Source organism: Diospyros lotus, chromosome 1, assembly GCF_014633365.1.
Source record: "Diospyros lotus cultivar Yz01 chromosome 1, ASM1463336v1, whole genome shotgun sequence".
Classification (NCBI taxonomy): Eukaryota; Viridiplantae; Streptophyta; class Magnoliopsida; order Ericales; family Ebenaceae; genus Diospyros; species Diospyros lotus.
In genome coordinates, this window is record NC_068338.1 from 47,895,960 (window position 1) to 48,037,920 (window position 141,961).

The following is a 141,961-nucleotide window of genomic DNA, read 5'->3' on the forward strand; positions in this document are numbered from 1 at the left end:
CAAATTACAACAAATAAAATTAATTTTATCGCTGCACCCAACAGCGAGAGAGGCAGGAATTTGGGCAAGCCTCATTTTAAAATAACTACTAAACAAAATAAAGTAATAACTTATTTAAAGAAATAAAGCAATAATAAAAAAAAATTATGCTGCCCTGAATGTGCTTAATTAGTTAGAACCATCTTCAAGTAAAAGCTATTTGTTAAAAAATTAAAAATTAAATTGCAATATCTTTTTAAAAATAAATTTTCATTTAAAATTATGTACATTTTTTTTTGCGCATAATTGTATAACACTGGCACACGACCATCCCTCTAATATATAGATGCACGCACACTTGAAATATAATAATAATAAGAAGAAGAAGAAGAAGAAAATGACTCACAAATCAAAGTGTTAGACTAATTAAGCCAAGGTGTGGAAAAAAAATTAGAACAAGTAAAGATTGTGACGATGTTGAATTCCTGCCATATTAGACGATTTCGGTGGGAAGAGTCAAGAATGTGTAATTATCAAAGATAAAAGGGTCATTTTGCAATTGAGAACTCCCGAAGGGGAAGGCCCCGAAAACACAAATTAGATGATCTTCCTCGCTTATTTCACAATTGTTATCACGACAGTTTCGATTGCCAGATTTAGTAGCAACAAAAATAAATGACCTGGAAGGAATGGATCAATTTGATCAAAGTGACACGTATGACTCAGCCCTCGCAGGAAACTTCTCGAAAAGATGTAACGTAGTTTCTCGTTCTTTCCTTCCTTTCCGTTCTGCTTTCCTTTCTTTCTTTGAAATTCCCCCATCCGTCCCTCCCTCCCCTACATGTCTACCACCCAACAGGAACCTTCTAGAATTGCCTGAAAACGCACGCACTCTTCTTCGTACGACGCTTCTCTCTCTCTCTCCTCTCCTCTCTCTCTCTCTCTCTCTCTCTCCCCCCCCCCCCCCCCCCCTTCCTTTTCCTACCAGATCTGCTCTCCTGCGATCTCCTTTCAGCTACAAATTGGTGGATTAGGTTTGACTTTGTTTCGATTCGTGCTCTTTTGGTTTTGGTGATGTCAATTAATTTTTGTTTAAAGGTTAGATATTTTTCTTGTTTTTGGATTGATTTGATGGAATTTTGGTGCCGGTTAGGTGACGGAGATGGCTCCACCTCCGGGGGAGCAGAACGCCGGAGAATCAACGGCGTTGGGCGATGCGCCGAGGTCTCTTCCGACGCCGTTTCTTACCAAAACCTACCAGCTTGTCGATGACCGCAACATCGACGACGTGATCTCGTGGAACGAAGACGGATCTACCTTCATCGTCTGGAATCCCGCCGAGTTCGCCAGGGATCTGCTTCCCAAGTATTTCAAACACAACAATTTCTCCAGTTTTGTCCGTCAACTCAACACCTATGTGAGCCTCATTCTGATTATCATGATCTGATTGAAATCTTCTTGCTCTGAAATTTCATGTCATTTCTGAAATTTTGCTCGTCTTGTTCTGGATTCCTAGGGGTTTCGGAAAATTGTACCTGATCGCTGGGAATTTTCGAACGAATGCTTCCGCAGAGGTGAAAAGAGACTTCTCTGCGACATACAGCGACGAAAAGTTACACCGCCTGCTGCAGCGGCGCCAATCGCCTTGATGGCGGCGGCGGCTGCGGCTGCACCGCTGCAAGGGACGGGGTCGCCATCAAATTCTGGCGAGGAACAAGTCATTTCGCCGAACTCATCGCCGCCGATGCTGTGCCAACAGACTTCTGGTAGTACCGTCGAGCTTATGGACGAGAACGAGAGGCTAAGGAAAGAGAACATCCAACTCAACCAAGAGTTGAGTCAGATGAAGAGTTTGTGCAACAGCATCTATACTCTGATGTCAAACTACGCCAATCACCGGCCGCAGATCGCTCTTCCATCGTTGAGGCCGCTCGATTTGTTACCGTCGATTCAATCCAGTGAAAGAACCGGCGTTAAAGATCAGGCGAAACTGGAGGACGACACGAGTGCAAGACTTTTCGGTATTCCGATAGGCGCGAAACGGTGTAGGGTAGGCGACGGTGAGGCGGTGGAGCAGGAAGAAGAGCTGCAGCTGCAACTGGGTGGGGCGGAGGTAAAATCGGAACCGTTGGATCATAGGGACGGCGGTGCTGATCAAGCGACGTCATGGCTAAGACAGTGCCACCGGACGAATCAGAGAGTATGTAATTGAGTGGCTGCGATGGGGGGGAGATCTAGAGTAGATTCTTCGTTGATCAGGCAGGCAGGTGTAGGATGCGGCCGCAAGAGGAGCGGCACGTGCCGAATCTGTCACGTGTCTCGGGAACCTTTTCGTGGTTGGAACCAGTTTCAGGAAGTTTCTTGCACTTTTTATCCTTTTCCTTTTAGTCACAGGAAAAAATATATTTAAAAAAAAAAAAAAAGCATTATTATTGTCGTTGGTCCGGTCATAAGAAGTTGCTAGTCCTTTGAATTATCTCCATGGTGTGTATGATAATGATGAGACGCCACCATAAATGATGCGTTCTATCTTAATATGTTCTAATACTTTTGTTTTTGTCAAATTACGGGCACATTTTCTTTCTAGAATTTGTTCTGTTTTCTCTAGGCTTTTGTTTTTCTTCGACTCTCAGCCCCTGGCAGCCCAATAAGCCAACAATTGTGCTACCGGGCCGACATGACGAGGGAATGAATTGATGTCTCTACTCATGTAATTTAGACTACCCTCAAGAAGAGCAATATTTTGTTTTAGTAGAATGGATTGGAGAGGACAATGATATATCATTTATGAGAACCATACCTTTTTTCTTTATTTTTCTTCCACAAATTATAGTTCCAAGCGTAGTATTAGTATATATATATATATATTTTGGATGACAGCCTAATTATAATGGTATCTGAGAAAAGAATTCTATTATCAATAATTAAAAATATTCATGTTTTGCAGGTACAGTTATTTACTTATTTTATCATATATTTAGATTTATTATTCTATGTAACGTTACTTACCAAAAATTAAAGAAAATCTAAAAGTTATGACAAAAGATTTGTATCTAATATATACTATGGTAATGGCGAAACCCGCCACAACTCGGTGGAGCCAAGTGCAAAGCAAGTTCTCTTTCCATTATATTATTATTATTCTCGTTAGCAAGCCATCCGAAGAACACTACTCACTCTTGTATACTAGCCTACACACAAATTAATGCTATTTATACACAGTATTTTGACACAAAATTATAAATAATTTTTTAAAGAACTAACAATATTTCTTCTTCTTGTGTTATAAATAAAAATTCATTAAAAGATAAAAAAAATTAAAATTCAAAGTAACTTTTTGAGTTAAAAAAGTGTAAATTTTTTTGTAGACAGGGTCCTATGCAACATGCAAAGTTGATAATTCCCTCGTCCATAAATCCCTCCTACGGTCGAGCAAAAAAGATGAAAATTATTCTTAAAGAATTTTAATTTTAATGAGATCTTGGAATATCAGAATAAATATTATTAATACGAATTCTAATCCTAACGAATTTCATAATGTTAAGATAAATATTATCCGTAAAGTATTTTGATTCTGATAAGATATCAGAATCTTAGATAAATATCAATTAAGAAAATCTCAATCACAGGGGATTTAGAATTACTTTATGCCCCGTTATAAATCGAGTCGGCCCAACAAAATTGGGGTTTTAAGCCAAAGAATTTGTTAAGGCCTTCGAGTATTAATTTTTTTATAAAAAAATAAATAATACACTTTTTTATATAAATATTTTATTATTTTATTAAATAAATAAAAAATTAAAATTCAATCAACTATAAAATATAATAATCTCTTAATAATAATAAATTTTTAACTAAAATATAATATCTCAGAGATAAGAAAAAAAAGCCAAACAACTTATAATAATAAACAAAGAAAAACAAAACTAATTTTTCTTGAAATTCTAAGAAGTTTAGTGCGAGTAAAAAATTATATATTTATAATTATTTTATAGAAAAAAATAAAACAAAACATTAAACAGATAGCATTAAAAAAATAAAATTCACCAATAATGAGCAACTTTTCATTCTATAAATATGTGAGTTTTATGAAATATTGAGATTTGAGAACACCACAGCAACAGTTAAGAATTGAAAAATGGTGAAGGGAAATTAAAAAAAATTAAAATGTTTTGTATTTAATTTTTTAATAAAATATTAATTACTAAAATATATATATACATAAATATTACAAATTTTTAAAATTTGAGGCCTTGTAATTTTGGAGGCCTAAGGCCATGACATATATGGTTTAAGGGTTGGGTTGGCCCTGTCTATAAATAAATATGTGAGAATCTGTTCACGTTCTCTGACTATTTTCTTTATTGTAGACTCAGGCGACAAATTTATTGTTAAATCTTGACAACCTGTAAAGCACAAAAACAGCTTGGAGACTTTATTTCTATTTCAGTGTTTTCGAACTATTTTCCATTTTGAAAATGGAAAAAATGGTATGAAATGTTTTTCGAGGTATTTCTGTAATAAGCAAAAAGTTTCAGGTTGTTTCACAAATTGTATAAATTTGCCGAAACACATTTCCAACCATTACCGCCTAGCTTGGGCATAAGTCTCGACGACCAATCTTATTCTACCCTCTTTTTTAGTCTACTTTCTTCTTCAACTTCTAGCCCTCTAAATCGTGAAGTCCCCTCTTACTACTTCGGTGCTCCCTTGCTGTAGTTCCCTTATTTCCGATTCTCGTCGACGTTCCCTCGCTTTCAGTTCTATTTCGTTGGCCAAAGATTACCCCTCTATCAATTGTGAATCCCAAAGATTGAACCGCCACTGGTCTTTCCTTTGCCTTCACCACCAATTGTTCTTTCTCTAAGTAACCCTTCATCTCCATTTCTCTTTCTCTTCATTTAACATTTGCTGGTTGTTAGAGTTTCTTTCTCTTGGGTGCAAAAGGTGAAATCCCTCACCTTAAGGGACACACTGTCCACGCACGTGAGAGGAATTAATCACGATACACGGCAACGTACTAGGTAGGAGGCACAGTACATGGTGCCCACAAGGAGCCACCCCTATAGGAGAGTGAAACTCTCACACTGCGGCTGCCATGATTCGAACTTGCATTCTTTAGTGCAATCTGTTACCTGAGAACCAATCGTGCTACGCCCATGAGGATATTAGTGTCTCTTTCTCTCTAAGCTCTGTGTTTGAGTTAGTGTGTTTCTAGATATGGATTGCTTTGCTATTCATGATTTTATTGACAATGTACTGCTACAATTTGGAAGTGTCTATGAATACATCACACACACACACACACACACATATATATATATATATATCAAAATTTAGTTATCATCTAACACTATAAAAAAAATCAAATTTTAGTAGTAGCTAGAATAATATTTAGCGACGGTTTCAGAATCGTTGCTAAAAAAATTGTTTTCGATCATGCGTGCTGGCCTGGCTGCCCTGCGCAGCACGTGGCAATACTGGAATATTATTCCAACTGCCTTCCCCTTCCCAATTTTGATCCCAAGACCTTTTGTATGCGCGCGCAAAGCTAGCAAATATGAGAAGCCTCCTTGTTATATACTCGCGCATATTAATTATATATTAATCTAACTATTATTTTTTATAATTATATTTTATATTTTTTAATATAAATTAAAAATAAATTAATTGATTAAATTAAATATATATTTTTAAAAGAATAATAGAATAAATTAAAAATAAATTAATTGAAAAAAATAAAATTAATTAATTAATTAAAAAATAAAAGGAAAAGTTTAACATATTTTTTTAAAATTTCTTTTTATAAATTATCAAAATTTTATATATTTTTAATATAAATATTAGTTTATTTTTTAAAATTTTACGATGGTTCTTTAAAATTATCACAAATATTAATTTTATTTTATTTTTTAATTATTAAATTAATAAAATTTATTTTTTAATAAATTTAACGATGGTTATACAAAATTAATTTAATTTAATTTTTTAATTATTAAATTATTTTTTTAAATTTTGCAATAATTTTTCAAAAATCCTAGCAAAATTTAATTTTTTAATAAATTTTACAGCAGTTCTTCAAAATCATAACAAATGTTAATTTTATTTTATTTTTTAATTATTAAATTATTTTCTAAATTTAGATAATTTTTTAAAAATTGTTGCAAAATGTAATTTTAAAATTTAAAATTTTTAAATTTTACGATGGTTTATAAAGTGTCGCAAAATACCATATTTTGCAACAATTTTAAAAATGGTCACAAAATATCAATTTTTTTTGTAATGTTAAGATCTAAAGTTTGAATATTTGGTGGTGATTGAGAGGATAATAATTTTTCCTGCAGAATATTGTTCCTGCTTCTTAATTTTTTTTACTTTTTCTTGTGGAAATTGCTACAAATGGTGTTTTTATGTTTGTTTAAATGCATTATGAAACTTATGTTTATTATTTATGTTTAAAGTATTTTTTATAATTTTATATATTAAAAATTATATTTATAAAAAAATTATATTTTTTAATTTTACAGTTTACCTCACTTTTTTGTTTCTTACTTTTTAAAAAAAATATAATTTTTTCCTTTTCTTTTCTGTGCAATCTAGTTGACAACAACACTTCAAAAATTATCAACTATTTTTCAAAAATTATAAACATTATTGCTAAGTGTAAAAAGTGTTTATAGTTTTTAAAAAATAAATACTTTTTACTATTTAAAACATTTATAATTTTCAAAAACCAGAAACACTTTTAATTTTTAGTATTTATAATTTTAAAAAAGTAGCTGGTAATTTCATAAAAAATATTGTTAAATATTCAAAAAATACTTGTAATTTTATGAGTATTACTGATGCATAGACAGTGGCGGGAGCCACGTTCTGGCCAGCTGGCTTTTTATTTTTTTTATTTTTTATATATATTAGTATAAATAATTATAATTTTTATAATTTAGTTAGGATTAAAATTATACTTTGATCCGGACTAAAACTAAAATTTGTTCTTGGCTCTGCCACTGTGTATAGACACACGAAAAGAGCAGCCAAAAGTCCCTTTTGTCTTACAAGGTTAGAATCAGTAAAGTCAATAACCTTTCTGCTGTTGCATTGATATGTCATTAGAGAGATTAAGAATACTCTTATTACATTTTAACAGTAAGATAACTCAAAAATAATCTTTGAGTGAATAACCAATCAAGCCTAGGGGCAGTGACAGAAACTCAAATTCAAAGATATTTATTCATGCCTAACTGTAATGCCACAATTAGGTTATGGCCCTAATGATATATAATTAGTTATATACACATCCCATACAAATTGCAGTTGCCTCAATTCCGATGTTAAAATAAACAATCACCCTATAGTGTGAAACTACAGCCTCAAAAACAAATCTTAGGCCACAACATCAGCAAGAAGGATTGAAGAGAAATGACTTTGCAGAGACTAGTAAAAGTATATGACTCTAGAACTGAAACGCTACAAACCCAAACACTGGTGGCTTAATGTACTTTATACACCCAGGAGGAAGACACATGGCTAAGTTGACTGAAAAGATGCCGACTTCCGAATCTCTGTGTCGTCTAAAGGCAAAAGCAGGCCTCCCCCTTAAATTATGCCGATGATCGATCATTGATCACCACGTATTGGAGCATCCACAATCTTAATCCCCGAATATTGAAAAAGCCTTCCAGTCATATATATGTGCGTGTGTGTATGTACCTGTTACTTTTTCAAACTCAAGGACGTGTCTTCTGAGGAGAGGTTGGCTTTGCGTATCATTCGTTCTGACCATCGAACGAATGGCTGCGTCCACTCATGTTGTTTGGGTTATTGTCTCTCTCTCAAAAGTTGTGCTTTTATGTGTATAATTTGGAGATATATATAGAAGAAAGAGGACCCCCACCTAATATAAGAACATATATATATATATATATATAATTATAGAGGCTACTTGACATTAATTGTTGGCCACTACAGATTGTCTCGGAAGATGGATGTAACTTGTAAGCTTACTTAATTTTGTGAGCTTTCATTTTTCTCTTTTATGCTCACTATCTCTCCTAACCTATCTAAGCTTTAATTGGCTCTCAACGGAGGTGATACTACTGATACATAATTAACTTGGTTAACTTTAGTTGTTCTTATAGGATGATGATGTTTTACGTACGTCAAATTACTGCTAAACACAATTAAGATTTTTGAAAAGATAAAAATATCCAAATCTAAAAGACTCTTATCTTCAATCACTGTACCCTCACTGGTCTTGAATTTGAGTCCTTTTGCCATTTCAAACACTTTGCTGTGTTAATATCACCACTCATGACTAATAGCCTTAATAAACACTAAAGCATATATATATAAATATATACTTAAGCAGAAGCAAGCTTAAGTATTAATTATTTTTCATTAATTCAAGAGCGACACAACATTACTTATATATATATATATATATTCATGTCACACTCTCCACCTATAATTACTATACCACATTTAAACTAATTATGTAGTGGATAGAAACTAAGGGAATACCAAAGTGTGGCATGAATGGCATGGCTAGTGGTGATGAAATGACGTGAGTTGCAGCACAGTAGTCAAGGGCAAAGAAATGACAAAGGCCATTTGATAAGAAGGCAGATAGATTTACATGGCCAGCAAAACAGGAGAAGTCTAATATATATCAAGATATGATATTTACTTATATAATAATATATCTAAATAAAAAAAAGCCAAATTTATTGAACGAAACGTGAATCATTTTAATCACAGAAAATGTTGTTGAATCACTTTGAAAGGGAAATCATTTGACGGGCGGTTATTTTGATAGAATAAGTGGATTTTGTGTAATGATTTGGTTAATTTACAATTCGAAGCATATATATTAATTCATTAAATACATACAATTATTTAAGTTGGGGTTCGTCTGGATAAGATATTTTTTTCATTTCAAAGTCGAAAAGCAGCTGTATTTATTAGAGTGCTGCATGCAAGAAAAGAGCACCTTAAAAGCTGAATTAATTCCCATTTCCACACACAAAGATATTATATTAAATTAAACTGTAGAAAGTTGGATTCTTCATTCTCATGCATGCAGCCAATAGGCGAAAGACATATATATTGGCATTGGCATAATAATAATGAATTAATTAGTATATACAAATTAAAACAGTAGTAATAGTTTCCCTTTTGAATCTGAAGAAAACGGCATATGCTTGAATGCTTTTCAAACATGTTTCCATATATGTTTGGAAAATCATTTGCCATTTCATGCCATGACCAAGCCCCTGCCCAATCTCCTCCTCCTCCTTTTATGCTTCTAATTATTTAAGCCAAGCCCTTAACGCCCGCCCCTTCCTAATTTCTTCTCTATAAAACCCCGCCTTAGCATTCTGCAACACCTCATTGCATTCATTTCCAAACCCTCTCTCTCTCTCTCTCTCTCTCTCTCTCTCTCTCTCTCTCTGTTGATGGCAAGGCTCAGCATTGAGCCCCTGGCTGTGGGGAGAGTCGTAGGAGAAGTAATTGATAGTTTCACTCCAAGTGTGAGAATGAAGGTCAGTTACAGTTCCAACAAGCAGCAGGTCTCCAATGGTCATGAGCTCATGCCTTCTCTCATCACGGCTAGGCCTCGAGTAGACGTTGGGGGTGAAGACTTGAGGACTGCTTATACACTGGTACTCATAATTTAACTCAACATTCTCTCCCTCTCAACTGCCTATATATCTGTGTGTGTGTAATTAACATTGGTGTGTTTTTGGTTTAAAGATCATGACGGACCCAGATGCTCCAAGCCCTAGTGATCCCTACCTCAGGGAGCATCTCCACTGGTTTGTTTCGTCAACCAACTTAACTATGTCGTACCCACAGAAACATTTTTACATAGTTTCTGCAAGTTAATTTGGTACAAATTAAATTTTTGCTATTTTTATGTATAGCATTATCCAAATTTTTATGTACATGGAAAACCGATATTATTTATACACTTCTATTTTCCGTTAATGTTGTATAGGATATGGGAAAATAGAAAAACCCGTTGAAAGCACAATTGCAAAATTTTAGTGCCATTATGTAACACTTTTTAAACGAAAAATGCATATATACAAAGACTGCATATATACATATATATATACACATTGTAATATCTTTGGAACCCTAAATTAATGTACCCAAAAAGACTCTTTGTATGTTTCAGGATGGTCACAGACATTCCTGGTACCACTGATGCTTCCTTCGGTGAGTTTGTTTGTTAATTCATAGTAATTCTGAGCTTCAAACAATAACTACATACATACATGCATGTATACGTATTCAAATGGGTAATTAATTACAGGAAGAGAGATAGTGAGCTACGAGACGCCAAAGCCGTTGATCGGAATCCACCGATACGTGTTCATCCTGTTCAAGCAGAGAGCGAGACAAACGGTGAAGGAACCGCCGGCTTCCAGAGACCATTTCAACACCAGGAAATTCTCTGAAGACAATGGCCTCGGCCTGCCTGTTGCTGCTGTTTATTTCAATGCGCAGAGAGAAACCGCTGCGAGAAGACGATGAGAAAAGAAAGAAAGTTCAGACGAAGCAAGCAGCTGGGATCGATCGATTTCGTTTTCATGCAGATGCATGCATCTCCCATGCATGGAGAGTAGAAGTCTTCATCTGAAAGGGAGCATATATAAAATATCTGATTGTTCAAAGATTGTGGCAGTCTCTATGGTGTGATACTACGTACCGTATTACTAGCTATGATGTGATTGGATTTGGCGTCCTTTCACTTCTTTAAGGATATTTTCTTTCACAGTACTTGTGATAAATAGTGAACTATAAATTTTATATCGAAGAGAAAAGTACACAAGATTAGAGTAATTCGTAGTTATGAAAAGTACACAAGATTAGAGTAATTCATATATAACTACGAGAAGTAACGATTGCTGTATTACTTTAATTAAGTGCCATCCTTATATGAATTTTGCACGAGATTAGACTTATTAATTTTACCCTCTGGAAGGGGTCACTATAATTTTTTTGGGTTTGGTTGACTCTAATTTTTTAACCAAAAAGTATATACAAATGAGTGCGATTTTGTTCACCCTTTAACGGGTAACCATTACCCTTAGTATTTTGAAGGTGAAAAATAACAAAACGACAATCAAATAACAGACCAACCGTTTCATTATTTTTTACCCTCAAAAGCGTGATGATCACCCAGTTAAGGGGTGAACAAAATCACACTCTATACGAAGTGCATAATAGTCTTTTACCCGTATGTTATGTACTATTTACTGAGGAGTGAATTCCAGGATTTGCAGGTGGCGTACCACACTTTTCATAGGGTCAATTTTAAGGATCTTTATTGGTAGGGATGCACCTCATTTAGGTATCACGGCCTACAGCAATCTACTACACACACACACACACATATATATATATATAACTCATTTCCTAATTCATCCTGGCTTGCTTAATCAACAAAATTTCAAATTAGTCACTAAATTGAACATATACTTGGATATTCCACGACTTTAATTTAAAAAAAAAAGGCTCAAAACAATTGTGAGTTAGTGTCTTCATTTAATGTTTATAAAGATTTAAATTGATTTGTTAACTAGTGATGGAATTTAATTTTAATTATCTTGTTTTAAGTATTTATTTTATTATTAATTTTATTGTACACCATTTATTTTTATTTCTTAATATTTTTTTCATCAATCTACTTTTAATTATTCTGTTTACCGATTTGTTTTCGTTGGTAATTCCTTCCTCCATGAAACATAAATTGTACCTGCCTACTACCATTTCAATGTCTTTTTAGAAGTTTTAGGATAAAACTGTTCTTAGAAGATCTCTATTGGAAGTTTCCCATATGAAAATCGACTAATATAAACATCTATTTACAAGAAAATAAACATCAATGAAAGATGCACAAACACACCATACTCCAAGCATGAGAAACCAGCTAGATGGAGTTTTAGACTCATATCATGTCATGGCCTCATGGGGAGGGGAGGGAGAGGGGAGTTTTGAAGTGCATAGCAACAGAGTATCAAATTAGTCCCAGATTTAACAATTAAAGGAAATGCATAATCGACTACAACAGATGCTGCAACTGAAACAAAAGCAATATGCATCAACAAAACTAAGGTAAGAATTAATCTCCCTAACAACAAAATGAAGGAAACTTGCGAACATGATATTTTATGCTCTAGATCCTAATGTCTAACCATCTTTCCTTTGCACTAACAAATTTAAATTCAAGAAAGTGGTACTGTATGGAGCAAAATATTAAAGTATAAGCACGGGAGAACTAGAAGACACCCGATCCGGATGCCAAATCCTTTGCAGCATTGAGGAGAAAACAAGTTAGGGGCCTTGGAAAGAAGACAAGGGTAACATGAAGACAAAAGGGGCAAAAGCAACTAAAATCGGCAGTAGACACCTGACAGAGGAAGAGTTTTGAAGTTTGATGCTTCAATTTATTGAGCCTGCTCTGTTATTTGCAGTAACAGCCATCGCTGGAGATGCTGGGCCTGGCAATGGATGATGATCATTGATCAACAGATCATAATACCGGACAAGTCTTGTGGTTGAAGAAGGAATGGGGTATAAACAGCTTTAAAGCAAATGTAAATTACAATAAAAATAAAATGGAGGAGAATCAAAAGAGACCGAAAGTGAAGTCAAAAGTTAAGTATCTGGGAAAGAGGAGACCATTTTATATTATTTCACGTCTATCAACCATCAGGGGGATATTGAAAAAGACGTCCAACGAAATATTTGAAATAAAGTATTAAATGAAAAAGCAGAAGAAGAAGAAGAAGAAAAGGTGAAGTTCCCAAGACATGCGGATAGAAAATAATAGTGTAATGAAGCGAAAATATAGCATACCAGTTGGTGATTATGTTAGTTATGGTGATCAAGTCTTGGCCCATTGCTTGGGTCGGTTAAATAATTCTTGTTTGTCAGTCATTTTTATTTATAATCTTATATTTTATAAGATCCTTATTATTCATATTATATCTAAGTGATACAGGAGTAGATTCTTTGTTTATTGGTGTTTTGATTTTTTTTATTTATTTAGTTATGGTTAGCATTTAAGTTCTTAGGTTTTGGAAAAAAATTTAGTATGTTAGTTTTAATTAGTCATGTGACTAGTATTGTCACTTTTAAAATAGATGGATTCCTTTGTGATCGATCATGGACTAGGATTTAATTATCACTATAACTCTAATATGAATAACCTTCTAAGACATGTTTTGTAGGCAATTATTTTACTCTAACCCAACTGTTGACGTTTTCTTAAACCCTGATTTTGAGATTTTCATTCCAGATTTGATCTTGTGCTACTTTGCTCAATTTTTGCATTTGTTTTTCCTGATTCTTCCTCTCACCGCACAGTAAGAGTCTCCACCAAGTTTTTGTTAATTTTCCTCCATCTTGCATTCCTCATAGAACTCTCATTGCTCCTCTTCTAACATGATGATATGCGGACAATCTCTCTCTCTCTCTCTCTCTCTCTCGTTGCATTTTGTCCACATATCATCATGTTAGAAGAGGAGCAATGAGAGTTCTATGAGGAGAGTGAATGGAATGCAAGATGGAGGAAAATTAACAAAAATTTGGTGGAGACTCTTCTAACATGATGATATGTGGACAAAAATGCAACGAGAGAGAGAGAGAGAGAGAGACATATGGCAGAACAAGAAATCACTTGCAAGTGGATGCTCCATGATATGTTCAAGGTACTCAAAAATAAATGATGATAGTAGTACATGACAAGAGCAATAATCATTAGCAAGGCGTGGCTTGGTTTAGAATAGATGTACGAAGAACAAGAGGAAAAGATACACAACGATGGAAATACTTTGACAAGGAAAAAAAAATAAAATAGAAGAAGAAACTGGGTATGGCAATCGTCTAAGAAATTGTGTGTCCAAGTGAGGAGAACAAAATGACTGATAATAATTCAAGGAGATTATAACGAGAGAAGCTTTTTTAAGTTGATTGATAGCCTAAATACAGTGTGTGTTAGATCTTCTATCTAATTATGACATCAGACATCATTTTAGGAGAGAAAGCACCCTCTAGACTTGTAGCATGTCCCCAGAATATTGATAGCATGTCCCATTTTGTAAGGGTTGGAGGAAGTTCGTATTTGTATGCAGCATTTCCCTCACTTTTTTGTAAAGAGAATGTTTTCACAACTCAACCCCATAATCTTCTACTCACAAAGAAGCTAACATTTTAGAATCAGATATATGAGAAATCTAGAAACAAACATAAACATCTCCAACTAGCTACAAAACAACAGAAATGTGTTTCTACATCAGCGTGCCAAAGCCAACCCTTCCATCCACCCTGTGACCAAAACAAGGCCCTGTTCTCATGGACAACCCTACTCATCAGGCTGTGTGATTGCTTGCCCATCCTAAAATTTCCTAATTCTAAATGACAAAAGATATAAAGAAAAAAACAACCAATACAGTTTCCATTAAATATCTGCTGCTGAAAGGCACAAGAATAGTGAGCAAATGACATACAAAACATGTTATTAGAAATATAATGCATCAATTATCTGTAAGTTTGAGTTACATTACAGAAAAAGTTGATGTGCACAAATTACATCATGCAGCCAGATATTAGTTCCCTTGACACAGCTTAAAAACAATAGGAAGTTCACATGCAGGGGGGAAAAAAAAAAAAAAACTGACCTTCAGCAGCTATTGTACATGCACTCTCCAAGTATATGGCACAGATCTCACCATCATCTGAGCAGGTTGATGAAGGTTCTAATCCACATTCCCCAAAAAGGATTCATGTTTACACAACATATTGTGTCCCTCAATTATTCTCCGACTGGCCTTTTTGCAACCGAGCATTAATTCGTGTTGCGAGCAGTTCAATGTCAACTACTGCCTGCCCTCAATAGGAAATCAGTACTAAAGAGTTAATTGCCGAAGAGGAGCTTCACCATGACCCTGAACAACCTGATATGTTAATACAATATAACCTGTCCCATATGCATGTGACCCTTAATGTAAATACAAGAAGTCTTGGTTTCAATGTCCAAATTCAAAACCCTGAAAGTGATAACCATGAAAATGTAGATATGAGTCAACAACTTTTGTGTACATAATTGGTTCAAGTTTAAAACCCTTTGAGTAGACAGTCACATACTTGTCATAGAACACCTGTGAATCAAATCTCAACAGATTAGTGAAGTTACTTCAGTTGTAATTTAGATAATTTACACGAAACATCATCTTACCAAAAAGGAAAAAAAAAAAAAAAAAGAAGTTTAAAATCCTAAGTTTTGTTTTTTAAAACTAATAAGTTCCTCAAGTGGGATGAAATCATTTACAAGTTCTCCAAGATTAAAATGTGAAGGGTAGTTGAAGTAAACAAAAACTTCTAAAATGAACTATAATAGGGGATTACCATTCAGAAGCACAGCAATTTCCCCAACCTAGCTGTTACTTAACCTAGTAGTCACTTACATATAGACAAATCAGCTCATTACTTACCTTTTTGAAATGGACTATGACCGAGGAGAGAGAATGGCCAATATCACCCTGTCTTTTGTTTGGGAGGGAGGGATACAGGAGGGTAGACATCCTAACCTAAAGAAGCCCAATTTATGCAGGGTTTCACAATCAAAGATGTTACGACCCTAGGATTTGCCTAGGGTCTAGGAAGGAATTTGGTAAGAACTAAAGGAAGATAGGGCAGATGGGAAGGAAAGAACAGAACGGACAGAATTGAGGAAGAAGAGAGAAAGACGGAATAGAGAACTAGGAGAATTGGGAGAGGGAAAATGAGAGAATTCAAATCATTCATTAAGCTAGCTTCCTCTAACTACTCAAGCCTATTTATAGGCTTACAATTGAAGATGCTAACAATAACAGAAAATGCAACTAATAAGGAAAACACATGACATATATTGCTAATATATTCTTGGGGTCGTGACAAGGGGTATTATAGGGACAAAGTTGTAATTAGTTACATTGTTGGTTAGGAAATGCTGTTAGTTCTGTTGTAGTGCACATGGGTGCTGTTCCTAGACTCTACTTCCAGTTGAACGGCCTATAAATAGGCCTTAGTATGTAGAGAAATGTATGATGAAGAATATAGTAAATTCATATTTTCCCTCCTTACTTTCTCATTCTTCCTTGTTCTCCCTCATTTCTCTTGATTTATGCTCTATATCTCCCTCCAATTCTTCTCCGTTTCTCTCTCAAATTCTTCCCAATTCCTTCCTAGACCCTAGCTAAACCCTAGGGTCATGACATTGGGTATCAAAGATAACAACATAAAGCAGTAATACTTTTTTGACTAGTGTAATTCAGTGTATCTGGCCAGACACCTGAAAATCTACTACTAAAATAATTAGTACCTAAATCAGTTTGTTCCAAGATTTCATATAGCCAGCCACTGACATAAACAAGATATTTAAGATTGATAAAATGGCTCAGCTGGTCTAAAATCAAACCAACTTATTTGAATTAACTCTGGTAAAAAAAATACCTCTATATTAGTTTTTCATTAACCACTCTTGATTAATTGCATGCAAAATGAAAAACTGAAGGCAGAATATACTGCTTCATTTTATTGATTATATGCTGAACTAAATGGCATGAGTTAACTTACATAAATATACAGGAAGCATCCTGAAGCAAAGAATTCTTCACGTTTCAGCAATTCATGCAAAAACTCCAACTTTCTTGTATCAGCAGAAGTTACTGTCATTCTTGCTCCGGAATGATGGATGGAAGAAATTTTTGCTACTCCACTGGATGCAACTTCAGGTCATCAATAACGAAACTAGATCAACTTGAGGTATCAAAGCTTCTCCTTTAATAATATCTCATAAGTATCCAAACACGACACCAGATTGCTTCTCCACTTATGATAGACTACTAATAAATTCTTTACAGAGATGACACTCATATGTACATGCCAGCCTTAAATCATCAACCAGTCAGAATCCACTAATAAACCTCAATATTTAGATGCTGAAGTGAGCAACATTCACCCAGCCAATGTATTTTCCATGTTTGCTAGGAATTGAAAGACATTTACACTTTGAAGCAAAAGGATAAAAAAAATAACTAGAACTAAAAAAATCTCATAATGACCCGAGGAGAAATCTCTCCTCAGTCACTCAATAAGTGAGTAGCACCTACCTCCAAATCTCCCCCATTATCATTGTCCTCATCCGTATAATCAGAGTCAGCTTCACAATCTAAATCTGACTGCACGTCATCTTCCTCCTCCCTACAATGTCTAGCATTATCTCTTTTTATGCTCCTCATTTCATCATCTTCTCCACCCCTTCTATAACTAACCAGTTCCCTATCCAAACGAACCTTTCTAGGACTCAACAAAATTAACTCAGCTAGCTTTCTCCTTGCCAAATACAAATCATTTGGTTCTATCAACTCCCCCTTTTTATAAGCCTCTCTAAGGAAAACTGTGTGAAGCTTCCCCTGATTACCCCTGGTTGATATATAAAATATCCCCTGATGTTGAAGAAGGAAATCCTTAAGCTTCTTTGGCAAATGCATTGCGCACCGGAAATGTGCAATCCTCTCCAAAGTAATCTTCTTTTCCACAGTCAATGACAACAATTCATGAATCGTCGCAACTGCCCTTTTCTCCAAACGCTTCTGCGCCTCAAACGATCTCATATCATAACCCGAAATATCATCATAAGGCGACCAGTATGGCAGCCGCTGCCATTTCCACACAGCAATCTTATAATACTTCCCAATCTTAAACCCGGGTGGGAAATTCACAATAAATGAAAACCTAATATCTTCATCATTAATTCCCTTCTCTCTATACTCTTTCTCCCTAAGTCTCTCTATAGCACAAGCAGACAGTTTTGGGTCTCTCTCCACAACCTCGATGTACTTATTCCCAGTTTCCTTACCATCAAACAATCGGAAATATTGCGGGTATTTAGGAATTACCGAGAACTCAAAATCATCCGGAAGCCCAAAATCCTTTCTGGCAATCCGAACGTGTTCGAGTCGAAGACTGCCGGTATTCGACAACATTAGCAGTTTCCGAAGCCGGGTCACGGCGTCAGGGACTTGCGCGAGAAGGGATTCCTTCTCCTGCTCAATCTGGCGCTGGGCTTTCCGGGTGAGCCTGCAATAAAGAATTCTCTGAACCGGGTGCTCGAAAATCTCGAAAACGTGAGGGAATTTGAGGATGAAATGGCCGGCTTCGAATTGCTTGAAGCCTAGACGGCGAGAAAGGGGGTCGAGTCGAGAGATGGAGATGATGGAACTGGGTTGGGCGAGAATTAGGTCTTGAAATTTGAGAACCTTTCGCATTTTCTTCTCGACTTCCATGTAGTTGTCGTAGCCGTGATCTCGGACTCTCTGCTGCTTCTTGGGGATGGAGGTTGATTGGGACATGGATCTGGTTGGGGAGAACGGATTGGTGGGTTTGGTTTGAAGCGTTTCCTGAATCAGTGAGCCGATTTTGAAGATTATGCCCTTCATTTTAGACGGCTTTGAGGAGTGTACAACGGACATGGGCATGTATCCCTGAAGGGTTTAGGGTTTTGGAGAGAATAGATGATTTGGTAAAGAAAGGAAAGGGAAGATGGAATTGGCGTAAATTCGTGAAATGTTGTGGAGGGTATCGAAATTTTATTTAGTTGTGGGTGGATAGTGCGATTTAATAAAGCTTGTGATTAGGCCGGCCCGGGTTCCGTCCGTCCAGGCGCTTCCTAGTTCGTTCCCGCCCGCATTCCTAATATAAAATCATAATTTTAGATTCTAACCAGTGGTTAACTCGTGTGATACGTGGCAGAATTTAATTTAAAAATAAAAAAATAAATTTATTAGTTTAAATAATTTTAACAGAATTAATAATTATATTTTTTTAATATTTAATTAATATTAAATATTAATTATTTAATATTCACATAATAATATATTAAAAATTTCATAATTAATATTGAAAACTCGTGTATTTAAAATTTATTATTATTTTTTCAATAATTAGTACATATTATTTCAAAATAATTGAAAGATTTAAATTATTAATGCAATATATAAGCACTCCCGCCCGGATATCCCCAACCACTAGGACTACCCGAACGGGAGTGCCTACGGAAGGAAAAAGAATGAGACAAAACCAAAAACCACCCTAGTATGCATACACAAAAATAAGAACAGCGGAAACGAAACTAAACACATGTATACACTACGAGTACCCCGTTATCATAGCAGTCACATGATAAATAAATAAATACAGACTCCTGTGTCGACATACACCAGACTTGAGGAAAGACCTGGCACAATACAAAATAATGGAGTAACTCATACTCAAACATCAGAGTTGACAGGGAATGACGGGACTGTCTGTACACCATACCGACTTTACCGCTAAACACTGACTCCCTTGCCATGGTCCACACTACCACTACGTGGAATGATAGAAAAATAAGGTGAGTTCAGAGACTCAGCAAGTATAAGAAACGAAAGGCTGAAGGCTGCACAAAGCCAATAAACTTCTCCCAGAATACCACAATAGTATAGCATAATAAAAGCACATACCGGTCCTTGGGGCCCACATAAAACACTTAGCACCCAAGTCTCATACCAACCTGTCGCTGCCTTAGACAGTAACAAATACCTCCAGCATCCTATGCGCGTCATCCCGGGTCGGTACTCCCGCCACCCGTCCATGTCGGTACTCCCAACACCCGAGCCAGAGGCTCCCTCGGAACGGTACTCCCGTCCGAGAACTAAATACTACCAGTAACCATGCAATGCACATAACAATGCAATGGCGTAGTGAGCATCAACGTGATACACTGGCGCCCCATACATCCAGGCATCAGACTATGCTTCGCCCACATAGTAAACCACACACGATGCATATGCCGGTGCCGGATGCAACCTGACCAAACTAGAATGTCCGTGTCCAAGCATACTCAATAAATGAATATCTCAACATGTAACTCGTACCCATGTACATATCAAATCATGAACAGTAATATAATAAATCTAAACGTGCAGTGGATCACATACTGGTAGAGTTAGTCAGTAGTGTCCGACACCGATCAACGGCCAGAGAGTAGGAGTGTTCACCCAACGGTCCACTTCAGGGCCGTACAATAGTCTACCCCAACGTCACTAACAACCGACCCCTGCCCTACTGCTCTATAGCTCTAACCGAACCATAAATAAATCCGATAAAATCATAAATAACCCGTACGTCTAGAAACCTAGTCCCCAAGCTGGGTCAGCATCATTCCCAAAAGGAGTGGAGGTGGTACAAACCCCCATAGGCTCACAACGAATAAAATTATAGAAGTCTTGGATTTAATTTAAATTAAATTAAATTAATAATAATTTAATAATTAATGCTAGGTGCCGAATTAGAGTAAGGGAGAGAATAAAATATAGGAAATCACGGGGTCTTTCACGGGAACTAAAAATCATGAGGAGAGGGCTAGGGGCTTGCCTTTACACAGCTGTTTCTTGCATTTCTTACAGTCCCGCTGCGAAGTAAAACGTTTAATAGCGATTAATAAAACCCTGTCTCGCATTAATTAAACCTAACTGTGTAATATAAATAATTTAACCGTCTAAAATTTCACGTAGGCACACTGTAAATAAAATCCCAATAAGTCTCATATTTATTTTAAATTAAATAACGCCAATAACATCCTCAATTTATATATATAATTAATACGCGATACCGAAACGAGTTAAAGGAAGATAAGGGGTTCATAAAATGAAAGGAGGTCGCAAAGGTAAAGGAAGCTTGTCTCGTTTAAGCTAATTACAGCGTTCTCACGCTTGAACACCACCAAATTAATACACGCTGTAAATTAATATACACTCTCAAAATTAATAAAATTAGACCCAAAATAAAATTTCAACTATATAGAATGTTTAATATAAAATTATTTACTTACCTGGTTAATTAAATCACGATTAAACATAATTTAATCTTCACCCTTGCGCGCTGCTTCTTCTTCATTTTCTTTCCTCAATTTCCTTTCTGTTTCTTTCCCAATTTCTCCCGATTTCTGTTGCAATTTGAGGCTTTAAAAGCAAGGGAAATGGGACCACCAGCGACTACCGCGTGGCAGCCTCAATGCACCCACCGCCTTGCCCAAGTTTTAGCTGAAAAATCAGCCAAAATCCTACAACATGCGCGCACACCAGCAGGGGCTCGAACCCGCGACGTCACCCAGCACACGTGCACTTGCAACCGCCCGCGCTAGCCAACTGCTTTAACCATATGGTGCTTTCAATTAAATTTAAAGTGACTTTCAGTTACTTTCGCAAATCACACTTCAGCACCCACTATTTCCATTAATTGCACATACACCCGATCTTCTATTTCCTTTTTATTTCACTTACACCCTGACATTTCTGGAAATTCCACTCAGTTAATTTATTTTCCTATTTCATAAATACCCCAAATTAAATTAATTAAACCTAAATTTCATATTTCCTCAAAATTACATGATTAAATATTTTTCTTAATTCTCTAAATACCCAAATAATTTAATATTTCCTTTTTAACCCACAAATATTCAATAATCACCACAAATACAATAATTAATAATTATCAATCATTTTCAAATAATTTAATTTCTTATTTTCCTCAAAACCACATAAATAAATACTTCCTCTTAAATTACCAAATATTCAATAATGTTCTCAAACACCAATTGGACTAATTATTATTTATTTTCAAATTTTGGGATATTATACAATAAGTACTAAATGCAAATAATTAATGCAAGTTTTGGGGGAGATTTTATTACTATTTATTATTTCAAAGTAATTAAAAGATTTAAATTATTAATGCAAATTACAAATTATAAATTATTAATGCAATAAGTATTAATTATAAATCATTAATGTAAGTTTTGGGGGGAAATTTCTTTTTTCAACACTATCTTACTTTTATATATATAAAGATAAAGATTATTTGGTTGGAACAAAATATTAAAAATTAAAAAATTGAGTTTTAAATGAATATTTTAATCATATTAGTTTCTTTAATTCTGTCAAACTAAAAGACTATAAACAAAATTAATAAATTAATTTAACTGTTAGGTATTATTCTACAAAATATAAAGATTTCAATTCCCCAGCCCAGCCCCAGAAAAAGAAAAAAAAAAAAAGATTTCAATCAAGAAACCATTTTTCATATACTTCTGGGTGCTTGCTTTTTAATTTAAAATTTTCACTAAAAGAATAAAAATAAAAATCTACACTCAAGTGCATGAAAAATTTATTTCGTATTTTATATGTAAAATATTTTTATAAATGTAAAAATAATTGTGTAAAAAAATTATTAAAGTATATTTTTATCTTATTTTTATAAAATATATTCTATATAAAAAATTAAATATTATAAAATTTAGAAACTTTATGTGTTATTTATTATATTATTTAAATACATACCTATTTTTTATGCATTCAAATATTTGAACTTCCACGGTGCCTAAGAATGTTAGAAAAAATCACCAAGTACGTTTTAAGTTAAATTTTCTTATAAAGACATGTTTTATCTACCAATATGATATCTAATTATCAAGTTAGTACTCAAAAAAAATAAAATAAATAATATTAAATCTCTGCAAGTCAAATATATTTATCTAAAAGATCTTAGATAAAATTATTGATTGAGATTTTTAGAATTCAATGGAAATCTTTTAGCCATGGATTTTTTAACTGTTAATTGAGGATCTAACAAGACATGTGACACACTATAATAAAGTCTTCTTAAAAGAAGTTTTAGGAGTATATTTATATTTATATCCCTAACAATTATTTATTGGATATTAGAATAGATTTAATTTTTTTTTTAAAATAACATTTATATTTTAGAATATAAATAACAATTCACCTGCACAATCATCAATTAAAATTTATTTAAAAAACAAAAACTAAATTACAATCACTAAACAATATACAACTTTGAATTTTTTAATTTCTTTTTTCTTACACGTAATATGCACGTGTATTGCACACATATTGCACCCTTTGAAATTGATTTTTCATTTAAAATTTTTTATTTATTATTTGCACAAATATCGCACATACACTGCCCCTCTTGAAATTGATTTTTCCATTTATTTTTTTTTTACTTTTTTATTTACACAAACATGTATGTATTGCACGTAAACTGCCCGTGTATAGCACGGTCAGCTGTCTAGCATATATAATTCATTATTAAAAAGCTAAAGTTATGGACAATATCATACAGATCAAATATAATTCTGCGACTTTTGGATTTCTGTTATATCTTATAGCCGTTGTGCAAGTTTATGTTGTCTTGGCATTTCAAACATAACAACAGTTTTGAGCACAATGAAGCAAACATGGCATATTGACATATATCTCACTTAAAACCAAGCAAAACTATGCATCTTCAAATTAAGCCAGAATGACCAAACCTATAGTTTTTGCCTGTAAGCTGTAAGCGAGTCAAGAAAGAAGACAGACCTACGCATATATCATTCAACATCAAGCAAGCAGAAACCACCCGCAAACCAAAAAAGAAACAAAATTGCTCTCTTGAGAGTTTTATTCTCTTCTCAATTCTCATGGGTCGACTGAGTCAAAACTAAGCCATGACCCTTTGCCGGTTCGAGCCCAAAAAACACTAGCCAAACTGAACTTTCTAGCTCCCGGCAAGGGCTCACCAGTCACCAGGTTCCTTCTTGACTCAACCCCCACAATTCATCTCATCTATATTAAGTTTGATGTCAAGCTCTATGCCCCATTGTCCAGTCTTCTCCTATACATGTATACCGTCCAATATGCTTTTCAAAAAAACAAAAAATTAGTATCATTACCATTCGCCACTGCAATGCTAATAGCAGTGAAGAGCGGCTTTGATCCTCTGTACTGTGCGCAAGAGAAGGCCCTTCACGCTGTCAACAGACTCCATTGAGATCTTGGCTGTAGGAGGGTGTCTATCAACCAGTATCTGGAACCCTACAGTCAGCAGTGACCCACCCTCAACTGGGACTAAATTGTCCGTGCTGTTCCCGTGCTTGTAGTAGGGGACTACTGCAAATCCCGATGGAAGGAGAGCTACAGAAGAAGAATCCCCTCTGCTCATAACCAGCTGCATTGCAGCTATATCAACTGCTGCATACACCACAATGGAGCCCGATGCATCTGTTTGTGTCTCTTGCAACATCAGCGTGGCGTTCTCGTGCTGGTTCATATTAGCAGTCAGCAAAGGCACGCAAAAGAAAGAATTCACAAGAAGAAGGGAAAAGTAAATAAGAAATTGGTAGGTTCAGAGTAAATGACGATTACTCACAGTAGCACGAAGAAGAGAGACACAGTTGCCATGATCCTGGCCCTCAGCAATGAAGACCGTCTGTTGTGCCAGCCTGCCATTAGACAACTCATCCCAGTTGCCCCTCATTTGTTCATCTCTCAAGTAATTAAAGACATGTTGGTGGGGTAATGGCATCCAAACAGAGGTCGTGGCGCTCAACACAAGCCCAGATGGCTTGCCAGGGTTATCCGTGCTAGTCCTTATCAGGATCCTCGTGTCTTCGCCAACATTTCCACCTTCGACCAGCTGCCACAAGTGCACAGTCGCACAAACCCCAGAACAGAAACTGCGGGTCATTCGTTGGGCCAACTTAACCACGCTTCTCCTACCAGCTGGAGTAACTCCTGCTTGACATGGAACTGTATTAGAACTCAACTAGATTTATCATCTCAGAAAATAATACAAAATCTAAAGAGAGAAGACTTAAGGTTAACCTTGGTGGCCCTCAGTAGAGATGGTAGGGGACACGAGGTTTGCCAACCGCTGGGATTGCCTCTGCAGCATGGCAAGCCATCTTTGTGCACCAAAGCCCTGCCCGGAGCTTAGCAATGGACGGTAGAGTTGATGAACAACGTTCTCATCATATTCTGTGTGTTCAACCCACGTAACCTGCAATGCACTTGAGAATTACTCTATGTTTGTATGCCACTTCTATTAATTGCAATCTATAATGCAACAACAATCCTTTATCAATTACTTGCAAGAAAAGAAAACACGAGACACATAGAGTTTGTGTCCAGGTGGAAAAAAAATCAATTAGACGGGTCTTAGATTAAGCTAAAGGGAGCTTTTTCACTACTGGTTTATAGGCAAAATCCACTTCCAGGAATTTTCAAACAGCTCATTTGCACAATTTCTGTTTAATGCAAACTGCAAGCATATTTTATTGAGAGAGAGACCTAAGAACGTAAATGAAAACAAGATACTGGAAAACAAAGGAATCCACAAAATCAGGGCTGCTCGAAAATATTGCACAATAGAAGCACATGGAAATACAAACTGTGAAGTCAACCATTAAAAAAGGTGATGGTACCTAGAAGAAAATAGGAACCATACACGCTTCCCATTCAACAAGAAACTAGATGCATTGAGGAAACTGAAGAATGGCAATTCTCATGGCCGCCTTTTATTGAAAAAATGAGCACAGAGGTTAAAAGAATACAATGTATTAGAAAAATATGACTACATCAAGGTAACAGCTGGGCAAAGTAGAACAGCAGCATTAGAAACTTTTTCTTTACAACAATCGATGAAAAACCTAGAACTTTCACCTTTGAAAAAAATTAACCCAAAAAGAAAAATGCAATTAAAGAGTTGAATATCATTATGATGTGCAATATTCAGAAAAACGGAAAGGATTATCAACATGTAAAGGGGAGAGGTTCATGGTTCATTGGTTGGATTATTGAACTGGGATGTATTTTTATAAAATAAAATAAATATATTGATTAAAATTAAGATATAAAAATTTTAAAAAAATAAATTTTGTCACATAAGGCTTAATAGATTTAAAAGTGTAATAAGTAACATTAATTATCCCACTATTAAAAAAATTATACAATAATACCAACACAAATTTATGATGAAAGTAAAATATAAGTCATGATCAAATATGTAGATTACAAATAAAAAATTATAACCAAAAATTATTTATATATTAACAAAATGATAGATGGAATTCAAAAAGTAGGTACATCAATTCCTTTCAGATATCTCAAATTCCTATTATATTTTCTAATATTTAAACATAAAATAAAAATAAAAGGAAAAAGTAAAAATTAAAAAAAAAAATCTTGACCGGTTCAGGCGGTTCACCGGTCTAACCACAATTCTTGTAAAAAAAAACAGGCCGATTTTTTGACAAGCAGTTTTTTGGCATGAACCGGACCAGTTTTCTTGCCTGTTCCCAGTTCAACCAGTCTGACTAGCCAATCTGGTCCAATTCTCAAAACATTGATGACATGAATATCCTCAGTTTGCTCATCCAAGAATCAGTAATTACCTTAACAAACCCTAGCTTTGAAATTAGCATGCTATAATAAATCAATTCTACATGCACATCCCCATCAATAATATCCACACAAGGTTCAAACTTCAAACTTCAGATACTTGCTTTTGAAAAGTTGTGTCGAGAGAAACCCTCTCCAATATATATATTGCAATTTGACATCATAAACAAATTCAAGTCTAGAAAGCATAAGTCAAGGAGGTTGCAAAGTCCAATAATCCATGACTTCACCTTGGTGCATTGAATAAGCAACATCAAAATTGAGTCACAAGAACCACTTTATTGTAGACTCAAATGGGAAATATCCAAAACAGATAACTTCACCAAAATTAAGGAAAGTAGTAAAAGATTGCATGTAAAGGTTAGAAACCGGACAACATATTGTGTTAGTGTTACCTTGGAAAAGCCATTTGACATATCCTGCACAAAGCAACCAGAAGGAAGCCTCCTGCAAGGCATAAACGGGTTCCCATCTCGAACTTCTTGGATACTGTCAACAGATACATCGACCACAGCCCACACCCCCTCCGCATGCTTCTTGCAGAACCGAAGAAACCTCATATGGCGAACAGGGACCAAGGGTGAAAGAGCTTGAAACTCTGCTTCCATCTGCAGTGTGCATATTTTAAGATTTGTATCAAGGAAAAGAAGACAGAAAAAGAAAGTTGAGAAAATAAAAATACCAATTGGATATCACAATTTCTTGATGCAGCTGCGCCACTGAAAATCATGTCAAGAGTAGATGCCCTTCCAATCATGCATGGGAACATATCGACCCATTGGTTCTACAAAAATCATGGCATTTTAGATAGTAAAAATCAGTTTTTTCCACCTCACTAGCAGTACAGTAAAACAAGAATTAACTTCCAAAGATAAATTAGTAAATAAAAAATGTTTCTTAAAATAGAGGAAGATAGAAAGGAAAAGGAGGATAAGATATGGAAGGATTAAGTTGCTTACCACATCCATCAATATATTGACAAGAGCTGAGCTATTAATGATCACAGTACCAGTCGCCCTCGTAGCCTCAGTTACAAACCCACTGAGTTTCGTTCCGAAACAAGGAGGACAGATCCTCCTGTACTCCTGTTGGTTCAACACTTCCTTCTGTCCATCTGCGCTGACCCAGAGAGGATCATCAATCTGAACCAATTTGTCTAGTTCATCCATTGCATTCAATGCAAGCTCGGCGAGGATCGATTTTTCGTCAGGTATATCAGTGCCTGCCATACCTACCATTCGTGTTGTTGACACAACCGGCATTGCAGGAAAAGCATTCAAGTTTCCACTTCCAGAATCAAGTCCCAAAGAAAATGTGGTGTCCGGTGAACTTAAAACATCAAATCCAGTTCTTCCTACAGCAAGTTCCAAGCTAGAGTTTGGCAATGGAAGAGGGAAAGGGCCCACTGATGACGATGTTGGGTTCCCCAAGAATTTGTTTGCTTGGAGATGTAACTGAGTCAGTTCATCCCTTAATCTAGCATTCTCAGACCTGAGATGGAGTTCCTCAATAGGCACGTCGTCTGGAGGTGTTGGGCAACCACAATTGACGCAGATTGAGTTCCTCAGGGCATTATTGAGTCTAAGATTCTCCATCTGGAGTGCCTCATTTTGTCGTTTAAGATAATTGTTCTCCTGACGTCCTGCTTGCGTCTGATTGATTAAATTGGATAACTTCAGTTCCAAAACCAGAAAGAATATTTAACATTCAAAATAACGGGAAACAAGTATGCCAAAACAAAAATACCTTCACTTGGGATCGTCGATTCTGGAACCAAAATTTAACCTTATTGCTCTCCAACCCCAGCCTACTACCAAGTTCCAATCTTTGTTTTTCGTCCGGATGATGATCATCCTTGAAGTAACTATCGAAACGAAGAGGAAATAACTGCCTTAGAAAATCTTTCAACATAATTCACCAATGAAGATAAAAGTAATAACAGTATGCAAACTTCTCGAAAATTTACGCTTCAAGTTCCTGAATTTGATATGGAGTGTGCCGCTGGTATTTCTTTATCCTCCTTCGCTGATTTGTGCCGGTTGCATCCTGATTGTCACCTGATGCTCCTTCCCCGTTCTCACTGCCAGGCCTAATCTCCTGCCCGTCTTCTCTGATCACTAATGCCATCATACTAGGGTCAATTCCCCCCGGTTGAACCATCTCATTACGCCCTTCTATCATGGGTTTCTGCTCAAAACAATGCCAACCACAAACAACAAATTAAGACAAGAGAACACAAACAAAATTATTCATTTGTATTAATGCGTGTTTGTAATTAGAGGGATGAGGCCTACAAGAGCAACAGGGAAAGGTGGGAATTGAAAACAGGCTGGCCGGCAACCGGTTGAGTGAGCAGTGGTGCCCGAGCCATTGCGGCAGTTGACAAGGCGGCGTAAGCACCATCAACCACCAGTCTTGCCTTCCCACAACCAGCAGCGCCGCCGCCAATGAAAACCCCAACCCCAAGATTCATTTATCAACAAGGAGCAAAAACACCTCTTCTTGACTTTTTCCCCTCTCCTTAGGAATTTCTAAAGGCTTTCAAAATTGGCGATTAGGGTTTTTCTCTCCCATTCATCTCCCCTACTTGACATCCCCAGAGCTTTACAGATTAATATACCAAAGCAGCGAACAATTCAAGCCCTTACAGCATTGCCCCAACTGGTAAAAAGGTGTAAAATAGGCTGATCTCCCTACTTACCAACCAGAAGCCACAAAATTTAAGAACGACCAGAGGATGGTACAAGACGACCAAAACCCTTATTGCTGCTTGATAATTCTCCCTCCGCCTCCAGTTTCCCTCATTTCTCCTCCGAAAGTAATAATTATTATAATAATAATAATAATAATAAGATATAATTGTCTACTATTTTATTATTATTATTATTATTATTATTATTATTAAAATATTAGAAAATCATATTTTTGTATTTTTTAATCACCGTTAGTGGGTATCAGTAACTATCGCACATATAAATATATATATAGAAAACAAACCATGGTAGCTTTTCAAGATATCTAACGAAGTACAATAACTACGTACACTCCCAAATCAGAGAAAAAGATCCAGTTGACTCTATCTCTCCCTCTCTCTGACAAAATCGACCCTATCCCAGAACAAAGTTAACCTTTTTAATTTTGACAGCAAAAGTGAGAAAGATTTGTGGACCTTTCTTTACCTCCGCTCTCTATCTCTTGTCTCGTTTCCAGTAGTGTTGGGATCTGCAGATAAATAAAAACAGGACCTGTGATATCCGGTTTTATGAATAAAAAAATGGTGCTTTGCAAATTTAAAGCCGACTCACAGCAGACTCCGATATCGCGCGCTGGGTTTTGATTTGATTGTTATTCGAACCCTTTCAAATCACCCAGAAAAATGAGCCGTGCGCTTCTTGAGAATCACTGAACGGCCTCAATGGCTGCCGTGCATCTTATTCCTGAAATCTCAAGACTGTAAAATGGATTTCGAAAATGAGAAGAGGAAAGAGAGGGAGAGAGAGTGAGCGATTCTGCGAAATGGAGAGAGAGCGAGAGGCGAGAGCAAGAGCGAGAGAGAGAAACACATGGAGTGTTAATATATATAGGAGGGAGAGAGAGAGAGAGAGAGAGAGAGGAGAGAGCCCTAAAATACGGTGTTCGAAAAGTCCGCCCACGTTTTTTCCCCTGACTCGTGCGCTCTCGCACGTGTGAGACACTCTACTGACCTCGTGCTGAGTGTTCTCTTGACACGTCATCATTAATATACATTAATCCAAATGAAATTCATCATTTTTTTTTAATTTATCTATACATAGATTTTAAAAGCAAAAAAACTAAAACTTTGGATGCACTGCAAAACAAATGATAGCTTCATTCATTCACTTTAGTTTTATTTATTTGGTTAACTTGGAGAAAAATTATTAACATTAAAATAAATTAACGTACCATCTTTATTATACAAACGATATTAAACAAGACGATAGTACATAATTAATGTATATTTAAAATGTCTGCATTTCTCTTATGACTATTACAATTTAATTTATATGAAATTCAACAAATAAAGTTATGATGCACTACATAACAAATCATAGCTTCATTTATTCGATGAACTTTAAGAAAAATCATTGACATTAAAGTACATCATCACACCATATTTATTATACAAACAACATTAAACGACACGAGTGCATGGTCAATATATACTTAAAAGTGTTTACATTTTGCTTGCAACAACTACAATTTAATTTATATAAAATTCAACAATCAAAGTTTGGATGCATTATGCAACAAATCATAGCTTCATTCATTCATTCATCGTAGTTTCATTTATTTGATGAACTTCGAGAAAAATTATTAGCATTAAAGTAAATATCATACCATATCTATTATACATACGACAATAGACAACGCACAAGAGTGCATGGTCAACATATATTTAAAATGTCTATGTTTCGCTTGCGACAAACTATAATTTAATTTATAAGACATTCAACTATCAAAGTTATTGATAGTTAGAAAGCAACGACATCTTGCTATAACAGTTAGTAATATTGAATAAATGAATCATCAGTTTAGAGAAAGAATAGGAAAGTTGATTTTATTATAGTTTTGATTAGAAATAAGATCTATCACAATAATTTTTATTGCGACAATAAGTTTGTAAAGACAATTTTTTTATTTTCTCTTTCATTTTAAGAGAATTATGATAAAATAAAACTAATTCAAAACCCTTAGTTAAAATAAGAAAACTCAACGTCACTACATTCAAAGCCCCCTCTTGCTATTAGTAAGAACCTAGCATTATTGCCCCAATGGCATAATTCAAATGGTTAGATGACTAATATGATAGTATCATTTTGGTAGATTGTGAGTTCGATTTTTTATCTATAGAAAGATCAAAAGCTCAACTTGTGATTTATCTCTTCTAATATAATCGAGAACACGAGTACTGAAAGTTGGGCAAGGACACTCATCCCAATAACCTAGCATTATTGCTATTACACGTGAAATCATTGAAGAAACTTTACAATTTATACATTAAAACTCAAAACTAAGTTAATACATAAAATGGTTGTCGCATTTGTGTTTTAATTATCACTGGCCATTTGGCTTTGAACAGTAAATCGTTTTAGTGATTTTTAAACTATAATAACAGTTATCTTTTGTATATCATTAAAAAAAATAGTTATTTTTTTACATAAATTACATGATATATATATATAGATATATTATTTTCAAGATAATGCTACACGGACGAATGCAACGACAAACGCATTGACAAGCCCAAGTTATCGCGAGATTTTGACACTAAAATCTCATGATAACTGTGGGTTTTAATTTTGAGTTAATTTTCATCTTCTATCCTCGCCCAATTTGAAAATTAAGGTTTAGGTCGCTTTCTCTCTCTTTCTCTCTCTCTTTTACTCTCTCCATCCTCACCCCCCATTGCCAACGACTCTCTCTCTCTCTCGCTCGCTCGTTCTCCATCCCCACCATCATGGGTTGTTTCCCATTGTCGATGGCTCTCTCTTTCTCTCTGATTTAGAGTTTAGGTCGCTCTCTCTTACTCATCCAAAATACTATCTAATAATATAGATCGGACGCCCCACTCCACTAGCTTCATCTCTCCCTGCTGCTGACAACAAGCTTTGAAATTTCTGGTGGAAGCAAGAACCCGAGTAGGAAGTCAATTGGACGCCTCTCGACGAGCTTTGAAAACAACACTGGCATGTTTTTATATATTTTTGTATGTTTAAAGGAGCAATTTTATGCAGAAGTTGTTTTCCTACATAGGATTTTGACTACTTATCCAGCTATCCCTAAATGTAGTTCAACGGTAAAGAACTTTCTTAATGGAATGACCTAACTTTGGCTCTTCCTCTTTCTCTGCTTCGGTTTGTCGAGGGTGAGGTCGACCTTCTTTCTATGGTACCTTTTATGTCTAGCTCGTTCTCTTGGTCAAAAGCCAAAATGACTCCTTAGTGGCCAAGCCAAGAAGAATCGCCCGGGATGAGTGAGAGCTAAAAGCCTTGTAGAAATTCCAAGTGCTCCTGTGCGCAGCGAAATCAAGCCTTTTAGTCAGGCCGATTTTTTCTTCTTTTTTCTAGGTCTTTTTTGACTTCTATTATTCTTAGTTTTAGGTGGGTATTGATACAGAGTAGGTGTAGGTTGGGGCAACCCTAATAGAGTCCCTAATAGAGTTTGTGGATTAGTAAGAGTTTTCATAACTGGTGCATTATCTAGGTAAATATAGCACTTAAAACAACTAATGTGGCCTCACACAAGATAACTGTCATGTTATATTCATTAATTGAATAGATCATGAGCATGGTGGAGAAAAGCCAAGTGAAAATAAAGCCAACAACACGTAGGAGAAAGGTTCACTATTTATATGCTAAGCTTATCTTAATTGAACTAGGATTGATAATCTAAGGCAAATCACAAATGATAATTAATAGTAGAGTTTCACTCATAATATGTGCCACTCACAATGCAGCTCAACAGCAACAAGCCTTAACCCTCACAAGGTGGACTGATGTAGTTCACCCCTGGAAAATACAAAGGAATTACAAAAGCCTAATTGCATGAGGAGCCAAGCAATGAAGCAAAACTTCATATTTGTTCCCTATTGAAGTGTTTTCTTCCATGCATGTTCTACCCCACTGTTTTCTGCAACAACAGTATAGTAATTTTTTGATATCCTTAATAGTGTAACAATTTGTACTGTTTAATCATGTTTTTTACATACTTTTTAGCGTATAAATGGGAGAATATTAACTAACAGTGATTGAGTTATTTTTTGTGGATTGTATGGCTGACGAAAAATAATGGTAATAAATTTAGGTATTTGGCTTTAGTGTAAAAGATTATATATGTTAGTAAAACTTTGTTTGTTATGTGCAAATTGATTGTTTAGCTTCTGATATTGGGGTTGTATTATTGAAATCTTTTGTTCTTCTCTTATTTTTTTCTCCCCATAATGAAGTTGGTTTTGGATTCTTTAGTGTTTGCTTTGTGGTTCACTTATGGCTTTAATTGTGAAATGGCATAATGAAGTTGGTTTTACAGCTCCCCATAATGAAGTTGGTTTTACATGTTGGATGGTCATAACAGCAGCCCAAGTCTGGATGAGCGGTGCTTCGAGCTTTGCAGTTGACGTGCACGTTGATGCGCAGGAGATGGCCGAAGTCGAAGATATATAGTTTTTGAGCCTTCATTCTAAACAATCAAGAGTGCATCTGCTTTACTTTTTACATCTCCATCCATGTCCTATAATTTTGTACAAGTATCCTTGTTTCCGGTGTTACATAATATCATCATCTTCCTACTTGAATTGGACCATTGTCATTGAGATTGTTTGTTTATTAGTACTGTCGGTGTTAGAATGGAAGGAATGATGAGAAAATTTTGCTCGGCTTTCTGGTTGATAGTTTCTTATATGTTACTTCATTCATGTCGCCAACCGCCTTATTCTGGTTGACACAATAATGCACTTTGCAGCCCACTCACGTTGATAATTCCCTTGGTAATAGCTTTGAGTTTACCAAAAAAAAAAAAACATCTTGCAAAAATGATATAGAGCTGCGAGTAGCATGGTATTTAACACGGCGGCAAAAATGATATACAAAATTATATAATGATGATACTTAATGGTGCATGGTACCCAAAGAACACACATTCTGCGTTGGTGACTATGGCTAGATTAAGATAACTGTGCAAGCAAAGCATTGGTGATATACTTCAACTATCAAAAACTCAGCAACTCCAAATGCAAAATTTACCTATTATCATAAAAAATGATTCACAAACTTCAAATGCATGCTGCAATACTAAATTCATTACCTAGCCATGAATGTAACAATATTAAATTCATTACACAGCCACAAATTCAAAAGCAAGATATTAAATTCACTTAAAATAGTTTCCACGAGGAGTTCAACAATTCATTTCCTCAATATAGGATTGTTGCAAAATTCAGAACTCTTGAAGATGACAGTGCTCTTGAATCATACAGAGTCTCCTGCTTCAACAAAAACACAAAAAAATGTGTCAGAAGAATTATAATGAATTATGCAAAACAGAAATCATAAATAAAGGCCAAAACGTATGTATAATGAGCAAATAGAGGTTAAAAACAAAATATTAGCGTATGTATACATAAAGATGATATGTAGAAGAGAGACCAGTTTTAGGGACATACAATGATCTTCAATATCTGGTGGGTTGTCATCGGGCTGTTGGTGGGGCAAATACATTGGCATACATGGATGAGTCGTGCGAGAGGCAGGCATCATAGTCACTCCGTAAGTAGCATTCCAAGATATTAGCTGTAAAAAGATGCATGCATATCAACCTAAAGGACATTACAAAAAATTCAAATTCGGCCAAACCCAAAAACCATATTCAAATCCACTATTTCAAGCCACCACACCCTGAATTAGGCTAAACCCACTTCAAATTACAAACAAATCCCAAAATCGGCCGTAATTGCTACTGCAAAATAAAAACAAATAGGATTTCCAAGAACAAATCCGATAGGCACCTACTTCCTAAAACGCATTATCACTAAATCATTGCACAAAATAATATTCCCCGTCCCCAACAACAAAACGCATGATGGGAAAAAACACCCAGAAACTAAATGAACAAAGAAATGCATGCACTGAAGGGAGATAAAAATAATTAACAAAGAAATGAAACACATCTCTAAGACAAACCACATACCATTCCCTTCAAGATTATTGCAAATTCCTTTGCGCTATACTTCTTGTTTTACAATTTAGAAAGCGGATGCGTTCAAAAATACAAAGAGAGAGAGAGAAAGATAGAGAGAGTCTCTGACAATGGGGGAAACAATCGGTGATGGTGAGGACAGAGAGATAGAGCGAGACATGCAAAGAGCGACCTAAACCCTAAACCAAATTAAGCAAGCACAGGAGGCTGAAAATCTCTCGAGGGTATCCTTGTAATTTAACCTAAGTTTGTCAATGCGTTTATCCTGCATTCGTCCGTGTAGTATTATCCTTATTTCCAATCAACAATTAAAACAAGTAATTAATGGGCATGACTAATAGTTTTCGTTTAAGACTAACTTTTATGAATTTTATCCTGTAAAAAGAAAATTGTAGATGGTTTTAATTTAAACAATAAAAACTCGATTAATCAGTCTCATTATATATCCAGCTTACAAAACCAAACTAAACTAGCTATGAACTCATGAATATTATTTTTGATATTTGATTTAATCTAAATACCATTTTTTAATATTGTATTGTTTTCAAGAGAGAGATGATTATTGATTGGGCATGACATGATGATGAAGCTATTACCTCTGCTGTAGTGTAGTCCCTAGTCATAGAATTGTAGTAGTCCCTCCCTAGCTAGAATATTATTTTATGCTTAATTGACCATTTTAAAATATGGAATGCCTTGGGCAAAATATTCTCATTAAATTAAATGCAATATATTGTGTTTTAAACTAAATGGATATTTTCCAATTGTGGGCATTATTATTGTAACATGCACCGTGCACTAACTAATATTCATTATGTATGCGTTAATATGACACAAGATATCATTATTTTAAATACATATTAGATATACTCATAAAATATCCACATGATGAGTCAATAACCTGCAGATATATGCCATGGAATATGTTTATATATCATAAAAGGCAAGGAGTAAATGATGATGGCGTAGTTAAAAATGTGGTGGGAAATTATATTTCTTAATAAGGTAGCAAATTTAATTTTGTATAAATATTACGTTACAGAGAAGTTATTAGAATTAAGATAATGAAGGATTATTCTATTAAATTAAGATTTGTTGAATGTTAGATTAATAATAATTGAGAACAATGACTCATGCTAATTAAAATCCTATATTTAAGAATATTAACTTGTCAAGTACGTACATGACATCTGTATCACTTGTTGAATGTATTTCACATTTACTTACTGAACAAAGCGAACTTGTGCTTGTAGTATTGCAATTATTACCACGTACGTGCATGTAATGTATATAACCAACCAATCATATTTTACTGTTTTTGGCGAGCCATTCAATCTATTATCATCATCCTTGCAAGCTTTGGCTGATATCTAATTTTTCTTAATTGCTTAGGCTATGTTCTCTTTATTATTTTTAATTTTTTTAAATAATAAAAATATAAAAAAATTTAAAATAATAAAAAATTATTTTTAATGTTTCATTCAAAACAAACTTTAAATTCAAAATATATTTATTTATTTATATTTTATTATTATAATGAGAAAAAATATTACAAAATTTATTAACTTTAAAATGTATATTTTTTTTAATAATATATTAACATTAAATATTTCTAATTTACTGAATAATCAAATTTATTGAATAAAATATCATTAAAATTTTATTTTTAAAATTTCAAAGAAAATGTGTTTTTTAATTTTTTATTTTAAGAAATAATTTTTCAAAATAACAAAGAGATCGAGTTTTTAATTTTCTAAAAATAGACTATTAAAATAGAAAACTAAAAATGAATTCAAAACTCAAAATTGAAAATTAAAAAACAAAGAGAATATAGCTTTAGTTTTTATAATTTTATTTTAAGAAATAAAAAAACCAAAAAAAAAAAAAAAAGGGCCAACAGACCATGATTTTAAACAATTTTTGGAGACAAGTATTATTAGTTGAGGAGTGCTTTTGTTCGTTTTATATATATATATATTTTGAAAACGACAACAAAGGCTTGAAAGTGCAATAATTGTCAAAGGTTAAAATTTGAAATTCGGGCTAAAGTTGAAACTCAAGTTTAGTTTTATCTTTTTTTTTTATTTAATATTTTTAAAAGTAATATCTTGACATATTATTTAGTAATTTACAAAAAAAAACATGTTATTTAGTAAGATAATGATAATTTTACTTAGGCCATCTCCAACACAGGGGCTAAATCTTCGCTAAACCAAAATTTGAGAAGGAAATTGTTGAAAATCATCTCCAACTGATCTTCTTATTTAGTGATTTCCTCCTCAAATTTGTATAGAGCTTCAAATGGCTTCCTACAGTTGAGGAGTGAAAAGTTGCTCCTCAACTTCTCCAATGACTCTCTGTTGCTAAAATTTGAAGAAGACATTGGCGACGAGCAGCGATAGCTGCTACCGACGAGACGCAGTAGCAATTTTCGAGGCGGTGAAGAACAGTAACAGCAGCGGCAACGACGACAATGACCAAATCTGGTGTCAACGATGAGGAACATGTAGTATTCTCTGAGTTGAACGAGAATCAGATTGATCTGTATATGTGTGTGTAAATTTGAATGAGTAGCAGAAATTGTTTGGGGAATTTTTTGTGTGTATATTATTTATTTATTTATTTATGTATTTAATTATTGATTTTATGTATGTGTATATTTGATTATTTTGTGTATTTAATTAATTATTAATTTTGTTTATGTATGTATATGATTATTTTGTATATTTAATTATTAATTTTATGTATGTGTTAAAATTATAAAAAAAGTAAAATAAATAAAATTAAAGTTTATAAAAATAAATAAGTGGGATAGGGAGTGAAATAGAGAATAGAATAGAAAGTGTGGTTGGAGTACATATAATTTTCTAAGCAAAATTAGAATAAAGAGTGAATTATTTATAATATAATAGGAAGTGAGAAAGAATGTGCGGTTGGAAATGGCCTTAGGGGGTGCATTGATAATAAAAGACTAAATTTACTCTTATTGAGTCAATTTATTTAAAAGATGGGCTAATAGCAGCAAAAATTTAATTTTTTTTCCCTTTTTTCAATTTAATTCAAACGTTTTAATTTTGACAATTATATCCCAATTTAATTGATTGGGTATAATTTTATTCAAAATTCGAATTTGATTGGAGAGACATGTGCCTTTGCTGACGTGGCACGTTACCTAATATTTTAAAATATTTTAAGTAGACCTCACATGTACATGTGTAAGAAAAAAAAAATAAAATGATATGCTAAATATATATATATAAACACACACAAAATGAGAGACAAGGGATAGGGGCTGGATGGCAACGAAGGAGGATGACAACGATGACAACATGGCAATAGAGGCCGATCTAAAATCTAGAAACTTAATGGCTGATCGTTGACGTCGATGGAGCTGGCTTAAGCGACTAACGGCTAAGGCGAGGCGACGGGCAATAACAAGAGGCTTTCGGTTGCTTTTTGTGAGGTGGCTATGAGCAAAAACAAAAAAAATTGATTGTCACGCAATAAGGCAAAGACGATTATTGTTGGGCTTCATTTTCCTCCTTCCAAATCGGCCTCCATTGTCACCTCTAGTCTAATGCTCTCGTTGTTGTCGTCCATCTCTTGCTCTTATTCTCTTTCTATATATATTTAATATATTATTTTATTTTTATTTTTTTACGTGTGTATATGTGAGACTCATTTAAATGTTTTAAAATCATTTCAACAAAAGCACATGCCTCTTCAATTGAATCTAAGTCTCAAATAAAATTGCATCTAATCGATTTAATTGGAATATAATTGATAAAATTAAAATGTTTAAATTAGATTAAAAAACATAAAAATATTTAAATTTTTGCTGTTATTAACCCTTAAAAAATAAGAAAGAAAGGCCTTGCAACGGAGGCCTATTTGGCCCAATCAAGACGCTTTCGGGCCGTCCTAACACGACCCTCCTGGACCGGGCCAACAGGTCGTGCTGAGTCACATGGGGATGGTTGGGGGCGGGGGGGGACTTTGTGCCAAACATGTAACATGTACTCGACGTTGTTACTTGTAAAATTCCGACGGCTTCCAGATTAGGGTTTTGGCTGCGGGGGAGTAGAAGATTGCCGAGCCATGGTTCTCAAGTAGGTTCATCTTTCCTTTTTGTACCTTCCATTCACTCCTTTCTTAAATTTTCTGGTTTGATTATGATTGTTTTGTTGTTTCTGAGAATTGTTATATGAATCCTCTGATTTGGGGGGATCAATTTTTTCATGAGGTGGCTATGGTGTCTAGCTTTGTAGGAACCAACGATATGAATGAACAAGAATCTGTCGGATTCGTAGATTGATTACGGATGACACATTCCAGTTGGATTTTACTTGGTTTTGGCCATATCTCTGTTTGTTCCCTTCCGTATTCATCTGAATGTTTTTCCCTAGAGTAGAAAAGGTTACGCATGTCAGAAAAATGACGACCAAATTTTTCTTCTTGGCCCCAAAAGGAGCTGGTTAACATTAGAAATGTAAATTATACCAACGAAAAAAAATAACTTTTGAAATGTGATACGAGAAGTATGATGGTTATAAAATGCTGGAAGAAATTCTAAGAATTGATGAGAATAATGTTATCTTTCTGAGGAATTTTTAATTCCCACCAACTATGGTGGTTACTGTGCCCATTTCCGTACTTTGTGGGTTATGGATAAGCTTTCAATCCAATCATATTCCATCCTGCTTTTAAGCATTCATGGTAGTTTATATAATAAGACGGATTGAATTAGTTTTTAAGCATTTAAATGCTCGTGCTTACCAGTTTGGAAGTGTTGCCATAGGCTCTGTAGTAGGATGCATCTCATAATTGTTCCCATATTTGGTCTTCGGTAATCTTTTATTGTGTTGTGTGGTGGCATACTAGAAAATCTCTTCATTCTATTGAAACTTACAAAGCATGTTTAGTTGAAGTTGTGTACATGGATTATCACTGGCAATTCAATAATGAAAGTCAGTAGTCACCATGGTACATCTCTTCAGATGCATAATCTTGATGGTCAGTAAATAGTTTGTTAATTATGATGGAAATGATTTAAATTAAGATTAATTGAACCTGATTAAAACATTAAAGCAACATTCATAAATTAGCATTCATTGATGAATTATGAACTTGATTAATTAAAGCAAATTATTTTACTAACTTGTCAGTTCAGTTTTTTTAAGTATGCAAGTATTGTAAATGTGACTAGCTAACTAGTATAACATTACCGTTGGATAGTTATATTCTGTCTCAGTCACTTCAACAATAAATTTCTGATATTCTCTTATGCTTTGCTAGATATTATTGCTTTATGTATGAATTCAGGAAGTCATGTCATGTTTCTGCTAGTAGCTAATTAACATATTTTGTGCCCTGATACACTTAAAAGGCTATAATTTTCTTAAAGTCTTGTATTTGGTACTCAAAATATGGTAATTTCAGGACTGAACTTTGCCGCTTCAGTGGGGCCAAGATATACCCTGGAAAGGGAATCAGATTTGTTCGGTCCGACTCTCAGGTAAGACTAATTATGCCAAGCTATTTCCATCTGAATTCTGAAGAGGCCATGCCATTTCTTTAGTCTTTAGGGACCATGTAATGTACTCCTGTGCTGTTATCTGACCAGTTAGGAAATGTTTGGACCTTTTGTTTATTTGATTGATTATTCCTCATTCATCAATGAAGGTCTTCCTCTTTGCTAATTCCAAATGCAAGAGGTACTTCCACAACCGGCTCAAGCCCTCAAAACTCACCTGGACAGCAATGTACAGGAAGCAGCATAAAAAGGTAGGTAAATTATAAAAAGAGAAGAAAGATTGCCATCCTCCTTTAATATTTGTATTGGAACTTAACTCTTCTATTTGACTTCTGCGATATCATCTTATGTTTTTTGTACTGACTATTTTGGTCCATGTTTTTGTCCCCGTCTCATCCAAACACCTGCAGGACATTGCTCAAGAAGCTGTTAAGAAAAGGCGTCGTACTGCTAAGAAACCTTATTCGAGGTCTATTGTCGGGGCAACTTTGGAGGTTATTCAAAAGAGAAGAACTGAGAAACCTGAAGTTCGTGATGCTGCTAGGGAGGCAGCTCTACGGTATAACTTTCTCCATCTTGGAGATCTTCCATTTTGTTCATGCAACTACTATCGGTGGCTAATTACTTTATTCTGTGGATTTCAGCGAAATTAAGGAAAGGATTAAGAAAACCAAGGATGAAAGGAAGGCGAAGAAAACAGAGGTGTTGGGCAAGACGCAGAAGGCACAAGGCAGAGGTAACATTCCAAAGGGTTCTGCGCCAAAGGGCCCCAAACTGGGAGGTGGGGGCGGAAAGCGGTGAAATTCAATTCTCTCCGCGGGTGTTGTAAGCTAGAAAAGTTATTGGCAATTTTGTAAGCATTGATATTAGTGTTTGGTTTTAGTAACACTTGGTGCGGTTTTGCTTGTTTTAGATTTTATTGTATGCATGAAGCTATTTCTGAATACGTTTTCCTCCACTGATATTTGACTTACAGTTCGTTTTTGACAGATAAATGGCCGATAAAAGTAGCATTGATCTTGAGCTTTAGCGTTGGTGATTTGCTTTTATGTTTCACACTCTTGTTACTGCAAATGCACCTTTTAGACTTAGAAAGAGATTTGTTTTGTGCAAAATGGCAATTCATTAGTTCCTTGGTTATGTTGTTGTGTGTCGATTTAGAATGATTGATATTCGGCCGGCCTTCATGGATCAAAATGGTGGGTCTAGTGGGTGAAGTATCTATCTTGCGTTAGTAATGGTTTGGTTTGGTTTTAATTTTTGTCAAAATTATAAGTAAATCAAATTTAAACTACTAAAATTAAAATCAAATTATTATTTATTAATTTTAAAAATTAAAAATTATAACTAAATCATTTGATTTTAATTTTAACTATGATTTTTTTAATTTGATCCATAATCTCTCGTTAGGTTTATTTATTTTTTAAATATTTAATTAGTTATTTTTATTAATAATTATTTGATTAATAAAATAAAATAATTTAAGATTAAATTTTATTTTTATTTATTAATTACTTTATAAATATTAAATATTTTATATATTTGTAATGCATTAATTAAAATACTTGTAAAAAAATATATTAGTTAATATATATATTATGTGTATATATAATATATTAAATAAATAAATATATTATATATATATATTCGATTTGATTTGGATCGATTCAATTACTCACGTATTCGGTTTAGTTTCGATTCAGATTTTGATTTGGATATAGTGAAAATTATAACAAAATCATACTTATTGAAATAATGTTCGATTTTTTTCAAATTAAATCAGTACCCAGTCAAACAATTTTTAACCGTATTGACCGGTTCAATTTCGATTCGATTCTCCATAATTTCGATTGCAATTGTCATCCTTAATTTTGCCCTCGGTTTATTTATTCAAATTTTTGCTAATACTTTTTCTTGCTCTTTAAAACAGAATGTTTTGTGATGGAACTTCTGAAAAACAAGAATGTTTGGGAATCAAAGATGGAAAAAAAATTGGATATCACTTAAATCATTAATTGCGCTTTTCATCCAACCCAAAAATTTTAATTATAAGGTACCATCAATAATCCATCTCGTTTACATTACTCAAAATTTCTCACTTCTGTTCAATTGAAAATTCATAAAACCAAGCAATGGATAACTAGATTCTGTTAGCGTAATTAGTATTTTGTAATAAGGGTAGTTTAGTCTTTTGTTTATTATTATATATATATATATATATATTCTCTCTTTGTGTTCTATTTTTTCAACCCTAATTTTGTGGTTCAATAATAGTTTTGTTCTTCCTCTTATTCTTCTTCTTCTCTTTGTTTAATTTACACGTTGGAATTACTTTGGTTTAAATTCTTTACAAATTTCACGGAAACAAAAATAGAAAGTTGATATGAATTGAAAGTAAAAAAATGATATTTTTTCAAAAGTTAAAGAAATGTAAATGCATAAATAAAAAAATAGAGATCTCTATGTAAATATAATATTTAATCAAATATAAATATAAATTTCATTATATATTTAAGTAAATATAAACACAAATTTTATAAAATAAAACAAACAAACAAACAATAACTAAAATAAATAATAAATCCAAAGAAAAAAAAATTAAATATAATATAATTTATAAAAATTCTTTTATTTTATCATGGTTCTATTTCTCTATGTATATATTACATAATCACAACTATATATACATACATTCATATATAATATATATACATACATAATATATTTATAATTTACTTGAAAAAAAGTTAAGAACAATTATATATATATATATACATGTACATACAGATAAGAGATGGACACTCATAAGTCAAAAAAAAATAAGAGTTGCAATTGGCAAATCGAATATGGATAAAATAACAAAATCATAACAAAATTGAGAAAATAAAAAGATAATGACAACCAGAGTCGATTAAGGCCTATGCCTAGAGCCCCCAATTTTTTGGAACTCCAAAAAGATATAGTAATTGTTGGTTGGAACCCCAAAAAATACAGATCAGTAGCCACCCTCATTAAGACGTGCAAGTAGCGTGCCGCTATAGTCTCGCGCAATAAATGTGGAAGGCCACAAAATTTATTATGGCTTAGGACCCATTAAGCCTTGGGTCGGTCTTGAAGACAACAGATAAAATAGCAGATCCTGACAAGAGTGTTTAAGGAGATAAAAAGACAACGATAAAAAACGAAATGATAGAACTATGATAAAATCGAGAAAATATAAAGACGATGGCAGTGGCGGGAGTAACTTAAGAACAAGTTATGACTAAAAGTTTCAATTAAAGATGAAATAATAGAACTTAAGAAAATGCATTTCAAAATTGTGAAACAGCTCTAAAATATTTTTAAAATTACAAAAATGACTTAAATATTTTTTTTCATATTTCTTCGAGTTTTCAAGTACCCAAAATGATATCATTTTCGTACATTAAAAATAGATATTATCTTTTGCTGTATTTTTTTTGTCATTTGAATTTTTTATTCTCCCAATGTCTGGTCGTCCCAACAGACAATTTTTTTTTAATTATATTATTTTTAGCTAACACATAAAACTTGTAGTTTTGCGAGGAAGCTTATGGGCGTGTTTTATTATAATTTTTTTTTTTTTATCAAATATCCAATTTAGTTTTTATTTTCAAATTGTTAGAAAACGACAATACTATGAATTATGAATTATTAATGCCGGGCCGGTTATGATGGAACCGTCGTTTCGCATTTACATATATAAAATAAAATCAAGGGATGTGTTGTCGGTTCTCAGGACTGTATCCGCGTCCTGGGACGAACGATACGCGGATAAGCTCAGATCCGCTACCGAAGGTCCCACCACATCATCCAACATCTTCTAATAAACCATTGCCACATCAGCAAACAAACCCACATCCATTGACCTGGCGATCAGACACTAGACTACCTGAGCGTAAGTCCTGCTTGTTTCCCCACTTGATCATGGCGCCCTTCCATTCCACTGCACCAACTCCACTCGCTCGCTCTCTCTCTCTCTCTCGATACGTTCGGTTTCTCCCTCTAATCCACCCCTCCTAACCCCAATTTCACGCGTTTGTTTAGCGAGAAAGCATGGCCCGGGAAGATTTGGAGAGCAGGGCAGCGAAGAACAGAGGCGAAACTAGCTACTCCTCTGCGTATGTAATTGAGGAAACCGACGCCTACTGGACGTCGTGGTTGATTCCTGTGTTTGTTGTGGCCAACGTTGCTGTGTTTCTAGTCTCTATGTACATCAACAATTGCCCCAAGCACAACTATCGCTTCCACGACAAGTGCGTCGCAAGGTTTCTTGGCCGCTTCTCGTTCCAGCCTCTCGGCGAAAATCCTCTCCTCGGTCCTTCTTCTTCCACGTAATCAACTTTCTCTCTCATTGTTTTTTTTTTTTTTTCTTTTTTGGTTTTTGTTATGCTTCTGTTGTGTGTTAGGAGTATCGAACTGGAAATTTTGGGTGAAGCAAAAACTGGATCTTGGTGTGTTTGTTTGTGCGTTTTCAATTCGATGTTTCCCAGTGAGAATTTACTTCTTTTGCTTTCTTGGTAGTTCAGTATCTACGATTTTTTCTTACTTATTCTTAGCGGCGGAGCTAAAAATTTTAGATAGGGCGGGCAAAAATTAAACTCAAAATTCTGTTTAAAATCAAATAATATAAAAAAATTAAAATAATGTAATATTAAAATGTATATCAATAAATTATACAATTGACGTATTTTAATAACGTTACATAATAATATCATTATTAATTTTATTAAATATCTATTTTTTAATATACACAACTAAATTATCGTTCAATCATTAATTTCTAATTTGATTATGTAACCAAGTCTTGATCAGCTTCATGATTATCGTTCAATTATTGATCTCCAATTCAATTACGGAACCGAGTTTTTACAAATTTTATGACAAAAAATATATTTTTTGTCATAGTTACAAATATGTAATTGACAAATTTATAACAAAAAATGAAAAAAAAAAAAAAATCCCTCTAATTAAAATAGAGTTAAAAAAACGGTCAAGAAAGGTTAACATATACAAAAGAAAAGTGAGTCAGATTTTTATATATCTTATTTTTAATTTTCAATCAATACTGAAAGAAATATTGGTAGTCGCCACCATGGCCGGTGGTTTTCAGTGATCAAAGATAACCACCCGACACCCTTATTCCCATCAACCAACATACTCAAAAATTATTAAAATCTAACAGCCAAATTTCGTAGATCTAAACTTAAACTTTGGGCCAAATCCAATGCATGTAAATGCACTGATAGTTGTCACGGGCCACCGTGCCCGGTGATTTTCGACAATTAGAGGCAATCACCTGATACCCTTATCCTCATCGACAAATATACCCAAAATCTAGAATTTTTTAAAAATTTAGGGTGGGTATTTAGAAAAAAAATTAAAAAAATATATTATATATAATATATTTTTAAAAAAATTCAGGGTAGGCAGTTGCCCACCCTTGGCTCTACGTGGCTTTGCCATTGCTTATTCGGTAATTCCTATAATGTTTGAGTTGGGATTGTCGTGGTTTCAAAATTAGGTATGTGGTTGTCCAGGTGTTTGATCAGTTGATTATTTGGATTAAATTTAGTCGAAAATTCAATAATTCTGTGATGTTAATCTCCCTATTATTTTAGTTTCTCCTTATTTGATTCTGAAAATTTCTGAGTTACAATCTGGAATGAGTATGTGATATGAACTTGTGACTTCTCTGGCTGTCACTTCTTTCTGGAACAAGAAAAGCTTAATAGGAGATTAGGTATGATGCAAGTTATAAAGGCCCACATAGTGGGATTACGATTTGATATATTGTTTAGATGTACTAGGTTGGAAGTTGATACTGGAGAAGTTACTTTCTTCACTTTTGGGTTAATTCTTCAAAGAAAGTATTGATTGTTAGTTCATCTGGTTTCATCTTGCGGTTGTTGGGGTATGTGTGTGGAGTGTGATGCTAATTGCCTTTGTGTAGTTGGAGTAGACGTTGCTTGGTGGGAGGTGTGCTGGGATGTTGTCCCATTTTTTGGCTGTTATTTTCTTATGATTCCAAACAAATTCATTATTTGGTTGTGCCCTTTTCTCACTTGGGTTTGTGGTTCTTAAGCCGCTAGCACATTGTCTATGACCAGCTTCGTCTGTTTGTCTTGTGGTTGGGAACCTGTATATTATGAATTCTTGCATGTTGCAGAAAGTTGGTTAATCCTTCTGGCTCTTTAAGTTATTGCTAATTTTCTTGACTACTTAATTATGACCTCAAACAAGAACTGACGGCTGTACCCAAAGAATTTGCACAAAAAATATCTGAAAAAGAGAGAAAAAACCATTTGGTGTTTGATGTCTACAATGGGAAACTAAAGCCATTTGGGATCAGGTTCAGTGCTCGAGGAAAGAAGAAATATGAAACAGTGTTTTTGTAATTTTTAGCTCCTTGTATCTATCATTACTGCTTGGCCTTGATACTTCATGCTACAAGAAAGGTGGGCAAGTTTGATGCAACATAAATTGTGTATAGTACAATCAAATTATGTGCTGGTTTTTAAGCTTAAGATAAGCTATCTTTTCATGGCTATAATTGATTTTGCTTGTGTCACAGTTATTTAATAGATATATTGGACTCCAGGCTTTGCCTTCATTTCCTGCATTTGCTTTTATATGTAAATTTAGTCCTAAGGAAGATGATTCTATGCAATGGTTTAAAAGACGGAATTTTGGTAACCTTGATTTCTGATATAGTAAGTTATATTTTTGGGTGAAAAATGGAAAATGGTTTTCAATGTTTATAATATTGTTGTTTGTAATAATAATAATCAAGAGATTAAAAATGCATGTACTGAAGTTCAGCTTTTCTTTTTTTGAAGGTTGGAGAAGTTAGGAGCTCTTGAGTGGAACAGAGTAGTGCACGAGCACCAACAATGGAGGCTTATTACTTGTATGTGGTTACATGCTGGTATTATTCATCTGCTTTCAAACATGTTGAGCCTGGTCTTTATTGGCATTCGCCTCGAACAACAATTTGGGTTTGGTATGTTTGCTGTTATTGAAGTTACTTTTGAACCATATCTTGTGACAAGTCGAGTGAAATATTATTGCTGAATCTATGAGCACGAAAATGTTATTGTTATGGGCTTTGTTATTGAGAAAGCATAAAACAAGTGTTTGTGTTTTAATTTAATGTCTCTACCATTGTTTCCTTTAGATGAATATTTGTGTTCTCATCTTTCTTTTTTACTATGCATACTGGGTATCTTGTATGTGTTGGCAATCCATGTCTCACTCTGTAGTCTGTTCTAGACACAATTAGGTGTAGCTTTGTTGTAACAGGGCCCATTTGATCTCTTTTATTTGCTTCATATACCCTTTTATCCGCACGTAATGTTTGATTGTGGAAAAGTAGCATTTAGTTTGTCAGCTGACTTTTTATTCTTTGGCTTAAAATTTGCAGTTCGTGTTGGAATCATCTATCTGTTATCAGGTTTTGGTGGCAGTGTACTTTCTTCTCTATTCATTAGAAACAGCATTTCTGTTGGTGCTTCTGGTGCTCTTTTTGGGCTTCTTGGAGCAATGTTCTCAGAGCTCATTACCAACTGGACTATCTATACCAACAAGGTATATGGTGCTAAACCATGGTGCAGAATTTGGGTGTTTCTTGCTTTAAATTTTAGTCGTGGTCTATTATTCCTTTACGGTTTCTACACGTATTCTGCCTACACAATTCATAAACTGACTGCCAAGCATTGTTATTATGAGATAACACGTAGCTTAATCATTGCACTTAAGTAGGACAGTTTCTCACAACATGGTAACTTCTTCCCATGCTCCTTCCAGGCTGCAGCGCTCTTAACGCTCCTGGTCATTGTGATTATTAATCTAGCTATTGGAATTCTGCCACATGTTGATAATTTTGCCCATATTGGTGGATTTTTGACGGGGTGCCTGGCCGGCTTTATTTTGTTGCCCCGCCCTCAATTTGGATGGATAGAGCGTCGGAATCTCCCCGCTGATGTTCGCCTCAAATCCAAATACAAGGCGTACCAGTACGTGCTGTGGCTGATTTCTCTGATTCTTCTCATTGCTGGGTAAGAAACAATAAAATGCACAACCTTGTCGAATTAATGTGAGATTACATCAAGTTTGTACAGCAGCAGCAGCAACAACCACAACATATCTTTTATCCCGTTGTGTGGGGAAAAGGCAACATTTAATTCTACCTCTTCAGTCATTTTTATCTATATGTGGCTTTATTTTCTGTAATAACTAATATCGTACCTAATTAATGCTTTGCCGCATTATGAATAGCTACCCAGATGATTAATGCCATCACTTTCTGCGATGTGGGTTTTTGTTATTTTCTCTATTCGGGGCAAAGATCAGTTTGTGGGTTTTATCGTAAGACTGGAGAAAAAATCTGACCTGCATTGCCTTAGATGAATCTGTATAGTTCAGAGCTGATAGGACAGGAAAACGGCTTCTTACCTTTTCTTTTCCCTGCAAAAATGCAGATTCACAGTAGGACTGGTGATGCTGTTGAGAGGAGTTAACGCGAATGAACATTGCCACTGGTGTCACTACCTGAGCTGCGTCCCAACCGACAGATGGAGGTGCGATTGAAGTTAAGAAGAGCTTCAGGCTTCAGCTTCTCCCCCGCTTGTTCATATTCAACCACAAGTTTTTCTTCCCAATTGGCTTTTGAGGTTATTTTCGACACACGACGATTATAGTTTTGAATTTTTATTCAAAGATAGAGTTTGCACTTGTATGGAACGGGGATGATCTTGTTCATGCAAACAGAAAATGTAATGAGCCTACGCTTATTCCATATTCAGGAATCAGGAGTATGTGATGGTTTGTGTTTTCCATGGATAAAGCTGTGAATAGAAATTGAGGAATCATGCAGAGTTATGCAATGGAAAATTTTGGAGTCAATTTGATTAAAACAATTCCAGAAAATCTGGTGTATTAGGTTAATCATGAATTGACAGAGAGGGAAGGAGAAGAAGAAACAGAACCTTGCAGGGTAGGTCAGTGAGAGACGCAAGGAAATTATGTCTAAACCATCAAAGATGCAGCCATGCAGGAAAACTGAAGTGACCTATTAAGTGTCTCGTCTGTCAGTCGGCCATTTCCAGTTAATTTGTCACCTTTTTGGTTAATTCTTTAAGCTGTGAATATAATGGTTAAATCTAAGATGGGAACAAATGCAAGCCTGAATGTGACAAATTGGGCATTAAAAAGGTTGCTGAGCAGACGATGAATCATCAAGGCTTAATGCATTATTTTGTTCTTGGATTAATCGAAAAAATGACTTTAAAGACCTTTAAGTATTTTGTATTAATTGTTCATACTTAGATCAAATATTTTTGTGCATTTTTCATTCCTGACTTAACTATTAACTACTCTTAAAAAAACGTTAACTTTGTTTCATCAGCATTGTCACTTCATCAAATATATAAAATAATAATTAAATACATAAAATAATTAGATACATATAAATAAAATTAATAATTAAATATAAAAAATTTAACAAATATACACATACACAAAATTAATAATTAAATACACAAATTAATAATTAACTATACAAATTAATAACTAAACACACAATATCAATCGTCTAATACAAATAATCAGATATATAATTTTACATAATTAATAATCAAATACATAAAATAATTAAATAAACATATATACAAAATTAATAATTAAATATACAAATCAATCACACAGAACATCACATAGTAGCAACAGCTCGCTTAAGAAGAAGAAGACGACGACGACGACGACAACGCTGGAGGTCTTCGTCGCTGTCGCGCACTAGATCTGATTTTGGGGGATAGAGCAATCTAATGGATTGGGTGGGGGGAGAGAGCAAGTTTATCAAAGATCGAGGGATGAGCAAAACTACTCCTATAGCTATCCAGAAGCAAGATAGACATGGTCCAAAGGGAAATCGAAAGGAGGGTAGGACGGGTTAGGATGATTCTAGTGCATCTGAAACAAAGGAAAGAAAAACAAGGGTCTAGAGATCGAGTGAGGAAATGGCCATCCTATTACCTAATGCTTATGTTTCTTCGACTTCTTAGGCTGGAAATGAGTTGTTTTCTGGTCCTTAATATTTGGAAACTCCATCTCACATAAGGAAATTAGCGCTCACGAGGGAGCTAGCGATGGACAAGGCTCTAGTTTTTGAACAAGGCCATTCAAGGCGTTCTTCAGTGATGACGAGGCTACCTCTATTGCCGTTAGCCTATTCGAACATAACCCCTCTTTCGGGAGAGTCAGAGGGTGACTGGTTCCAAGGAGAAGCTAGCCAGATCTAATGCTAAGGATCGGTTGCTTGATTTGATGAGAAGAACGATTGGGAGTGGCCGATAGGTATTTAACGAAGCCCACAAGATTGGTAGAAGAGAGAGAAAGAAGAGAAGTTGCGTAGACATCGACTACACTGGTTGTTTCAATAGTAGTCGATGGGTGGGGTATATGGGTGGGTCATGAATATGGGGGATGGTTGAATAAATGGTCTTCTTTTTTTGTTTTGTTTTTTTTTAAATTAGGGAAAGAAGTGGGGATAATTTTGATGAGGTGACCTGATAAGGTAAAGTTAATATCTTTTTAACGATAATTAAGTTAAGAATGAAAAATACATAAAAATATATAAAATGCTTGAGGTCTTTAAAGCTATTTTTTTTATCATGAATCAGGGAATAGAGGTCTGATGTAACAACATCACGCTGAAAATAGACAAACAAAATGCCAAAGTGGCGTCGCCCGGACTCGAACCGGAGACCTTCAGTGTGTTAGACTGACGTGATAACCAACTACACCACGACACCTCGACATTGATGCCTCTCTTTTAGAGATATTTTTACCTAACCACAGCTGCATGGATGGAAACATGCAACGTTCGTGAATAGCACACGTTCCTCATTCCACACCAACTCACCTCCACTTCAACTCTCTCTCTCTCTCTCTCTCTCTATATATATATAATAGCTAATCCACACCGGGAAATCTTGATCGCAATGGAGAGTAGACGAGTGGTGTTGTTGGCAGCGGTACTGTTAGCGTTGATGTGGATGCCGGCGTCGGTAACGGCGGTGGTGGAATGCACCACCGTGACGGCACTTATATCGGCGTGCTCCAACTTCGTCACCTATGGCTCGCCGGACCCAATGCCCGGCTCGCCGTGCTGCGACGCAATGGTGACCCTCAATAGCCTGGCTCACTCAGTCGAGGACCGCCGTTCGCTGTGCCGGTGCGTGATGGGCCTCATCACTATATACAACCCCAATGCCACTTCCATTGCCACCTTGCCCGGCTTCTGCGGTGTCTCTCTAGGCTTCACCATTGAGCCCAACACTGACTGCAACTAGTAACTTAATGTCTCTACTAGTATTATTGTGTGTGTTCTTGCAAATACTGAGTCTGGTAATAGTAGTTTATGTATTACTGGGCCGATTTGGGCCTGATCCCTTTGGCCCAACATGGTTTTCACAGATCTTCGTCCCCCTCAAACTTGGGATCTCTTTTTACAAATTTTGAAGATATTGCCCTGTATGATCTACCGCAGAGTTTCTCATACGAGCTTTGCCTTATGGTGTGCAGTATCGCATGATGATGGAACTTTAAGAGATCATGAAGGACCTTTACATGCAAGAGATCTATTAAGGAGCGTTAATAAGAGGTTTGTCTCTACTTAACTAGGATCTCGTCTAAAAGTTTACGTTTGTGTATAAATGAGTAATATTATTTTTATATAATTATTTAAATCTGAAGTAATATTTATTAATGGGCTTGTGATGAGATTTTGGATGTTACAGTATCATGTTAAATTATCGACGACATCTAAAGCTCAAGGTTGTGGAGACTGGAGAGAGGGGTGACTTTTATATTTTATATTATTATTTTAAATCTCAACAAAGACACATTCACCCACAAGAATCATAATAACAGTTGCAGGCTTAAATTACCAAGCTTCTTCTGTTGTTCCGGAAACAAATGCTCTGCTCTCTGCTTCTCTTCTCTGCATTTGTTTTGTTTGTTTTTCCTTTCTAGAATTACCTATCAACTCATTATAGTCTTCCAGTGCTCAATATCATGATCCTAATTCTGATAAAAGTTTGAACACAAAAGACTTACAAATAATAATAACGATCATGTATAAACATGACCCTTTCCAATTCCCACAAAACTGCAAGACATTCTTTTATTGTTACTTGGTGGCTACCACCACCAAGTAACAACAAATAATGGCGATGCTTTGGTCCTGAAGTTAGTTATGCGAAGCTGATACGAATGAAATCACTGAGAGCAAGTGATCGGCTCCGAATTGATTAGAACAAGAGAGTAAAACAGACGTGAGTAGAAGAATAGAATTGAGCAATTGAGAGAGGAGATCACTTTGGCAACTTTCTTATTCGCCAGATATAATGCTTGCTTGCTTGCTCCCTCTGCTTACTCATACAATTCAGATGTACCAACCAGCCGGCCGTTAGTTAGTCGTTTAATCTGGTTATTGATTTTATGTTTATTTATTTCAATAGAGAATAGAAAGATAAGTAGGAGATAAAATTGTTGAAAATGATAATGAATTAAGTCATGTATTCTATTTTATTGAAATATGAAGACATCTTCTGTTTCTTACTGCGGCCGATATCACATGAGTAAGATCGTTTAGGTTCATGGTTATACATTTAGTACCACATTTTACAGTTAATAATTTCTTTTTCTTTTTTGGTCAATATATGTTGGTAATGTAATGTAAGTTTCTACACTCATTTTGCTTGTCTTAGAACTTCTTTATCCCTTTTTTTGTTTTTTTACCGAGTTCCTTGATTTTAATAATAACTTTTAAAATTATTACCAAATTTTAATAATAATAATAATAATAATAATAATAATAATAATAATAATAATAATACTGACGTGTTGGTCAAGCCCACTAGGCCTATTTGGGCCTATCCTTTGGCCCATCTTGGTTCTCCCTTGATGAACTTATTTTACAAATTTTCAAGATGTTGCTCTCTATGATCTACGGCAGAGTTTTTCATATGGCTTTACCTTGCGGTGCAGGATCACATGATACACACACGTACATTCGCTCACAAAAGCTCTCTGCTTCTTTGCATTAGTTTTGTTTGCTTTTCTCTTTCAGAAATTATCTGACCAACCCATTATATTTTTCCAACGCTCAATATATAACATGATGTTTAGACAAATTTTTACTATAAGAAAATAAAAATCAAATGGAATACTGTACCGGCAATATTTTCTTATTAAATTTAATAAATAAATATAACCTTGTTCTAACTTTCACATATTAACAATCTAGAATATTAGGGATACTGTTTTTGTTGCAACTATGTGCATAATTTTTATATAAAATTTATGTTTTTGCTCGTCTTTTCAGGCAATTCAACTTGCAAAGTGCAAGGTTCACGGTTCGCACTAAGAGTGGGTAAGAGTGAAATTTTGAGCAAAAGAGAGAAAAAGGGGAAGTGGGTTCGCAGTGATTTTACTGTAATTCAATGGTCTTGTCACCATAATACCCATTACAGACAAAGCATTGAGATTTGAGAGGACATAAAGGCCAACAAATTAAAGTGAAGCTAATGAAAAAGTGCCTCCCCGTGAAGGCGGTCTGGTTGGATTGAATTTTCCCAGTTGAAACAAACAGTTTATTGTTTTTTTCCATTCTGATACTGATCATGAATCCAATGGCACATCCACACATAAGGCTAATGTTTCTTATCTTTCTTTATTAGACAAAAAAGAAAAATAGATCAGCTGATCATGGTAATCGATAGAACTGTTTTGTGTTTCAACAAGCAAAAAATACATTGAAAGTTAGAAGAAGCTTTAACCTTCGTCTCTGTCAAAAGAGATCATACAGGCACAGTTAAATGGCTATAATCAAAGCAACTGCTGGACAACACACAGTTCTTGTCCTCTCTGTTATCTTAACACAATCGTCGACATTTCTACAAGCAAACAATTACAGGCAAATGGTTGTTCCAATCGCAATGTTTTGACAAGCTAGAGGATCGACCAACAACAATTCATGGAAGAGCATGACTCAGAACCTACCACCATAACCAGGATTGTAGCTGGCTATGCCGTTCCCTTTCCCTTTAAACGGCGTCCCAGGTCTATCCATGCGACCAGAGCCCGGGTAAGCTTTGGTCCTGTAGTTGGCGTGCGAAGCAGACCCCATTTCAGAAACAGTGTCTGCGTCCCAGTACCCGCGAACAAAGCTCTTGGTTGGACCAAGTTTTTCAACTTGCATTCTCTGTCGGGGTGCGCTCTGGGACCTGACCTTCGCCTGAAATGATTCCGTGTTAGACATGTAGTTCGGGTGCCCTAGGTAGTCACTAAAGAAGCTTCTTGAAAACTCGCTCCTTGCGGGTGAGAAGGGTCCTCTTCTGCCACTACTTCCAGGTCTAGATGATGCAGAATACATTTGTGGGCTGTTCTCCCTAGTCCATACAGCCGCCTGATCTACTTGCACAGGGAATTTTAGGGATCTTAACGACAGAGCTTCAGCAGAAGGTATACTTGGATTTTGCTTTTGAGAATTGGTCGACTGTCTTGACAGAGAGTCAAATATTGTAACGCCCTGATTGCAATCGCATGTTGTAACATGCTTCGACGTCCTAAAGATTTCTTCACGTCCTTTAGAGGTCAGGTGAGGCTTCCAAGTGTCCACTTCAAGGATCTTGTCACTCCTCTCTTCATCGGCACGTCCAGTTGATGGCGAGGCTCCAGCCTGGCTGTTCCACGAACATTCTTCCATCCAGCGGTCTAACCAATTTGATCCCAAATGAGACCTTTGTAGATCAATATTGCCATTGATCTTCATCTTTGATTGAGGCCTCTGCATTTATGGAGAGAGAAAAAGAAAAAGAATGAATTAGATATTAACTAATTTGTTACATCATCAAGATATGTTCCTGAAAGCAAATTTAATGATTTCCAATTCGTCAATGCCATGTTCTAAAGTTTGTACGTATTTAGCTTAACCTTAAAATTAACTGCTGATTTTATCTCCTGGTACAGCATGCCATAAAAAAAAAAAAATGCCTGTCTCCTGTGGTTTTGAGAGATTTATTTGTTTACTTTATCTTCTAGTCCTTAAAACAAGTTCGATGTAAAGAACCAACCAAATAGGCATATTTGCCAAATCCCACCTGACAACCAAATTGTTCAAAAAGTTGCATTTGGATTTAGAATTTCAGAAGTTTGGATTTACTTTATCTTTTAGTCCTTAAAAGAAGTTCGATGTAAAGAACCATTAATGATCATAAAATCTAACTGTGAAAATCAAGTCTATACCATTGGCGCCAAGGGCCGATCAGATTTGGTACTGTACGCAGGAAATTGACTGTCACAATTTTTGAGAGTCCCTTGGCCCTGCCATTATAAAGAATAGGAGAAAGTGAAAAACTATCTCTACATATAAAAGATATTTAATTTATATTTTTCCCTCAGAGATCCCAGTCTGAAGTTGGAAACTGTACTTAAGTTGTTCATACACTGGTATTTATTGGATCCTGTATAATAATGTACAGTTCAAAGAATATTGTGTATTTCTCCTAATACAGTTCAAAGAATATAATATATTTACTATTTCCCTTAATCTTTGTCCATTTTTTAAACTTTGCATGTAGCAGACTGCAGTTGCGTATCATGGTGGAACTATGCAGGCCAGTAGTGCCATCATGTTTGTAACATGAAACTCGCAAATTACTGAAATTTATTAGGAAAATGGCATTGACATCCTCACACTCATTCAGGAAACACCGGACATCCTCACACTCATAGTTCAAATTAAAAACACACACACATATCTCCGTGAAAACAAAAATGATAATAACCAGAACTAAAAAAGAATACTTACTGAATTATATGACTGGGAGGACTTGGTGGTAGAATATGAGGATTCTGGAGCATGAGCTCGATTTGCACATGCTCGGGCCTGTATTCGTGCCAGTGCCTGCATGCGTCGAAGCATATCTGCACTTTGTTTTCTTACGATGTGTCCTCTGACCAATGCCTGAAGCCTCACCAACCCCTTTAGCGCCCTCAATGCTCTCCTCGCCTTGAAAACATACCCAATGTATTACATAACCAGAAAACCTTTCACTCCATATTGTCATAAATAAGGAACAAGTTTGCAGGAAGTTAAATATAAAGCGTGCTATTGGTCCACCGGTAATATTTTGTCTGTGTTGTACAGTAATACAACCATTTACATCTCAATTAAAAAAGGTCTCCATTTCCTTTCTCATATCTCTTTATCTTTCTTTCTTCCCCCTTAACTCCATATGCTAGACTCACTTTATTCTGATGTTCCCTTCACAGTAATTAAAATTGAGACTGCATTTGATTGAAAGAAAAATGGGGTTATTCCATGTTTAACCAATTTCTCTTTTCAAGGACTCAACAATATGAGACCTCAAAGACACTTGCCAGAGAAATTTTTATCAGTTTACAGACCATATAATCACTTCAACAATGATTAATATAACTTCTTCGATCAATGCGCCATAATTTTTTTATATTTACTGTAAGTCTATGTCAAAGTGTGAATGTTAGATAGCTGACAACCAGGTAAAAATCATTAATTCTTTGATCATGAATTCTAGATGAGTCCTCTTCTTTTCTTCAGTTTCTGCCTTTTCTCTAGTTTCGTACATTCCTTTTGCATATTTAAATTCCTCTTGGAAAACATAATTGAGAAAGAATTAGCTACTAGGGGGCTTCATTGTCATTGGACAAGTGGGCCATCCGGCTTGTTTACTTTACAAACAACTGCACCATTGCACGTATCTTAAAGATGCATCAGGCCCGCGTGAGCAGCTCAGTTGGTCAAGAAAGGGGGCACAAAGTGCCTTTCGTGGTAAATCTTAGACCAAGGTCAAGGATAGAGTTTCGCAAGCGGCAGTGTGGGGTATCTCTTTCCAAAGTGAGGGGGATTCCTTGTGCGCGGTAAGTCCGGGTCTAGTCACTGCATCCGACTGGGTCACCATAATTAATCTCCTCCCACGTTCTATCGAACCGAGTATGGGGGGCATTCGTGATGAGCGATTTCACCCTTTAGACCTTTGGACCAAGATGCATCGCAGTCAAAACTACGGACCCCTCTAATACACTGATTCAGAGACTTTATAATCTGATCTCGGGGGAGCAGAAGTCAAAAGAATACACAGGTTGGTACGGGATTTTGAAAAGGTAATGGCGGGTAGAAAACATCATTACTTGAACTTAAAAAATTTATAAAATAAGGAATGCTTACCTCTTGTACATCTAAATCCTACCATTAATTTTTATTTGCTTTTTACTTATCACTTCACATAGAACCAACACAATTCAAATGTGACCTGAAAATTTATAAGAAATCTCCTGCAATAAAGTAGACACACAAGCAATCATGATTGATTTGGGCGTATATTAACACCCCAACATACCATGATTATTAGTCAATAAATTACCGTTCCTCTCTCCCTCTCTCTAGTGTAGTTTTGATTTTTAAAGTTGGTATAGTTTTCAATCAGAAACCCCAAACTTGAACGGCAAAAAAGTCAATGTTGCCAAGATGACCATAGTTGACTACATTACCGCTAGTAGCTAACCAGCTGAACCACAGAAAGTGACTGGCACGAGGCTGATTGAAAGTGCCTGGAACCAAGTCCCTTTCCCAAAGACGGGCATGAACATCAACTGGACCCGATTCAAAATTTTCCTAAATGACAAAATTGGCCTTCCATTGACACAGTTGAAGTTGAGTTGAATAAAAACAAAGAGGGTCCTCCTTTTACCTAACAGAAAAAAAAAAAAAAACACACACACAAAGAGGGTCCATATCTTTGCTGTTCCTGGCTTATTTAGACAGTCTGTACAACACACGGGAAGAAGATAAGGCTTTGTTTGGTCAAATAAAGCTTGTAGCTCCCATATGACCATGTTATGCGTGCGTATAGGAAGAATAGTCAGTCATTTTGAAACCCCAAAAAAAAGACATTTTTCCAAATTAATTTCAATTTTATTTGCTTACTGTTCTGAATCATTTCTCATAATTCATGGAAGAACAATTAGAAGCGCATTTTGCAAACAGAAGCGTGTAATTTAATTCCCAAGAAACAAAGGGGTTAAAATTTAGGGAATAAAGAAATGGGCTAAAATTTACTAACCAGATAAGCTCGGAAAGCCGATTGGATCTTGACAGCCGCCAATTCCCGCCGCCGGAAACTCATTCCGGCGTGTCCGGAGGGGGGCCTGCTCCCGCCAGCACTCGTCAGCCTTACAACCTCGGCGGCAGCCTGCGCGGCGGCTAGAGCCGCCTCGGCCACGGCCGCCGTCGCCGCAGCCACCGCAATCGCGTGTTTGTTGGCGTCGATCACTTCCTCATAGGCGCCGGACGAGGACGCTTCGGCAGTGAAGGAGCCTTTGCTGCCACCACCACTCAGCTGGTCGTCGCCACTGAAGGATCTGGTATAAGCCTCCTTCTTCTTCTCCGACGAATCCGACGACTTTCTGGGGCTGAAAAGCCCCCGCAGCCATCTCGACGCCTTACCCATGTCTCATCGCCTGTGAATCGCCGGAAGATTTGGGGAGCAGTGTCGACTCTGTTCCAGCATTAGCACGAGAGAGAGAGAGAGAGAGAGAGATTGAAATCAAATGGGGATGGGGGAGAGTATAAAGAAAATGGGGCTGGGGAGGGGGACTGAAGAGGAGAATGGCGGTGGTTGGAGGTGGGGCTCGAGACCTGGCCGTAGGCCATAGCCGTAATAAAGGCAAGTTCACAGGCCGTCATACTGTTCAGATTGCTTTTGCTTCTTTCTTAGCTTAATTACAAACAAATTCAACTCAAAAACAAATTTAACTTTTCATATTTCGTATTCAATTAAACGAAATATATAAAACTAAATTTATTATAAGAAATTTGGACTACAATTTTCAAAAAGGCCCTGCCAAGCCGAGTTTTGAGCCTATTTTGTAATTTTATTATGATCATTATTATTATTTTTTAAATATGTTAGTAGCTAATCGTGGGGGTCTCATTTTCTCTTTCATCCTTTGAGGGAGTCGAGTGAAGTAAAATTGAGAACTGAGTAGACAACTAAATGAGCTTTGACAAACGAAACAGAAGGTGGCAATTCATTTGTTGACACTCGACCATAGTGGCAGTGGCTGGCTTTGCGTTCTTTCTCTTCCCTTTGATCTGGGCTTTGCCCGTCTCCATTCTATAAATTTATATTCTAAAATCGTGTTAATTCTTGTACAGAGGGTATTGCAAAATGTGTTGGGCATTCCTCGATCCTATTATTACTATTTGTTGTCTTTCCTATGCAAGCATAATCAAGCAATCCTAATTAGACAGTTATCCAGTAGTAATAGGGGTAACTTCACTCATTATCCATCATTTACTTGTCCCCCTAATCTTGAGAATTGCAGAACAACTTAGCTTAAAATCTACTTATCTATAGCAATCAATATACATGATTGCAGTATGTCTTGTGAACAAAAGAAATTGAATACATCGATCTCAAATTAGTTAATATACTTACAATTACAAATAACTGATCGGATGCCATTAAATCGCATTAGCAGTACTAGAATAAATAATGCCATTAAAACATCAAGGAAAGTTTAAACCTGCACATGATATGATGCCACCAAACAATTTTCTTCATCCAATTTTATTATTGGAAACAAAAAAAAAATATGAGAACAAGCCTGAGATATATAACAAGAATATAGTAGGATATCCTCTATGAAAGTCTGGTCCATAGCTGATTATAAGCAGAACATTTATATTCTAAAAGTAACCTTCCAGTATATTTACCAACTCACAGGAAGTCAATTCCATGAGATCCAATGCCTGGGATGAACACAACTACCATCAACGAGGACATACAGAACTGCCGCGGGGGGGAGATTGAGAGACAGTCACAGTTGCTGGAAGTATACTTCGACATGCTTGACACAAAATTTTGTACGGAATCTTCGGAATGTATTCTTGCAGAAAATCTCAAACCTATATTGCCTGCCTGCGGCGATAGCTTGGAAGGAGAACTATCATACCAGGTGGATGTGGATTTCAAATCAATATTTGGGTCACACACATTCAATGAAAATAGTTGCCTTTGGTGTTGATGGTTGTCTGCTGAAAAATAGCATGGAAGCTGCCTGCATACCAACCTTAAAAGTGACTAGAAAACAAAATGGCTGAGACCATAATCAGAAGAAATAATAGTAAGTGATCCCAACCAGTTTGGACATTGATCCATACCTGAAAATGTTTATATGCACTCCCTCCTGTGAACTTCAGAGAAGGAAGATTTGGGAACAAAATTCAGGAGTCCTCTTGAAGCCAATAGATGTAGTAAATTTAAGTCAAATAATTTAGATAGCTAATAGCACCATGCAACAAGTGTATGAGCATGCATCGAAACCAGTTTAGTTTTGAGTCTTCAGATAACAATTTCTGCAGACATCATTTTCCTCACAAACTTTTGGAAGAAGGGTCATGGTGAATTTTATATGGCAAGAGTACCAAGTATTAGATTAAATTATTTTGTGCCTAATTCTACAGAGTTTCTGCCTACTCTAATCAGAATATCAAACAAGACCTCCTTCATTTTGCTTACTCTAAAGAGAACATAATTTATGTTCTCTCTAGAAGGTAATACTTTTTATATATTCCAAATTTGATTACAATTTCTTGAGTATTTCCCTATTATTACCTAAAGTCAATAGAAAACATAAGAGGAGGACAAGGTGCGGAAAAATTGAAGTGCGCTAGTTACCTTTTACTTTTATTCAACATTGCTTCATGTGACACACACCCACACAAAGGCACAGTAAACTGATGGTTTTTGTTACCCACTATGATTGAAATAAACATGCATCAGGAGATATATACTGTACAAAATCTACATTGTTAAATGAGGAAAGATGAGTCATTGTTTCCATCTCTATTTGGTGCTGAGTTATTGGGCATTCGATGATCTGTATCTGTGATCATAATGGAATGATGTTGAATGTGGATGTTGCACATCAAGATCCATTGCCTACAAGTCCAAAATCAAAAGGCAACTTTATCGTTATGCAAGGCATTGTTTTTGTCCTGAAGCAATTGTAGTGGCAAAATTTATTGGAAGTATTTTAAGTAATAAATTATTACCTGCCTCAATTGATTTCTGTGCGATAAGGCTTCCTGGAATGGACTATGAATTAAAGATTCCTACACAAAAGAACTGCTTAAATCATTATGCACGACGGCTTCTGAATATCAATCATGAGATGTCAATATATTCACCTGATGCAACTGAGTTTGGTTAGGAGAATCATGTCGGTTAGAGAAGATGCTTTGAGGTTGATATATCTCAGGATTTGGTTGTTGGTCCACGGCCATATTAAATGGCTGGTGGAGGCATTGTACTACCTGATTTGCTTCAAAATTGTAGAAACCCTGTTTTTAAACAAGTGAAAATTATGCTTTAATATGTGACAAGCTAGCACAGAACATAAATTATGCATGTGACAACTCCATTAGATGTTTACCTGTTTCACAGGATTCAGGGATGAGGATGCAGATGAAACATATTCTGGTGGGGGTGAAGTGGAAGTGACAGCATCCGAATAGAGTAGATGTAAAATCTGAGATTTTTTGGTCTTGGAGATCTTTTCCATGGGATTATCAATTTTCCCATTGTTGGTGGCGGCAATCTCCAATTCATTTATTCCCCCAAATGTGCCGTTGTTACTCTGCCCCTCAATTTCATTTCTATCCAGAAAAATCTCTGGCTCTTCACTTTCAGAAGCACACGCCCCTGTGCTACTTGAGGTGATAGCCTGAGTTTCCTCCAAAGGTTTCAATGTCAAGATCTTTTCCACCCCTTGCATCACTTCATCAAGTTGTCTTGCAGCATAGTCAAATGCTTGACCAGATTCAGCAGCCCTGGCAGATATTTTAAGTATGCTTTGGCATAATTGTCTGTAACGGCTAGCTGTAACTAACTTGGGGTTTTCTTCAGTGGAGATTCCATGACTCCCTCTCAAACTTTCAAACCTTGCTTCTTTTGTCCATCTCTTCAAAATATAACGAGCAGGGACCACCTTTATGTTCTCACGATCAAGAACTTTTAGGGCATGAAAACAGAGAATTCCAAGAACCTTGAACTGCATGCAGCTGCAAGTGACCGTGACACTAGAAGAGTTAAATCTTACTAAGAACTCTCTTGGCTGCCCAAATGTTTGAGTTCTGTACTCGAGCACTGAACCATTCTCACTGCACAGGTTAGCAACAACATTTAAACACCTTTCATATTCTCGTTGGAATATTTCAAATGCATTTGGTGTATACAGATCACTGGCATGCTTTAAGAAAACTACATTAGCCAACAATCTTGGTTTACATCTGCCCATATCATAATTAGCTTCCAGTTCTTTATAGCGTTGCTCATTTACCACCTTTTCAAAATGCTTGAAGAACTGAAGCATTTCTAAGTCAGAATTTAGGTAATTTTTCAATTCATTTGACAAATTCTCTCCTTGATGTGTTCCTGTCCTGTCAATAAAAAATTTATTTCCTCCATATACTACAGCCCATTTTTCTTTTTCAACGAACATTGACTGAAACCACTCATTCTTCTGAAGATTAAATTTGTCTATCATAACATCCCAGGCATGAATGAAATCATCCTCATTCTCATGATCAAAGATGCAACTTCTCAAGTCTTCAGCAAAAGAATCCGCATCCTCTGAAACATGGCTGAGTTGTTTAAGAGCATTCTGGTACATCTGCCACACACAAATGCGGTGGTTTGTTTCTGGTAATGCTGAATTAATTGCTTCAATTATTGCCACATCTTGATCTGTGAAAATGACTTTTGGTTTCTTCCCAGACATTGCCTCAATAAATGTTTGGAAAAGCCACTTGAGAGATTCAATGGTTTCATCACACATAAGTGCAGCACCAAAGATCACAACTTGTCTATGATGATTCAGTCCGAAGAACTGAACAAATGGTCTTAATTCTTCATTTGTTCTGTGTGCTGCATCAAAACAAACCACATCACCAAAATGATCATAGTCCAGGACCATATTATCGTCAGCCCAAAATATGTTGCTTAACTTATCATCAACATCAAGCTGTAGGGCATAGAAGAACGAAGGATTTTCAAAGTGTTGCCTTTGAAAATAATACATCAACTGTGCTGCTTCCCCCTCCTTCATATGTCTTCCCCGTCCAGATTTTAGATAACTGTCACAATATATTGATCGGTAATCAAGGTTTTCTCTAGCACCAAATTGCCTACCCAACAATTGTAATTCTAATTTTGATTGTTTTTCAACAATATCTGCTGAGTCAGCTTCACTTACTCCAATAACATCCATCATACCCGGTGATGGTAATTCCTGTAATTTCAATGCATTAATTGGGTTTACATTCTCATGATTGTGCCTTGCTACAAAGTTTGTGACTTGATATTTTCCATCAACCTGACGAGTAATTATCATGTGTGCCAAGCAACCAGTTCTTGTTTCCTTCCGGTGTTTCTTCACATTAACATCTCGTTTATCCTTCCGTCGGAAACCTTCCTTGGAACAGGTGAACTTTCTAGATACCACCATACCATGTATTTTACTCCTATTCACCCAGTCCTTCCTAACGCTAAAACCTACCAATTCAGCATACTTACTATAAAATCTGTATGCATGCTCATCTGATTCAAACTCCATGCCAATTTTTAGTACCCCTTTTGAATTGGCTTCATCTTTTGATGAAAGATTGGACTGCACTGAGCTAACATTGCTAAGTTTAGGGCTGCGACACTCCTGCTCAATGTTCAAATCCAACTTATTTGATGATTGAAGTCCTGTATCCATGTCATACTTGTGACGGCAAAGTAGATCACCATCCCTATTCATTGTCCTTCAATATTAGAGGGAGAAATGAGAAAAATATTACAATAAGAATAGAAAGATAGGAAATGAAATCACCACATTCTTGCCACATGGAAGTTTAAGCATGCATTTTATCGGTTATAGTCCTAAACTACAAATATCCAAACAAGAATAAGGATAAAAGGAGCGTGACTGATACACAAGCCTCCTTGCTTTGTGAGGGTTGGTGAAGGGTACTGAATTATTTGTTTCATACAGTTAAAAAATAGCAGTAAACAGAATACCTGAAAGAGAATTTGCTCCAACAAGAAAAAGCACATTTATGTGTAAGGCTTGAAAAGAACCAAGATACTCAAACATGGCTTGTGTTTGGTTCACTAAAAGCTAACCAAAAAAAAAGAAAGAAATAAAAGAAAGAAAAAGCTTGGATCAAGAAGCACATATGCACTGTAAGGATCCACGCACACACATATATAACCAGTTACTTGAGGTTAATCGCTCAATTAAAGCCCCTTTCAGATCAGTCTGAAAGAAAAAGAATCCAAGGTTAAACACACTTTTTAGTTCATTAAACTTTCCATCCAGGTTTGAAGAGTCCACTTGTTAGCTCATTTGTGAAGGGATTTAATGCAACCGAGTCAGACGATCACACAAAAAACCAAGAAAAATAAGAGAGACACACGAGATTACCCAGGTTCACCCCAAGTTAGGGCTACGTCCTGCTAAGAGTTTTTTTTACTATATTTTTCGGTTACAGCAGATTCAACAACTTACAATTGAACAAAATAAGCAAAAATATATATGCCTCAAAAATGGGCCTAAAACCTAAAACAATATAAAAAACTCTTAAGTCCAACCATACGGGCCAGCTTACGTAAAAGCCCAAACCCGCGGAACCCCCGTCGGGGGGCGCTGCCCCCGAACCCCAACCCGCTGACCGGGTTGTTGGGCTGGGGCGTACACATACACACATACAAAATATCCCAACCACCTCTAACACAGGAAGAAAAATGACAGTTTGTTCCCACAAGATAAATCGAAGCAACACAAGCATAAAAACAGTAAAAGAAGAGGCACAAGGTTTTACCGTGGTTCACCCTAAAATAGGGCTACATCCACGTTGAGTTCCGGTTTAAGGGAGCTCACTGCACTATAATAATGATGATAGATATACACCCTCAACTCCTCAACGCTCAATACAAAATACAGCAAGATAAATATGTAAATCAGTGACAGAAATAGCTTACAACCATAAACGAGCCAACACACAAGATCTGTAGGACTCAAACAGCACCAAAGGTAAGGTTGACAGCAGTAGATGGAAGAGATCTGAGAGCGCCAGTGTATCTCCATGAGTCGCAGCTAGGGTTTTAAATAGCCAAGAGAGAAGATCGGTTCTGAGAGAAAATCGGCAAATTTAGGGCTAAGGACGAATGCTGTTGTAACAAACGAAGACCGAGCTTTATATATGGGAGAGCATTGGATGGGCCATCGAGTTAACGGATCGCAGGAGGTTGCTGAATGGGCCAAGCCCAATTGCCATCCATCCTTTAAGAGACTGCTGGAGGTTGCTAAGTGGGTCAAGCCCACTAGCCTTCCGTCCAGCAGCCTTGAGTTGGGGCTTCACTATCAACACGGGTAGCGGGACACCCGTTTCGGGGGCGCTGCCCCCGAACCCCCGTATCCCGCGCGTAGGGGTCACATTTAGTTGGGTAACACTTCAGTTTCCCTAAGCTCACGTGGGCGTACCCGGTATGAGAAACAAGGGTCCCCGAAGTATTCGCCAACTCCAACAATTTGCAGCCTGCTCATATCTACACAGAGTTACTCTCTCTATCTCTAAAGTTGACATTAAACTTTAAATCTTGATATAATAAAAAACGACAATCTTTTTTCATGTTCTCTTCTCTTTTATGTATTTTATTAGATAGTGCAATTTAACATAGCTAATGACATCACAATCGAAGTGATTACTTGATTTAGTTTTCCATTGAAACAAATGGGGTGTAAGTTCAGACTTTGAATGTGCACGCTCAAGGTGTACAAACCTGTGCTTACTGTTTAATCATTTCCTCATTTTCTGTCATACTCATGCAGCCCAGAAACTCCAACCAGTTTCCAAGACAAGGAGTTTATCTAGGATGTAATCATTCAAATCCATACACTTTCGGATACCCAGTTCAGATTAGAGCAAAAAATCTCTTTTTTATTTGCAGAACCCAACTCATTACACAACGCAACACAGAGGAGCGCTATTTGGATTCCATAAATGCACAAAATTTCCAGTTCAAAAATTTACATTACGCTCAATTATCAAACCACTGCACTACATATTAAAGAACCCTAATTCAAGCAAACTAAGCAATCAGCGATGAGGAGAGTAAGAGATCCTGAAAAAAATACCCTAACACCGAAAACGTTAACTGAGAAGTAGGGTCTCAGCTTCAGTTCCAATTGAGTGTTCCTCGTGCTCTTAGAGCAACATCCCATAAGAGAGAGAGCGGGGTTTGGGCTCGTCGGCAAGGTTCGAATTCCAGCTTCGGTGTCTTTGTTTGGGAAGAATCGTTGTTGTTCTAGTCCAGCTGCGAAGGACTCCCGTGCAATTCTGCAGCAAATATACGGGATCTCAGTGTAATTTAATGAAGTTGAAGATAGTTAATTGATTTTCTTCCAATATATACATCGCAATTGAAATATTCCATAATGCTATTTGTATTTGTATTCGGATTTCTATGTTTAAAAAATCATAAACATTTCTTAGAAAAATTATTAATTAGTTTTTAAGTATTATAAACACTTTTAACACTTCTTGTACAAAATTTAATAAATTTTTTAATTAATAACTTTACAAAAAAATATCAATAATTTATGAAATGTGAAAATTTCATATACAATAAGTATTATTGTTAAATGTTGTATAAAAATATCAAAATGAAAATGATTAGAGAAGGAATCTTTTTTATCTCTAACTTAAAATTTATGTATATTGTTAAATTAAATAATTATTTTTTATATTAAAAAATTATATTTATAAATAATACTTTTATATTTTTTTATTTATATGTTTCCCACATTTCTATTTCTTATTTTTTTTGAAAAAATTATTTTTTCATTTTTATTTTATATTGTATTCGTTTTTTATTTTTATTTTCATGCAATCTAAGCAGCAGATTAACCATATATAAAATCTGTCAACTTAAAAATAAATGATAATTACTTATGTTATGGGTTTAAAAATAAATTAGAATTACTCAAATTTAATTAGTATAGAAGTGCAAAATCAACAAGATTAAGATCAAGAGTTAGCTTTATAAATTCCCTTCTTTTTTTTTTGTTCCTTCAGCTCCATTAAAGTTCATGTTATCTCAATGTTTATGTTAATTTTGAATATATAAAAACGTAGATTTAAAGATAAATTTTGTTTTTTTTTCTATTTTTTAAATGCAAGCTAAACGAAAATAAGATGAAAATTTTTTATGTAACATTTTTTTATATATAGAAAAACAAAATATCAAATTTTAATTTTACCACATGATCAGGTATACATAATTTTTAATGAAAAATATTGTAGCTAAAATAAAAAATAATGCTCATTCTTTGAGTTTTATATGCATTTGTTTTCAGTTCATCTTTTTTGTTCAATTTTGGTTTTCAGTTGAAAAATGAAAACTAGATCTATCAAACATTTGATTTACGAAGAAACAAATGAAGTGTAGGGTAAGGAATAAGGAGTCCAATGCAACGAAGGGACCTAAAAAAGTCGTAGGTCTTGGGTTACTGAAAAGGAAACAAGTGACGACGTATCCAATAAACATCAAATGATATATCTATATTTTAGTTTTTCTTCTTAACTAGAAGTTGCATAACACCACATAGCTATGCAGGTTTCCAAGAGGAGATGGCAAAGAAAGCTCGCCCCTTCCACCCATGTACCATCCACTGGTTGGCCTCGTCCACAAAAAAGTCCTTGTGGTAGGATGATTTGATCTTAGCCCTTACCTCCTTAAGGATCTCCCGATTTAAAGGCAGCTGTTTGAACCCAGCCCTGAGTGTCCGAATCTCCCACTGTTTGTATGACTCTGGCCTTACAACCCTATCAAATCCTTCACATGCTACGACATTCAAAATTGACTCCCCCCATATATACCTCTCAATGGCCATTCTTTCCTGATTATCACGCGGCACAATAGCGTCCAACATATCAAACAATGAAGAGAAGAAGAAGAGAGACTCGCGGAACCGTGATACAAAAAATGGGGAATTATAGGCGCCATTAACTACTCCATGTATGAAAATATCTGGGTTAATCCTCTTGAATAAGTTTAAAACTGTATCCCTTGGACTACGCTCCATAACTGTGTCATCAGGTAAGAATTCAAACTGGTGCACATTGTTAACAACAAGCACCTCCTCGTTCTGAATCCTGAGATCCTCAATACTAACAGTTTCCCATTTTTGTCCGAAACCATTGTACTCAAATGGAACCTTCAACTTCTCACAATAAGTTGCTAAACGCCGTCCTGTTTCCTTAACCCTTGCATCTGGTCGGAAACCGATTTGGGGAAGGTCTATTGCCGTTATGCGAAGCTTGGGAGGTCCACCAGGTCTTTCAGATAAACGCCGAATAAGTGGGGGCCATTGGAGGCCATGAAGAATACCAAAATGAATAATGTGAACACAAGTAGCTTTCTCAGCCAGTTCCATGATCATTTGGGTTGCAACGAAATAAGAAATCCCCACGAAAGGGAATGCTGTAACGCACAATTTATGAGCTTTCCAAACATCAGCTTCCACTAAGCTCTGGACATGAAAGGGTTTATATTCTGGGGTCCTAGAACTGGTCAAGCGTGCCTCGAGAGCATTAGAAAAGTAATGAGCCAACCTCTGGGATGCATCACCCAGTGGAGATGAAAGCAACCTTATATGCTTCAGTAGTTTAGTTGCTGTCATCAGATCATTGTCTGCCATAGATTGCATGCACTGTATCAGGAGTCGCCTCATATCAAGTGCTTCCTTTTTCGCAATTCCTTTCTTGTCGTAGGCTCTTTCTTCATTATATATTTTTGCTTGCTCATATTCTTGCCCCTTTCTGCCTGCCTCGGTTGGCACGTCATCATCAGAAGTGTGTAAGGCAGACTCACCAAAGGACAATACCTTATCAAACATCTCGTATAAAACAGACTCCTCAACATCTACTGCCGACTGCTTGTTACTTCTCCCTTCGTCTAAGGCACTCTCCTCTTGGTGAAGACTTTTTCTTCCCCTCAATAAACTACCCTGGCAGTCCCCTTCATCATTTTCCAGCTTGGCTGTCGTTTGCCAAACCTTTTCCTTTGCTATAGCTGATGCGAATCTGCTCTCAAAGTTAAAAGTTACGCCATTTTCACTAGGTATAATGTTCCTCGGGTTCTCTAGCGCCCCCCAATTCACAACAGACTTCACGGGTTCAATATCACTATGACAAGGGAATCTTACAAAGGAAAATGATGGTGAGTCACTCGGTAATGAATGGTCGACAGAAGGATTGTGCATAAGAGGAGATATATTTGCACCAAATTTAACCAAGTTGTCAGCATCAGAAGAGCTGCCACCATAACTGCTACTACATTGGGCGCTAGTTGTTTCCTCACGAGGCATCACCGGATTGGGCAAGGAAGGATATCTTTCATTAAGTATATCATAGAAGTATTTCTCAGCAGCATGAAGAGTGGAGTCCTCAATCATGGAGGCCTTGTCTTCCATGTCATCTTCCATTAATACCTGGTCTATGTACTTGAGAACAGAGTCACAGAAATCATATTTTCCTGCAGAATCTCCACTACAGCTCACAGACAAATCCGTGGAGTGAATTACAGGGGCTGGACCATCTGAAATGGAAAGAACATTCGAGTATTCATATTGTCGGTTCACATCTTCAAGTTGAAATCCTGTAATCGAATTAGGATCTGAATAGGCTGAAACAGACTCCTGCTTTGACTCACATCCGTCCGTGGAACCAGAAAATGACCAGTGATGCAAATCCATGGACACCTTCCTGGTACAGAAATTTGACGGAAATCCAACTTCAAGAACTAAACCTGTGGTCTGCAGTTGTTCAAAACTGACAGCTTGTATAAGCTAAATTAAAACACCAAACCAAGAGAAAGAACTACGACAAAGGTAACTAAAAGAGAAACTGCTATCACCAGATAAGAAAGATAGAGAACCCTAGAAATTGAAAGGAATTCTAACAGAAACAGCATTCACAGAAGCAGAATCAATAGAAAGATAATATGAATAAAATAAGAAATTCTCGCCCAGATAAAAATTATATGAAGCTTGATGCACATTAAAATCCGAGAAACAACGCGAGGAACAGAAGACGAAGAGAAATGGAGAAATTAATTTGAAGAACAAAGAAGCTGAAGAATCTTTACTTGATGCGTATCCCAATTTCACCGTTCCCGAAGACGAGAGCAGTAAGAGAGATCAATTTGAAGCACAGCGAAACTCAAGAATCTGTATCACATATTCACCCCGATTTGGGTATATAAAACCAAAACAAGAATAAAGCAGAACCCGTACCTCGCATGAGACAGAACTCAATAAAGATCACTGTACCAAGGGTGCCCGGTGATTAAAAAAAAGGGGGATGAACCATATATAAATGAGCTAAAACCTGTCTATTTAAGATGGAAGCTGAAGTTGGGAACCCTAGTAGTCAAGTTGAAGGAATTGGCGTAGTCCAAATGAAGGAGACTTTTCTGAAACGATGACGTAGACCTCGCATTCTAGTCTATGGCCGAGAAACTTCCTCCGACTCGACATGAATAACCCATGCTTCTTCAAAGAAATGGTACCGTCGGCTTCTTTCTCCCTCCCTCCCTCCCTCCCTCCAGTGGCAGTGGGAAGTGGGAACAGAACCCACGCCCCTACGTTCGGCGCTGGCGGCCCCTCTTACGGAACCCATTACAACACTTGTGATGCCGTCGCTGGCGATTGGAGACAAAGACAAAGGGCCGGAGACGACGACAAAGACGAAGGGTTAGAGACGAAGACGAAGGCGGAGACTCGGAGACAAAAGGCTGGAAAGTCATGGATGAAGGGCCGAAGCTGAATGGCTGGCCCTTCGTCTTCGTCTCCGATTCGCTCGGCCCTTCATCTCCCTCCGCCGCGAACGGCACTGCCGACCCAACATCTCCCTCTCCCTTTTGCACCACCGTTCTCGCTCGTCGACGCCATTGGGCTCTTCGCTAAGTTTTTTTTTTTTTTTGTTAACTTTTTGTGGGTGGGTATTTTATTTTAAAATTTAAATATATTTAAATTTAATTATTAAATTTTTTTAATTTTTAGACATGTGACTGATTGAATCAAAATAAATAAATTTGATGCTTGATTCTTATTGTCGAAATCCGCCATGAACGATGGCGGGCTATGCTTTATAGAAATGTGTTTTAAATTTTTTTACTATAAAATTAATTTTTAGTTCCGTAAAATATTAATTGTTTGGTCAAATTTATTTTTGAAAATATAAATTACTGTAGTTAAAAGAATTTGATGATCAATTTCGATCAATGGAATCGTCGACCGGCAACAATAATAAAGTTGAACATTAGTTCAGTTTATTTGGTAATTTTGTTGATGAGGGAAAAATTCTGAAAATTATAATTATTTTGATGCCACTACAAATTAGCCAACGGATGAAGAATATATGTTCACCAAGAGACAATTAAAAATTACCACCTAGCTTAAGCTGAGAATAGCATGTGTCCGAATTGTCCCAAAGAATACTTTGAAGCTCAAATCCAAGTTCAGTGAGCGTATCCCAGTATTTTCGGCCTCCATGGTTCCCCTGAAACCTCTAAAGGCCATTGTTATCCTAAGATTCTCGAAAAATGATGGGCATATTCGTTCCTCCCAAGATCATGGCTTCTAAATTGAGGAAATTATTATTTCAAAATAACTTCTCCCTCACTCGTGAAAACAAACTCAATAACAAATCTCTCCACAATATTGAGGAGATTTTCTCTAATAGAAAATATGAAAACTCCTATCTCTATGGGGCCACTTCTACTCCTCATAAATATGGGTAAATTCACACAGGTAAGGGAATCTTTTTCTTTTGTTTTTATAAAATACTCTAATTTTCATAACTCTGTAAATTGATTTGAACGTTGGAGTGATCACGGGGAATACGTGTCTGACTCAATTTTTATAAATTTTATTCAATTAATTTAATTTATTCAGTTTAATTTTATACAACAGTTTAATTTTTTTAATTATTAAATTTTGATCGAATCAATAACTGATGGAGCTTGTGAGTTCTGGGCAAAGACCCGTCATTTCAAGGTGGAAGTTTAACTTTGGGAACTCAAATGAAATGATCAAAGCTGGAGGCACTCGCATAGTCCGTAGGAAAGAGACTCGTTTAAGAAGAGAAGCTGCAGCTATGAGTGGAGATTGGAGCCCACCAAGTCAAAGGTTATATTGTGTTTTTAAATAATTACTAGTTATTGACCCGTGCGATATAATATTTAACAAAAAAATATATAAAATAATAGTTTAAAATATGAAATATACGTTAAAGCAAATTTAATATATTATATGAATTAATGAATAAATAATAATTTTATTTTATTATGATTAAAGTAAATTTTGAAAGACTTCTTTATAAATAATATTTGTGGTTGAAATTGTTTGTTCACCCTCTTTATCACAATTAGCATCTTTAACCCATTACATCTTGTGACTGATATTGTAACATACAGTTGTCCATTTATCTGCTTGAAGAATTAACATTAAAACTATCATTAATCATATTTATTTATTGTTTAATATGTCTAAGATATATATTTTTTATTTTTTAATTTATAAATATTTATTTATTGCATTCAATAAATTGAATAATTCATTTTTTGGTGAATTAGAACCTAGTATATTCAATAAATTGAATAAATCATTAGTGAATAATTCATTTTTTGGTGCATTGAAACCTGTTATATTCAATAAATTGAATGTTGAGCTTTGAAAAAAAAAATAAATTAGCATGATCAACTTATTAAGTCTCCACCTTCCTAATTTTAATTGATAGTTGTACATTCAGTAATATTTATCTGTTTGAAGAATTAACATTGAAACCATCATTAACCATATTTACCAAATTAAATAAATTTCAAAAACTTTTTATTACTGTTTAATGTGTATAAGATATATTTTTTTATTTCTTAATTTTTAAATATTTATCTGTTGTATTCACTAAATTGAATATTTTATTTTTTGATGCATTGAAACCGTTGTATTCACTAAATTGAATAATTTATTTTTTGATGTATTAGATATGTTGTATTCAATAAATTGAATATCGACAAAGTAATAGTTTGAGAAAAAAAAATAAATTAACACAATTTAAGCAGGAAACTGTATCAACAATGACTATCTTACTTTATATATATAAAGATATTATATATTATTATATTATTTAATGATAAGATAATTTTTTGTGACTTAATTAATACTTTAAATATCTATTCATATTCCTCATAAATAATATTTATTTTTGATTGTTTGACGGATTAATTAAATATTTAATATTCACATAATAATGTATTGAAAAACCCATAATTAGCATTGAAAAACTTATGTATTTAAAATTTATTATTAATTTTACAATAATTAGTACTTATTATTTTAAAATGGTTGAAAATTTTAAATTATTAATGCAAATTACTAAATGCAATAAGTATTAAATGTAAATTATTAATGCAAGTTTTGAGGAATTTTTTTTTTAGACTATTCTACTTATATATATATAAAGATATTATATATTATTATATTATATAAAAATAAGATAATTTTTTGTGACTTAATTAATACTTTAAGTGTCTATTCATATTCCTCATAAATAATATTTATTTATGATTGATCGACGAATTAATTAAATATTTAATATTCACATAATAATGTATTGAAAAATCTATGATTAACATTGAAAAACTCATGTATTAAAATTTATTATTAATTTTACAATAATTAGTACTTATTATTTCAAAATAATTAAAAATTTCAAATTATTAATACAATAAGTACTAAATCAAAATTATTAATGCAAGTTTTGGAGGAAATTTTTTTTTTCCAGACTATCATACTTTTATATATATATATAAAGATATTATATATTATTATATTATACAAAGATATGATTTTATTTAATGGATAATTTTTTGTGACTTAATTAATACTTTAAATATCTATTTATATTTCTCATAATGCAAATCATACTTAATATATAAATAAAATTAAGTGTTATATATTTTAATTTTAAGTGTTATATTTTATCATACTTTAAGTGTTATATATTTTCTCATACTTGTAAATTATTAATGCAAATTTTAGGGAGAAATTTCTTTTTTAAAGACTATATATATATATATATATATATAAAGATGCTTGAGCTTGGCAGTTGTTGCTTCTATTATATGGGTCTTTAAGTGTCTTTTCTCTGTATATTTTGTAGGCTCGATCTTCGATCTTAACAAAATCCTTTCTTGTTAATTGAATTAATTTTTGAGTTTTACGTACGTACTACCAACCACAAAGAATTGAGCTGTTATTTGCGGAAGAAAAAGAAAGATAAACAAACAGGCTCATTACCATTTGCTTTCGATCTCCATCCAGAAGAAAATCATACACACACATATATATATATATGGTTAATAATTTCTTTTATTAATTCCATGGATACCAAGCTCTTGATTTCAACTACATATATATATATTTATGCGGCATATATGTGTGTATTGCCCAGTTGCACACCGCAGAATACATCAAAAGCATGCATTAATATTATTATTTTGTCATCCTTCTTCCCATCCCGACCTTAGTTAATTGCCTGCACAGCGAACACACAAATTAACCCACCAGGCATATTAGAACAAACTCATCAATATATATATATATATATATACACAAAGTTAAAGCAGCTATTAACGCATCCCGACGCACCAGAAAGAGACTCTATTTAATTAGTAGTTTTGTTTTGTGAGAGTTAAAAGGGAGAGTCGGTCGTATTTAGAAGTGTACCGCAAGCGAGAGGAGGGAGGTTGCAGCTCGAGGGGAGGCGGGCGGATATGCGGAGAGTGTTGCAGAGACATTCATGGTCGATGCCCTGGAGGGCGGTGCAGCACTCGGCGCTAGGGCTGGAGGCTCCTGGCAACACGAACGGCGCACACACGTTGAGGCTGCCCAGCTGGGACGTGCAGCCAGCCTGCGCCTCCGCCACTTGGGTTGGCACCGCCAGCGCCGCCGCAGCCACCACAAACAAGAACATTGTGGCTCGGGAGCTGATGAGGGAACGGAGAGGCTTGGTGGATGCCATAGCTTAATTATAAGGATCGATCGAGTTAATTTGTTGTTCTTTAAAAAAGCACAGTTCTGAGACCTGATGCCGTTTGAATGGGTTTTTTCCCTCTATTTATAGCTGTGGGTGGAAGCTTAGAGCTGTGGTATTGCATGAATCAACTAGTGCAAGTTTGGAGCTCATCCTATATTCGTGTTTGCTTCATACATATCTCCATGCTATTATATGTACAATCAACATTGCGGAAAGTAAGTGTTTTTTTTAAAATATTATTTTCTTTTTTTCAGTTTATTTAGAAAATAAAAATTAATTACTTTACTAAAATTTAAATTCATAACCTCTAAAAAATAATTAGCTTTTCAAATAATTTTATCAGTACTATGTTAAAACTCATTTTATCTAAAAAATTAAAATTTAAACAGTTATTATCATATCCCACCTAATGATCTTTTATTTGAAATAAAATATGTATATATAATAGAAATAAAATATGGAAATATAAGTATTAATTGTTATAATTTTTATATACAAATATATATTATCAAGATAATAATACTGATTTGTTGATAGTTTTATTACAAGAACATCATCCTTACAAAATTTGTATTCCTATATATATATATATATATATCTTCTTATTTTTTTTAAAAAATTATAGCTAGGCATGAATACATACCTTGTAAATAAAATATAAAAAAGACATTAAATATGCTTCACATTTGATCCAAAAGTAAGCAATTCACCTAAAATTATAGGCATGAATGGATATATGTAATATGTATACACCTCGAGCCCACAAAAGCGGTTAAAACAAAACAAATGGGCAAATTATTTTGTCCACCTTCCCCCTAACCAATCTTCATTTATTTATTTATTTTTAAAAATAAGTCATTAATTAATAATAATACCCAAAAAAAACTCAAAATAAAAGAGGATTTGTTATAAATGTGACCTAAAATTTAAATTCATCTAAGATAGGAGCTCTTAATTTGATTATGATTAGAATATCAAATTTGATTGTGGTTAGGATTTCTCTTAATTAAAGATTTATCTTTTTGGTTCTTCTTCTACTCATGATATAATTTTTTATGTTTATCTACAAATGAGTTTTAGGTCTATAAAATAGTATCCAATGCCATGGAATTAGTGTAACAATATCACTTTTATTGTACTAATACCATTTGTTATATGTATTTCCCGCATCACCCTGCATGGGCCAGACTCGGTCCGATAGACCGGCCCAATCACCCAAGGCCGAGAAGGCCCGGACGACCTCGTCAAGGAAGGTCCAGCCTCCACCAAAGATCCGGAACTCGTAAAGCGAGCGTATGGCGAGCTCCCGGCAATCCCCCAACGAGCTCGGAGCAATCGACTAACGAGCTCCTGAAATATCCTCCAAATCGCTGGACCATCCAGGTCGCTCGCCTAAAACCTCCAGCTCGCATGAGCGGCAAAGCTGCTGAGAAGTCAGAGGTAGGGTCCGATCACTTTATCTGTAACAGCCCATGCCCCTCGTAATGAGGATCCCACTCCCGGTCTTGCGAAGGCGGTAAGAACTATTTGTCCCCCATTATACAAACACTGTATTTTTATATATTATCTAGATTGTAAAAGTCCCTCAAGAAAAATAGAAATAAAGGAGGCCATGAGGGGCAAGGAAGGAAAACAAGAAAAATATAATCAGATACCGCCACTCTGGGAGAATGATCAGATGGCGGCCGTGGACTAGGCATCGTTCTGGCCGAACCACGTAAAAGATTCTGGTGTACATGCTTGGAACGTCGGGGGGAGGGGTTTTCTTCCTTCCTTCTCGGTATTTTTGGATTGACTCACCGCGGCCCAAAACGAATCACGGTCGGCCGAAATCAAACGTCGACACCATTATAGTGATATTTTTGTTCTTTATGCCCTGATTTTTTCTAATTTGAGTTTTCACGTTAAATTATGTATTCGTTTGTGTGGTTGATAGCTTAATTGTGGTTTGTCCTCAATCCAAAATCATAATATAAAATGGTATCAAAGCCATTGGATCAAACCATTAACTGTTGACATATTTCAGCCGTTAGATTTGCAATCTCTTCATTATCTTTTTGTGTTAATGTTTCTAAACTGTTGTCTCTACCGTCAACTGCTATCAGCCTCATCGCTGCCAACGATCGTCGTAGACTCTTTTGCCTTCGCTTGTGCTTTGTTAAAGCGACCATTAGCCTTTTGTTTCTTTTTTTCGATTTCTACGATCGTTGGCATAAGTTCTAGTCTTTGCCACCATCGCTAGCCTTTTGACATCCTTCATTGTCTCGTCAATTTCTCCCAACGTCCAATCATCATTCCTTATTGATCGTCAGTCCACCATTGTTCTTGCTCGTGTTAGCTTTCTCCTTACTTCGTTGCAGACTGACAATTGGCCTTCACACTTGTCGTCGTCTTCTCCAACCATCTCGTCCTTGTCCTCGTCGATTTTCGCATCCCTATAAGGTTGTTGACTTCTGCCATTGTTGACCAGGTATCCTTACTCGATCTTGGCCCAAATCCACTCCAAATTTACTAGCCCCCAAATCCAACAGATCCAGATCTATTTTGCATAGATTTGTTTATCCATTATCTTGGTCTGCTATCTATTAGGTTTTTTTTACTTATCAATCGTTTGGTATATTTGGGGTTATTTGATATTTCGTAATGACTACTTTAAAACATGATATTCTTGTTATAGTGTTGTGTGCCCTAGTGCTAGATTTGTATGATATTTAACAGGCGTGTAACTGGTCACATTTATTGTATCTTTGTAAATATTTAATAAAAAACAAGTTTCTTCATTAATGAGCTTTTCAGTTTAACATATGAATGAATCCTTAAATTTTCTGTTAATTGAGACTGTGTGATAAGATTTTTAAATAACAAAATTTCTTAAATTATTTCTAGTCCTTAGATTTTTGAATGAGAACTCTGTATGGACTAGTACATGGGTTATTATCTCGTTCAATATGAGATATTGATAGGATGGTGATATGTCACACGTCACGTGACATGAGATGTCGCTAGTAAACTTATGGGTGATTGTTAGGGAACAACCAGTCAAATATGACACCGATGACATACCACATGCCACAGTGGTTAATAGTCTTGTTGTCAAGTTGTGATAGTATGGTGATCCTCAAACTTAAACCAGCACGATTGTTTGTATATTGGTGTGTGGGATTTGCTAATGAGCCTAACCATCCAATTAAGAGGTGGAGAGGTTTATCTATGTGGTTTCGTATTGTTGGTATATGGAGACAGGTGTTAGGGATAGGATCTGTCACCCTCGTCGGTAGTTAATGGAGTGAACATCCTATGTGATTTATTATTAATGTACAAGAAAGTCCTTGATCAAGGTAGATTGAATATAGAAAAAGAGTTTCCTGAGGTGTCATCTAGTCACATTAACAAGGTCAGACACATAGTTACTGAGCTTGTAAGTTTATCACTCTATGACTCTCGCTCAGTCGGGATATTAGATGATGGAAGGATTATAACACACGGTAATTATTAGCCGTAATAGGTTCACTTAAAATGAGACTTCACTGCCATCTATACTGTTCTGAACTGCAACTAGGCGTTATTCAAGAACTCTCGGATTGTCATTGGGATATGGAGAGATTCCAATGATAGGTCAAGGGTTGACTGGTACCAAAAGGGATTTCGGTGTTATCTGATTACTAATGGGTAGTGAACCTAGAAAGTCACACACCTTATAGCCTTGCATCTTATATCGGCATCTTGTGCCCAAAGTGTCTCAAGGATTGGCAGGTCAAACGTTGCCTTGCTGGCCTGGAAAGTTGACTTTCCTATGGCAGAAGTCGACTTTCAGGGGCAGTAAAAGTCAAAGACTTCCGGTTACCCAGCTGTTGCATCAATTGGATGCCACGTGGCACAAAATTGGTAGGGGCTGGGGATTAAGATAGCGACTGAATTTAGAGAAAATAAATTAGAGAAGTAGAGACTTTTACTACTTACACGTGTTCTGTTTCTCTACATCTTTTTCTCCTGCTTCCTCTATTAATTTGCCACTGTGAAATTAGTACACGTAAGGGTCAGGCGAAAATTTAGAAATTGAAACGGTACCAAACAACCTACTAAGTATGGATTAACTAGGACTACCACAACATGAGACGGTCTCAGCACATAAATAGTTTATGTACCAACCCTACACCGGGCTACAAGTATGTGTGTATTTATATTCATATGATGAATATGTGTATTACTTAAATACTCAAGATATGTGTATGGCGCGTGTAATTAATTCCGCTTCGCACATTTGATGTGTATAAAATTTTAAAGTTAACTAACACGGTCGTACTCAGAATTTCCATTATTGAACTGAAATATTATATTTTCACTATGATAGGTTAAGATGTGTGAAATTTTGGTTCAAATGGGTTTAGATAATGCACTTTTGGGTTTTGATAAAACGCCACAATCATGGAGTACTGAGAAAAAACAATGTAAAGATCGTAACACCTTATCTTAAATACATCTGCATTTATTGAATCAATTTTTGTAGAATATTTTGAAAAAAAAAATTGCTACTACTCTATGGTTAAAATTGGAACGATTGTGCATGACTAAAAGTTTGACCAGTAAGTTGGAACTCAAACAAAGGTTATATTCTCATCGAATGGCAAAATATACATCTATTGAACGCCATTTATCAGATTTTAAGAAAATTATTTTTGATTTGGAAAGTATGGAGGTTAAATATGATGATAAAGATTTGGGTTTAATTTTGTTACATTTTCTATTGATCTCATATTCAACTTTTAGAGACATCATACTCTATAGTCATGAGTCTTGTAACACTCTCACCTTTATGATGCTTTGTTATCGAAAGAAAAAATTGATAACCAATTATTGAAAAATTCTAAAAATTAGGGTGAAGGTTTGTTGATTAGAGTGAGAATATATGATAGAAATTCTAGTAGCAAAGGGAAAAATAGACCTAAGTCTAGTAATAAAGATAAAATCTGTAATTATTGTAAGAAAAATAGACACATTAAGAAGAAGTGTTATAAACTACAAAACAAACTTAAAAGGCAAGAACCTGACCAGAAAGGAAAACATTCAGAGACTTCAAGTAAAATCAATGTTATTGAAGATAAGAGTAGTGATGGAGAACTTGTAGTGATAACTAATGAGATTACCAAGTCTTGTGAAGATTGGATCCTTGACAAAGCATGTACGTTTCATACGTCTCTTAATAGGAGGTTAGTTTTTGGCATATACAACTTTGACTACTGGTGATGTGCTAATGAGAAATAATTATTCTAATAAAATTTCTAGGATGTTTGAAGACATTATTATAACTTTAACTGATATCAGATATGTTTTCGATCTTAAAATAAATCTTATTTCATTGAGTACTCTTAATTTAAACGAGTACAAATTCATTGGTAAATGTGGAGTTATTAAGGTTAATAAAAGTGTTTTGTTGTGATGAAAGATAAAAAACAGTATGGTAGAATATATATTCTGTAGGGTTCTACTATTATAGGTGATGCTGTTGTTTCTATTTCTTCTTTGTCAGATACCGATAGTACTCAACTGTGACATATGTGTCTTGAACATATGAGTGAAATAATATGGCTAAATTGAGTAAAAGATGACTTTTTGAATATCAGAGTACTAAAAATTGGAGTTCTGTGAGCATTGCGTGTTTGGTAAGCAAAAATGAGTCAGGTTTAATAAAGTCATTCACAATACGAAGAGATACTGGACCATATCCATTATGATCTCTAGGGTTCTACCAGAATATCCTCTAAAGGTGGTGCCAAATATATGTTGAGTTTCATCGATAATTTTTCAAGAAAAGTCTAGATATTCTTTTTGAAATAGAAGACTAATTTTTTGCTACTTTCAAATAGTAGAAGACTGATTGAGAAACAAAGCAAAAGATAGATTAAACATCTCCGCCCTGTTAATGATTTAGAATTTTATTTAAATGAATTTAATAATTTTTGCAAAAAAGAATAAATTCTATGGTATTTAATAGTTCCAAGTACATCACAGCAAAATAGTGTAGTCAAGCGGATGAATATAACCTTGATGTATATGTTGTAAGATGTCTAATTTTGGTTTACCTAAGTCATTTTTGGGCTGAGACTACAAACATGACATGTTTCTCTAGTTGGTCAATCTCTTTCCTTTGCTATAGATAAAAAAAACTCCAGAAGATGTATGGTTTGCCATTCTTGCAATTTTTTCTGATTTAAAGAGTTTTGGATATCATATATTTATTCACATTGATGATGGAAAATTAAATCCAATGTTTAAATGGTGCCTCTTTCTTGGTTATAAATTTAGTATTATGGGTTATAAGTCATGGGATCTAGAAGCATTGATGAGTGCATAATTTCATATATTTATTTATCTTACATATGGTCTTTTGGGTGAGATTTATGCCTTATTGTATTGATTTATGCTTATCTTTTTGAGTTTATTTGCAATATGATTTTTTGTTAAATATTCATGTATCTTCTGATTTTAATGTTTATGATTGTATGTTTTGATTGCATAGACGTCCGCTGTTCAATTCTTGATGCATGATTAATTCCTAGCTTGAATATCAAATTCGTAATTATTTGGTCTTTTTTGCGTAAGTAGCAATTAGAGTTGATGATTATGGACAAGTTTTCGTTCAATTCTTAGGGAGTACATGTGTTGAATTAAATAAACCGAGCTTGTGTGTTTATTGTTCAAATTTGGTCTTGTTTTCACAAAGTTTAATGCTGCCTTTGAATTAAATTCTAGAGAGCTTGTTCTACGGTTGTTTGAAGATAAGGGTTAATTGAAGAGTTTTTTTTAATTAACTAAGAAATAAGGGAAACATTGAATGAACAAAGCTTATTGTTCTTTCTAAGGTCAAGTATTCAAGAAAAAATAGTGATTTTGGCATCAATAATCAGTGTCATAATTATTGGTAGATAAATCCATTCTACTGGAAGCGTTTCTATTGATTACTTTAATCTTTTTACATTCTAATTTGCCTTATTAATTTAGAATAATATTCTGCTTTTAATTGTTTAAATTTCAAATTTCAAAACCCCCCAATTGTTTCTTTTATTTATTTTAAGTTTTCAAAGAAATAGATCTAACCAATTCTTGTGAATACGACATTGCTCATCACTATCACAATTTATATTTTTAAGAGTAAGAATTTGTTATTTGTTGGATTCGACACCCATCAAGCATCTAAAGTTGTCATTAGCAGAAATATTATTTTTGATGAAATTGCTATGTTCCGTGATTCGTCTACAAAAAAATCTAACCTTACAAGTCAACATTCAAGTGGAGGTTGAAATTAATAAGTCATACATTTGAGTCATAGTCTCAAATTAAGTCAAGTAGAGTTCTAACATTTAAGTGGAGGTTGAAATTAATAAGTCATACATTTGAGTCATAGTCTCAAATTAAGTCAAGTCAAGCTTGAAAGAAAATGTCGATTCATCATAATATTATATTGTTAAAGATAGACTTAGAAGAAATGTCAAATCTTCTCAAAAGTATGTTGGGTTTGATCTTATTGTCTATGCTTTGAACGTGATTGAAAATATCTATTGCAGTAAGTATTGTGTGAATTTGATTAATATTCTCCGTTGTGTGAATTTGATTGATATTTTTCATAGTGTAAATTTAGTTGATATTCATTAGGAGATTGTAATAAATAATAATTCCATATTTGAATTTTGTATTAAGATGGAGATTATGATAAATGTGAACCAAAATTCAAATTCATATGAAATTATAATTTCTAATTTGACTATGATTAGAATATTAAATTTGATTATGATTGAAATTTATCTCAATTGAAGATTTATCTTATTGGCCCATTTTCTGATTAAAATATAATTTTTTATGTACATTTGCAGATGAGTTTTAAATCATAGAATTAGTATAACAATATCACTTTTATTGTATCAATATCATAATGATATTTTTATTTTTTTTGTAATTTTTTTTATTTAAATATTTCACGTTAAATTATGTGTTTACTCGTGTACTTAATGGTTTGATTATAATTTATTTGGGATTCAAAATCATAGAAGGACAGGATCTTGTATTGATGAATGGATCAGCATTTAGATCACTACTAGAATCACAAAGAATCAGCGGTGTGCAGAATTCAAAGAGCATAGTTAACACAAAGAAGAAAATTTTAAAAAGAAAAAGAAAAAAAAAAAGGTGGAGGTGATGATGATAATGCTCTTAAGAATCCTGGGATCCTGCTGCTGCTTGATAAGCCGGAGCCGTCCAATACAGCTTCACAGCAAACAGAAGCTTCTCCCTCTTCAGCGGCCCGTCTTCATGATCAACTATCTGGCTCTCCCACTTCATCCCCTCTGCAATCTTCTTCACTTTCACCAAAATGTCCACATCATCTCTGAAGATCACGCTTCCTTCTGGCCTCAGAACTCTGTCCATTTCCAGAAGAATGTCTTCCATCTTGCATCTGTACCCCAAATATATCAGCAGCTCTAGCTTTTATGGGATTAATTTCTTTACAATTATTTAACTAGCGTACGTTAATTACCTGTTCTTGTACAGAGTGAAGACTGAATCGGCATGAATGAAATCGTAAGTTCTTGGATACGTAGACATCGCTTCGCACCTGCAAATTAAACCAAACCTGCTTTATCACCAACCCAGAATCGTATTCAAATCACTGAAAAGTAGTTGAATTGGGTGTCGGTTCAATCACCAGTTCTGGTAAGTTCCGATCAATCCACGCTCGTAAACAACTCCGAGTGTGTTGATCTCCGCCTCGACGGGAACCACGTTCATCACCCAAACAGGGTCTTCGACCAACGCGGCGGCGAATCCGCCCAAATAAGCGTTCATGTCCAGAAGGTTCCTGTATCTTCCAGCTTGCCCAAGTTGGTTGTTCACCGTTTTGTAGTACGAGACTCTGCTTTTCCAGAGCTCGTTGTCTCGCCGGAAAACCTCCGTTGTAACTCCTTTCATGATTCCCCTGCTTATTCTTGGGGGAATGGCGTTCAACCTCTCTGGCCATTTTGCCAATTCCCCGCCGGCGACTTCCTGGTTGCTGGAAACCTCCGGCAAAGGCGTCAGACAAGTCTCCATATTTGTGTACCTGAGATGGATTAAGATTGATTTTTGAGTTTAATTTTGATTATAGCCATTTCTGTATCTATTGTAACTTTCACTGTCATACCCGAAGTAACATAATATTCACTGTTTTCAATCCTGTGTTTCTTATATAGTGTGAGGAAAAACACGAACCAGGCGTTATCCGGGTCGCGGGCGGGGCAGAATGGTGGGCTACGGGCGATTTTCCGGTGGGCTTGGCACTGCAAATGGTTGGTGGGTTTTTGCCAGACAGCAATGTCGCCCCTCTCTACGAGCTTCTTCCAGCAGAGGCTGGTGGCAACGTCTTCAATGGCGGTCTGTTCGCCATTCAAATCCTCCTTGGTTCTCTCCCAGCCTCTCCAGTACTTTCTCCAGTGGATCGGCGGGCCGGAGAGGATCCAGTAGCCGCCGGGCCTCAGAACCCGATCAACCTCCATCAAGTAAATCCCACCGTATTGGCTCCACGGAATGAGGCAGCGAGAGCAGTGAGCCATGTCGAAAGCTCGGGAGGGGTAAGGAAGCCGCTTGGACGCCATGACGCCAATCAGAGCCGGCACGCCCCTCTCGAGAGCGAATTGCACCTGCGCTTCGTGGGTGTCCCTCGGCGCGAACGACATCGTAAGGATGTTTCTTGACAGAAGATAGGCTCCCCAGCTCGCAACCTACACAGACAATTAGTAATAATATTATACACGTAAACAAGATTTCATGGATTTATGATCTCAACATATGACATAATATGAGTTATAATTTCGATTTTCGGGTTAACATGACAACAGGGGTATCATATACTACTTCCCGAACTTTGGCGGAGGACATGATTGACTTGCATTTAGTGGGGTTGCCGTCTAGGGATCATGCTCTTCCCCTTGGGTCATAGTCAGGGCCATCTTTTTCTTACATGCATGCAATCCTACACGTAACTAAAGTAGTACAAATCTAGCAGCCTCCACAATCATCCATTCTTTTTGTTCTGTAATTCGTCCATGTCGCAAAGGGCTTGCCTTTGACAACTCTACTTTTCATACCAAAAATATTAAGAATTTAGAATTCCAAATTTTCCAAAGCTTCAACACACAACATAGAGCTAGCTAGCTCTGCTGGTCCAAACATGGCTTATATCCCAATCACCGTCATAAAATTGAAATCGTTTAAACACTGAATTTAATGAAAACTAAAATTTTTAATTTGTAATCGTGAAATACCCAATTTTCTCTTTTTCATGGGTTTTCTTAATCATTGTGTTAAACAGGGGAATTGAGAGTTTGAAAAGGGCTTACCCCACAACCGGTATCAATAGCGGTTCGGATAGATCCATCTTTGAGATTGATCAACTTGCCGATGTCGTCAATGTAGGAATCGGCACCGTTGGGGAACATGGTCCCGCCGCCGGGGAATCTGAACCGGTCACCTTCAAATCTGATCCAGTTCTGAACCGCTTTCTCGACCGTTAATTCCTTGTGAGGCACGTTGGCGTACCACACCAGATCCCTGCTCAGTGGCCACTTGAAGGGGTTCTTGTAGCCGTAAGGCGCCGGCACGCGGCACTTCGGCTCCTCGCCTCTCGCCGGACAGTGCCTCTCCCTATAAATCAGCCTCTCCCTCTCGAACTTGAGCGACCTCTTCCCGTCCTCGCAAGGCGTGTACTCGGTGTACTTGGTGTGGCACGGAGGATATGTCTTGGCGGCGTCGGGGGCCGCGTCTGTCCCGACGTCGGAGGCGGAGTGGTGGGAGGTGAAGTCCAGGCCTCCAGTGGAGTTGGGGGAGGGGATGCAGGGGATTGTGATTCCGAGAGTGGAAATGGCGGCGGAGGCGGAGGGGGTGGCGGCGCCGCCACTGCGCCAGATTCCGAGGGAGTAGGATAGAGAGCAGAGGGAAACGATGAAGAAGAGAGAAACGAAATTGGTTCTTTTGAAAATGGAGTTGGGCGGAGTGGGTTTGGAAATGGGAGTGTAATACGGGGGTGGGTTTGAACCCGCCATGGCTGCGAGCACTGTCTCTCTCTCTCTCTCTCTCTCTCTGTAGTTGAGGAGCTAGCCTCTGGATTGAATGTAGCAGAGGAGTGTGTATTATACCATATAATAATAATATTATTACTATCCTTAGTTTATAGTATATGAAAATGGAAATGGGGGAGGTGGAAAGTGAGTGAGGGTTGGGAGACAAGTAGGACTAACTGGACATGAGGGAGTAGACGACTAGTTAGAGGGTAGGAAATTACATTGAATCAATGCTAGACGATGGAGACTGGAGAGGATTTATAAAAATCTCACTTCTTCTCTCTTCGTCTTGTCGATTCGCTCGCGGCCGCTTGTCATCAAGTTATTATATCAGATATACCAAATTCAACAGTCAATAATCATCAATCATGATACACTATTATTAAAACTTATTAAACATAATAATTGAAAAAGATTAGTATGGATTAATCCCTTTGAACTTATCCTGGTGAGCCAATGGACTGAATGAATTCCTATATATATATGCCCACAAAGTCCAGACTTGGAAAAAAATCAGTTTAGATCCATTTTAATTATATTTTTCTTATAAAATTAATAGTTGACGAGAGGAAATATTTATATTTAATTAATGGGTTCCATTGTTGTCATGCACGCGAGCCAAAGTGATCCACCATCCGCTGTGCCTGGCTGTGTGCACCTCCCCACATTTTTTATTGGGATGGAATACCTAAGCCTAGGGGTTGCGTTTGTTTACGTGACCAGACCCAAAAATTGAATTTCCTATAACGTACGTACCTCTGGATGTCCAATAAATTATACAATTATTGCTGCAATGTGTGATGACTTCGATCCATCTTCCATGAGGGTCCAATTTACTAATAAATTATACCATAATTTTATTAATTAATTGAGTTGTAATGCCACAGCATATTTTATTCTTAACTACGAAATTTAGTATATTATAATAATTGCAATAATATTTTTTTACAGTAGCAACTGTTTACAGCAACGGCAGGGAATGTAAATCCACAGAAATTCATGGTGTATTATGTAGACGTAAAAAAATTGTGTGGGGCCGGCCGATTGGATTTGTTTCATGGATGGGATCCGGATCCGATGGAGCGGGCTTGATCCAAAGGGAGCCGGGAAGCCCACACCACATAGAAGTCAGGTTGGCGCCAATAAAATTAACTGACACTGCTGATCTGTATTGTCCTTTTCATACTTGTCTATTATTCTGAGGTGGGGGTCACTTTCTCTCCAAAGATCACCCGATGGCTATTTGTTTGTTCGATTAACTAATCATATTTTTCTTCAATTCCTGTACGTAATATACTGTTAAGTAAAACTGAATCCACAGAAGAAATAGAACAATTTCTGAATCATATCAAATAAGGGAAGTGCTCCGCCAATCCCCATTATATTAACATTAGCCTCCAATTATTTTAATAAGACCCAAAATACTACATAATTATAAAACCCACCATCATGTCAACAAACTAAATCTTTTGCTCCCTTCTTATTATCACCCATTTTTTTAAAAAAATTAAATATTTGAGAGTCTTGTTACGTGCTTACGGTTGTATAGTTTTTTTTTTTTTTTTAATAATTTTGGGTCATAGTCATTAGCCAACCACTTTCAACCACTAACCAAATCAAATGTTAGTTTAAATTTATCACTCATGAATTGTGCCTATTGTCAATTATATTACTTATCATCTAATTAAATATTTTAGATTTAAATATTGTCATATATATGCCAAGAACAACCCGGGCAAGAACAGCTTCTCGTTTCGAGTGCAACGATCACCGGAAGTTGCTCCGGCCCGTCTACCGGACGGAGATTTTCAGGTCGAAAGCCGTCGCCTGCCAGGCTGGTATAAGGGAGAAGAAGGCCGACGAATTGGTCGGGTTTTAATTTGAGCTCCAAGGAAGGAGAGGCCGTGAGAATTGCAGAGCTTGTGTTCGTCGGTGCCTTTGAACTTCTTGGGGACTATATTTATTTCAAAGGAATTTATTAGGTTCTGTTAAATATTAGGATATTATAAGCTTATCTTAATTTAGACAAGATGGTATTAATTAGAGTCTTTTTCATATGTGTTTTGTGAATCCGTTATTTCTTCTAACAGGAGCGGGAAGGGGCGGCGCTGAAATGAATGGCCATATGAAGCGGCTGGTGGAGGTGTTGTCTAGGCCGAACTTGTCGGATTTTTATCCATTTCTGGGAGCAGGGGCGGATTCAAGGAGTCCGTGCCAGCCTCAGCCCTCCCTCAAATTTACCCTGAGATTTAAACTATTTGGGAGGGGAAAGGACTGAAATTACTGATGGATCTGGGGGCTCCATTTCTGGATCCGCCCGTCTGGGAGGGCTCGACCTTCAGGGTTTGAGAAAGAAGGGTGAAGAAGAGGCCACGGCGCAAATTTGTGGAGCCTGGGAAGAAATACTTAGAGAAAGAAGAAGAGGCGGTGATTCCACGATGCCTGCTGCAGATTTCTGACGTGTCTATACGTTTGAGTCACTCTCAAGGGTTTGACTTTTTTGTAATATTTTTTTGGTTGGTTACGTGTTTATTCTTCCCATGTCGAGGGAAAATTCCTATTTGCTAACGAAGATGCAAGCCTTTTTGTGGATAAATATATTAATAATTGATAATGGTGAATCAATATTATCAAGATAGTTAATATTTATTTTCTAAATCTTATTAATTAAGATTTTTTATCTTATAAATAAAAATTTATACATGATATTTGAGAGAAAAGAAAAATTAGTGAGTATTGTATATTGTGAATATTATTAAAGAATAACGAATATTTAAATTGTGACTTGAATGTATTTTCTGTTTTATAATTATGCACCTAACTTAAAAGTTTGAAAATGCTCGTGGCACGACAAGTTTAAAAGATTTAAAATTTTCTTGATTTATCGAATATTTATTTTAGTGGTATTAATCGAATATTTATCTTGATATTTATGATTTACGCATAGAATAACCAACAGCCTTTTATTCAATTCAGGAGTTGTTTGTGGTTGGAACGGATATTAGCACCTCAACAATTGAATGGGCCATGGCAAAATTTATAATATCCCATATTTTTGTGAAGATGTCACGTATTTTAAGTGAGTTTAAAATATCAAAAATATGTTTGAATAGGCAACGAGGGACCGAATCAGTTGTAGGGAGTACTCTAGAACTTAGATACCTAAGGTTAAAGGTATATTTTTGATGAGAGTTTCTAGGTGAGGTTTATGACGCTGAAAGAAATCAAATCAGAAATGATTTTCGGTTAAGCTAAGTTGTAGCCTAAAAAGACTGAATGATGGTAAAGGGCTTCCGAAAAATCATATATATTGAGTAATTTTGAATTATTAATTTTGAGATTTTAAGTATCTCGATAAATTTGATGTTTGAGGGTATAATTATAATTAGAAAATTATCCAAACGAAATAAGGATAAAATTAAGAGCTTATGTGGTAAAATATTGAAGTTGAGGACTTGAAATAAGGGCCAAAGTGTTATTTGAAAGAAGTTTGGGGTTTTAACTTGGATTTTAAAAGTTGAATTCATTCTAGCTTTGGATTTCAAAAGCCATTCAATTATAGGTTTGAGTCTTTGGAGTCCATAGCTAAAATTGTGACAAGTGGCATAATGTGATTGGTTGGAGAAATCTATAAAAAGGTACCATTGGTTGTTATCAAATCATTCCAAGAAAGCAAGTTTGATGAGTGAAGCACTCTAAGAGGAGGAGCTTGCTCTAGAGAGAGAGAAGGGAGTTCGGCAAGAAGGCGGGAAGAAAGCGGCGGAAAACAAGCCTCGTCGGAGTTGCGGGTCTTTACCGGAATTCGCCAAAATCAATTAGCAAAAAACTGAGGTAAGTCCGATTTTTTTTTGATAATCTTGTAGAGGGGGAAGAGAGGGTCGCGTAGGTTCAAACAAGGGTCGAATCTGAGTTAAAGCGAGGGAAATATGGCCGAAATACGAAAACGACGCAATGCTGTCCGAAATCTGGCAACAGCGCGTGAGATACACGCGTCGGAAGTGGCTGCGCGTGAAGGCGCGTGAGCCACCTTCCAGGGGCGCGTGAGAGGCCTATTTTCCTTCAAATTTTTCAGTTATGCCCCTAATTTAATACCCTTCAATCCTATATAAAAATATTTGGGTTTAGGTTTACCGAAACATGTATTTTCTACAGAAACCTAGGCCGTTTGTTATGAAATTATACCGTCGAAGAGATAAACCAACAAGGTGAGACTCCTATACTCCAAATCCTATTTTTTATTCTCTTATGAGAGACTTCTATTGCATGAGACGTGTTTCGTGAAGTTTTTACACATAAACACTTGTTATTCTCTTATGTGAAATCATGCTGCATATATGAACTGTATTTTTCTGAAAAATATATGCTGTTGGCTTTTTAACTGTTGCATTTATAAAATTCGTGTGGCCATACTGTTGTACCTATTTTTTGTTGGCCGAGAGCAAAAGTCAGATATCCCCCGAGAGGCGCTATGCGTGCGCCATCGAGAAAGCTCTCGTGGGGAAGACCGTGAGCCTAAGGGACAACGGATATGGTGCTTCCATGAGTGCTATGAAGTCGGGCCAAATTGACATGGTTAGGGACCTCCCGAGAGGCGCTATGCGTGCGCTATTGAGAAAGCTCTCGTTGGAGGAGGCTGATGTGTTCACGAGGCATTTTGGAGTAGTTCTCGTTGTCTTTTCATACATTTTATACCTGATCATATATCAATATAAACTGTTTTTGGAGTTTCTCACTAGAAGATTCATTTTCTAATTGGACTATGTCCCTGGAATATTCAAACGTTCCAAGTTCGACGAGCGGCTCTAAGGGAAAGGAGGTAGTTGAAGAATAAGTTTAATTTACTGCCATTGTATGTTTAGCATATTCTTGCTTATGTGCGAACCTATGTAATTTTGGATATGTTTAAGATATTCAATTATCATTTGCGAGAGATGATGTAATACATTTTGTAGACGTCTTGAACAATTTATGATAAATAAAGTATTATGGTTGAGAACCATATCAGGTTCGATATAGCTTCCGCATTCCAGATTTTAACGCCTTTCTTAGTTATTCGATTATTGGGTTTGTTAAGCTGAGAATGTGAAAATTAGGGTTTTTGGGATATTGTATGATGTATGATAGCTATTGTGATATGAAAAATTTTTATATTTCCGAAATCCTAAGTTATAACATACTCAAGAAATTTGGGATGTTACAGAATTGATGAGAAACCCAGAAGCCATGCAGAAACTTCGTGAAGAACTTGATCAACAAATCCCAATTGGCGATGCCATAAGAGAGTCTCACCTCCACAGCCTCTCTTACCTCCATGCATATATGTGTGAGAGAAACCCTGAGATTACACCCTGCGGCGCCACTTCTTCTTCCCCGCAGTGCCGGTAAGAGCTGCCAAAGTGATAGGCTTCACCATCCCAAGGAACGCCCAAGTTTTTGTGAACGTATGGGCCATTGGCAGTGCCGTACCTGAGTTTTTGGGGCCTTGAGGCGAAATGTAAAAAATGGGCCCCCAAATGTAGCCGCTGAAAGTTGAAACAAATCTGAAAGAGTGAATCTAATGAGCCAATCGGTAATTGAGAGGCAGCGAGCCACCAGTAACAGTGAGCAATGGAGCAAGAGGCAGCGAGCCACCGGCCGGCCACAACCCACAAGGGCGAGCGACCGAGCAGAGCAGCGAAAGGCGATGCTTGCTGGGCGAGCAACTGAGCAGCGAGCCACTAGCCACGATGGCGAGGCGAGCCGGTGAGGACGAGCGATCGCCGACCAAGCAACGAGAGAGCGAGGGCTAGAGCGAGAGGTCGAGGGCGAAGGGCGACGGCTCAGCAAGAGGAGAGAGAGGCAGCGAGCGACCGGCGACGGAGCAGCAGTGAGAGGCGAGAGCGAGGGCGAGGCGCGACGGAGCGAGAGAGGTGGGGCTAGGGCAGCGAGCGAAAGAGATGGAGGGAGAAACTTTGCAGATGGGAAGAGGGTGGGCCGCTGGGCTGGGCTGGGAAATGGGCCCTTACAAATGTAAATGTTTTTTATTTATGGCCCCCTAAGCAATGAAGTTTCCATGACATTTCCATGGGCCCTGAGGCAACTGCCTCATGGGCCTCATGGAAGGTCCAACTCTGGCCATTGGGAGAGACCACACCATTTGGGAGAAGAGAACCCATTAGTGTCCAAGCCCGAGAGGTTCCTCCTCGATTCTAGTTTGGATTTTAGAGGAGATGACTTCGAGTTCTCGCCAAATTTCCTCAGCAACTAGACAAAGAATGAGAAATTTGGGGTTTTTTCGGGGAAAGAGAAACCTCTAGTTGTCATAAGAGAATAAAGACGAGGCCCCACGAGCATGGCTCAGCGGTAAAGCATGTGAAGTTTCACATGAAGTATCAAGAATCAAATCCTTGTGATGGCATTTGTTCGATATGAAGGTGTGAACTGAATGTTCTGTTCTATGTGTGTATAGGCTATGATCGCATCCGGATTTGTCTGACGGTGAACCAAGGGGGAAGGCTGTCCTTTCCCAAGACTAGTCGGACGAAGCTCAAAACTTGGTTTATCAAAAAAATAAAAAAAATGAAGACAAGAACTCCATTCACAAAGTTAAGTTAATCATGTCTATAAAATTTAGATTGGATGGTCAGATGAATAATATGTCAATATCAATTCGGTTGATTGCGAATTCAATTCTCACCCTGCACAAGGACTAAAGGCCTAACTTACGATTTATTTTTCTTGATGTAATTGAGGATACGAGCATTAAGAATCGCATTAGCACGATCATCTAAGTTAAGTTAATCATCTTAGGATTAAATAAGAGTGTGTTTGATTACACATTTTTTATGGAAAATATGTAATTATTACACATTTTTTATGGAAAATAATAAAACACTCTTAATTTTTTCATGGAAAAATATGTATGGTATAATCATTTAAAACTTCTTTCCATAAAATTTATTTTTTAAGGGGGTGACATGATTTTTGTTTTCTAGTCAATATTACCTAAAATTAAATTCTAAATAATACAATCAAACACATTTTAAATGACGTTTTCTTTGAACAAAATACATCGGAATACATGTAATGCATTTCGTACAAGTTTCTTTGTTGCAATATTAGAAACCTATTTAGGAAGTGATATTGAATCAGCTTCCCACCTTTTTATACAGTTAATACTTCACCAATAATAAAATATTTACTAGATAAGGATAAATAATTAAAAAAATATACACTATTGATCAATATACCCAAGATTCAGAATTTTTTAAAAATTCAATGTGGGCATTTAAAAAAAATAAAAATATTAAATTATTATATATAATAATTTTTTAAAAAATTTATGATGGACAACTGTCCATGACTGACTGTACGTGGCTCGGCCACTCTTCTTAAGATGTTTTTAGTGTAAGTGGGTAGGATCGATATTTGAGTTTTGTGGACGACAATTTTAGTGCATATTGTCAATTATATTACTTATCATTTAATTAAATATTTTATGTGACAATCATGATGTTTACTATTATTTTTTGCAATCATGAAATGTGATTATATATGGTGTCACTATCTTAATTTGCACAAAAAGGAGAAATATATATGATATAAAATAAAAATTAAAAAATAATATTTTTTAAAAATATAAGAAACGAAAACACTAGATAAACATGTAAATAAAAATAATATAAATGTTATTTTATAAAGATAATTTTTATTATAAAAATAATTATTTAATCAATCATAAATATAAATTACATCATTCATTTAAAAATATATAAATATAAATTATTTTCATTTCTAATATTATAGCATAAATGAAATTCCTTCCGTCTTTGAGACAGTCACGGAACCGCTATCTTTTCAACAAAGCTACCAATCGGCTTATTTTGCAGTCTGACTGGGTGACTCCCTCCCTCCAGGCTAAGGCGTCTGACATTTAATTTCCCTCCTTTGACTTCGTATCTCTTTCCTGCTCCCTCATTTCTGAATATTTTAGGCCTAGAAATATATATAATTGTTAATTACAAAAATTATAATAACTATAAACTAAAATATACATATTTTAAAAAATAAACATAAATTTGAACTACAAATACAAACTTAATACAAAAATTATGTATAGTTTTATATAAACATAAAATAGGTTTAATATATAAAAATTAGCGCCTATATGTCTAAATTAAATTTAATACATACCAATAAATTTAAAATTTTATAAATATATTTACAAAAAGTCAATTGCGTGAAAAGATGTTTATCTTATCACCAAATCAGGCCACTAGAACTTTAGCAGCAGCAGCAGCAGCCAGGAGCCGGCATCACTTCACTCCATCAACATATATTTCATTGCTTCGAAGAGAGACTGCAAGCTTCAATCCTCATTTTATTGAATTGATTCACTTGTTCGTGTTCAGCCATGGCCGCTGCAGAAGCAACCCATCTCATCATCTTCCTCATCTTACCCATTCTACCAGTCCTCTTCTTCACCTTCCTCATCAAACGCAGATCATCATCACCCAAAGCCCCGCCTCTTCCTCCAGGCCCTCGTCCATGGCCCATCGTAGGCAACCTCCCCCACATCGGAACCAAGCCTCACGTCGTCTTCGCCAAATTAGCCCAACGCCACGGCCCGCTCATCTCGCTCCGGCTAGGCACTCAGCTGGTCGTCGTAGCCTCGTCTCCGGCGGCCGCAGCCGAAATTCTCAAAACCCACGATCGATTCCTCTCCGGGCGCTACGTCCCTCACGCGTCATACGCTAAGAACCCGGACAAGAACCACATGTCGTTCGGCTTTACGTTCGAGTGTAACGATCACTGGAAGTTGCTCCGGACCGTCTGCCGGACGGAGATTTTCAGCGCGAAAGCCGTCGACGGCCAGGCTGGTATAAGGGAGAAGAAGGCGGACGAACTGGTCGGGTTTTTGAGCTCCAAGGAAGGAGAGGCCGTGAGAATTGCAGAGCTTGTGTTCGTCGGTGTCTTGAACTTCTTGGGGACTATATTTTTTTCGAAGGAATTTATTAGGTTGCGTTAAATATTAGGATATTATTATAAGCTTATCTTAATTTAGGCAAGATGGTATTAGAGTCTTTTTCATATGTGCTTTGTGAATCCGTTATTTCTTCTAACAGGTTGGAAGGAGCGGGAAGAGGCGGCGCTGAAATTAATGGCCATATGAAGCGGCTGGTGGAGGTGTTGTCTAGGCCAAACTTGTCCGATTTTTATCCATTTCTGGGAGGGCTCGACCTTCAGGGTTTGACAAAGAAGTTTGAAGGGGCTGCGGCGCAAATTTTTGGAGCCTGGGAAGAGATACTTAGAGAGAGAAGAAGAGGCGGTGATTCAAAGATGCCTGCTACAGATTTCTTGGATGCTTTGCTGGCTAAAGGATTTACAGATGCTCAGATCAATTACTTGTTCATGGTACTCTCTCTCTCTATGCGCTAAAAAATCCCCAATTTTTTTCTATGACCGTGACGTGTCTAGACGTTTGAGTCACTCTCAAGGGTTTGGTTTTTGTTCAGCCAATTCTCTTTCAGTAATATTTTTTTGGTTGGTTAAGTTTTTATTTTTTTAAATAAAATATATTAACAAAAAAAAAAGGCAAAACTACAAACAAATGCAACGACATACCCTGCAGGACATAATAAAACTAGGCCTCAATAAATAAGGCACACCCAAACAAAATACACAAAGCAGACAAATCAAGACATCAAGCAGGATCCGTGCGAATTGGACCACCCTTCTCAGGAACCTGCTTGGCTTTTGATCTTGCTAACGCATTCTGCTTCTTCCTTTTGCACTTTCGCTGCGACTTAGACTTCACAGGAACATACTAAGGCTGGAACTGCCAGACTGACCAGATGAAGTATCCCCATCCTCAACCCGAATCCTCTTCCCCTTGTCCTCCACAACCATATCAATCCCTTCCCTACCCTCCATTCCCACCGGCAAACTCTCATCCTCAAGAGAGGGAATGTTCATATCAGCCACAGAGAGGGAACAAAAACAATTTGCTACTTCCACCTCAGAAGCCCTAATTAAGCTGAACCGAACCAGACAAGGTCGCTCCCTCGGCAATACCCATCAATGACTCACGAGAAATGGGTTTCTCAACAAACACCTGGCGAACCTCACCTTGAGCCACCCCCCTAGTATTCTTACGTTTCAGTAATTGTTTTCCCCATGTTATTATCGAGTGGAATTTGCTATTTGCTAACGAAGATGCATGCCCTTTTAATTCAATCCAGGAACTGTTTGTGGCTGGAACAGATACTACTACCTCAACAATCGAATGGGCCATGGCGGAATTGATGAGAAACCCAGAAGCCATGCAGAAACTTCGTGAAGAACTTGATCAACAAATCCCAACTGGCGATGCCATAAGAGAGCCTCACCTCCACAACCTCTCTTACCTCCATGCATGTGTGAAAGAAACCCTGAGATTACACCCTGCGGCGCCACTCCTCCTTCCCCGAATTGCAGCCCAGAGCTGCCAAGTGATGGGCTTCACCATCCCAAGGAACGCCCAAGTTTTTGTGAACGTATGGGCCATTGGGAGAGACCACACCATTTGGGAGAACCCATTAGTGTTCAAGCCCGAGAGGTTCCTCCTCGATTCTAGTTTGGATTTTAGAGGAAATGACTTCGAGTTCTTGCCTTTTGGTGGTGGAAGAAGGATCTGTGCTGGGCTGCTCATGGCTATCAGACAAATTCACTTGACTTTGGCTAACTTGGTTTACCAATTTGAGTGGTCTCTCCCAGACAACGCACTTCCTCAGCAACTAAACATGAATGAGAAATTTGGGGTTTTGTTGGAGAAGGAGCAACCTCTAGTTGTCATCCCAAAGCGAAGACGATAACTCCATCCGCTAAGTAAGTTAGTCATCTTAGGATTAAATAAGTGACGTTTTCTTTGAATAAAATACATCAGCATACATGTAATGCATTTTGTACCTGTTTCTTTGTTGCAATATTAGAAACCTATTTAGGAAGTGATATGGAATCAGCTTCCCACCTTTTTATTATATTAGAAAAATAAAATCTAAAACCAAAGTTAATACTTCACCAATAATAAAATATTTACTAGTTAAGGACAAATAATTAAAAAAACTATATTAGCTCTGTGAGAGTAGAAGTTAACTTAAAACATTTAATATCCTTAAGAAGTTTTTAGGATAAGTGGGTAGACTCGATATTTTAGTTTGTTTCATGGATGACAACCTTAGGTCTGCCTATTCTAATTTGGGTTAGGATCCACATTTAACTAATGCAGGCCTAACCGAAATGACCAACTAGACATAAAATAAAAGAAATTATTTAGTGCATAATTCACATTTGTGTGAAATTTTTATTATGGTGAAAATTAATTTTGTAAAAAATATTTTAAAATAAAAATTACTTTCAAGTAAGAGTAGTATATCACTTGGTCAAATCATCTCAAAATATTTTGTATTATTGTATGTGTATGACTAAGTCATTGGGAAAACTATTTTTTATAATAAGATGACTAGAAATTAAGAAATATTGACAAATGTATTTATGTAAGTAATGTTATTTGAATATAAAAGTATTCAAATAATACTTTCATCCATTTTCTTTATGTAGTATACTTTCCCCTCTTAATTCAGGATAAACAATCTTTCATCCATTTTAGAATGCATCCATTTTCGTTCCTAGCCCTCTTACCGGCTACTTGAACAATCTTCAAGATTATGAGCCAACTATAATATCATGGACTAATTGATGGATGCCCTGGTTCCCGGAAGGGTGATTTTTGCCTAACTATCACAGGATAGAAGGTAGAAATCGGGATTGTGAAGAACACTTCACTGGTTACGTTTTTGATTTTTCATTAGCCTCAAATGAAAGGAGATCAAAGCCTTATATAGTGGCTGGCAATGACCCCTTAGATGCCTAAGTACATGAATGCAGAGAATGTAACTTAAGCAACTACATGAATGCAAGCAATAATGCTGGAAATAAAGAGATACATGAATGCTGAAATAAAAGAGCAATTAAAGGAAGTACATAATGTATGCAATTATGTATCTATTAAAGGAGCCAGATCAAGTGAACTGACTTGGCTCTTGGTCTTCATCTGATGGCTGGACGAAATGGGCTGATGGGCTTGCTAGACTAGGCCTGTGATGGGCCAGGCCTGGTGGGCTTCATCATGCTGGGCTAGGCTGGCCCCTTGTGGCTGCACTGTGGGCTGACTGTGCATGCTGGTGCTGGGCTGGGGCCCCAGATGGCGCCTGCTGGTGCACTGCTTGGTAGGTTGGGGCCTCACTTGGCGCAGCTTGCTTGTCACTGCTATCGGGTTGCTGAGAACTCTCGCCAGTTGCGCCAACTCCCGTGCTGCTGTCCGAGCCGGGTGCGGCCTGAGCCTCAAGGGTTGAGACTTGAGATCCTAACATTCCCCGCCCCTTCGGAAGCATCTTGTCCTCAAGGTGCAGATGCGGAAACTGGTAGGCCAAGTACTCGGTTGACTCCCAAGTTGCTTCCTCTGGCGACATGTTCTCCCACTGAACCAATGCCTCGGGTGTCTTCTTCCGGTTCTTCTTGACCACACGGTAGTCTAGGACTCGCAAGGGCTGGACTAGCAGTGTAGTGTCTTCGTTGAGCTCTGGCAAGTCATGCACCACATCGGTCAAGTTGCCTACTTTGCGCTTCAGTTGGGAAATGTGGAACACCGGATGGACTCGAGTATCAACTGGCAAGTCCAGCTTGTATGCAACCTGCCCAATCTTTTGCAAAATCCTGTAAGGCCCATAATAACGATAGCCAAGCTTCATCTTGGCTGCAAGTGTGACGCTCTTCTGCCTTCGTGGTCGCAGCCTCACATAAACCAGGTCTCCTTCTTGGAACTGTCGGTCTTGTCGCCCCTGATCATAGTAATTCTTCATTCGGGTCTGTGCCTTGGACAAGTGGGTCTTGAGCTCCTCCAGCAGCTCATCTCGATCAATAAGCTCGCGGTCCACAGTGTCCATCTTGGCAGACTGCGGCGTGTAAGACACCAATGTTGGCGGTGCTCGCCCATACACTGCCTCAAACGGGCTGCGCCCCAAAGACTGATGGAAAGAGGTGTTATACCAGTATTCTGCCCATGCGATACGATCGGCCCATGTGTGCGGGTTGCTTTGTGAAAAGCACCGCAAGTATTGCTCCAAAGTTCTGTTGGTTACCTCAGTTTGATCGTCGGTTTGTGGGTGATAGGAAGAGCTAGCTGATAGTTCGGTCCCCATAGTCTTGAAAAGCTCCTTCCAGAAATGGCTGGTGAAAATTCTGTCCCTGTCTGTCACGATGGTCCGAGGTAGGCCGTGCAAGCGGACCACTGTTTGCATAAATACTATTGCAATAGACTGTGCAGTGAAGGGGTGCACGAGGGGTATAAAGTGGGCATACTTGCTAAGTCTGTCAACTACAACAAGTATAGAAGAGTACTCCTGTGACTTTGGCAGGCCTTCCACAAAGTCCATGCTCAAGTCTTCCCAAATCTGCTCCGGCACGAGCAATGGCTGCAATAGACCGCTAGGCTGGGTCGAGTCACTCTTGGCGCGCTGGCAAGTGTCGCACTCTGCCACGTGCCTAGCAACCTGTTGCTTCATGCCTTCCCAATGGAATAGTCGGTTGAGTCGTTGCCATGTGCGGTAAACTCCGGAATGTCCTCCTTCCCTTGAGTTATGGAAGTGCCGCACAAGGGTAGTGCGCAGGTCATCAGCATCTGGCACATAAGCTTTGCCTCGGTATAACAGTAGCCCGTTGCGGTGCTCATAGTCACTGGCAGTCTCAGTGTCCTTGCTGGCTTCAATCAAGTCCTGACTGCGCTGGTTGGTGGCTAAGGCATCTCTGATCTGCTGCCAAATTGCCCAATTTGGCCCCGTGATAGGCAGTAGCTGAGGGCTGTCATCTCGTCGAGACAAGGCATCAGCAACCTTGTTCTGCGCCCCTGGTCGGTAAACAATTTCATAGTCGTACCCCATCAGCTTTGCCAACCACTTCTGCTGGTCTGGGGTCACTATGCGCTGCTCCAATAAATGCCTCAAAGGCTGCTGGTCAGTCACGATTTTGAATCGTTGCCCCATCAAGTAGGGTCTCCATACCCTCACTGCCTCAATAATTGCCAACATCTCCTTGGCGTATGCAGACCATGCGGCTTTGGCTGGGCCAAGGGCTTTCCTGAGGAAGGCCACTGGTCGACCTTGCTGCACCAATACTGCGCCAATGCCAATGTTGCTGGCATCAGTGTGAACCTTGAACTGCTGTGCAAAATCTGGCATAGCCAAGACAGGAGTGCATGTCATGGCTTGCTTCAATGCGGCAAAGGCGTGGTCAGCATCGTCTGTCCATTGGAACTTATCCTTCTTCAATAGCTGCGTCAATGGCCTAGCAATGGCCCCATAGTGCTGCACAAACTTCCTATAGTAGCCTGTAAGTCCCAAAAATCCTCGCAGTTGGGAAACATTCTTCGGCTTCGGCCAAGACTGGATGGCTGTAATCTTGTGTGGCTCTACCTTGACGCCTTCAGGGCAGATCCTGTGCCCCAAGTACTCCAACTCGGTCTGCCCAAAAGCACACTTGGACAGCTTGATGCAGAAACTTTCTCGGGCCAGTATGCTCAAGACTTGCTCCAAGTGCTGCAAATGCTGGTCCCTAGTCTTCGAATAAACCAGGATATCATCGAAGAATACTAGCACAAACTTACGTAGCATGTGCTGGAAAATGTGATTCATGGCCGCCTGAAATGTGGATGGTGCGTTGCACAGGCCAAAGGGCATAACCATGTACTCGTAATGCCCATGATGCGTGCGAAATGCTGTCTTGTGTATGTCTCCCGGGTGCATCCTGATTTGATGATAGCCTGCCCGCAAGTCTAACTTGGTGAAAATGGTGGATCCTGCTAGCTCATCTAGCATGTCATCAATGGCTGGAATCGGAAATCTGTCCTTAACTGTGGCTTTGTTGAGGGCTCGATAATCTGTACAGAAGCGCCATGTCCCATCCTTCTTCTTGACTAGCAAAACTGGTGATGAGAAAGGACTGGTACTAGGCCGTATCAAATTTTTCTGAAGCATCTCCTTGACTTGCTTCTCAATTTCTTCTTTCTGATGGTGGGCATAACGGTAGGGAGCAACGTTGATGGGTTGCTCATCCAAAAGTGGGATGCGATGGTCGAAAGGCCGGCTTGGTGGCAGGTTTGTGGGCTCCTGCACCACTGTGGGGAATTTAGCCAAGACCACCTGAACATCTGTGGGTAGCTGCGGTACATCGGTGGATTGGAAACTGTCGGATGCGCGTGGCTGTGATGCTATCTGTATGGCATAGCACTCACTGCCAGCCCTAATCAGTTTCTGCACCACGTTCACCTCTACTGCCCTAGGAGTGCCCTGCTGCATGGATAGGCGAACTTATCGGCCCCCTAGAGTGAACTCCATGGCCATCTGCTTGTAATCAAAGATGACTTTGCCCAGTTGGGCCAACCACTGTACACCCAGCACTATGTCTACTCCAGCCAAGGGTATGACATATAAATCAACAGAAATATAGATATGCTGGATTTTAAGACTTACTGCCTTGCATTGCTGTGTGCATGCCAGGCGCTCCCCGCTAGCGACTCGCACCTCAAATGGCTCAATGATGGTAGTCGGAATCTGTAACTTGTGGGCTACTTTGGTGCTGATGAAGTTGTGGGTTGAGCCGTTGTCGATCAGCAGGCTGGCAACTTTGCCCTTGAGCATCGCTGTCACCCGCATGGTTTGTGGCCCAGCGGATCCTGCCAGCGCATGAAGGGACACCTCTGGCAGATCCTCGGCCTCCACCCCGCTGTTGGCTGCAGGCATGTCATAAGGCATTTGTGGGTCTGACTCTTCATATTCCTCCTCCTCTGGTGGCTCTTCAACTTCAATCAGAAATGATTGGGCCACCTTGCACTTGTGGCCCGGGGTGAATTTTTCGTTGCAGTTGAAACAGAGGCCTTGCTCACGCCTCTTCTGCATCTCGTCCCATGATAGGCGCTTGACGCCTGGTGGTATGTACTTGCTGGTTGCGGGTTGTGGCGCAAGTGGTGGCTTGGGTTTGGGCGCCCCAGAACTGGATCCGACCATGGATGGCCCTTTGTATGCCATTGCCTTGCGCGTGGCACGCAGTTGATCATCCTTCAGCCGAGCAATATCAATTGCTTGGCGCATCGTGGTGGGGTGGTGGGTCGGTGGAGCTTGACTTCTGCAGCAATATCCGGAAATAGGCCCCCAATGAATGCCCCGATCAAGGCCTTCTCTGGCCAATCTTCGACTTGTGTGGCCACCCTTTCGAATTCCCGCTGGTAGTCCCTCAAGGATCCTGTCTACCGCATCTTTGATAGGACTTCATCGTAGTCCACAAAGCCGGTAGGGCCAAAACGGGTGCGTACCTCCATTTCGAAATCCTTCCAACGGATGCCCCTGCCTTGGTTGTCATAGGTGCGTGACAGCCACTGCTACCAATGGCTCGCCTCGCCCTCAAGGTAATAGGCGGCATACTCTACCTTTTCCTTGCTGCTCATGTCTTGTGACTTGAAAAATAAATTGGCACGGTTGAGCCAAGAGATAGGATCCTCACCCGAAAATGTGGGAAACTGTAGGCGCGGTTTGAAGGCTGGCCGGTTGGTGCTTGTGGGATTCCAGTTGCCGCCTCGTGCGTCTGTCTCGAATTCACCATCAGAGCCTGATTCAGATTTGTGGCTTGCTGATGCAACAGATCGCCGCCTGTGGGAAGATGAGCGGCTACTGCTGCGCCTTGGCGCCTATTGCTGCTCCACCAAGATGGTCAGATTTTGTAGCGTCCGCTCCAACCGTGAGAATTTTTCGTCCATGGTGTTGGCCATGTTCTCCAAATTCTCAATACGGTCCTTGTGCGTCTGTCCTGCCGCCATTGTTGGATGACCGTTGGATAGACAACTTCTGGAAATGTCTTCCAAGCACCGAGCTTCGAAAAGAGACTGTGGGCAGACTCTCAACGAGAGCACCAATGATGGATGCCCTGGTTCCCGGAAGGGTGATTTTTGCCTAACTATCACAGGATAGAAGGTAGAAATCGGGATTGTGAAGAACACTTCACTGGTTACGTTTTTGATTTTTCATTAGCCTCAAATGAAAGGAGATCAAAGCCTTATATAGTGGCTGGCAATGACCCCTTAGATGCCTAAGTACATGAATGCAGAGAATGTAACTTAAGCAACTACATGAATGCAAGCAATAATGCTGGAAATAAAGAGATACATGAATGCTGAAATAAAAGAGCAATTAAAGGAAGTACATAATGTATGCAATTATGTATCTATTAAAGGAGCCAGATCAAGTGAACTGACTTGGCTCTTGGTCTTCATCTGATGGCTGGACGAAATGGGCTGATGGGCTTGCTAGACTGGGCCTGTGATGGGCCAGGCCTGGTGGGCTTCATCATGCTGGGCTAGGCTGGCCCCTTGTGGCTGCACTGTGGGCTGACTGTGCATGCTGGTGCTGGGCTGGGGCCCCAGATGGCGCCTGCTGGTGCACTGCTTGGTAGGTTGGGGCCTCACTTGGCGCAGCTTGCTTGTCACTGCTATCGGGTTGCTGAGAACTCTCGCCAGTTGCGCCAACTCCCGTGCTGCTGTCCGAGCCGGGTGCGGCCTGAGCCTCAAGGGTTGAGACTTGAGATCCTAACACTAATTCCCTTAACATCAACTTCATAGTGACTTAAGCGCATAATTATCAAATAAATCAGCGCATATTTCTAATTAAACATGATATCATTAATTGCTCCAAATGCTAGTTAGTTGGCAGTTAATTACTTAACAAAGCTTTCTCTTGTCCTTCCTTATCCCTTGTCCACCACACCCAGATTCAAAAATCAATTAATTAAAAAAAATATCCAAAAAAAAATTTGGTTAAAAAAACTATCCAATCTTTGTTGTATATAACAAATGGGTTAATTCCAACTGATTCCCATACCAGTTCAGTGATTCTACTCTCCGGCAGCCATGGACGCAATCTTGAGTACAGAAGTAAGCAATCCCTTGTTTCTGTTCATCTCGGTTATATTACCAATCCTCGTCTTCATGGCCATAAATATCAGATCAGCCAAAGCGTCTGCCTCCAGGCCCTTATCCATGGCCCTTATCATATCCGCAAGTTGTGTTTGCCAGTGCCTACAATTCGTTGGCGACTTTGTTGCTGTCGAAGGATTTCATAAGGTTAGTGAGGCAGGAATTAGGAGTGATCAGGGGCAGATCTAGGGGAGGGCTGGCCTCCAGATCCGCAAGTTGTGCCACCCCCCTCCCCCATATGGGCCAGATTCGGGTAGATCCAGAGGCAAATCTGGGGAGGGCTGAAGCTAGCATGAGTTGAGGAAGAAGGTGGTGGACTTGTGGAGCAAGCTGACCGTGTCGGATCTGTACCCGTTTCTTAGCCGGTTGGACCTTCAAGGCCTGACAGGAGAGGCTGAAAAGGTGATGGACCACACCTTTAGGGCAAGGGAAGGGATTCTTGAAAGTTCATTTGGGTTCACTATCTCTAACCGCCAAGCCATTTGCAGCGATCTATACCCAAATTTGGCTCTCCAACACCACTCATCATTGCTAGCGAAGCTCAAAACCATCGCCAAGACTAATGACCCAAATCCACCGTCATTGCTGGTGGGGAAGGCAAAATCGCTCATCGACAAAAGTTATAGACACAGTATAAGACAACTTTAACCACCAGATCCGTCGATTGCGACAACCAATGGAAGTGGCAATAGCGACAAGCAACAGCAACGGCGACGATGAGCAAAATGACAACAGTGTCTTCTTTCATGATTTTGGGGAATTCTTCGGCGTCTTTTTCGAGCAGATAGAACAGAGTTTTTTTTTTTTTTTATGATTTTGGAGAATTTTTTTATTTATTTTTGTATTGGATGATTGATATTGTGTATTTGATTATTGATTTGTTTATTTAATTATTAATTTTGTGCATGTGTGTATTTGATTATTTTGTGTATTAGTGAAAATTATAAATAAGGTAAAATAAATAGAATTAATATTTATTAATAAATAAATAAAATAGAGAGTGAAATAAATAAGAGATTATGGAGTATTGATGGAGTACACATAGTTTTTGAAATAAAATAAAGATAAGGAGTGAATTGTTTATAATATAATAGAGATTAAAATAAGAAAGTGAGTTGGAAATGGCGTTAATCATTTACAATTGGAATCAAATAAAAATGTTATTATAATTGTGACTCGAAATTCAAATTTGATTATTATTGAAATTTATCTCCAATTGAGGATTTATTTTTTTAGCTCATTTTTAATTATAATATGAATTTATTTTAAATCCTTTTTTATATACATTTACAAATAAGTGATACATTTACAAATAGATACCTAATACCCTAGAATTATTACAACTATATCACTATATCACTGTTATTATATCAATATTATCATAGTGGTATTTTGTTCTTTTTACAAGTGATTTTTCTCAATTTGGTTTTTCATGTTAAATTTTTATATTCAGGCTTTGGAATGGTCATTGCAACCATCTCTTAGGCTTTCCTCATCATCGGTCTCTGTCTTCACCAAATGTTGTCATTTGCTTTCCGATTGCCATTGACCACCACCTTCTCACCTAATCATTGTCGACTTGCTCATTTCATCTTCTTCGTCTCCCTCCTACATTGCAATCGCCATTGCTGACGACTTGTTTTCCCTAGTAGCCGATCTTCAAAGCTTACCTAGATCTGGCCCAAATCTGACAAGTTTAGTCCAAATCCGACCCGACCAGCTAAGACCTAGATCCAGACAAATCCAAGCCTAACCCATCAAGACCAGATTCGACCCGTTAAATCTGTCTAGACTAGATTTGCCTAAATTTGCTGCACAAATCGGCTATCCTGGTTTGTTTTCTATTGAGATTTTATTTATTGGTTGTTTGGTATTATTTTATCTTCATAATGGTGATCTTGAAATATAATATTCTATTATTAGATCAGAATATTAGATTTTCATTATGACAAATTAAGAAGTGTACAATTTTGGCACAAATGAATTTAGATGAATGTGAAGTTATTAAGATAGATTTACATTGGTAAATATAGAGTCATTAAGGTCTGTAAATATATGTTGAGACTGATCTTATTGGCTATACTTTGAGTATGGCTGAGAATATCCACTACAATAAGTATTGTGTGGATTTGGTTGGTATTCGTCAACGAGATTAATTCTTTGTGATTTTATTGGAATAAAGGATTATGAATAATTATATATTTGAATTTCATATCAAGGTGAATTTATTATAATTATGAACCAGAATTCAAATTTGACTGTGATTGAATTTTATCTCTAATTGAAGACTTATTTTCTTGTCTCATCTTCTAATTAGAATATGCATTTGTTTAAATTCTTTTTTATATACATTTATAAATAAGTGATATATCTATATATAAATAGGTATCTATTATTCTCAAATTATTGTAGCTATAACACTATTATTATACTAATATTATTATAGTAATATTTTATTCTTTATATCGGTAGCTTTTTCCGATTTAGGTTTTTTATGTTCGTTTGTGTAATTGATGGTTTGATTGTGATTTATTTTTAACGTAAAATCGTAATAAATGTTGTGTCTTTACATGGCTGTGTCATGTGGAATTGGTTCGAGGAGTACGTCACAAAGGTTGGAATTAATTAATGTCGCTAGAAATCAATCGAATCTAATAGGAATGGTTAGAATGATAACCGAATCCGATGGACTTTCCTAGAAGAAGGCCGCAACCGATTGATGACGTTAGAAGACAATTAAGGCGTGTTTGATAGTCATTTTTTTTCATGGAAAAGACAAATTTTTCACCTAATTTCCAACTTGTACATTGTTTGACAGGCATTTTTTTTCCAAGAAAATCATTTTCCTTACAATGGTCACGTGAGGACATTTTCTTTCAAATCATAGAAATCAAATTCCTTGAGGAGGGAGATGGAATTTTCTAAGCAATTGAAAGCAAGGGGCGGGCGGCAGTTGGGGGATGAGGGAGAAGGGCAGATGAGTGGAGGAAGGTTTATAAATTATTTATATTTTGTATTTTTAATAATTAATAAATATAAATATATAAAAACAAAAAATTATGTATAAATTATTTTTTTGGAAAACAAAAAAAAAATAATTTTGTAGTTTTATTTATTTGGGAAAATAATTTAATTAATTTAAAATACATTATTATTTTAATTTTTTTGTACAAAATTTAATATTTTTTAATACATTTTTACCATTAAATTCCATAAAAAATAACCAAATTCTATGAACAATATTACCAATCAAATAAAATAACATCATTTTTCAGATAAAAAATTATACCAATCAAATAGATTAAACTTTTAATTTTCAAGAATTTATTTTTTCTACAATTTAATTCCCCAAAATTTATTCTCTTTTCACTCAAATTCCACCGTTATAATTAAAGGCACCCTTAGATTTGGTCTAACTTTCCAGAAACTCAATTGGATATGCAAGACATCAATCGCTAGAAGGATGGTGAGGATGCCAGAAAGATATAGCAGAAAGACAACTTGGGTCAACGTAAGGCATCTCGGTTCTAATAGTGTTTGGCTTACTGATTTGTTAGCTTATAATCTATTAAATTAGCTTATAAATTATAAAACTTATTTTTTATGTTTAACAACGTTTAAAAACTTAAACGCTACTAAACTTATAAGTTAAATCAACAGCGTTGGAAAAAAACTCCCCCCCCCCCCCCCCCCCCCCAAAGCTTTTCTAGGTAAGTTCTTAAAGAGTTTTTTTGTGTTGATCAATGAATTTATTAATTTACTCTCAAACAAAATATATATTTTCAATTTCTATCATTTTTCATCTCTCTATCCTTTTTGTCGCGGCCACTGTTAAACCCATCTCTGTCTGTCGCCTCCAAGCAGACCCATCTTCATCGCTATCGCCATCGTCCATCACCTCCTTTGTTCACTATATATATATAATATATATTTATCATATATACACATATATATTTAATATATATATTTTAATGTATATTAAATTAATATATTTAATATTTTTATTAAAAATTAGTTTTTTATTAATTTTATTTACATTATTCAATAACATGTTTATTTTTGTCTTTTTATCAAGTTTTAATAGTTTATTAACTCTTTTAAATTAAATATATAACTATTAACTGATAATTTAAAAGTACATTTATTCAAATACGTTATCAGTTTAAACGCTACTAAATTTTTAAGTTTTATATAACTTAAAAACTATATATTAACACATCTTACTTACAAAGAAAAAAAAAATGATATCCTTTTGTTCTTGTTTTCCCATTAATTGCTTGTTACGGCCGGGTCCAGTTAATGATAAAAAGACGTAATTCAATTTGCTGGAGGAATTGTTAACGGCAGGATCTGATTCTAGCACCTCAACGGTGGAATAGGCCATGGCAGAACTAATTAGGAAAGAAGAAGCATCCATGCACAAGACTCCAGGAAGAACTTGATTGCCAAATCCCAACTGGTGTCTGGTGACGCCCTAAGAGTGTCTCATCTCCACAACCTCTCTTACCTCCAAGCATGCGTCAAAGAGGCCCTAAGATTGCACCCTCCAGCGCCACTTCTTCTCCCTCGCCGTGCCACACAAAACTGCGAGGTGATGGGCTACGTGATCCCCAAAGACAGCCAAGTTCTTGTCAACGTTTGGGCCGTTGGTAGAGACCCCAACATTTGGGAGGATCCTCTCTTGTTCAAGGCAGAGAGGTTTCTGAATACCAACTCATCTGCTTCGGATTTCAAAGGGAATGACCTCGAGTTGTTGCCTTTCAGTGGTGGAAGAAGGATTTGTTCTGGCCTGCCTCTGGCTGCCAGACAAATAATTCACCAGACTTTGGCCAACTTAGTCTACCATTTTGAGTGGTCTCTCCCTCGCGACATGGCTGCTCAACAGCTCGATGACTCAGAAATATGGGGGCAATTTGGAGAGAGAGCAGCCTCTCATGCTAATTCCAAAACGAAGATGGTGATGATTAATGAACGTGGAAAAGCATAATTGGTGAAAATTAATGTTTAGTATATTGTTCTAGGTAATGGAAGTTGATATATATATATATATATATGTATTTGTTAATTTGGATTGTCAAACTTCTCATTTCAATTGTTCTCTTCTGCAATATTTCATGTTGGTGATGATACTAAATATTATATTCTTAGGTATATCATTTGTTAATCAAGATATAGATTAGAAAATGTGAGATATAGAAAGTATCTTGAATGTTTGGTCTTTTCAATTTATTTGTTAAATTTATTGGTAATCATTGAAAAAGAAGTCACTTATCTTTCATATTCAAAATAAACTTATCTCTTCTCCTCTCAAAATAAGCATATATTGGTCTTTATAAATAAGAAAAAAATAACGATTGTGTCCTCTAGTGTATTTTAAAAAATTTAACAAACAACTTGATAAAAATCTTAAAATACTTCTCAACCTTATCTTAACTATTCTATATTTTGATCCGAAAAACATTCTGACCTTATCTTACTTATTTTAACAAACGTTACCTTAATACTTAATTCAGACATGTGAGAAACTTTAGAATTTTAGGAGATGTTTTATTATAAACCTAATATTGTTGATTTCCACTTAAAACATTTTCTTCGTTGTATGACTTAGTTGTTTAAATATCTTCTTGATTAACAAAGAGAGGGAAAATACTTGCAAAATTTTTCCTACTGTAATTAATGTAATGGTTATCCCCAAAAAAAACAAAACACAGCAACTAATGTAACGTAAATCAAAATTTTATGAAGTGGAGGTAGCATGGAGAACGAGTCCTCGAAGCAGTGGCGATTAATGAGAGGAAGGAAATCGAAGTTGAAATTGAGACACAAACATCAGCCCAGTTAGGTAAAGAGAGGACCCATTTGAGATAAATTATTTCACCATTTAGGCCTTCAAATTGAAGTCACATCTTTTTTGGTATATTTTGATTTCCAGATGTTCAGTCCCAATTAAATCCAACTATGTTTTTTTCTACACCTCTTCTGACTTTTATAGGCTAAATATAGGAGAGGCAGTACTGTTCTCCACTTAATTAGAACAATTGATGATTAATAACATTTCAAGTTTTTCTTCTATTATGTGTTGATTTAAAATATCTTCTTTGTGTCCAACAATTTTTAATTACATCTGGTATCCTTAAAAAAGTTAAATTTAGATGCATATTTCTCTGCATCTTAGAAATTATACTCACCTCCCCTGATTTTATCAAACATTTTTGTATCTTACTGTTTCGATAACTATAGTTAAAATTTTAAAATGCCCAAACAAATCCCTACAAGTAGCCAAACCAAAGAGGTTACCCGTGCAGAGGTCCATCAACAAATTAACAAGATTGAAAGATGAGGTGAATGCTACAGTCACATAAATTAAATTGAGAAATGATTCTACAAAAGATAGAATTTGAAGTTAGAACCATACAGAAGAATATGAGATGAGGAGGGTGCACAATTGATTTGGATGGATTATTTTTGGCCGATACAATCCATCAACATAAACTGCCAGAGATCGAGAGTAATCTGAAATAGGAAAAGAAGAATCCAGAGGCATTCAACAATATCGTACTAAATCCGGTAGCAAGCCAAATTGTTGAATTTATTTCACCAGTACCACCATTTGCATGTCTAATTGATGATAAAGGTATGATTACCTTCTTCGTTTCGGAATGAGCGTGAGAGGTTGCTCTCTCTCCAAAGATATCCCAAATTTCTCACTCATGTCCAGTTCCTGAGGAGACTTGTTGTGAGGGAGAGACCACTCAAAATGGTACACCAAGCTAGCCAAAGTTAGGTGGACGTGCCTAACACCCATAGGCAACCCGGGACAAATCCTTCTTCCACCACCAAAAGGCAACAATTCGAAGTGGTTCCCTTTGAAATCCAAACTAGAATGATTGTTATCCAGAAATCTCTCGGGCTTGAACACTAGAGGATCCTCCCAAATGCTGGGGTCTCTTCCAATGGCCCATACGTTAACATGAACTTGGGTGCCCTTGGGGATGGTGTAGCCCATCACCTCACAGTTTTGGGTGGCACGATGGGGAAGGAGAAGTGGCGCTGGAGGGTGCAATCTCAAGGTCTCTTTGACACATGCTTGGAGGTAAGAGAGGTTGTGGAGGTGAGATTCTCTTATGGTTTCACCAGTTGGGATTTGGCGATCAAGTTCGTCACGGAGCTTGCCCATGGCTTCTTCATTCCTAATTAGTTCTGCCAAACCCCATTCCACCGTTGAGGTATTTGCATCAGACCCCGCCATTAGCAGTTCCTGTAGCAAATTGAAGTACATTTTTATCATTAATTAGACCCAAAATGACCGGGAATTAAAAAACAGCACGTGCCTACGATATGCAAGGAATTAAGAACGAATAACATCAATCCCATCTTAGAGCATTACTATTTGCATAGTTACGTGGAAATGATAACTTCAAATGCATAATTAATGTTCATAGAATTAAATAATTATTGATTTTCCTAGAGATAATATATCAATGCAAGGATGGAAATGAACAAGAGAAGAATGGCCATTTTTAGGTAACAAAATGTCAAATAAGTAGTGAAGAGCACTTTATAATTAGTGTGTCTATTTATAGTTAAGACTAAAATATTTAAAATTATGAAAAGTTAAAAAAGAATTAAGTAAACAAGCCACGCTATAAAACGGTGAAAGAGTGTGATTAATTAAACACAAATTAAGAAAAGACACTAAGGTGTTAAAAAACTAATTTGGTTCTTAGGCGTAACGAGTCAGCAATATTTAACGGAATTCTTCGAGGCTTGTAATAAAAAATGTAAAAGATAAAGTCTTTATATCAAAAAAATTATGTAAGGGCAAAGGAAAAGGGGAAAAAATTACATAAGCAATTGTTTTACCACAGTTAGGAATAAATAATGGAAGAGAGAGAGAGAGAGAGAGAGAGAACCAAGAGCAAGTAGTTGATCTGATCATCTGTAAATTGGTTTTGGAGCAAAACATCGAGAAAATCTGCAGGCGTCCATGAAGCACCACCACCACCACCACCATCTCTTCTCTCTCTAAGTACCCCTTCCCATATACCAAAGACCTGCCCAGCCACCTCATCGATCTTTCTACTCAAGCCCTGAAGGTCCAGCCCGCCCAGAAACGGGTACAGATCCGACACGTTCGGTTTGCTCAACAAGTCCACAAACCGTCTCACCAGCCCGTCCTTTCCCCCACCCCTTGCCGCTTCCTCAAAACTCAGAATCTCATCCTTGGAGAAACTGACGCTCCCAAACACGTTAAACACCGTTGCTAAAACAAGCCCTCTGATCCTTACATTCTCTCCTTGCTTCGAGCTCAAAAAGCCCACCAATCCCTTGACCATCTTCTCTCTTATGGAGGATTGTTTCTCGATGGCTTTTGGGCTGAAAAGCTCTGTCCGGCAGAGGGTCCGGATGAACTTCCACTGGTCGGTACACTCGAGCGCCCACCCGAGTGACACGTGGTTCCGGCTGGGGTTGTTGGCGTACATCGCGTGAGGGATTTGGCGACCGGAGAGGACTCGGTCGTGGGTCCTGAGGATTTCGGTGGCGGCCGCCGGAGACGATGCTACGACCAGCAGCCGGGTACCCAGCCGGAGTGAGATGAGTGGGCCGTGCTGCTGGGCGAACTGGGCCAAGGCCACATGGGGCTTGGCTCCCATGTGGGGAAGGTTCCCTATGATCGGCCATGGATGAGGGCCTGGAGGAAGAGGCCGGACGGCTCTGCTAGATTGGCGCTTTATGAAGAAGACGACTAGTGGTAAAGCAAGCAAGATGAGCAAAAACAAGAGATCGGCCGGCATGGCTTCAGCTACCAGAGAAACAATAGAGTATTTCATCAACAAATCATCAGGAAATGAAAGAGTTTTCCCAATTTCATATCTTCCCACGGAGCTCTCGTTCTTGTTTGGAAATCTTTGCAATAAATCGTGTGGTGGAGTGACGAGGCAGAGGACAAAGGCAGGACCAGTCCTTTCCCAAGCGGCAACTGGAGTCCACTCCAGTCTCCAGTAGGCATCACGTCGCGTGCCGCTGGCTTGTCGTTGCCATTGAGATTAGGTTACAGACAAAATATTATGACTCGAGATAATCTCCACTCTAGGCGTGAGAAAGTGCACAATAAATACTAATATTTATATTTTTTATTATTTAATAAAAAAATATCTTTAAGCCTAAATAAATAATATTATTCTCTTGCACATGCAAATAATTTTTTTTTATTTCTAATTTCTTCATGCTTAGAGTTGCACGCACCCAACTTTGATGATGAATATTTTTTCTTAAAATAATATTATTTATCTAGATTAAAAATTTAATTTAAATGAGATATTTTCATTAAGTAATGAAAAGATCTAAGTGTCAATATTTATTGTGTATATTTTCATTGCCTAATCAAAAGATGTCACTTAAACTAGAAATAGATCTTCAATCTAAATAAATAACAATACACTTTGTCTTATGTCATCTTTTTGTGTTATTTTCAGTTAGAACCTTAAAAATTATAATTTTCTAAACACCAAATAAAACTTCTGCTCGTGATAAAAAAAATGAATATAAGAAAAGCAGAAAAAAAAAAGCCCAACTGTGACCCTACCATGAAGTGAGTGTCCGGCCCAAAGACAAGGCAAGGAAGGCGTAGGGCCAGGTTGGAGATAATCCACTCTACAGCCCTAGTTAAGAGCCCAAACCCATTAGTAATAATTTTATAAAAATGAGAGCAGGAGTTTGGTGATTGGTGTTTGCTTTTCCTTTCTTCTTCACCGTTTGAAATGAATGAAAAGTACAGAATTCTCTCTTTTACTATTTTAATTCAAACCCCTTAATTCTCCAACGGAATACAAAGTTCGTTGGTTCAGCCATTCATATAACCTATATATATGAATGAGCTTCAAACAACCGATCACACAACCCCCTTAATTCTCCAACGGAATACAAAGTTCGTTGGTTCAGCCATTCATATAACCTATATATATGAATGAGCTTCAAACAACCGATCACACAACCTGAGAATTATTGAGTTGTGAGCTAACAATTGAACTAAATTGAATGAGCTTGCTCTTCTATTCCTCTCCTTTTTGTCTGCTCAGAGTTAGATCGGATATCATTCGAAAGGCTTCCATCATAATCATATTTGAATATTAGTTGATGTTGTTTTATTTACTTACTTCAAATTTGTTGAAATGAACGACAGAGTCGGCGGTGCGACGAGTTAGGGAAATGATGGCTAGTCCCTGTCGGAGGGATTGGTGGTGGGGCATGCCCAAAAAGAATCGAAAAGACATCCTTGCGGTGATAGCCTCTAATCTCGATTTCATTCTCTACTTACAACTTTGATTTTGGAATTCTTTGATTATTTCAAACGTTTTTATTAATTGGTTGGAAGACAATATGGCCACAACGAATGAGGTGGTATAAGTAGGACGATAAGCTTCCACTTTTTAATCTTTTTGCTGCTATTGATATATAGCATGACAGACAGTCCTTCGATATATTCCAATTCTAATTACACGACCCTTACAAAATCTCATACATATATATATTATATGTGTGTGGGGGATATTTAATACTACACCGACTGAATGATAAAAAAATGTGTGATATATAAGATAAAAATTGTATTCCATAACATATAAAAGATATATGTTATATAAAAATAATCTCTAGATAATACTTATGTAATTATATATTTCTCATAAATAATATATATCGAGTAAAGCCTGTCTCGATACATTTTGCAATTGAAACTGTAGGGTCAGATCGACCCACTCAACATATTAAATGATAGGGGTGGACCAGTTAATCACTGATAACCTTTTAGCTAGCCTTTTTAGAAGGACAATGTCAGCCACTGTACACTACAGATTTTGACCATCGAAATTGACTATTAAAATTATTTTTATTCATATTTTAACCTGGCTGGTCTTCTTATATGGATTCGTATTTTTTAATTATTTTTTTTTTTAAAGATTGTCTTTATCACTTTTTCCTTCACATTAAAAGACATTCGTTTCGGGTTAATATAGATATTTGATACTTTAAATACATTATTACAATAACTAAGTATTTAATTTATTAACCATTTGACTCTAATAGATAAATATTTCTTCCCAAAACAGAGTTAATTACCCCTAAACTCAAAATATTAATAAATTGGAGTTGCTTAAACATTATTATTCTAAGATATATTCCAATTTTACATCACCAGCCTTTGCCAATTTTAGTGTTTAATAAATGAATGAATGAATGAGAGCAAGCAAATTAAGGTGAGGGAAGAAAAACAAGAAACAAAAATTAAAAAAAAAAAAAAAAGGACTATCATAACAATTAATTTAATTCCAATGACATCCTCCAAAGCTTTGGGTTAAAGGGCGGGCGGGCCGGGTCAATTTTAGTCAGGCCTGCACTGTTTGGGTCCCCACCCAAGCTATATAGAACGGCTCAAGATTGTATGTTAAATCCCACGCGTGGGCTGAAACTGGAAAAGTTTCCCAATTGATGATAGAAAGTTACCAAGTCAATCAACAAAAACCCTTCTCGATTGAGAGGTCTCCAAGAGACTCACTTGGTAGCCTCTTGCTAAGGAAATCCAACAAGTACTAGGAGAGTCTTTTGGGTGGTCTTTCACAAAATATTTCAATGATAAATGTGCAAATAGCTATCTCCGAAATCCCCTCATGCACCCCTTTTGCTTCCATGGACTGCCTTATTGTCTACGTGACCAATCTTTAACATCCTGACCTAACAAATCATAGGCTTAAGTGCAATTAATAAAGTAAGACAATCCAAATTTCAACTCACATGAAATGAAATCATTGCCTTGGAATGTTTTATCTTGCGAAGATGCTTTCTGGTTGAAACTTTTGTATAGAATTAAGAAAAAAAAAAGAAGGTTCATTTCAATTGATTCACATCCATCTACTCAGATTTAAGCAATATTGTGAATGATAGATCTATCAAAGTTCATTTACAATAGTTGGAACAATTCTTGAACAAATGAGATAGGACTAAGCAAGCTTATTCAACACACAAAGATTTAGATTTAGATCTTTATTAATATTAGTTTAATTTTTTTATAAATAAGAAATAATTTAATCATTAATAGATGGACCCCTCCTTACATAGAGTATCAGACAACTAATTAAGCAACGTTTCAATTAATTTTTAATTATTATTTCTAGTAACCATCACATGTTTTTAAATCATGTTATTATATGCATCCACCAACCATGGTACTTGATTTGTTTTGGTAAATTATACTTAGAGGTATGGAAACGGCCGGTTCAATTATCGAATCAATTGAAATTCACTGATCGAACAGATCAAATATATATATATATATAAATAAACTGAATCGATCGAACAAACCAAAAAGTTGAAAAAACTTCAAAAAACCAAACTAACTAAAAGATCAAATACACCAGTAAAACTAAAAGAATTGAAAAATTGAAGAACTAATAAAACCAAAAAACACCCAAGAAAATCGAATGGATTGAAACTCACCTCTATGGCTATTGGTCGTCGGTTAGAGAAGGAGAAGGCGAAATAGGCGATGGTAGTTGGTGAAAGGGAAGGTGAAATAGGCAAAGGGAAAGACGATACAAGTGATGGTTGTTGACGAAAAAGAAGGCAGAACAAGTGATGGTTGTCAGCGAAGAGGAAAGTGAAATGGGCGATTTTTGATTGGCCAATGGCCAAATGGCAAAGGCGACGTCAAGGTCGGCTCAAGGGTATGGGGGCCCTAAGCAAAAACTAATTTAGGGGCGATAAGCCCTAGCCAGCAAGATGAGGGAAAGAGATGGCATGGCAGTCTGATGGCCGGAGGAGGCAGCAGTATGACTGAGAGACAGGCAAGGTGACCCTTTTTTTCTCTCTCTCAGGCAGTCGTCTACGTCTACACGAATGGTGAACCAACCAGTGACCACCGCCATCTCTTCCAGTCTCCGTCACCACCTCCTCTTGGGTGGTCGACCGTCGCCGGCCATTTGATTCTTAAAGTTTGGTCCAAAATTTTTGGGGGGCCTCTTTAGCCAGTCTTGTCTCCATCGTCATCGCCTCTTGGGTGGTCGACCGCTGGCCACCTGAACCTGAAACTAGCCCAAAAAAAAATTGGGGACCCTAGAGGCCTATGCCTTAAGCCTATCTTAGACAACGTGAAAAATGGGAATGACAGTGTCACAGTGGTCGTTTCTCAATAGTTAACGACGAAAGGAAGGTGACCATCTATCAAAATTAAAGGCAAAAGGTTAGGGTTGGCCTAGGGCTTAGTTGGTTCTTCAATTCTTCTTCTTTTTTAAACTTCTTTTCCTCCTTTCTTCCTTTTTTTCTTCTTCAAACTTCACTTAAATGCGTATGAGATGTGGTGGGCTAAAACGACATCGTATTATAAAATGTAAAACCACGTTGTTTTAAAAATTGGTTGATTTGATTAGTTCAATTACTTCCAACCCAATAACTAAACTGAAACCAAAAAATCAAACTTTTATATTAAAAAAAAATCAAATCAAAACCAATTTAAAAAAAAAAACAAACTAAACCTATGATTTTAGTCGGTTCGATTTGATTATTTCAATCCAATTATAGTTTTGCACACCCCTATTCATATGAAATCATTTTTGTTGGTAGTGTTGTTTGAGTGGAAAAATATTATGAGTTTTGTATTTAGATTGGATTAATTCTACTAAGATTGTTTTGTGATTTAGATTATTTTTATATTTACTTTTGTAATTTCATTAAAGTAAATTTAAAGAGGGCTGCCTGCCTAAGTCGCACTTGATGTAATTTCATTAAAGTAATGATTAGGTTTTTTGTGCATGACTATCACGTTAGGACCTGAAGAATCAATTAAATGACATAAAAAGTCATGATTTCCAACCACCCCCTCCCCCTGCAATCCAATTGACTTCAGCTTTTTCAAACTCGATCTCATGCCCCTTTCCTTCCACTTAACCATTCATCTTTCATTTTATTTTTATTTTTTTTCCATCGGGTATTAGGTAAGGGCCTAGGGTTATGTATTTGAAGTCGTCTCTTTTAAAATTTTATTTTAGTATATATAAGAATTTATTTAAAATTGTTATTATTATAAAATATTAGTTTGCTAATTGAAGTTAAAATTTTATATGCTTAAAAGACTTGTACACTTAAATATATTAAGTAATTAATTATTGGATAAATTTTTAATATACTTATTATTGGTGAGATGTAATAATAAATTTATTTGGTTAAAAACGTCATCGTCATCGTAAAGTCATCTGAGCCTGCAAAAAAGGAATAGTCAAAGGGCGCGAGAAGATTTTAGCGCAAATACTTCAATGCTTAAGTTAAATATTAAAATTATAAAAATTATATTGAAATCAGTATCAGATAATTTTTTTTTGAATAAATGTCTATTTATTTACAGAGGGATATATGGAGTAATTTTAAATAATTCAGAATTACAATTCTTACAGATAAATTCTGGACCGTCCGGGCCCAATCTCGGCTCTCTCCTTAGGCCCAATCTCGGCCCAACCTGATCTCCCTTTTGGACCTAACTTTGGCACAGTGCCAGCTTGCCACGGTATCATTGCAAACTCACTGAATATCTGCGCGGCAGTCTCAGATCCTATTCTCATTAGTGGTGGATCTCATCCACATTAATGAGGATCCCGTCGCAACCATGCTACCACCAGGGAACCACCATCGGCGTCGGATAGCCGATCTTACCACTTACAATCGCACGTTTCATGCATGCAGGAGGACATCTCCTCTTCCTATATCAATCAGTTCTCTTTAGAGCCAATGTATGTTCTCATCTTTGACCCACTGATATACTGTCTCATCTTACTCTCTTACTCACTCGACCGTCGAAATCCTTGTAGGTGTCAGCCGCCCCCCGGACGAACCCATCGCTGGAGCCTACGCCCCACCTCCAATCGTCCCCTTATTTGGTCAAGAAGGAATAAAGTCTATCTTGATATTCTGAAACCTATTAAAATTATGATTCTTATATTTTAGAATCCATTAAAATTATGATTCTTATAAATGATGTTTATTCTAATATTTTGAAATTCTTTTAGAAGTAGAATTCTTTATGGATAAGTATTTATTTTTTTATTAAAATATTTAAAAGAATTTTTAAATATCAGAGTTATTTAATTTAGTTGTGCCAAACCTCTCAATTATGAAAAAATTTACATCTTTCAACTTAAAAGATTATTTTAAGTTTTTGAACTTTTTTTAATTTTTTATTAGACTTTTACTTATGACATAACGATTCCTTGCTAATCACATTCATTAAAATAAATTAATCAAAAATTAACGAATTCATTTACGCTTCAAAAAAATTATTATCATTCCCCGGTAGTCAACGTGAACGACACACTGATAATTGACATGCTATTTTAATTAAAAACAAACAAACAAACAAATATGTTTGTTTGATTGCTCTCTTGATTTCTTTTTGGGATTACAATTTCTTTACTCGGAATGATGTGTTTGAAGTCTGAAGCACTCAGCCCAATTCAAACTTGAACTGGTAATCAATTGGTAACAGGCTGTTTGGCTTACCCTTTTTAAAAGCAGTTTATAGACTATTTAGTTTTTAAATTGTGTAAAATTTAAAAGTTGACTAACATTTAAATTAATAACATATTTAGATAAATATATTTTTAAATAAATTATTATAATTTAATAAAAAAAATAAAAATAAACATATTAAATAATATAAATAAAATTTATAGAAATATTATTTTTAATAAAAATATTAAATATATTAATTTAATATACATTAATATATATATATAGTGAACCAAAGAGATGATGGTGATAGCAAGAGAAGGTGGCGATGAAGTCAATGAAGAAAAAGATAGAGGTAATGACGATAAAGATAGATGGAGAAGGCTGTTAGACGACGACAAAAATAGTTCTAACTGGAATTGGAAGCGACAATCAAATATGAGTTTAGCATAGATGACTATAAAGAAGATAGAGGGATATAGAGACTTGAGGTTAAAAATATATATTTTATTTAAAAGTAAATCAATAATTTATTGGATCAATGCAAAAAAGTGTTAAGAACTTATTTGAAAAAACTGAAAGGGGAGGGGAGAGAAAGCTTATCTCAAACGCTAGTAAAATAGTTTATAAAATTGATTGCGTTTAAATTCTTAAATATTATCAAATAAAATAAATTATATAACTAATAATAAACTAATTCAAACCGGTAAGCCAAACACACGCTGAACTGAATAAAAAAAAAAAATGGTATTAATACTCATAAATTGAAAAGTTATTAACTAATTAAGGTGGCATTGAAAGAAAGAGTGAGTGTGTAGGAAGAAAGAATGTGTTTTCAACAAAGTTACCTTAATATTATAATATAAGTCTTTTTCACTCTTAAATAAATTTCATTAAAACATAACAAATAACCACACATTAAATATTAATCTTAATAATAACAAAAATCAAACACGTAATCTCCCAAACACACTACCGCAAAGCATCACCAACAAACCATATATCTTCCAGTTGCAGGTGCCAAAGTGGTTTTAATAATATATCGAAATATCAGTATCACATTAAGAACTAACCCCACCCCACCCCAATCGGCAATCTATTCCCGGATGGATTACATTTACAGCCCACTGACTCGCCACCTAATTCCAGTACTAAGCCTTTGACTTTCTTTTCCCATTGCAATCAAAACTGGTTCATGAAATCCGGATCCGACAACTGAGAACTGACCCACCGATCCCCCCCGGCAGTACAGTTTCTTTTTTAGATTTTTTCTGAATTCAATTTTTTCATTTCTTTAATTTTTATTTGATTAATTATTATCAAACTTAATATTATATGTTATAATCTAGGTTTCACGAAAATGAAAAAGAAAAACGTTTTTTTATATGAAATGGAAATAAAAAAATGATATTTTTTTTAAAAAAGTAAAAACTAGAAACTCAAGATAAAATATAAATAAAAAAATAAAAAAAATTATAAATATAATTTTTAATATAGCCACTATTTTCTCACTGATGTTCTCATCTTCCTGCTCTCGATCGAACAAGAACAACAAAAACCCTTTCTTCCGTGTTTCTCTGATCTCTCTCTCTCTCTCTCTCTCTCTCTCGATCTTTGATATAATATATATATATATATTGCTTCTTAATTATCTCAATTTCTTGTTTACTTTTTGTCTCATAGAAAGAGAAGAAATACACTGAAGAAATGGATTCGAAGTCGTTTCTGACGTCATTGTTTTAATTTGTTGATCTCTTCATGGGTTTCGATGGGGTTCTGCCGAAGCCTCTTGAATCTGGCCGACTAGCTAGAGCCTCACTGACGACTCGATGTCGTGCATCCAGAAGTTGTTGCCTTGCCAACCCTAGTTAGCTAGCTATTTACACCCATATATGCACCGATCTCTCATTGTTGTCACTGCCACCAACCACCTGTTGCGCATCGCTCAAGTAGATGCTCTATGCCGATTCCAACTGCTTGTGCCACGTCTTCAACATAACGTTGATCTTCTCAACAAGTTCAACCTCACTTAAAACGACACCCTGAAACTTCCGACAGCTCGTAGAAAACGCATTTTCGATAAATTTCTATAATTTGGGAGAAAAAAAAAACCTCAAAACGTTTCGCAAATTATAGAAACAGTCTTAAAAACGTTTCAGATTATCTTTGTCATTTCTGAAACAAAAAATGATTCAAAGATATTGAAACTACGTTACATATATAAAACTAAGAGAGGTTGTGATTGTTCAGATAATACGTACGTGGCCCGTACGTGCATGTCGCTGCGTCATTGCCTAATTAACCAAGAGCCTTGTGGACTGTATGCAATGGATTTTGCTTAAAAGCCTGATTTGTCCATGCATTTAATTAATTCCTTAATCCTCGAATGGAATCTTCAATGATCGAGCTAGTTCGAGCCAATGAGATCATTCCGCTCGTCACTGATCACACCATATGCTAGCTAGCTAGCTAAGCTTCTCTTTAATTACTTCAAAAGGATCATGTAATTAATTTTGTATAATTTTATGATCAGTAATTAGCTAGCCAGGTAAATTTAGATAGATTATTGAAATGTTTCAACGTGATTGTTGTCAAATCGGCACCCATCCGACGTGGGGGATCCAAAAGGTACAGCAAATTTAAATAGACTATATAAAATACTGTTCAATTGCCCAGAGAAAAGAAGATTAATATATTAATTGTTACAGTTTTAATTTTAATATTGATTAATATGATGTGGAAGTTATATTCTAATTTTAGGACACTGCTATGTTGCTCACCGTCAAGTAACATAGCAATTATCCGACTAAGAGAGAGGGAGATGGGCCCATACATGTGGCGTGAGAGCCCACCCCCTCTCTCTCAGTCGAGCAACTGTTATGTTGTCTATCGTCGGACAATTAACCACGCTACATATGTATGGGGTCAGTGCCAGCCCTAATATAAGGCCAAGTAGGCAATTGACTAAGGCCCCATTTTTAAAATTTTATATTTTTTATATTTTTTTAATAATAAATATTTTGTTAAAAAATTAAATACAAAGTACTAATTTTATATTTTTTTCTCATGCTCTCTGTCCAATTTTGTACTGTTGTCTGTCTAATTTTGTAGTGTATTCATATTCTCAATTTTTAAACTCACTTTTCACTTTTCATTCCCTTCCCCCCTCATCTAATTTATAACTAATAATTGTAATAATTAAATTAATGTAAGTCTACCAATAATATTTTTTTACGCATAGTATGAATTTGATGTTGAATACAAATTTAGTAAAATTAAACGATATTTGCAATTTTTTAAAAAAATAATAAATAAAAATAAAAAATGACATCAATTATGTAATTGATTGAAATAAAAAATTAACAAATTTTGTAGTGGATTGAACTTTAACTTCTTTTTTCTAATTTAATGAATTGATGAATTTTTTTAAAAAAAATAATACTTTTAAAAAAGCCTCAAATTTTTTTTTTTGCCTAGAGCCCCCAAACTGGTTGGGCTGACTCTGTATGAGGCCTACTCTCTCTCTCTCAGTCGGGCAACTATTATCTTGCCCGACAATAGACAACATAACAGTTGTTTCTAAGATAAATAATATAGCAGTTGCTCAATAAGAGAAAGAGAGTTAGCCCATTCATGTGGGGCGTGCGTCCCACATGCATGGCCCCAACCTCCCCCTCTCTCTCAAGTGTCGGGGTGGGCAACACAGCAGTTACTGAACACGTGATGAGTACTGTTTCAACTTTTACAATTTGTAGGCCCTTTTATACGTCTCCGCCAGCCATGGAATTATACGGTCCCTTTGTCTTTGGCCGCATCGCCTTCAAGCTTTGCTTTACTCGTCACTTCTCCGTGATCCCATCTTCTAAGGGGCTTCTTGGTTTGAATTTGTTGGGTCTTCTAGATTTGTTGTATGTAAATGGGCGCTGGATTTTCTGGGTTTGTTGCAGAGGGTAGTGGCGGCGATCAGACTCCCTGGAAGCAGGGCCTGGGGGAGATGCCGGAGAGCTGCGTGGCTCTGGTTCTGGCTCATCTGGACCCTCCCCAGATTTGCAAAATGGCCCTCGTGAACCGGGCGTTTCGGCTAGCCTCGTCGGCCGATTTTGTCTGGGAATCCAAGTTGCCGGAAAACTACCGGAGTCTTGCCCAGATGCTGTTGGACGGAAGTCCTGACCAGTTGGCTAAGAAAGACATCTATGCCAGATTATGCCGTCCCAATCGCTTTGATGGGGGAACCAAGGTGAGAGATTCTGTCTCTCTTCTTAATTAATTTCTCCATGGCTTGGCCTTGGCCTCTATCTGTGTTGATAGTTGTTGATGGGTTAGGATGTGGATATATACATGGATCAACTGTTGGCATGCAGGAACTGTGGATGGATAAAACAAGTGGAAGAATTTGTGTTTCTATTTCTTGGAAGGCACTTAAAATAACTGGCATCGATGATCGGAGATACTGGAATCACATTCCAACTTATGAATCCAGGTTAGATATATATATCATTGAATCACTTACCTTCCTTTTTTATTTTATTATCTTCTTTTTGCTTTTGGTGGAGGGGACTTGAATCTGAACTCATCATTTCCATGAGATGAGAAGGGAAACCAATTACTTTTCAAATTTTAAGGCAATTTGTTTGGATGATGACACCAGAGATCGTATTAATGGGCCAAATGACTCCAAGAACAAAGTTGTAGGGATGCCTTTTGCGGGTACTTTTCCCTTCTCCATTGAATCCGGAATTAGTGATGGGTGGTTGGCCAGCTCATGTCTGTGTCCAAGATCTATTTTAATTTTAAGAAATAATTAGTTATTATCATTTATTAGTTTTTGGGTTGAGTTGGTCCGGTCGTGGCAGCCCTTCACTGGAAATATCCTAACACTGTTTGGGAAAAGGGGGATTGAATGGAATGGAAAAGTTAGGCCTTTGGAGGGGTATAGTAATGAAGTAGATGGGCCATGTTTTCTTCATTTCCATTCAATGGCCTATTTTTTATTTTTTATTTTTTTTGGTCTTATTGCAATTTGAGAAGAATGAATAGAAATGGAAGAAAGCATACTAATTTTTGTGTTTTAAGAATAGAATATTAACTTTAATAATTTTTTAAAAATTTAAACTTGCTCTTGAGTTGACTAATTACACTATTTTTTTATTGAAAGAATATTATGGTCAAGTATTGTAATGATTAATATTTTCCATTAACATTTTTCATTCCATTTACTTTCCATTGGCCTTGAGATTAATTTTCATTACTTTTACTTTATCTGCTCTTCCTGTTTTACATTTCATTCCATCCATTTTCATTGCTCTGATCTCAAACTTAAAACATTTGTTCCTTACTTTCTATTCTCTACCCTCCCACACCAAAACAACAATAATAATAATAATAATTTACATCCCGAACAAAGCTTAAAATTGGAACGAGTGACAAAAAAAAAAAAAAAAAAATCCAGAATTTCCTATGGTAAGATCATCATTAATTAGCAGAGTGATCTACGTACACGCTAACATGTGTCCAAAGAAATTTATGTCCGCTTGCTCCCGTGCTTGTATGCCATCTGGTTTCACTCTTCTAGATGATGCTCCCAGTTCTGAAGCCAACAATTGTCATGATAGAGTAAAGGAGGCAACTTGGATTCAGACTATTTCAACTTGCCAGATATTTTTTTTGGCTTATATTATTCAATTTCTTGAGTATTTTAACTTACCTTGGCGTCTTCTATCTCCTATCTTCCATCTTCATGGTCAATGTCTTCTGCATGTGGTGATATATATATATATATATATATAAACTCTACAGCCCTTTTTACCTCTCCAACTCCTATTTTATATTGCAAGCTCTTATATTGTTCCATCTTAATACAAGTTGTAGCATTTTTGAAAAATTATAGGAAATGCTATTTACAAAATGAGAAATCTCTTGTCCTTTAATATATATGATCGATGTGATATATAACAATTTTTAAATTTTAGTTGATTATAATGTCTTACTAATTAAAATTCAGTATGGTCCCAATGTCAAATTTTCCTCTAATTTTTATTTAGAGTCAATTATATCATTTAATAGAATTAAAATTTGTGATGACGATTAGATGTTGAATTGGTCATATATATAGTTTGATGAATTGACGCAAAAACTTGAAGAGAAGATGGCAAGTAATGTTTTTCCAAACCCGCAGAGAATGCTGGCTATTGTGAACAAAAACCACTAAAAAAGGGGGCTGTGATCGCTTCACTTGATGTGAATTAGATTTAGAATCATTTGGATTACATTTGCAAAAATAAAACCCGTCAAACTTACGTGAGATTTGCCTTTGCTCGAAATGCAGATTCCACACAATTGCATATCTCCAGCAGATATGGTGGCTAGAAGTTGATGGTAGCTTAGATTTGGACTACTTTCCATCCGGAACATACAGCCTGTTCTTCCGCCTCCAGCTCGGAAGAACCACCGGAAAATGGCTCGGCCGCCGGGTATGCAACCTTGACCAGGTCCACGGCTGGGACATCAAACCAGTCCGGTTCCAGTTATCAACTTCCCAAGGCCACCACACCATGTCCCAGTGCTATCTCATCCAACAGGGGGAGTGGCTGCTCTACCACGTCGGCGATTTTTCCGTCACGAGCTCAAGCTCAAGCTCGAACTCGGCGGCGACGATCAAATTCTCGATGATGCAGATTGATTGCACCCATACTAAGGGGGGGCTGTGCTTAGACTCTGTGCTGATATTGCCCCAGTGAAGTGAAGTGAAGTGGTGATGAATATGATCGATCAAGAGTTGTTAATTAGCCAGTTTTAGAATTTGTAGTTAGTAGTTAGCCTTGGCACTTGGGAAATTATTTTGATTTGAAGTTCTGTGCAAAATGATATGTATATGTGTATATATATATGTGTGTGTGTGTGTGTATCTTGTGGCAATAATTTTTTTTTTTTGTATATAAAGCTCATCTTCTTGACTTTTCTTTTAACTTTTTAATAATTTATAATTTACATGGCAATTGTAGTTGTCATGTCAAAAAAGCTATTGAATTTGTCAATAAATGATGTGATTGAGCAGTTGATTATACCTAAAGCTAGGAAGGACGCAACCCAGTGAAAACTTGCGAGGGGGGAAATTCCCTGGGAGTGGGAAATTATATATTTATATAATAGACCTTTGAAAGTTTTCAAAGATTCTTGATCTTAGAAACAATAATATGAAGAAAATATTTAAAAACCCAAAACCATATGAAGAAGGGATGGAAACATTTGACAGTGACTCTGCCTTTGGACTTTGGAGAGGGGACGAGTACATAAATGAAAGGGAGACAGTTCTCTTGGCAGATACAAATACAACAATAATTGGGTGTATTCATTCACTCTTGTCCAAAGCTTTTATTTTTAGTTTTTTCTGTTATCAAAATAAAAGATATTAAAAAAAAAGGATGAAATGAATAGAAAAATTTATTTTTGCTTGATTTTGTTGTCATTAATTTTATAATTTTATTAAACAAAAATATTCTTCTATCTATGTAGAGTTTGCTCGACGAGGGAATACAGGGAGAGAGGGTGGAGTCCAAGCCCTCACTCTAATTTTGTCTATTTTGAGTAAAAGTTACGTTTTTTTACATATAAAATATGTTAAATATTAATTATCATTTGTTACTTATTTTTATTATTCATTTATCTTCTTCCATTTCCATTTTCTTTTCCTCTCACTATTTCCATCTTCTATTGCTCTTCTCTCTCTCCCAAGAAAGCCTAGAACAAAAGTTTGGCAAAGAAAGATAGAGAAAGCAAGTAACTTGGTCTCTTCTAACAAAATTAAAGCACATTTCGCTATTTATCTCTTCTAATAAAATTAAGGAACTAAGCGTTGAAGAGCTCACAAGGAAGGGTCATTCCAAGATCAAGATAACTTTACGGATTTGCTGATCACATAATGCGAATTTTTAGTTTTGCCCTTTCAGAGTCCCGAATTTTCTCGTCTCATGGTTATCATCTCCAAACCATCCTAACAAACTGTGGCTGTAGGCTATGGCTGTGGCTGTTTGGCGGTCGGTGTGGTTCGAGAACTCTCTGTTGCTTTCGGCTTTTTTCATCTTTCTTAATGGGTTTTCAGTTAGATCCATCTATTTATGGCAAGGTACCACCCCTTCTCCTTTCATTCTTGAAATCTGGGATTTGATTTTCCTCCTGATTTTTTTCGTTTTCCGTGAGAATATAAATTATTTACACTCATTGCTCATAAACCCGCCTCTCTTTCTCTTTTTCCCCAAGTAATTCGTAGGATACTCCAATCAGTTTAGTTTCATTTGTTGCGGATATAACTCTATTTATACATGAATGCAATAATATGTGATGAAAGAAAGGGTTTTTATTATTCCTTGTGGGGCTTTTGCGTTTTGTGATTATGTTTTCGAAGATTAACTTAATAATGTTGTATTGTTATGCTTTTGAAATTGTAATATGTTCTTTCTATTGATTATGAACATTTCTTTCTGAACCAGGTATGGTATGCCGTTGATCATCGACAATTTACGTCCTGTAACTCGTGTAATTTAGCATGAATGGAGGGTTGTGGAGATTTCATACAATGGCTTGGACAGAACATGTCTATAAAGATTATCTGTTGTCTAGATGACCCGTCTGATCTTGTTCGTGTTGCTTTAGCTTCAAGTTCTTGGCGCCGGTTTGGTGAGCTCGCATTTGTAAATTTTGAGCTTCGCTTCAATTTGTGTCTTCTTGTATGTTCCAGCATTTCTTGGACTTGAATCATCTGAGTGAAAATTTTTATTCCAGAAAATTTTCTGTTCTGGACAACAGTGGTGCTCCATGATCATTTTCATATTCTAGTTCTAACTTTTATGATGTTATGAATTGGGATCAATGAGATTCCTTTGGCCATGTTTTCTTCGTTTTTAGTGCATGCTTTTTGTTGTTCCGTTGAATGCTTTCTTTGGTGTTGAAATAATTTAAGTTCTTTGTACGTGACACAATTATTTAGCATTGTTAAAGCCGCAGGGGCGGATGCATGCGTGAGGCTAAGGGAAGCTCACAATTAAAAATATTTTTTTAATATTAAAAATATTTTTTTAATATTAAAAATATTTTTTTAATATAAAAATTAATCTTTTAATATAAAAAATAATAAATTTTACTAATAATTCAGTCAAAAAAAAATTTCAGCCCACTCCAAAATTTGTGATTTATAATTTTATATCTCAAAAAAAAAATTTAGTCTTTCCCTACATAGATTTCTGGATCCGTCCCTAATTAAAGGTGGCTTTAACTGTTTCATTGATCTTTTCTGATGTGGCTTTAAGATCACGTAGTAATTGCAAATGGCCTCTCCAAGCAGCTTCGTCTAAGAATGTTTCCAGAAATATCTAGTGTTGCCCATGTTATTGAAGTGAAAAACATGGTAGAACCGGCAGAGCAGATCAGGCCTGGAAATTCTACGGAATGGGAATGCTTGGAGAAGGGATCACAAGGTTTATGTCTTTTTAGCCCGGGGCCTTACCAATTTTAGGAGAAAGGATTGCATTTTGGAGGCAATTAGTGCATCCAGCACTGATAACTACCCTGAAGAAAGCATTCGGAATACATTGGAACCGAGAGATAGGATTGAAGATGGAGCTTCGTATTGGTCGAGTAAAGGCAAAAGTGATGCTGCAGTTCCTGAGACACTAAAGTACAAGTACATGTTGACTGCAAAGTTGTGCCTTGTTACTGAAATTCGTGTGCAGCCATTCCAGGGTTAAATTTGATTCTGCCCCCAAGATCGAGCGGTCGGATAAATGATATGTCAAATTCACATCGATGGGTCGAGAGTTCGATTCTCGTCCTAAACAATGAGGCAAAGTCTCACGTTTGTGATTTATCTCCTTTGTCGAAATCGAGGGCACGAGCGGCGAGAGCCGCACAAGGACGGTCAACCCAAGGTTAATTTTGATTCTTTTTGACATGTGTTTTTACTACTGTATATTTTTCTGCCCGGTGTTTTTTGCGTTCCCCTTACCGAAAGAAACTAGATTTGTATTGCATATTTTCAGTCTGGATTTCCTATATGTTCAGCACAGGCCGTACGCGTTAGAATGGGACACCCCAGGCCAGCAGTGGATATAGAAAGTGACACAAGAGATGATCCTGCAGCTGGCCACGGGCCCAATGGTATACCTCGCCAGACTTTCCTATGGCTCAGGTGAGTTTCACAGTTCTTACGTGGTTGCAGTCCTTTTGGTTGGACAGAAGCTTTTCTGAAATGGGACAAGAGCAGAGTAAAGATGAGCCTTGGCATAACAATAAGGTTGCTCCAATTTGACCTCTAAATCACAGGTTCAAGTTGGGAAACAGCGACTTATAAAAAGAAGAAAAAAGGTCGGGAAACGGCCTCCTTGCTATGCAAGAGTAAGGCTGTAATGCGGGAGCCTCGTGCACTAGGTTCATTTTTTTTTTTTTTTATAGGAAGCTAAGAAAATGCTAGAAAAGGTGGAGAGTAATAAATCAGCACGGGAAGAGCATCACCAGAGTCCATCAGTCCAAATGAGTGCAAGGCAGACAAAAGAGGGGATGAATTTCATTATCTTTATGTAAATGCCCTTCAATCAAAACCCATGCTGTTGATACTCGAAATGATAAAGTGAAGGAACTCTTTCTGCTCAACCAAACTGGAAGAGGAAAAGTCGGTCAGTTTTATCTTCCCTTTTATCTTATCCTCCATCCTGTTTTCTTTTCCTGCTATCAAATATAGGATCTATTTTCTTGGGATATGTACGCACACATACATATAAATTGATTTTCTGCATTCACTCTGGAAGCTCTAGAGATGGAGCAGCCCTTAAATCTATCAACGGGTCCAATATTGTCCGCTATGAGCAAATTGCATTCCCATTTAATTCTCTTTTTCTGCATTTACAGCAAAATTGACTGTATTATCTCAAAATAAACAAGGTTAAATAGCTCTTCATGTTTATTAGGAGAATCGTCTGCAGAAGTTCAAGTTTCCAGAACCTGCCCATTGCATTGGTGGTATCCTGCAAGTAGAGGTCCTGGGGAGGGTCCAGAGACAAGAAATGGATGGGTCATTATATTATGTATGGTAGGTTACTTTCAGTCTGTCTTCCTATTAATGCTGCTCTGAGTTACTTTGAACGACTCTCTGATTTTATGCTATGGAGCACTACTCCATAAGTGCACAGCACCATGCTTGATAAATTCAGTGTTTCACCTCTAGTCCAACCCGACAGAAGCATGTACCTATAGCTAACAATATGCATGCCCACAGCCACATATACTCGGCAACATATTAACACATGATGCATCTCACAATCATGCATTCACAACCCATGTAAATCATTGTTATGCTCATTCTATGCACATTTATGGAAAGGATGAATGATCTTATAGAGAGAAATGCTGGAATCCCCTTTCAGGCTCTTCCCCACCCTATACTCAATAAGACTCTTCCCCTACTTGCAGACAGGCAAGGCCACACACACTAGCACTATGTAGACGGCTCACTGCATCCCATGCCCCTCTCACTTGTACACAAGGCACCCCAGCTCACAGCGTGCCTCCTCACAAGTATAAGTCACCTTATCACACAATACCCGGTTTGGAAAATTCCCCTGCACTGCCCATGTAGAGCTAGCTTTATATAGGCTTTAGTGCTAGCAGGAGGTTTCCGTAATTATCAGGCTACCAACCACATTCCATACGTTCCCTTCTCTTCTCCACATGGTTTGTGGACGACATTTCCAATGAGGCAATCGTACACAACTGCACGCACATCCACCCCACACATAGAATAGGTACAAATATACCAATTTGCCTCTTACAATGGCCTTACCATTTCCCCCACCATCTCTTGGACCATTATAACTAATATTCCTCTTAAAGATATTGCCACATCATCATTAATTTTCATTAACTAAGGCCTAAATTGGAGTAATTTAGCACGGTTTCCTTAAAAGAATTTTGTTCTCAAAATTTGATACAGCATACACTTGTTCCTCCTTTCACTCGCGGTACCATCTGTATGCCAGCCTAACCCGTCAAATTATCACATTTATTGTTTTTCCTGAAGGGTTCTCATGTACATGGGCATCGGTGTCTCTTGCCACTCCCAACTTGGACCATCTGGGATCCATTAAAGGCTGTATCCTTAACCCTTATAGTAGTTACTAGCTTATAGTGATCCACTTAAAGTCAATGTGCACTGGTATACACCCTAGTATTTTTTCCAGCAGAGGCCAAAGCCCAAAGCCCAAAGGGGTATAAAGGATACAATCATTAATCTGGCCTAGTTTTTATGGGCGGAGAATAGCGTTCGTCAGTGGCAGTATTTTTAAAGAAAAATAAAAGGACAAAAATACTAAATTGATTCTTTTTTTTTACTGGAAATTTCTGAATCACATTATGTTTAAAGGCAAGGATGGTAATTGAGAATTAAGAAGTTATAATTCTGCTTTTGAGACATATATGGTTACTGCCAAAGGAAGTTTGCTATTTATAAATATTGGCAATCTTATATTCAGTGTGAAGTTCTCCCTAAAAATATTTTTGTGGGACTATTAAGTCCTGCCTTGATTGTGGTGTTTAATGGTACGGTTTTGCTAAAGTGTGAGCAGAGCAGGTGGTGACAAGTTCCTATAAGCCTAGCAGCATGGCTTGCACATGCAAATTGATGCCTAGGATTCAATACAACCACCACTAATTAGATCAAAACATATTTGTTTACTTTTCTTTCACAACCTATTTGATGCAAAGTTTCTTGATCGATCACGTCTCTTGGGGGTGTTGCAGTGTCTCGCATGTTCAAGCTGTTGGGCAAAGCCTGAAGAACTATTTATCACGTGACAAAAACAAAAGCAGTGATTCCAGAGCATGGGATACATGCATGTGTGTGTGTGTGTGTGTGTGTGTGTGTGTGTAAATGCAGCAGCACGCACTCCAGTTGATGAAAGACACTAGCAATCTATGAGTTTCGTGTCCGTTAAATTACACTTGCAATGCTTTGGCAGCCGAAAATCCAGAGGGCGTAAAACAAGACAGAAGAGACAGACTATATGTGACGCCGCCTACTTGAGGGGAGTACTAATTCTAGACGTTCACAACAATCTCCATAATTAAGAAAGCAGAGAAGGAGATTAATTTTTTTAAAAAAAATGAAAATTGCTAATACAAACCTCCTGTACAAACGTAATATTAGCAAGTATAGTGGCAGTAGGAGATGATGGATGATGCATCATCAGTCAAGCCTTCCAGCCAAAGCCCATATTATCATCAAGGTCACCATCAAAAAACCCATTCTCCGCGAACTCCCTGGCTATATCCGGAACCAGTTCCTCTGTCAAATTAAGAGTAGGAGGCATATCTTGTCCTTTCTGGTTGAACCCAGTGTTGCCACCAGCCGCAGAGGAGTCACTGTTGGAAGCTGCTGCTTTAAAACTACTGCTTCTACTTGGCGTAGGGCCGGTGGTACTTCCTCCCGCATTCACAGAGCCTGCAGTGGCTGCTGAGGAATTACTTCCAAACACTACCGCATTTGCGTTTGCGTTTGCATTCTGCCCTGCAACGGATTGCTGCTGCTGCAACCCCCCACCATTGCTACTGTTCATATCCTGCAGCATTTGCTGCATCACATGCTGTTGTACAGCCTGGTTGCTGTGAGGCATCTGCGGATAAGTTTGTTGTTGCATCACATTGCCATTCAGGGACCGTTGGTGTGGCTGTTGCTGCTGTGATAGTTGGGCATTTGTAATACCACTAACAGGTGGCATGGTCCCCGGTGCTAGAACACGCCCTTGAAATGATGAAGATGGACTCTGGTTAGCATTGTTAAAGGAAGATGATGCTTCTTGTTGAAGTGAATTTGAGTTTGAATTCATCGAGTTCTGTCTCATCAGTAGGTTCTGGTAGTTGGTCAGTGCCAAAGCAACTTGCGCTGAACCACTTAAAGCCCCTCTGCCAACCATGTGGTGATTATTACTCATCTGGCCGCTAAGTCCAGGATGCAATGCCATTAATTTACTGAGAGTGTTACGATCAGTTGGCAGACCCTGAATAGTTGCCAGCTGCTCCATATCATGCATCTTTGGCGTCTGCAGCTTGGCAGCAGTAGAATGCCGAGGATAATTTTTCAGGCCCTCTGCAAATGAATATCTGTATCAGATCCAGTAAAAAGTAGATACACAACGTTGATGGTAGTGTGGATGTCCACAGTAACCCAGGCCTTATGCAAAATTTGAATGATAGGAATAGGAAGGCAACATAGATATCTAATTCCAGACCGTATTCACCCTATCATCTATATACATCAGGGATAAGGGAAGTTTTGATACACTACTCACAGTAAAATAGAGGGTTTGCTAATGAGGTTCACCAAACCCAAATCTAGGTTCCCAAACCCGTGCACCCAAATCAAAAACTCCAGATCTAGGTTCCCAAGTCTGTGAACCCAAATCAACAACCCTAGATCTCGATTCCCAAACCCATATCTGGGGTCGCAGTTGACCAAAACCGAGATGTAGGTTTGGCCAGCAGTGAAACAATGAGGAGAAAGAACCAGATGCCCACTGGAATTATCGGCAGTAACCAAAACAACAGTAACCAAAACAAAAGGAAGATTCTCACGACTTGAACAAAAAGCAGCAGCAGCAGCTAAGAAGCTTAAGCAGAATATGAGAAACAGCCTTCGTTTGTTTAAGAAACTGAGATGAAACAAAAATTGAAAAGGTGTGTTCTAATTTTTTCCCCAAACGAAATACAGGTGAGCTTTTTCTTATTTTCAAAAAATTTGAAGATAGAAACAAAAAACTAAAATTGTAAGTAAAATCCAACAACCCCTTAATGTTTTAACAAAAATTGAGAAGTTCAACACATACAATTATTGCTAATTAGTTTATTAATTATTAATAACTATCTTTGAACAGTTAATACTTTTTTATCTATTAATACTACTAAATCTACCCATTTATTTAATTAGTTCACCATAAGAAATTACTAGTTTTTTCTAACAATCAATTGACAATATTGCCAAATAATAATTTAGCTGTTCTATTTATTTCTTTTTATGTATCATTACATATTACATTTTTCAATATTATTAACCGTTAGGACACCCACGTGAAGTGAATATTACATTTTTCAAGAATAAAAAAGGGAAACAGACATAGGACAGCCACGTGAGCATTACATGGGCATTTCCAATATTTCTTAACGGTTAAAGGAAAGAAACTGAATTAAACTAAGACCACTCATGGAAAACAGCGGTACGTTGACCACTCATTTTTAAGTTATTTTTATTCCTTTCATGACCAAAAACTTTTCAAATGCACAAAAACCCTCTTCTCTATAACAAGATAGCACGTCTAAAACAAATTAAAATCACATTAGAAGGTTTAAAATCACATGGCCAAACCACTTATTGTTTCACGCATCTTATTTTTGGTAATAGTCACTCTAATCTTATAATGTATTAACCTTAATTCTATTTTTTCTTGCATGGTCACAAATCTATCGTAATATCATCCTCATTACGCTTATATTTTGTCATGTTAGTGTTTTATTATCCAATGTTCTGTAAGACACAACAAAATTGGCCCTGTACCATTTAATAAATTTTTCTTTAATGGGATTTTACCATGCATAACACGTCAAACACATTTCTCCATTTTACTCATTCTGGCTTAGTTTATGTTTGGGAGAGACTTAGAAATGGAATGTAATGGAATGGTATGGAAGGAAAGATTTTTTCTCATTTGCGAGAGGAGGGGATGGAATGTACTTTCTTCTTGCTTGGAAGAGTTACGAAAATAGATGGAATGGAAAATTATTAAACAACAAATGATTATTATAGCCTCATAATGAATAAATGAAAAGATGAATACATAAATATTGAGGCTACTTTTGTTCATACAATATCAAAATTTCCCCCCCACTTGCATTCCTCCTTCCATTCTCCACCAAATTGGGGGAGACAGGAAAATGTAGATTTTGAGGAGAATGGATGGAAACCCTTTCCATCTTCCATCCATTTCTATTCCATTTATTCCTCCCCAACAAAGTATACCTCATTCCATCCCCCTCCCCCAAACACACTTCTAATACTTTCAGTAATATTATCAATAGACTTCTCAACTTTTTGGACGATTGATCCAAGAAATCTATACTAATCTTTTTTTGAAATCACTTGAAGTTCAAGTCTCACCATAACATTATTCACACTTGTACTTTTACTAAACTTGCATTCTATGTATGCAGTTTTTCCATCTACTCAAGTTAAAGCCTTTGGATTTTAAAGTGCACCTCTATATCTAGAGCTTAATACTCACATGTTCTTTTGTCTCATCTATCAAGCCAATATTGTCTAAAAATAGCATACACCAAGGCTGCTTGAATGAATTTGATGAATTCATCCCTCACTATGGCAAAGAGATACGAGCTTAGAGCAAATCCTAGATGTATTCCAATTGTAATTGGAAAAGCCTCAATGTCTTCTCCATATACTCTAATGCATGTTCTGCTCTACGAAAATGTTATGGTCCACTGTAAGGTATGGGACTTGTCCCACATTGGAAGTTCAGCCTTCTAGCGTAGAGTTTATAACTTCTTGGGCACCCTCCCCTTAACAGCTAGCTTTTGAGGGTGAGTTCTACCCGAGGGTTGTAACAGTGGTATTAGAGCCGACCCTATGGCTCCCAGTGAAAGCGAGCGGCGACGGAGGTGACGTCGGCATTGCAGTGTTCGTCCGAGACTAGCAGTGGCTAGTGCACAGCCTGCCGTCGTAGGCGCCGGGCTGCAGAGCGTGATGGTATGTTATGGTCCATTGTAAGGTATGGGACTTGTCCCACATTGGAAGTTTAGTCTTCTGGTGTGGGGTTTATAACCTCTTGGGCACCCTCCCCTTAACAACTAGCTTTTGAGGGTGAGTTCTACCTAAAGGTTGTAACAGATACATATCTTTGATAACACATGTATAAGCAACCTACGGAAACTCTTTTACAGGCTATTTCTAAATCTATGAACACCTTTTCATTAGCTTCCATTGTTGACCTGATGATAGTGGGCATGGAAATAAATATTTTGGGAGATATTATTCTAGGCACAAATATTGAAAGCATATTTTGTTTATTTCTTTTCCAATTAATCTTTTATTTCTTACCTTGTTAATCTTTGATTGTGTTTTGTTTCCATTGCTTAGATTCTTAGTTGGGATAGGATTTATAGACAACATAAACCCTTTTGGGGAGTAGTTTTTTCAGCCTTGATATTCACATGATATTGATTTGAATTTCTGATTGATTGTTCTTTGAATTTGTTCTTATTCTCTCTTGGCTCTACATTGCCCAGTGCATGAAATTAAATTGATCTCCACACACTTCTTTTTTTTTCTCAACCTTCGCCCAAAATGCTCCCCCAAAGTTTCATAGTGTAGGAATTTTCAGAGTTCTTGTATATGCACAGCACAGATTTACAGTCATATTTAAGGTGAGTCTTGACACCTTCATAAGGAAACTAGCAATCTATCTTCTAAGGAAACTAGCTATTTGTCACAACCCTTGGGTATTATAGGGGCAAACACAGCACAGATTTACAGTCATATTTAAGGTGAGTCTTGACACCTTCATAAGGAAACTAGCAATCTATCTTCTAAGGAAACTAGCTATTTGTCACAACCCTTGGGTATTATAGGGGCAAAGCTGTAATTGAGTTACAATTACAGTGAGGGGGTATTTTTGTAATCTGGTTACAGCACATGGGCGTTGTTATTCTGTTATTCTAGAATATATTGTTAGATAGATGCTAGCTGATGCCTATAAAAGGCCACTTGTAGTAGGTGGGGAGGCATCTTGATGATAAATGAAATTGAATTCTATTAATTCTATTCTCCCTTAATTTTCTCTCGGTTCTTCCTCTCTCCCCCTAATTCTGCTCTATCTCTCCCTCCAATTCTTCTCTGTTTCTTCCCTGAATTCCTTCCAATTCCTTCCTAGACCCTAGCTAAACCCTAGGGTCATGACACTATTAAGGAAACATAAACAATTAGGAAACAAACTAATTAGGCAGCTAATTGATACAGGAAAACAGCTAACTGTACATTCTATATCTACATTAGAAAACATAATCATCTGCATTCAATGGTGAGCCAATTTGCTGAGTAAGTCCTTCTATTTCCTTTATTCCAACACATAGTAAAGAAATGCTATTTGGACACTCAAGTTTGGCACTTATTGTGACACTCTGCATTGATGTCTTGTACTGTGTTACTTCAATGCAAATGTACAAGACATTAATATGAAGGGTCAACAAAAGTGTCAAACTTGAGTGTCCAAATAGCATTTCCAATCATAGTATAGCTCATTACTTTGATCCCACTACAATTTTCACAGTATTTAATATCTCATTTTTCATTCGTTAGTTATCCTCTTTGATTCAAGAATCACATTAATAATTTTGTTAACCATAAAATACCTTTATAGCATGCTTAATTCTATTAAGATATTATTCAGTCCAATTGTTTTTACCATTCATCGTTTTTGCCAATACTTTTTACCTCCTTTTGATACCTATTTACCAATACTTTCTGGTTTTCATCTTTTCTACAATTTACTTGCTTCAAATCTATAGTTCTTCTTTCTTTTGCTTTAGCTAATTTATATATATATATATATATATATTATATATATTTTTTATTTCTCCATCTTTTGTGTCAAATCAACTATAGAATTTTTTGTAAGCTTTTGACCTTGCTTCACCAACAGCCTTCTTGGCCTCCGTTTTAGCTAAAACATCTCTTCAGAATTCTCATTAAGGAATGTATGCCAAGTCTTGTAGCAAGTTTTCCTGGTATTGATTTTTTTCATACCTCCTCACCCTACCACCATGACTCCTTTTAGTTTAGAGCCTTTTTCTTCTCTTACAAGATGTTGTGACTTGAACTCTAGTAGCCATCTAATTCCACATTAGATTTGTCTCACCTTTCACAATTGAATATCTTCTATCATACTTTTTTTAAAAAAAATAAATAAATAACTTGCTTTTTGCCTTTTTATGTTCCACCATTTGATTATCACATTTCACTTCTTAGCATCCTTTGTTCTACATTTTTTTGTATAGAAGTTGAGAACAATAAGTCTATGTTGAGTGATTACGCACTCTCCCACTATAACTTTAAGATCCTCACAACATAAGCAATCATTTTGCCTCATAAGAAAAAGAAGTATATTTGGATAGTCGATAAGACACTTTTATAAATCAAATGTTCATCTTGATTCTTGAAAATAGTATTAGCTATAACAAAATCATATGCCACAACAAAATCAAAGATAAAATTCCACTCATCATTTTATTCTCAAAAATCATGATCCCACGTGCATCTTTATACTCATTTGCTTCTTATCTACATGGCCAATCAAGTCACCTCTTATGATAATCTTCTTCCCTCTTAAGGATTCTTTACATCTCTAAACTCTCCTAAAATTTTTCATTTATCTCCCTCCCAATCCAACATGTGGAGCGCATACATTGACAGTATCCATTGGAATAACTTTAACTGCTACAATCTTATCTCCTAACCTCTTTTCATCTACTAACTCATCCTTTAAAGTTTTATCCATAGTAATTCCATCCTGTTCCTCACCTAAAGCCTAAATTTTTCAACTTGTTTGTTAATAGAATTTTCTAAAAAAATATATGAATGCTTTTATGGGGCAAGCCTTGGTAGCAATTGCAAACTTTCTCCATTGTGATTGAGAAGTCATAGGTTTTAGTTGTTGAAATAGCCTCTTTGCCAAAATAAAAAAGAAAAAAGTAGAGGGAAAGCAGTGTTCAAATAGAACCATCACCCATCCTTCACAATGCAGGAAGCCTCACCATATTGGTGACACCCTTTAGATAGAAACGCTTTTGTGCAACCACCCTAAATATGTAACGTTTAGGGATAATTACAAAAACATACCAACTTTTGCCATAATGTACACTTTTCATTAAACTTCATGTTAACCTTACAGAAACATATTTTTCTTAACCTAACAAAACATAACTAGGGTCTAAATCTTCATAAAGAAAAATTCTGCAAAAATAGTCAATACACTTTCCAAATATTAATAGAAGTGTTGATAAAATTGTAAGAACAAAAAAAAATTATTTAAAAGATTTTAGGTATCAAAAACTGTTGATAAAACCCTCAAATGATTTTTTTTGAACTTGCAATTTCACAAACATTTTTATCAGTCCTTAAAAAGTGTATTGATTATTTTTACGAATTTTTTCTTTATAAAGATTTAGACCTTAGATATGTTTCTGTTAGGTTAAAAATGGTTCCAAGTATAAAACTATAAGGTTAAGAACTAGTTTAATGAGAAGTGCATATTATGGCAAACCTCAGGTATATTTTATGATTATCCCTAACATTTATATTATGAAAAATACATAATCCTTCAATGTTCCTGCAATACTTGGAATTATTTAAGTGACAGAACACAAGCTACCAGCAAAAAGTAGTTACCAGTTGGCCCAACTTTTTGTTCCTTGCAGAAATCCATTAAGTCTTTCATACTATTGACCACCTCAGATATCTGTTACACACGAATGTGGTAAAACATAAAAACTCAAAAACAAACTGGAAGAGAGTCATACTCAACAGAAAACACCTTGAGAAATAGAAAGCTGCTTACCTGCAAGCATCGCACATATCTTTTGGAAAATCCCAAATCATTTAGTGAATGCAACTCCAATGTCCTAGCCAACTGTCGCCCTGCTGTCACAACCCTGGCATAGGAAGCATAGCAAAATTATCATGTGAGACAATTCTCAAGCAATCAGATAAATGTTCTAGAACTTGGAACAACTAATGGCAGAGGGGTAGATCACAAGAAGATAATAGACGCATTAACTAGAAGGCATCCCGCAAATCAACTCACATATTGCTGTTAGACTGCAAATCCTGCTGAGAAACTCCATCAGATCCACTCTCAGAAATTGTGCTTTGGCATTTTTGTGCAATCTGTAGCAAGTGATTCACCTGCAAAATATGTATGTTTCAGGGGATGGTGTTGAAACCTGTAAAGCTCATACTTTAGTCGTATAACAACTCAATCAAAATTCAACACAGAGCTGGGATGACATTGGGACCTCTGACACATTGTCCACATGATTTCATTCAGTTGGAAGTTCTCAACTGGAACAATTGAATATACATCTTGAAATTATTGGACTATTAAAAATTGCCAATATCCAGCACAAAATGAAAAATGATGATGCATGTTTTTATTCATTGATCAATCAAACCTCTCCTAGGGGCTCACAATTAAGGATTGGCTTCAATCAGCCCAGGCAAGTACTTACAAGGAATTACTAATTAAAGCACATTAGATTTCAATTATAGTTTGTTTACAAGATCCTTCACCACTTATTGAAAATAACAAGAAAATCAAATTGAAGTGGCAGAGGAACATATTTGTATTTATTGATTCTCTAGAATATATTTGCTGAAACTTTTGAGTAGAGATATTCTCTAAGCTTTTGAGGGGAGAA

At 36.5% G+C, this 141,961-nt stretch overlaps 16 protein-coding genes, 1 non-coding gene and 1 pseudogene across 32 annotated transcripts in view; 8 read left to right on the top strand and 10 right to left on the bottom strand.

The window, feature by feature from the left end:
- Positions 1–670: 670 nt before the first annotated feature.
- On the top strand, positions 671–2,543 carry LOC127792947 (heat stress transcription factor B-2a). The gene is made up of 3 exons (XM_052323634.1): positions 671–1,013; positions 1,133–1,396; positions 1,496–2,543. The coding sequence occupies exons 2-3, from the start codon at positions 1,142–1,144 to the stop codon at positions 2,189–2,191; spliced, it is 951 nt and encodes a 316-aa protein (XP_052179594.1). The 5' UTR covers positions 671–1,013; positions 1,133–1,141; the 3' UTR covers positions 2,192–2,543.
- Positions 2,544–9,172: 6,629 nt separating this feature from the next.
- LOC127810775 (CEN-like protein 1) lies at positions 9,173–10,910 on the top strand. Its single transcript, XM_052350339.1, has 4 exons — positions 9,173–9,641; positions 9,733–9,794; positions 10,160–10,200; positions 10,298–10,910. The coding sequence occupies exons 1-4, from the start codon at positions 9,435–9,437 to the stop codon at positions 10,516–10,518; spliced, it is 531 nt and encodes a 176-aa protein (XP_052206299.1). The 5' UTR covers positions 9,173–9,434; the 3' UTR covers positions 10,519–10,910.
- A 3,569-nt stretch (positions 10,911–14,479) lies between these two features.
- LOC127810739 (protein ROOT PRIMORDIUM DEFECTIVE 1) lies at positions 14,480–18,611 on the bottom strand. Of its 3 annotated transcripts, none has more exons than XM_052350337.1 (2): positions 16,606–18,611; positions 14,480–14,936 (listed from the first exon to the last, which is right to left on the bottom strand). In XM_052350337.1, exon 1 carries the CDS (start codon positions 18,507–18,509, stop codon positions 17,112–17,114), a length of 1,398 nt encoding a protein of 465 aa, XP_052206297.1. In that variant the 5' UTR covers positions 18,510–18,611; the 3' UTR covers positions 14,480–14,936; positions 16,606–17,111. The 3 variants fall into 3 exon arrangements, with proteins under 3 accessions (XP_052206297.1, XP_052206296.1, XP_052206295.1); XM_052350336.1 differs by having other exon boundaries at positions 14,480–15,038; XM_052350335.1 differs by having other exon boundaries at positions 14,480–15,149.
- A 4,708-nt stretch (positions 18,612–23,319) lies between these two features.
- LOC127795444 (homeobox-leucine zipper protein ANTHOCYANINLESS 2-like) lies at positions 23,320–29,170 on the bottom strand. Its single transcript, XM_052327117.1, has 9 exons — positions 29,014–29,170; positions 28,279–28,499; positions 28,059–28,176; positions 27,272–27,964; positions 26,995–27,096; positions 26,708–26,920; positions 24,738–24,912; positions 24,283–24,647; positions 23,320–24,174 (listed from the first exon to the last, which is right to left on the bottom strand). The coding sequence occupies exons 2-9, from the start codon at positions 28,491–28,493 to the stop codon at positions 23,824–23,826; spliced, it is 2,232 nt and encodes a 743-aa protein (XP_052183077.1). The 5' UTR covers positions 28,494–28,499; positions 29,014–29,170; the 3' UTR covers positions 23,320–23,823.
- A 9,828-nt stretch (positions 29,171–38,998) lies between these two features.
- Positions 38,999–41,616, top strand: LOC127809982 (60S ribosomal protein L24-like). The gene is made up of 5 exons (XM_052349199.1): positions 38,999–39,136; positions 40,467–40,542; positions 40,710–40,811; positions 40,971–41,119; positions 41,205–41,616. The coding sequence occupies exons 1-5, from the start codon at positions 39,126–39,128 to the stop codon at positions 41,359–41,361; spliced, it is 495 nt and encodes a 164-aa protein (XP_052205159.1). The 5' UTR covers positions 38,999–39,125; the 3' UTR covers positions 41,362–41,616.
- Positions 41,617–44,413: 2,797 nt separating this feature from the next.
- LOC127795322 (RHOMBOID-like protein 3) lies at positions 44,414–49,415 on the top strand. Of its 2 annotated transcripts, none has more exons than XM_052326936.1 (5): positions 44,414–44,912; positions 47,418–47,488; positions 48,002–48,165; positions 48,385–48,635; positions 49,059–49,415. In XM_052326936.1, exons 1-5 carry the CDS (start codon positions 44,635–44,637, stop codon positions 49,165–49,167), a joined length of 873 nt encoding a protein of 290 aa, XP_052182896.1. In that variant the 5' UTR covers positions 44,414–44,634; the 3' UTR covers positions 49,168–49,415. The 2 variants fall into 2 exon arrangements, with proteins under 2 accessions (XP_052182896.1, XP_052182888.1); XM_052326928.1 differs by having other exon boundaries at positions 44,426–44,912; positions 47,418–47,581.
- A 1,900-nt stretch (positions 49,416–51,315) lies between these two features.
- TRNAV-AAC (transfer RNA valine (anticodon AAC)) lies at positions 51,316–51,389 on the bottom strand. The gene has a single exon. It is a non-coding gene; the product is annotated as a tRNA-Val (tRNA).
- Positions 51,390–51,578: 189 nt separating this feature from the next.
- LOC127794140 (putative non-specific lipid-transfer protein 14) lies at positions 51,579–51,929 on the top strand. The gene has a single exon (XM_052325058.1). It carries the CDS (start codon positions 51,579–51,581, stop codon positions 51,927–51,929), a length of 351 nt encoding a protein of 116 aa, XP_052181018.1.
- A 2,439-nt stretch (positions 51,930–54,368) lies between these two features.
- On the bottom strand, positions 54,369–59,344 carry LOC127804535 (protein IQ-DOMAIN 24-like). Of its 2 annotated transcripts, XM_052341410.1 has the most exons (4): positions 58,746–59,343; positions 56,453–56,653; positions 55,888–55,965; positions 54,369–55,429 (listed from the first exon to the last, which is right to left on the bottom strand). In XM_052341410.1, exons 1-4 carry the CDS (start codon positions 59,130–59,132, stop codon positions 54,632–54,634), a joined length of 1,464 nt encoding a protein of 487 aa, XP_052197370.1. In that variant the 5' UTR covers positions 59,133–59,343; the 3' UTR covers positions 54,369–54,631. The 2 variants fall into 2 exon arrangements, with proteins under 2 accessions (XP_052197370.1, XP_052197374.1); XM_052341414.1 differs by lacking the exon at positions 55,888–55,965 and having other exon boundaries at positions 58,746–59,344.
- An 824-nt stretch (positions 59,345–60,168) lies between these two features.
- LOC127804510 (protein FAR1-RELATED SEQUENCE 5-like) lies at positions 60,169–67,085 on the bottom strand. 6 transcript variants are annotated; one of them, XR_008023683.1, is made up of 6 exons: positions 66,871–67,085; positions 62,122–64,495; positions 61,877–62,029; positions 61,746–61,801; positions 60,848–61,628; positions 60,172–60,744 (listed from the first exon to the last, which is right to left on the bottom strand). XR_008023683.1 is itself a non-coding variant. In XM_052341404.1 (5 exons), the coding sequence occupies exons 2-4, from the start codon at positions 64,489–64,491 to the stop codon at positions 61,785–61,787; spliced, it is 2,553 nt and encodes an 850-aa protein (XP_052197364.1). In that variant the 5' UTR covers positions 64,492–64,495; positions 66,871–67,085; the 3' UTR covers positions 60,169–61,628; positions 61,746–61,784. The 6 variants fall into 6 exon arrangements, 5 of the variants coding, with proteins under 5 accessions (XP_052197364.1, XP_052197360.1, XP_052197349.1 ...); XM_052341404.1 differs by having other exon boundaries at positions 60,169–61,628; positions 61,746–61,814; XM_052341400.1 differs by having other exon boundaries at positions 60,170–61,628; positions 61,742–61,814.
- Positions 67,086–68,180: 1,095 nt separating this feature from the next.
- Positions 68,181–71,718, bottom strand: LOC127814261 (scarecrow-like protein 11). Of its 2 annotated transcripts, none has more exons than XM_052355673.1 (2): positions 71,032–71,718; positions 68,181–70,551 (listed from the first exon to the last, which is right to left on the bottom strand). In XM_052355673.1, exon 2 carries the CDS (start codon positions 70,489–70,491, stop codon positions 68,344–68,346), a length of 2,148 nt encoding a protein of 715 aa, XP_052211633.1. In that variant the 5' UTR covers positions 70,492–70,551; positions 71,032–71,718; the 3' UTR covers positions 68,181–68,343. The 2 variants fall into 2 exon arrangements, with proteins under 2 accessions (XP_052211633.1, XP_052211623.1); XM_052355663.1 differs by having other exon boundaries at positions 70,884–71,718.
- A 3,772-nt stretch (positions 71,719–75,490) lies between these two features.
- Positions 75,491–75,820, bottom strand: LOC127794148 (protein MEN-8). The gene has a single exon (XM_052325069.1). The coding sequence runs from the start codon at positions 75,818–75,820 to the stop codon at positions 75,491–75,493; it is 330 nt and encodes a 109-aa protein (XP_052181029.1).
- An 8,044-nt stretch (positions 75,821–83,864) lies between these two features.
- On the bottom strand, positions 83,865–86,980 carry LOC127795835 (probable methyltransferase PMT15). Its single transcript, XM_052327757.1, has 5 exons — positions 86,203–86,980; positions 85,076–85,584; positions 84,534–84,926; positions 84,366–84,443; positions 83,865–84,284 (listed from the first exon to the last, which is right to left on the bottom strand). Exons 1-5 carry the CDS (start codon positions 86,902–86,904, stop codon positions 84,041–84,043), a joined length of 1,926 nt encoding a protein of 641 aa, XP_052183717.1. The 5' UTR covers positions 86,905–86,980; the 3' UTR covers positions 83,865–84,040.
- Positions 86,981–95,180: 8,200 nt separating this feature from the next.
- LOC127789054 (probable (S)-N-methylcoclaurine 3'-hydroxylase isozyme 2) lies at positions 95,181–97,886 on the top strand. The gene is made up of 3 exons (XM_052317810.1): positions 95,181–95,919; positions 96,027–96,315; positions 97,143–97,886. The coding sequence occupies exons 1-3, from the start codon at positions 95,315–95,317 to the stop codon at positions 97,752–97,754; spliced, it is 1,506 nt and encodes a 501-aa protein (XP_052173770.1). The 5' UTR covers positions 95,181–95,314; the 3' UTR covers positions 97,755–97,886.
- Positions 97,887–111,293: 13,407 nt separating this feature from the next.
- On the bottom strand, positions 111,294–114,038 carry LOC127792636 (probable (S)-N-methylcoclaurine 3'-hydroxylase isozyme 2). The gene is made up of 2 exons (XM_052323227.1): positions 112,870–114,038; positions 111,294–112,214 (listed from the first exon to the last, which is right to left on the bottom strand). The coding sequence occupies exons 1-2, from the start codon at positions 113,785–113,787 to the stop codon at positions 111,597–111,599; spliced, it is 1,536 nt and encodes a 511-aa protein (XP_052179187.1). The 5' UTR covers positions 113,788–114,038; the 3' UTR covers positions 111,294–111,596.
- Positions 114,039–124,093: 10,055 nt separating this feature from the next.
- On the top strand, positions 124,094–127,414 carry LOC127795761 (F-box protein PP2-A13). Its single transcript, XM_052327637.1, has 3 exons — positions 124,094–124,682; positions 124,807–124,925; positions 126,771–127,414. The coding sequence occupies exons 1-3, from the start codon at positions 124,362–124,364 to the stop codon at positions 127,180–127,182; spliced, it is 852 nt and encodes a 283-aa protein (XP_052183597.1). The 5' UTR covers positions 124,094–124,361; the 3' UTR covers positions 127,183–127,414.
- Positions 127,415–128,150: 736 nt separating this feature from the next.
- Positions 128,151–133,530, top strand: LOC127813827 (F-box protein At4g00755-like; annotated as a pseudogene).
- LOC127813743 (probable transcriptional regulator SLK2) overlaps positions 133,380–141,961 on the bottom strand; it is a 13,093-nt gene continuing 4,511 nt past the window's right edge. For all 6 annotated transcript variants that reach the window (XM_052354887.1, XM_052354895.1, XM_052354909.1 and 3 more), the window contains 4 exons: positions 141,349–141,449; positions 141,103–141,196; positions 140,934–141,003; positions 133,380–134,573 (listed from right to left, as the gene is read on the bottom strand). In XM_052354887.1, coding sequence (XP_052210847.1) covers positions 133,678–134,573; positions 140,934–141,003; positions 141,103–141,196; positions 141,349–141,449 — 1,161 coding nt within the window. In that variant the 3' untranslated portion in view covers positions 133,380–133,677. The remainder of the gene's footprint in view (positions 134,574–140,933; positions 141,004–141,102; positions 141,197–141,348; positions 141,450–141,961) is intronic.

Coding starts and splice junctions, on each gene's coding strand:
- LOC127794148 (XM_052325069.1), bottom strand. CDS start 75,820: ATGGCATCCACCAAGCCTCTCCGTTCCCTCATCAGCTCCCGAGCCACA.
- LOC127810775 (XM_052350339.1), top strand. CDS start 9,435: ATGGCAAGGCTCAGCATTGAGCCCCTGGCTGTGGGGAGAGTCGTAGGA. Junction 9,795..10,159: donor CTCAGGGAGCATCTCCACTG/GTTTGTTTCGTC, acceptor TGTATGTTTCAG/GATGGTCACAGACATTCCTG. Junction 10,201..10,297: donor TACCACTGATGCTTCCTTCG/GTGAGTTTGTTT, acceptor AATTAATTACAG/GAAGAGAGATAGTGAGCTAC.
- LOC127809982 (XM_052349199.1), top strand. Junction 40,543..40,709: donor TTGTTCGGTCCGACTCTCAG/GTAAGACTAATT, acceptor TCATCAATGAAG/GTCTTCCTCTTTGCTAATTC. Junction 41,120..41,204: donor GCTAGGGAGGCAGCTCTACG/GTATAACTTTCT, acceptor TGTGGATTTCAG/CGAAATTAAGGAAAGGATTA.
- LOC127795322 (XM_052326928.1), top strand. CDS start 44,635: ATGGCCCGGGAAGATTTGGAGAGCAGGGCAGCGAAGAACAGAGGCGAA. Junction 44,913..47,417: donor CTCGGTCCTTCTTCTTCCAC/GTAATCAACTTT, acceptor CTTTTTTTGAAG/GTTGGAGAAGTTAGGAGCTC. Junction 48,166..48,384: donor GGACTATCTATACCAACAAG/GTATATGGTGCT, acceptor TGCTCCTTCCAG/GCTGCAGCGCTCTTAACGCT.
- LOC127795444 (XM_052327117.1), bottom strand. CDS start 28,493: ATGATAGAAGGGCGTAATGAGATGGTTCAACCGGGGGGAATTGACCCT. Junction 27,965..28,058: donor ATCGACGATCCCAAGTGAAG/GTATTTTTGTTT, acceptor TTAATCAATCAG/ACGCAAGCAGGACGTCAGGA. Junction 24,175..24,282: donor TCTCTCTTCTTCGTGCTACT/GTGAGTAATCGT, acceptor AATATGAACCAG/CACGAGAACGCCACGCTGAT.
- LOC127795761 (XM_052327637.1), top strand. CDS start 124,362: ATGGGCGCTGGATTTTCTGGGTTTGTTGCAGAGGGTAGTGGCGGCGAT. Junction 124,683..124,806: donor GCTTTGATGGGGGAACCAAG/GTGAGAGATTCT, acceptor GTTGGCATGCAG/GAACTGTGGATGGATAAAAC. Junction 124,926..126,770: donor ATTCCAACTTATGAATCCAG/GTTAGATATATA, acceptor CTCGAAATGCAG/ATTCCACACAATTGCATATC.
- LOC127792636 (XM_052323227.1), bottom strand. CDS start 113,787: ATGAAATACTCTATTGTTTCTCTGGTAGCTGAAGCCATGCCGGCCGAT. Junction 112,215..112,869: donor AGATCAACTACTTGCTCTTG/GTTCTCTCTCTC, acceptor AATTTGCTACAG/GAACTGCTAATGGCGGGGTC.
- LOC127814261 (XM_052355673.1), bottom strand. CDS start 70,491: ATGGATTTGCATCACTGGTCATTTTCTGGTTCCACGGACGGATGTGAG.
- LOC127789054 (XM_052317810.1), top strand. CDS start 95,315: ATGGCCGCTGCAGAAGCAACCCATCTCATCATCTTCCTCATCTTACCC. Junction 95,920..96,026: donor TTTTCGAAGGAATTTATTAG/GTTGCGTTAAAT, acceptor TTCTTCTAACAG/GTTGGAAGGAGCGGGAAGAG. Junction 96,316..97,142: donor AGATCAATTACTTGTTCATG/GTACTCTCTCTC, acceptor AATTCAATCCAG/GAACTGTTTGTGGCTGGAAC.
- LOC127795835 (XM_052327757.1), bottom strand. CDS start 86,904: ATGGCGGGTTCAAACCCACCCCCGTATTACACTCCCATTTCCAAACCC. Junction 85,585..86,202: donor CTATTGATACCGGTTGTGGG/GTAAGCCCTTTT, acceptor TTGTCTGTGTAG/GTTGCGAGCTGGGGAGCCTA. Junction 84,927..85,075: donor CGCGACCCGGATAACGCCTG/GTTCGTGTTTTT, acceptor AATCCATCTCAG/GTACACAAATATGGAGACTT.
- LOC127810739 (XM_052350337.1), bottom strand. CDS start 18,509: ATGCCCATGTCCGTTGTACACTCCTCAAAGCCGTCTAAAATGAAGGGC.
- LOC127804535 (XM_052341410.1), bottom strand. CDS start 59,132: ATGGGTAAGGCGTCGAGATGGCTGCGGGGGCTTTTCAGCCCCAGAAAG. Junction 55,966..56,452: donor CCTCCCAGTCATATAATTCA/GTAAGTATTCTT, acceptor TTATAATGGCAG/GGCCAAGGGACTCTCAAAAA. Junction 55,430..55,887: donor ATCGGCCCTTGGCGCCAATG/GTATAGACTTGA, acceptor CCATAAATGCAG/AGGCCTCAATCAAAGATGAA.
- LOC127792947 (XM_052323634.1), top strand. CDS start 1,142: ATGGCTCCACCTCCGGGGGAGCAGAACGCCGGAGAATCAACGGCGTTG. Junction 1,397..1,495: donor TCCGTCAACTCAACACCTAT/GTGAGCCTCATT, acceptor CTGGATTCCTAG/GGGTTTCGGAAAATTGTACC.
- LOC127804510 (XM_052341383.1), bottom strand. CDS start 64,491: ATGAATAGGGATGGTGATCTACTTTGCCGTCACAAGTATGACATGGAT. Junction 61,802..61,876: donor ACCAAACTCAGTTGCATCAG/GTGAATATATTG, acceptor TCTTTTGTGTAG/GAATCTTTAATTCATAGTCC. Junction 61,629..61,745: donor TCGCACAGAAATCAATTGAG/GCAGGTAATAAT, acceptor TTGGACTTGTAG/GCAATGGATCTTGATGTGCA.
- LOC127794140 (XM_052325058.1), top strand. CDS start 51,579: ATGGAGAGTAGACGAGTGGTGTTGTTGGCAGCGGTACTGTTAGCGTTG.